At 46.4% G+C, this 144179-nt stretch overlaps 1 protein-coding gene across 1 annotated transcript; it reads right to left on the bottom strand.

The window, feature by feature from the left end:
• Window positions 1-34539: 34539 nt before the first annotated feature.
• Window positions 34540-108466, bottom strand: pkdcca (protein kinase domain containing, cytoplasmic a). Its single transcript, XM_038812709.1, has 7 exons — window positions 107602-108466; window positions 94741-94863; window positions 92167-92438; window positions 83418-83497; window positions 78458-78565; window positions 37392-37565; window positions 34540-36002 (listed from the first exon to the last, which is right to left on the bottom strand). The coding sequence occupies exons 1-7, from the start codon at window positions 108301-108303 to the stop codon at window positions 35917-35919; spliced, it is 1545 nt and encodes a 514-aa protein (XP_038668637.1). The 5' UTR covers window positions 108304-108466; the 3' UTR covers window positions 34540-35916.
• Window positions 108467-144179: the final 35713 nt, after the last annotated feature.

Below are 144179 nucleotides of genomic sequence, written 5' to 3'. Positions count from 1 at the left end.
ACTTTTCGTATTATTTTCCTTTACACCCCTCTTTCCCCTCTGTGTTTGTCTGTCCTGTGTGTGTCTGTAGTGGGTGGGTGATGGAACCATCAATTCACCAGACACGTGTTTCCGATATGAATATAGGCTTTAATCTACTTACTACAGAGCCAGCCTGTTACCCGTTGATGAACTCTCAGTGAACTGCAGGCTGACTCTGGACAAGGGTATTTATACAGCAGCACAAGGGGGAGGAGTCATGGGCGGAGCCAAGGGTGGAGCCCTGTACAAGCTCCTGAGCATTCCCAGAGCTACTCCCCCTAGTGGTCGGGTAACGCTACTGCGCTTACAAAGATACAGTGTGAATGACCATGTTACATTCATCACAGTGGGGTCAGTTAAAGAGGGGGGTTAGAAATTAGATAATAGTTATGAGTGGTATGCTGGCGCAGTTAGCACTGCTGCCTCACGGCGCTGAGGACCCAGGTTCAAATCAGCCCCGGGTCACTGTCCGTGTGGAGTTTGCACATTCTCCCCGTGTCTGCATGGGTCTCACCCCCACAACCCAAAGACATGCAGGGTAGGTGGATTGGCCATTATAAATTGCCCCTTAATTTTAAAAAAAAATTGGGTACTCTAAATTAATATTAAAAAATAGTTAACCCGTTGTTATTTGCTGCCCATTTAATCAGAGTTATTGTTACTAATAAAATTAATTGTGTTTAAATTTACAAACCTGGTGACTGTAATTATTGGACAGCTGAAGATCAAAGACTTTGGGTATTTTCTAAGAATCAATAGTGAATTTCAATTGTGTTATGACTCCGGGTCAATTGGGGCTGGAATTGACCGTGCACTAGCCCAAGGGTGTCACAGCAATAACAATATAATAAATAAGATAGATACATTTTAGGGAAATCTAGATAAAACAAGGGATAAAGGAATAGAAAGATATGTTGATAAGGAGGAAGTTTTGAAGAGGTGGTCTGGAGCTTCAACCCGATTGTTGACCATTTTGGAAAAATCCACTGAATTTAAGTATTCAGTTGAGGCCATTCCACTTCTTGAGACTTGGGGCTTGATTGCTGGCATTGGCCACCATAACTACCACTGTCTTCACAGATTAAGGTCACCATTTTGAACAAATTTTTTTTTTAAATTTAGTATCCAATTCATTTTTTCGAATTAAGGGGCAATTTAGCATGTTCAACCCACCTACCCTGCACATTTTTGGGTTGTGGGGGTGAACCCCATGCAAACACGGGGAGAATGTGCAAACTCCACACGGACAGTGACCCTGAGCCGGGATCGTACCTGGGACCTCGGCGCCGTGAGGCCACAGTGCTAACCCACTGTGCCACCGCGCTGCCCCCTCCATTTTGAACAAATTACCAGTTTCTCAGCTGTAGTCTTCATGCAATTTTCTATAGCTATTTTCCATTTTGATTTTCCTAACTCTGAAAATGTCTGAAATGAAAACTCTGAAAAAGGCATTTCTCACACAGTGACATTCCCAAGCACTAGCTCAAATAATAATTTCGTTCATCAGCTGTTTAGGGCCTCCATACTATGTAAATGTGATAGATTCTATCACGATTGTTTGGGCAGCTTCATCTTTGAAGCACATTTGTTTGAAGCTTTGAAACTTTGAGTGTTCCCATTCCCTTCATAACTGTTGTCCATAACTTAGTTGAAGCAAAGAATTTGCTGCAAGATGTTAACCATAGAATGGTCGGGCGGCACAGTGGCGCAGTGGTTAGCATTGCTGCCTCACGGCGCCGAGGTCCCAGGTTCGATCCCGGCTCTGGGTCACTGTCCGTGTGGAGTTTGCACATTCTCCCCGTGCCTGCGTGGGTTTCACCCCCCACAACCTAAAGATGTGCAGGGTAGGTGGATTGGCCATGCTAAATTGTCCCTTAATTGGAAAAAAATGAATTGGATACTCTAAATTTATTTTTAAAATACAGAATGGTCACAGCACAGAAGCAGGCCAAGTGATTATTTGTTTCATTAGGGTTTGAAGTAAAAACAATACCCAGCACAGCTCTAAGTGAAAACTCATGAAACACAGCTGACAGCTGCCCTTTCTGGTGGAATGGGACAAACATGTGATTCCGTGAACTGAGGCCAATATTTCCTGGTTTTTAACATTGTTCAGAAGTAAGTGGCTCTTACCAGTGATGTCTGCAGAGCTTCACGGAGCCATTTAAAATAAACCTTTGATGGGAAAATTAATATAACTATGTTGAATATTCAAATATCGTGAGTGGCTTGATTAATAATAATAATCTTTATTGTCAGAAGTAGGCTTACATTAACACTGCAATGAAGTTACTGTGAAAGGCCCCTAGTCGCCACACTCTGGCGCCTGTTTGGGTACACGGAGGGAGAATTCAGAATGTCCAATTCACCTAACCGCACATCTTTCGGGACTTTTAAGAAGCAAACAGGCAGATTATAGGCCAGTTCTATGTGAGACTGCCTCAGAGGCATTGCTGGATTCTCCATTTGAGAGACTAAGTCCCCACACCGGCGTGAAAACGGTGGTGTTTTACTCCAGGGAAACTGGAGCAAAATGGCCACCGATTCCCTGCTCGGGAGGGGGTGAGCTTCCAGGCAGCGTAGAGCTCCCAGTCTAGCTGCCGATAAGGCCTGGAGAGTTTCCGGTTCCACGGCCGCGCATGTGCACAGTGGCGGCCTGCAACCCGCGGACCAGGCCCGCGAAAATAGATCCCCCCTTCGGCTGGCTCGCGCGCCCCGGACGGCTCCACCACTGTGCCCCCAGCCCTGAATAATGCCCTCCCTGCCCGCCGGTCATCCCTCCCCCGACTGTGATGGCGCTGGACTGATTCCGCAGCCACCACGCTGAGTTCCTGACGGGTGAGACTACAAGCGACCAGAACTTGGCCGGTCGGGGACGGAGCATCTTGGGGCAGGCCTTCGCCAACGTAAGGAGGGCATGGATACGGCACGTGGCGTACTCCTAGACTACGGTGCTTTTCAGGGGGCGGAACATCGCGAAAGCGGCGCTGCCCCCAATTTCATCGTCATCGGAGATACTCCACCTCATCGCTGAACACGATTTCAGCGTCGAGGATCAGAGAATCCAACCCGTTGACTGTATAATGCAGGATTTTAAAGGCCTGTTCATGAGAATTGTTGGGACATGAATCTGGAGCTCTTTCCTTTTTTTAAATTAATTTACAGTACCTAATTATTTTTTTCCCAATTAAGGGGCAATTTTAGCGTGGCCAATCCACCTAGCCTGCACATCTTTGGGTTGTGGGGGTGAAACCCACGCAGACACAGAGAGAATGTGCAAATTCCACACGGACAGTGACCCAGTGGAGCTCCCTTTCTAACAGCACTGTGGGAATGCCTGCACCAGAAGGGCTGCTGCAATTTAAGAAGGAAGCTCACCACTACTTTCTGAAGGGCAATTAGGGATGAACAACAAATGCTGGCCTTGCCAACAAAGCCCCCATAAAGAATAAGAAACAGGTTATAAGGGCAGCTAACATTTGACAGCCTATTGCCAATAACCTACCTTCTCACCATGGACGGGACCACCCCCCCCCCCCCCCCCCCACCCGGGTCGGAGAATCGCCGGGAGTCGGCGTCAATCCCGCCCCCGCCGTCCTCCAAATTCTCCGACCCCCCAAAAATCAGCCCGGCGTGAGTCGCACCGCCCGCCTCGGAGAATGGCGGGGACCGGCGCGACTCAATGGGACCTGGGGCTGCCCGAATTCTGCCTCCCGCGATGGGCCGAAGTCCCGTTCGTTTTTTGCCTGTCCCGCTGGCGTAAATTGGAGTAGGTCCCTTACCGGCGGGACCTGGTGGCTCAGGCAGCCTCCAGGGTTCTTGGGGGGGGCGCGGGGGGATTTGGCCCCGGGAGGTGCCCCCACGGTGGCCTGGCCTGCGATCGGGGCCCACCGATCCACAGGCGGGCCTGTGCTGTGGGGGCATTCTATTGTTCCGGACCGGCGGCTGTAGCAGTCCGCCATTGCCGGTGCGGAAATGAAGCCCTCTGCGCATGCGCAGGGATGAAGCCAGCAGACGCCGGTAAGCTCCCGTGCATGTGCCAACTCGCGCCGGCCAGCGGAGGCTCTTCAGTGGCGGTTGGCGTGGCGCCAAGACCCTTTCCGCCGGCCGGCGGGGTGCAAACCACTCCAGGGCGGGCCTGGCCTCTGAAGGTGCGGAGGATTCCGCACCTTTGGGGCAGCCCGACGCCGGAGTGATTCACGCCAGTCCGCCCCGCCGGAGTTGCCCGCCTCGCCGATTACACCAGAATCCCGCCCCATTTCTCTCTTATCTTTTCACCATCAAAAAACATCCGGTTTCGCTTGAAAACATTTATAATATTTGCTTCAAAGATCTTACGTGGTAATACAGGTTGAAAATCACTTATCCGGAATTCTTGGGGCTGGGTGTGGATCGGATTTTGCAATTTTTCGGATTTTGGAATATATTGCACATGCATATATTGCATGTTAGGAACTGCGCATGTTTTGTGCATGTTGGGAACTGTGTATGTGTGGTGCACGTTGGGAACTGCGTATGTGTGGAACATTGGGAACTGCGCATGTTTTGTGCATGTTGGGAACTGCGTATGTGTGGTGCACGTTGGGAACTGCGTATGTGTGGAACATTGGGAACTGCGCATGTGTGATGCACGTTGAGAACTGCGTATGTGTGGTACATGTTTGGAACTGCGTATGTGCGGAACATTGGGAACTGTGCGTGTGTGGTGCACATTGGGAATTGTGCATATGTGTGGTGCACGTTGGGAACTGTGCATGTGCGAACATTGGGAACTGTGCATCTGTGGCGCCGTTGGGAACTGGGCATGTGCGCACACATTGCAAACTGCACACGTGCGGCACGTGTTGGCTACTACGCATTGCCTGGGAGCATTGTGGGATTTGTCACTCGTGGCTTCATTTGATGATCAAAAAAAGTGCAGATTTCAGAATTTTTCAGTTTTCGGAATTTCAAATAAGGGATGCTCAACTTGTATCCCAGTAATCATGAAGCACGCAGTGATTCCTCTTTTTACCTTTTCATGCTCACAACTTCTGCAATTTTAACTTGTAGAATTATCTTGTTACTTGAACTATTTGCCAGACTGAACAAATTGGCAGTACACATTTTTAAAAGGAAACAAATAATTTTTACTACCTGTTAAATAAGGGCTCGGCAGCACGGTGGTGCAGTGGGTTAGCCCTGCTGCCTCACGGCGCCGAGGTCCCAGGTTCAATCCCCGGCTCTGGGTCACTGTCCGTGTGGAGTTTGCACATTCTCCCATGTTTGCGTGGGTTCCGCCCCCACAACCCAAAGATGTGGAGGCTAGGTGGATTGGCCACGCTAAATTGCCCCTTAATTGGAAGGAATGAATTGGGTATTCTAAATTTAAAAAAAATAAGGGCTCAAATCTGTTTAATAATTAGAACAATGGTATGACTTCAACCAAACCAAACTTTGTCCGGAAAAATCTTCTGGACTCACTACAAATCTGGATTACTCACCTGTGTGTACTTAAAAATCCTGTAAAATACAAGAACTAGTTAAGGTGGACACAAGAGAAACTATTCCATGTTGATGGAGAGTCAAGATGAGGGAGCATAACCGTAATATTGGACCGAGGATATTTAGGAGGGAAATCAGCAAGAATATTTTCACAATACCTGAACATTTACATGTTATAGCTACCAGCTTGAGTGCAATATTTGCCTGGCTGGATACGAAGTGGATGGAAGCGTTGGTATGATGCCACTGTCTGGTCAAGTAAAACAGCTCTGCAAATAGGCACAAGATGAAAATGCTGAGAGTTTGCTCGCTGGCCTCCAAGTGTTTGTCAAATTAGAATGTTTTTGACAGATTTCCTTTGCCCTGGGTGCAGTTTTACTGAGCCCAGCTTGCAGTTAGAACACTACAAGTCTAACTCCTTGGGGTCTGACATTTTGTGCCTCAATTTTGATTGGGCCACCTTTACAGCTGAATTATGCCACGGACTATACCTCCATGCAAATTTCAAATGGCAGTGGTATGGCTGCTATTTATCCTGCAATCGCTTCTCAAGGCACCAGGCAGCTGGTGGGCTGAAAAATGTTTACATTCCCCTTTTTAGGGCAATTTAACCTGCACATTCCTGTGGCAGGCGTGTGTCACAAAGCAGTAATGTGCTGCGGATACAGGGAGATTTGAAGGATTACAGTCAGAGTCTCTGCCAGTTCAGATAAGATTAGAGAGACTGATATCCTGCTGGCAGAACGGACCACACCAAAAGGGACGGCAAAGGCTGAGCACAATTTACAAAAACATAGTCAAGTGCTGACTTTTGCTTTGGGACTGCTCAGGATAAAAGTTGGTAAAATAGGCAATTTGTGGGGTGAAACGGTACTGTGGAGGGATTCTCGCAAAGCCTTTTTTCAACTGGTGCCAATACCCCTGAGGTTTCAAGAAGTAAAGGTGTGGTAAATTATTCGTAACGTTTGTTCTGTGATGGAGAGGGAGCCTGGGAGTGAGGGACGTTTTATTTACAGTACTGAACAATGTCTATCTGAAAAACAAAGTAACAACCAGACATCTTATTATTGGATCGATGTTGCTTTTTATTGCTTCACGTCGACCTTGCTACTTCAGGTTTTCTATCCTATCATGGATGTTCAGGTGTGACTATTGATAGGGAGGAGGATCCTGGAACGGCTCCAATCACTTCAAGGGGAGGGAACACCTTTTGGACCTGTCTGAGAATGCCTGGCACTCTGACAAAACATCTAAGGGGTGAATTGCATACTTTACTACTGATATATTTTCTTGTGGATGGGTGGCTCAGATGCAGATCCAGGCTGGCCCCTAATATTGCAGCCCCCATTAAACCGAAGGAGACATTCCGAGAAAAGAAGACGGTTCCTCCCTGTCAATGTATTTCATAATGAGTACTGAGATAGCATAATTGATTGCTGGGAGGAGTCACCGGGTCTGATAGCGCGAGGAAGCTGAGTTCGCAGGAACATTCAAAATGACAATGCCTGTATCATCCCCATTTTAAAGGCTGGGATCGGTGTTGCAAACATTAAACGTACTCCCTCACACTCAGTACAGATCTGACCCAGCAAATGCTTCAGGCCAGTTTCCCTGATAACATCAGCAGCACTCACTGTTCAGATAAAAGGAAATTCTTTTTTAATTGACTGAAATAATCTGGAAGAAACAAAAGGATCGCCATAGCCATTAACTTTGATAGGGGGTCCTGTTCTTCACTGGCACTTCTCACTAAACTTTTAATTTTAGAAAGAGATATTGTGAAGAGATTCCACACACCTCTTGCTGTGGTGTTGACAATGCAGAAAACCATGCAAAATTACACGGTGTTTATCCAGTTCAGTTCCTTTCCCCAAAAGGAAACAGTTTTCTTTCTAAAAGTAACTGCAAGAAGAGACCCCAAGAAAGCTCTCTCACAGAAATTAGGTTTGGGGACAAGTAACTCAGAGGCCATGAGTTTAAATCTCACTACTGCAGGTTATGAATTGATTTCAATGTATCTTACAAGTTGTAAGCAAACAGCAGGAGAAAGAGAGAAATCTAACAATGCCAGAAAGGCTGCTCTCCAGGTCTCTCAGACTTACCTGTGAATCCTGTTGTGGGATCTGAGGGGCTGCAATGTGATGACCTTTCCATGGATGGGAGTTGGAGGACAACCTCTCCAAGCAAAGAAGTGTGGAAGTTAGTGGCCAAGGACGTCAGCCGCAGAAATGTCATCCCGAGCAGACAATGCCCCAAAAGGCTCCAGAACATTCGGAGGACATGCCAAGTGAGTGATGTAGCACTTTCAGGTACCAAGATACACGCTCAGATCTGCCAACCATTCTCCTGCACAGCACGCCTTGTTGACACACCTTGCATTTCCACTCACTCCTCTCTCTCCAGGACCTCGCAACCTCATCTGAGCATACTCACCCTCAGTCTCAGCCCTCTCACATAGAATATATGAACATAGAAACACTACAGTGCAGAAAGAGGCCATTCGGCCCATCGAGTTTGTACTGACCCTCTGAAAGAGCATCCCACCTAGGCCCAATCCTCCAGCCTACCCCCATAACCCCACCTAACATGCACATCTATGGAGATTAAGGAGCAATTTAGCATGGCCAATCCAACTAACCTGCACATCTTTGGACTGTGGGAGGAAACTGGAACACCTTGAGGAAACCCACGCTTAAGGTGAGTGAAGTACTAGACAGGTGAAGTGCCTTAATTCCAAGAAGTTGGTAATTACCTGTTAAGCAGTGAAAACAGTCTCTGAAAGATGAAATGGTTTGAACAGCTTCTCAAAATGGTCATGGTTAGAGCTCTTCAGTGTAATGGCTCAAAGTCTTCCCAGCTTGTCAGTTTCACTTTCTTCTCTGGGCCCCACAAGAAAAGTATACCAATATTGTTAAGTATTGTAGCCAATACCCTCTGCATGGTATATCACATGATTACGATGCATTTAGGACATTTTCCCTCTCTTCCATCTTTGGCTGTGAGCAAGCAACACCTCTGCACAAAACTTTGACAACTGGTTAAGTAACGTACAGTGTGGTAACCTGGTTATACTTTGTCTGTAATGTGAGTAAAAGTAAAACCCCCCAAAATCATAACTGTCTTAAAAACAAAGCTGGCGACAAGGATGTTTTTCCACTGAAATAGTCTGGGGGAAGTCTGCACCAGCTCTTGGAAAGAGCACCCTACTCAAGCCCACACCTCCACCCTATCCTCGTAACCCAGTAACTCCACCCAACTTCTTGGACACTCAGGGGCACTTTCGCATGGCCAATCTACCTAACCTGCACAATTTTGAACTGTGGAAGGAAGCACCCAGAGGAAACCCACGCAGACATGGAGGAGAAGTGCAAACTCCACACAGACAGCTACCTAAGGCCGTAATTGAACCCAGGTCCCTGGAGCTGTGAGGTGGCCATGTGCCACCATGCCACCCATCTATAAATGTGCAGTAAAATTGGCCATCGGGAACAGGAGGCTGGATTCTCTACTGGCGGGAATCTCCGTTGCGCCAGCAGCACACCCAAACCGGGGATTTCCCCTCGGCGTGAGGCTGCCCATAATGGAAAACCCCATCAGCTGGCTGGCAGAGGTGGAGCATCCTGCTGCCGGGGCAGGCGTGCCACACCAGAAAACTGGCGCGGCGGGACAGAGAATCCCACCCAGGGTTTTTTGCCTTGCTAAGAGTGCATGGTAATTTTAGGTTTGATAGAAAGCACTGAGGACCATGCTTAAATTATTTCGATGTGACCATGAGCCGGGAGCACTTGGAGGCTTGGAAAAAAAGAAAATTTTTTCAGCCAGAAAGTCAACCATTGTGCTAGTCGATTTGCACAGTCGGTAGGCTCAGAATAAAAAACTCCTGCACAAGAGAAAACCAGGAAATAAGGGGGTTGATTGTTAAAGGAAGTGTTACAACTTAAGAACAGGTAACTGTGATGCCAGGAAAAAGTGGCGCTATGGAACCATTTTAGAAGAATGCGGAACCATGGGGTTCCTATTAAGAGAGATTCCAGTACCACCATGCTGCAAACAGGATACCAGATAAAATTAAAGTCGCAAATTTCTTGAGTATAATAGAATGGAAAACCTTCACCCTATTACAAAATCTTGTCCATTCTGCAAAGCATACTACAATATTTGTGAGGAATTAACTCTTCTCGCCCAAACCACTTATTTTAGCAGAGGAATTCAGATTTTGTCAAAATAGTCAAGAAGAGGGTGAAAATATTCCACCATTTGTAGCAGCACATGGAAACTAGCAAAGAATTGTTAGTTTGGACAGACCCTTGAGGACACGCTGTGAGACAGACTTGTGTTTGGATTGAGAAATGAGACAATCCAGAGACGATTGCTGACAAAAAGCTATCAAACACTAAAACTCGCAGTATCTATAGAATTGGCAGCAAAAGAAGCTTCCCAAATTGGAGCTGGCACCAAATGAATACTAAAAAAAGATCTCTCAACAGCCAAGCATGCCAAAATTGTCCTGGTTGGTCATTCTTCACAAGAATGTTGGTGTCAAGAAAGCAAATGTCATAATTATGGCAAGAAAGGTCACATAACAAAGGCATGGTGGCTCAGACAAAATTCTCAAACCTCGGGTAAACACAAGGTCGCACCCAAATCCAAAAAAGAGTCCACAGAATGATTGAGGACAATGAAAATTCCGAGGCAGACACGATATCTACAGAGATCAAAGAACTAAACCTCAGTGTGTTATCAATGCAAGGTGATGCACAGAGATTTGGGGTCTATCCAAAACTAAATGGGAATTTGATTGATTTATTTTGTAATATAAATTTAGAGTACCCAATTCATTTTTTACAATTAAAGGTCTAGTTCGCTTGGTCAATCCATCTACCCTGCACATCTTTGGATTGTGTTTAGGCTGGGGGGAGGTTGGGGAATTTCTTTGTGGGTCTCGGAGATCGGGACGCCATTTAAAAGTGACGTTACAATCTCTTGCTGGAATGGTGAGTTCTGGCGACACTCAAAGTTTGGAGCTGTGATCATGACTGAGTAGAATTCCGATTCTCCAACAGTTGAGCCAAGAACTTCTGTAGACGCTGAAGAAGAACCAACTTTATTAGATGATGTGCCTGATCCAAGCGTGGAACAAACTACCGAGAGTGAGAAAACAAAGGTTCCTGAATAATGGATTCTGCCTAAGCAGAACTGACTTCCACCTAAAAGTCTCTCGAACTAAGATATATGTAAAATTGCACAATGATAATACTTGGTTAAATCATCACAGTTCACCATGAGTAAAAGTTTACGTTAATCTTTGTTAGTATTTGTTGTCCCATTAAAGGAGTAAAGGGGGAGGGATGTTATGTATCGGACCCAATGCCTCTCTCTATAGTATGTCACATGGTGACGTCATCAGAGACATTTGGGAGATTTTTCCCTCTTCTTCTATTTATGACGGTGAGCAACATCTCTGCAATAAACTCTTGACAACTGGTTAAGTAACTTACCGTGTGGTAACCTGGTTATCCTTTTTCTAAACTGTGAGTAAAAGTAAAATCTACCAAGAAATAGCAAACATGAAAATTTAATTTTTTGGGTATATCCTGATCAGTCGCAAACTTACCACGGATTTCCATTCCCGTCACTTAGTGAAAACAGCAGTCATTGTGTCCTGACAGGCAAATGTTAAAAGGCTTTGGGAAGGAGGATTTGCACCCTGCTCAGGAGAGCAACTGACAATTGAAACCAGTCAGCTCCAGGACAATGAAGTAACTTTGGTCATTTAATATCAGCCCCACTTCGTTGGACATCATTTGCTCCCAAACAGGACCATACTGCATTGACCCAGGCATTGGATCAGGATAAGACTTGGTAAAGCACAGAAGATCCTGCAAAGCCCTATAAGGCCATAAGGCCATAAGGAATAAGAACAGGATTAGGCCATTCAGTCCTTCGAGCCTCCTCTGCCATCTGATCGAACACTTACCAAGTCCACTTTCCTGCCTTATCTCCGTAAGCCTTAATTGTCCGACTGATTAAAACCTACCGATCTCAGTCTTGAAAATGTTCAAGGACTCGGCCTCCACGGCCTCCTAGGTAAAGAATTCCAAAGATTCACCACTTGGAGAGAAGAAATTCTTCCTCAAATCATCTTAAATGAGGACCCACTTATTCTGTGAATATGTCCTTTGCCCCTACACTCTCCCACAAGTAGCAACATCCTCCCAACGTTTACCCTCTCTAACCCCCTGAGTGGAAACATCCTCCCAACATTTACCCTCTCTAACCCCGAGTAGAACCATCTTCCCAACATTTCCCATGTTCTAACCACCCGAGTGGAAACATCCTCCCAACATTTACCCTGACTAACCCCCCGAGTGGAAACATCCTCCCAACATTTACCCTGACTAACCCCCCGAGTGGAAACATCCTCCCAACATTTACCCTGTCTAACCCCGAGTAGAAACATCCTCCCAACATTTATCCTGACTAACCCCCCGAGTGGAAACATCCTCCCAACATTTACCCTGTCCAAACCCGAGTGGAAACATCCTCCCAACATTTACCCTGTCCAACCCCCCGAGTGGAAACATCCTCCCAACATTTACCCTGTCCAACCCCGAGTGGAAACATCCTCCCAACATTTACCCTGTCTAACCCCCCCGAGTGGAAACATCTTCCCAACATTTACCCTGTCTAGCACCCCGAGTGGAAACATCCTCCCAACATTTACCCTGTCTAACCCCCCGAGTGGAAACATCCTCCCAACATTTACCCTGTCTAACCCTCCCCCCCCCCCCCACCCCGAGTGGAAACATCCTCCCAACATTTACCCTGACTAACCCCGAGTGGGAAACATCCTCCCAACATTTACCCTGACTAACTCCCCGAGTGGAAACATCTTCCCAACATTTACCCTGTCCAACTCCCCGAGTAGAAACATCCTCCCAACATTTACCCTGTCCAACTCCCTGAGTGGAAACATCCTCCCAACATTTACCCTGTCTAACCTCGAGTGGAAACATCCTCCCAACATTTACCCTGTCTAACCCCCCCCGAGTGGAAACATCCTCCCAACATTTACCCTGTCTAACCCCCTAAAAATCTTGGGCGCAATTCTCCGCACTCACGACGGTGCGGAGAATAGCGGGCGGCGTAAATTTTTACGGCCACGCTGGTCTGACGGCCTCCCGCTATTCTCCCCCCCCCCCCCCCCACGCCCGCCTCCCGACACGAATCGCTGCCCGCCGTTTTTTTACGGCGAGCAGCGATTCTCAGCTGGCCGATGGGCCGAATTCCAAACCCTTTGCAACCGTTTTTATGAACGTCAAACACACCTGGTCTGACCGTTCGTAAAAACGGCCATAAAGTCGCAATCTGGGGAACCATGTACGGCCGTGCCAAGGGTGCCATGGGCCCGCGATCGGTGCCCACCGATCGCGGGCAGCGGGTACTTACCCCGCGCACTCTTTATCCTTCCGCCGCCCCACTGTATCCATTCAGGGGGCGGCTGAGGGGCATACCGGCCCACGCATGCGTGGGTTTCACGCAAATGTGTGATGACGTCATCCGCGCATGCGCGGGTTGGAGTCTTCCAATCCGCGCATGCGCGGCTGACGTCATGTGACGCGTCAGCCATCGCAAACTCTGGCTAGCGGGCTTAACGAAATTCGTTAAGCCCGCGATGCCGGAGTTCACGGCCGCGGGATGCTGGCCCCGACCGGGGACCAGAATCGGTTCCCGGTCGGGGGGGGCGGAGGCTGGCGTCAAACCCACCCGTTTTTGACGCCAGCCTCACGATTTCTCCCAGGTGCGGAGAATCACGCCCCTTATATATTTCAGTCATATCACCTCTCATTCTTCTGAACTCCAAGGAGTACAGATCCAGCGTGTTTAATCTTTCCTCATATGGCATTCCTTCCATATCCAGGATTATCCTAGTAAACCTCATCTGAAATGCCTCCAATGATAATATATATGTACTTAAATAAGAGGACCAAAACTGTACACCGTATTCTAAATGATGCCTCATTAGTACCTTATACAGTTGCAGCAACACCTCTTTACTTTTATATTCCAGCCCCCTTGAAATAAAATCCAGCATTCCACTTGCCTTCCCTATTACCTTCTACACCTGTATGCTCGCTTTCTGGGTTTCATGAACAAAGACCCCCACCCAGTCCCTTTGTGCTACAGCTTCTGCAGTCTCGCCATATTTAAATAATAACCCGCCTTCTCATCATTTCTTCCAAAATGAACAATTGCATATTTTCCCATATTTAATTTTATTTGCCAATTTTCTGCCCACTTACCTAGCCTATCAATATGTCTCTATAAACTATTTATATTCTCCTTACATTCTGCCTTCCCTCCCACCTTTGTATGATCTGCAAATTTGGCCACAGTACACTCAGTTCCTTCCTCCACATCATTAATATATATTATGAAGAGCCACAAGTTCCGGCACTGATCCCTGTTATTGTTTATTGCCCTTCAACCTGAGAGAGGCCCCCTTATCGCTACTCGCTGCTTCCAGTTAGTTAGCCAGACTATTACCCCAACACCGTGGACTCCTATCTTGCATAGCAGACTTTAGTGTGTCATCTTATAAATGCATTTTAAAAATCCAAATTTTTTTAAAAAATAAATTTAGAGTACCCAATTAATTTTTTCCAATTAAGGGGCAATTTAGCGTGTCCAGTCCACCTACTCTGCACATCTTTAGGTTGTGGGGGCGAAACCCACGCAAACACAGGGAGAATGTGCAAACTCCACACGGACAGTGACCCAGAGCCGGGATCGAACCTGGGACCTAGGCGCCCTGATGCAGCAGTGCTAACCACTGCGCCATCCTGGTGCCCGAAAATCCAAATGTACAACATTGACTGATTCTCCTCTATCTACTCTGGTTGACACCTCCTCAAAGACCTCGAGTAAATTTGTCAGGCATCATTTTCCCTTCATGAAACCATGCTGACTCTGCTTGTTCAGATTATGACGATCCAAATGCACTGGTATTCTCCCCCTAATAATTGATTCTAATATTTTTCGAACAACTGAAGTTAGCCTAACTGACCTGTAGTTTTCTGTATTTTGCTTCTCTCCCTTTTTGAACAAGGGCACCACCCTGGCAGTTTTCCAATCCTTTGGCACAATTCCAGAATCCAAAGATATTTGGAAAATGACTATCAATACATCCACAATCTCTGTAGCTCCCTTCTTTAAAATCTGTCAACCTTTAACTCCATTAGTTTGCCTAAAACAAATTCTCTTCATGAACACTTCAGAACGAGTGTCCGATTTAAACTGTTCCATGCACTTGGCAAATAGCATCCTCAGGCAACTACACCCTGAATCATATCATTCGATCAGCATCCAGCCTGGAAAGCAGTGTGTCCATTGTGGGTGGGATCACTTTCTGGTAAATTTGCTTATTAGAGTGAGACAGCTAGTCTTGCTCTAATATGCGTTCCTGAGATCTAACCAAGGCATGGGATCTAACCCCCTTGCCTTGGAGACCTTGGGTGAGTGCTGTTCAGTGCTGGTCTCCACAAATGGGGACTAGACAGAATGGCACTAATGGGGGTCTCCCAGGGGATCGGAGGGCCCCGGGTGCTTGTCCTCTGGGCAGGGTGGCACCCTGGCACTGCTGGCAAAACTTGGCACTGCCAAGGAGCCCAGGCGGCATTGCCAGCTGGCAGGGCCACTACCAGGGTGCTAGGCTGGAACTGCCAAGGTGCCAAGCTGGCATTTTTCACGCGATGGGGTTGGCCCTGGTGGTGTTTGGTGCAGCGCGATGGGGAGGGTGGGTGGCTGAGGACCCCCTTATACGTGAGTTGATGCTTGGGGGGCGTGGGAGGTTGTGTCGGGAGCCGAGAGATCGGGATATCATTTAAAAATGGCCTCCCGATCTCTCCCTGTACTGAGTAATTCCGGCAAGCGGAGTTTCTCAGTGCAGAAAGTGGGACTAAGTCCAGCCTCAGCCGGGCGATCCTTGCTGAGGCCCCCGATCTACCTGAAAGACCACTCGATAGCGTGGTGTTCCTCAGTGCTCCGAGCGCAGGAAACACCTGGCTAACTGTGTGCTATGTTAATGAAGAGAATTAATTTTAGGCAAACTAATGGGGTTAAATGGAGTCAGGCCTTGCCAGCTGTATCAGGTCCTGTACCACCTCAGTAATGGAGTAAATCATGCCCTTGATTTTTTTTTTCAGAGCGGCTTAAAATCGGGACTAAAATTTTGGGTGTGCAGCTGGAGAGCTACACGCTGGGCTCCAATCAGAGCCAGACACTGAAAATAGATGTGAAAACGTCACCCAATGAAACTAGAGGACAGTATCTCTTGCTGTAACTCTTGATTCTGTGTCATTTTTTCATTTGTACCATTGAACTTGCCAAGAGCTTATTGAAAGCAATTTGCAGAGAGTACAGAGAATGATAGGGCCAACACATATCATGTACCAATACCTCAGCTTCCAAGCACATTCCTCAGTTTTTCTTCTTTCTACAGAGACATCTGATATATTGATGTTTTATAGAAAACCACTTGAAGATTTTTATGAAAATATTTGATGGATTCTTGCCCAGTAATATTTTGCCATCATCTTTCAGAAACAGTTAGAATCATCGAATACAGATAGAGGCCATACGGCCCATTGGGTCTGCACCGACCCTCTGAAAGAACACCCCACCTAGGCCCACTCACCCACCCTCTTCACATAACCCCAAAACCCCACCTAACCTGCACACCTTTGGACACGAAGGGGCAATTTAGCATGGCCAATCCACCTAACCTGCACATCTTTGGGTTGTGAGGGCGAAACCCACCCAGACATGGGGAGAATGTGCAAACTCCACACGGACAGTGACCCAGGGCCGGGATTCGAACCCGGATCCTCAGCGTCAGATATGCATGCACCAGATATTTAAGAAAAAATAACCACAAGCATTTGTCATTTTGCTGCCACAAAAAAAATCTCTTAAACCTTGATATAAAACCAGAAAACCATCTTTAAGAAACTGTTAGTGCCCTGAAATGCTACGGTAATGTTGTAAAATCTTGTAGCCTGTAGCCAAACTTTCCAATATGCCCCAATACATCAATATGCAATTAAAGGCATTGACAGATTATCAGAAGTCCTGATTTACTCACCAACTCTACAACTGACAGAAGCCGGCGTGCATGCTTAATCGAGCAACTCCAATACTCAATTCATTCATGAACCCCTAGATTTTGAGGAATCCTTTAAATGCCATTTTTCAGGTAAGATAATAAAAAGCACACACTTGTACACACTTCAGTTTCTACTTGAATTGGTCACCGTGGAAAAATCTGTCAATTGTAGGGTTGGTGCAGAAATCTGAATCTGTCAATGCCTTTAATCACTTGTTGGTGTATTGCGTCATTTAAAAAAAATGTATTTTATTCCAAATGTATATAAAAGGTTACAAAACAAACAATTCGGGGAACAAACTCCCCAATGCACTATACAGTTTGTACAACTTTTCCCCTCCTCCCTCCCCTCTCACCCCCCATCACCCCCGCAACAAACAGCTCCTCAAATTTGGCCACAAACATCCCCCACCTTGCCTCAAAGCCCTCCGCTGAACCCCTTAATTTGTACTTAATCTTTTCCAGGCAAATTAAGTCATATAAGTCCCCTAGCCAGGCCACAACCCCCGGCGGCATTGCTGATCACCACTCCAGCAGAATTCTTTGCTGGGCAATCAGAAAGGCGAAGGCCACAATGTCTGCCTTCCTCGCCTCATCAGCTCCAGCTTCTCCGATATACCGAATATCGGCACCAATGGGTCTGGCTCAACCTTCACCCCCACTATCCTGGTTACCTGCCCAAACTCTCCCCAACGTTTTGCAGCCCCAGAACATATGAACATGATTTGCGGGTTCTCGCCCACACTTCTGGCACTCGTCCGTCACTCCCTGGAAGAACCCACTCATTCTTGCCAGAGGCATATGTGCCCTGAGTACCACTTGAACTGTATCAGGCTCATCCTTGCGCTCGACGAGGTCGCATTTACCCTTTGTAGCGCCTCACTCCATACTCTACCATTTATCTCCCCTCCCAGGTCCCCCTCCCACTTCTCCTTAATCTTCATCACCTGCTCACCTCCCTACTCTCCCAGCCACCTCTATATGTCTCCGATCCTGCCCTCCTCTTCCACATCTGGAAGCAGCAGTCACTCCAACAGGGTGTATCTCGGTAATCTGGGGAACTCTTCCGCCAAAAATCCCTTATCTGCAGGTATCTAAACCCACTTCCTCTCGGAGATCTAACCTCTCCTTCAGTTCCTCTAAACTGGCAAACCCCTCTTCCAGGTACAGATCCCTCACCTTAACCAGCCCCACTTCTCTCCACTTGCGAGTGGGCAAATCAATGGCAGATGCAGTATAATTTGGATAAGTGTGAGGTTATTCATTTTGGAAGCAAAAACAGGAAGGCAGATTACTACCTGAATGGTTGTAAATTGGGAGAGGGGCGTGTGCAGCGGGACCTGGGTGTCCTTGTGTATCATTCGCTGAAGGTAAGCATGCAGGTGCAGCAGGCGTTAAAAAAGGCTAATGGTTGGCAGCACGGTGGCGCAGTGAGTTAGCACTGCGGCCTCACGACACCGAGGTCCCAGGTTCGATCCCGGCTCTGGGTCACTGTCTGTGTGGAGTTTGCACATTCTCCCCGTGTTTGCGTGGGTTTCACCCCCACAACCCAAAAGATGTGCAGGGTAGGTGGATTGACCACACTAAATTGCCCCTTAATTGGAAAAAAATTAATTGGATACTCTAGGCTAATGGTATGTTGGCTTTCATTGTAAGAGGTTTCAAGTATGGATGCAGAGATGTGTTGCTGCAATTGTACAGTGCCTTGGTGAGGCTACACTTGGAGTATTATGTGCAATTTTGGTCTCCTTCTATGAGGAAGGATGTTCTTGCTCTCGAGGGAGTGCAGTGAAGGTTTACCAGACTGATTCCAGGGATGGTGAGACTGTCATATGAGGAGAGATTGAATAGGTTGGGATTGTTCTCGCTGGAGTTCAGAAGAATGAGGCGGGATCTCATAGAGACTTATGGGGCAGAATTCTCCGCTCCCCACGTGGCATGGGAGAATCGTGGGAGGGCCTCCCGACATTTTCTATGTCTGCCTGGTGCCCCCAGTGATTCTCCCCCCGCCCCCGCTCGGAAAAATCGCCGCTCGTTTTTCACAGCGAACGGCAATTCTCTGAGCCCGATGGGCCGAGCGGCCAGCCCTTCACACCCGTTTCACCACGGCAGCAACCACACCTGGTCGCTGCATTCGTGAAACGGGCGCCAGATGCCCCTTTGGGGCATCTAGGGGCCCGATTTGGACGGGAGCACCGCGACTGTGCTCGGGAGGGGACAGGCCCGCAATTGGTGCCCACCAATCGTCGGGCCAGCGTCCAAAACGGACGCACTCTTTCCCCTCCGCCGCCCGACAAGATCAAGCCGCCACGTCTTGCCGCGCATGCGCGGATGACATCAGAAAAACGCCGTTTCTGGGCCATTTCCGGCGCGACGAGGTCGTGGCCGGGAACAATGGGGGCCCGCTCCTAGCCCCCCCCCCCCCCGGGTGGGGGTGAATTAGGTGCGGGGAGCGGGCCCCGAGGCCGTCGTGAAGCTCGTCCAATTTCACGACGGCCATCCCGATTTTTATCGGGAGCGGAGAATACCGCCCATAAAATTCTAACAGGACTAGACAGGGTAGATGCAGGGAAGATGTTACCAATGATAGGTGTGTCCAGAACCAGGGGTCACAGCCTGAGTATTCAGGGTAAACCATTTCAGACAGAGAGAAGGAGACATTTCTTCACCCAAAGAGTGGTGAGCCTGTGGAATTCATTACAACAGTAAGTAGTTGATGCTAAAACTTTGAATATATTCAAAAATCGGCTGGATATAGCACTTGGGGAGAATGGGATCAAAGGCTATGGGGAGAAGCAGGATTAGGCTATTGAGTTGGATGATCAGCCATGATCGTGATGAATGGCGGAGCAGGCTCGGAGGGAAAAAAGGCCTCCTCCCACTCCTATCATCTATGTATCTATGTATACATGCCATCTAGCCCCCAGGCTTAAAACAGTGTTTTTCGCACAGCGGCGTTAACACCGACACCCCCTCTATCCTAAAGTGCCTCCTCAGCTGGTTCCAGATCTTCACTACGGCACTACAGGGCTCTCTGACTGTTTCCTTGGCGCCATTGGCAATGCCGCCGTCACCATAGCCCTTAAGCTGGACCCCCTACAGGATTCTTCCTCCATCCTAACCCACTCTACCCCTTTTCCTTTCCACCACCACCTAACCTACAGGGGCTGGTTTAGCTCACTGGGCTAAATCGCTGGCTTTTAAAGCAGACCAAGCAGGCCAGCAGCACGGTTCGATTTCTGTACCAGCCTCCCCGGACAGACGCCGGAATGTGGCGACTAGGGGCTTTTCACAGTAACTTCATTGAAGTCTACTCGTGACAATAAGCAATTTTATTTTCTTCCTTCTCCATGTTCGGTGCCAACTCTCCCTTCTGCCTCTGTCTCTGTAACAAAGTCTTCTTAATCCTTGGCACCTTCCGATGTTCATATTCCAGACACTCCCGATCTTTGTACCGAAGGCCATTTTTCAAAAACTGGACACAATTATTTTGGATAGTCGCCTTCGGTACAAAGATCGGGAGTGTCTGGAATATGAACAGGAACCTCGGCAGAATGTTCATCTTCACCACTTGGACCCCCCCCCCGGCCAAAGTCATATGCAGCGTGTCCTACCTCTTCAGATCCTCCCTAGTCTCCTCCACTAGTTTTGTTACATTCCATTTGTGTCTTATATCTGTGGTGAGCAAAATATTGGAAAGGATTCTGAGAGATAGGGGGCGGGATTCTCCCAGCCCCGCGCCGGGCCGGAGAATCACTGCAACCGCGCCACGCCGCCCCGACGCCGGCAGGCGATTCTCCGAGGTGCGGAGAATCAGCGCCATTTTCACCGGCACATTTGGCGCGGTGCCGATCGTGGGCCGCTGTTCGCGGCCGGGCCGCCGATTCTCCAGCCCGGATGGGCAGAAAAACCACACCTGGTCGCTGCCGGCGGGAACTTTGCGCGAAGGGTCGGGGCGGCCTGTGGGGGGGGGGGGGGGGGGGGGCGGAGAGAAGGGGGCTCCGTCTCCGGGGGTGTGCCTCCGATGGGGTCTGGCCCGCGATCGGGGCTCACCAATCAGCGGGCCGGCCTCTCCCCCCACCGGGCCTACTTTGTTGCGCTTCCGGCCCCAGAACCCCTGCACATGTTGCGTCGGGGCTGGAGCGTTCCATGAGTCTACCATGCATGCGTCGGTTGGTGCTTCGCCACTGTGCATGTGCAGGTTAGCACCGCCCCCAGTCCGCACCAGGATGTAAGGCTGGAGCGGCATGAACCGCTCCAGCGCCATGTTGGTCCCCGAGGGCCAGAATAGCTCCTGCACGCGCCCGTTTTGCGCCATCATGAAACGCGACAGCATTAACAACGGCGCGGACACTTAGTCCCGCGATCGGTGAATCACGCCCAGGGATTGATGATTATTTAGAAAAACATAGTTTGATTAAAGATAGTCAGCATGGCTTTGTGAGGAGCAGGTCATGCCTCACAAGACTCATTGAATTCTTTGAGGATGTGGTGAGACACATTGATGAAGGTCGGGCAGTGGATGTGGTGTATATGGATTTCTAAGGCATTTGATAAGGTTCCTCATGGTAGGCTCATTCAGAAAGTTAGGGGGCATGGAATACAAGAAAATTTGGCTGTCTGGATACAGAATTGGCTGGCCGAAAGAAGACAGCAAGTGGCAGTGGATGGAAAGTATTCCGCCTGGAGTTCGGTGACCAGTGGTGTCCCGCAAGGATCTGTTCTTGGACCTCTGCACTTTGTGGTTTTTATAAATGACTTGTATGAGGAAGTGGAAGGGTGGGTTAGTAAGTTTGCCGATGACATGAAGGTTGGGGGAGTTGTAGATAGTGTTGAGGGTTGTTGTAGGTTACAACAGGACATTGACAGGATGCAGAGCTGGGCTGAGAAGTGGCAGATGGAGTTCAACCTTGATAAATGTGAAGTGATTCATTTGGAAGGTCGAATTTGAATGCTGAATACAGGGTTAAAGGCAGGATGCTTGGAAGTGTGGAGGAACAGAGGGATCTTGGGGTCCACGTACATAGATCCCTCAAAGTTGCCACCCAGGTTGATAGGGTGGTTAGGAAGGCGTATGGTGTGTTGGCTTTCATTAACAGGTGGATTGAGTATGAGAGCCACGAGGTTTTGCTGCAGCTTTATAAAACTCTAGTTGGACTACACTTGGAATATTGTGGCCAGTTCTCGTCACCTCATTATATGAAGGATGTGGATACTTTGGAGAGGGTACAGAGGAGATTTACCAGGATGCTGCCTGGACTGGAGGGCATGTCTTCTGAAGAAAGGTTGAGGGAGCTAGGGCTTTTCTCACTGGAGTGAAGAAGGCAGAGAGGTGACTTGATAGAGGTGTACAAGGTGATTAGAGGCATGGATAGAGTGGATAGCCAGAGACTTTTCCCCAGGGTGGAAATGGCTGTGACGAGGGGACATACTTTTAAGGTGATTGGAGGAAGGTATAGGGGAGATGTCAGAGGTAGATTCTTTACATAGAGAGTGGTGGGTGCGTGGAATGCACTGCCAGCAGAGGTGGTGGAGTCAGAGTCATTAGGGACATTTAAGCGACTCTTAAACAGGCACATGGACAGCAGTAAAATGAAGGGGTGTAGGTTAGGTTGATCTTAGATTAGGATAAATGGTCGGCACAACATTGTGAGCTGAAGGGTACTGTGCTGTACTGTTCTATGTTCTATCTCTTCACCGGCCCTTTGATCCCTCGCACATTCTAAGTTATCAGCCGTACCGGGGGCTTACGCCTCCATCCTCACCTTTCAGCTCTACCCCCATTAATTTCACCCTGCACACCTGGCCCATCCAAGATGGCCCCTTTCTCCGCCCCTGACCGTGTTTCGTCTCCAGTAGTGTGTTATATAGGAAAGTTTGGGTTCATATCACTTCAGTGTACAAGACTTTACAACATTACCTAATGAAACATTATCTAGTGAAACTAGAACTAGGGGGCATAGCTTCAAAATAAGAGGGAGCAGATTTAGGACTGCGTTGAGGCGGAAATTCTTCACCCAAAGAGTTGTGAATCTGTGAATCGCTGCCCAGTGTGTGGTGATATACCTATGGACTATATCATAGTTGGAATGTGTAAGACCTCCAACCAGCAGGTAGCGGTACAGACACACCATGCGGTCTCAAGACCAAGGTCATGTGACCTGGGACCTGTATATAATGCGAGGCTCAACCGGCCACCTCCAGAACAAGAGATAGAGGGTAATAATCATAGAACTCATAGAATTTACAGTGCAGAAGGAGGCCATTCGGCCCATTGAGTCTGCACCACCCCTGGAAAGGGCACTCTGCCTAAGGCCACGCCTCCACCCTATCCCCATAACTCAGTAACCCCACCTAACCTTTTTTTTTGGACACTACGGGCAATTCATCAATTCAAATCCATCTAACCTGCACACCGGAGCATCCGGAGGAAACTCACGCAGACACGGGGAGAATGTGCAGACTCCGCACAGTGACCCAAGCCGGGAATCAAACCTGTAGCTGTGAAGCAACTGTGCTAACCACTGTGCTACCATGCCGCCCACGTACATGTAATTGGTCAGCACAGGTTTAAGTTCCAGAGGAGTAGCAAGACTCCATGATAATGTGCTCTGTATCAGATTGTCATCCTACCGCACGAGACACAATTCAAGGATCTTGGTTTGGGCAGATCAAGTGTTTGGTGAGTCCATTGTAAAGTGCAAGGGACCAAACACAACACAATGAAGCAGTTGGGGCTACCTCGTTGAATGTTTTTAAGGCAAAGAGAGATAGATTTTTGAACAGTAAAGGAATTAAAGGTTGCGGACGGGTAGGTGGAGTTGAGTCCACAAAAAGATCAGCCATGATCTTATTGAATGGCGCAGCATGCTCGAGGGGCCAGGTGGCCTTCTCTTGCTCCAATTCTTATGTTCTTAAATTTTGCATCAACATATTAGGTGTGGCATTGAGTGAGTCTATGTTGAATTGCTGTTCTATGTTGTATTAGTTGATTTCATTGGAACATTGCATTTCACTTTGTGCCCCCCTTATCTAATCCCTCCTCCTGATCACTATCGAGCTTGTGAGTGGACCTTGGGTGAGTACAGGATCATGGCTACTTGTGATGTCTTCTTAAGTTGTACAGACAGGTCAACATTGACTGTTTTAGGTGCCCACATGACATCTGGCCTAATTGTATCCCTGGAAAGATAGAGGGTAAGAAGAAATCATTCAGATCTTTTAATGTTTCAACAAATTGTTTGTGGAATTGCAGTACCCTTGCTACTAAAGCGTCTCAATTATGTTTGAGTCTCTGGAATCTTCCTGGAGGATTAACACAAGAAGATGAAAGCAAAAAGCTACTTTTTCAATCAGCTCATAGTCTAAGGAGCGACTCCACTCTGCTATTTCCCTCCCTTCGTAACAGAAGATAAAACTCTTCCAGTTTTATGCCAGACAGGTAATAACACTTTGTGCAAGTGACTAATAGAGTGATACATGTGTAAGTTGTTGCAGAAACATCAATTTTTGGGACTGCTAAATCTGCATGTTGGAGAACATAAGTTGAAGCCTATATTAAATATTGCCAACAAATTACATAATGAAATCATTAGCTTTCTTTAGTGATGGGCATCTATCCAGCTTGGCTGAAAGTTTGAGAACATTAAGCTCCTGGATACCTACAGCAAATAATTCAAGCTGACATTTTTCTCTATTCAGCGCTCTAGTCATCATAAAGTATTTCATTTCTTAAATCCCTGGCACATCAGAGCTTTCATTTACATTTTGATGACTAATGGATCTCTTATTAAAAATCTGCGCTTTATGGACACAAGTGGCTTTGATCCTACATCAGTATCGAGTTAGCTGATTTCAGTTAGGTCAGTAGAATGCGCCTACAATTAAATTCTCCTTAGAGCTCCTTGGCGAAGATGGGGTAAGTGATAGAGGATTCTTGATTGCTATCCAGTGACACTTGCTGGAAAATGTGTGTGTGGATATCGGAATCTAGGTTTTTCACATTTTCTTTTCATACATACATAGAAACATACATAGAAAATAGAAGGAGGAGGCCATTCAGCCCTTCAAGCCTGCCCGTCGCCATTCATTATGATCATGCCTGATCCTGTACCAGCTGAGAATTATGAATTCTCCCTCTGTGTACCCCAACAAGCGCCAGAATGTGGCGACGAGGGGCTTTTCACAGTAACTTCATTGCAGTGTTCATTGCAGTGTTAATGTAAGCCTACTTGTGACAACAAAGGTTATTTATTTTATTTTTTATCATCAAGTTCAATACCCTGATCCCGCCTTTCCCCCCTGTCTCTTTATTTCTTAAGCCCCAAGAGCTATATCAAGAGCTGTAAATGAAATTACGCAATGTTTTTGCCTCAACTGCTTTCTGTGGTAGTGAATTCAACAGATTCACCACTCTCTGGGTGAAGAAATCTCTCCTCAACTCAGTCTTTAAAAGGTTTAGCCCTTAATCTCAAACTACGATCCCTAGTTCTGGACTCATTCACCATCTAACATTCCTTCTGAATCTACCCTTTCTAATCCTGTTAGAATTGTATAAGTTTCTATGCAATTTCTTTTTTTTAGAAATTTAGAGTGCCTAATTCATTTTTTCCAATTAAAGGGCAATTTAGCGTAGCCAATCCACCTACCCTGCATATCTTTGGGTTGTGGGGGCAAAACCCATGCAAACACGGGGAAAATGTGCAAACTCCACACAGACAGTGACTCAGAGCCGGGAACGAACCTGGGATCTCTGCGCCGTGAGGCAGCATTGCTAACCATAGCGCCACCGTGCCCCCCCCCCCCCCCCCCCCCCCCCCACTCTTCTAAACTCCAATGAATATAATCCTGACTGATTTAGTGCCTCCTCAAATGGCAGTCCTGCCATCCCAGGAATCAGTCTGGTAAACCTTTGCTGCACTCCCTCCACAACAAGAACATCCTTCCTCAGATAAGGACACCAAAACTGCACACAATACTCCAAGTGTGGCCTCACCAATACCTATACAATTGGAGTAAAACATCCCTATTCCTATACTCAAATCCTCTCGCAGTGAAGGCCAACATACCATTTGCCTTTTTTACTGCCTGCGTGCTTACTTTCAGCGACAGATGGCCGAGGACACCAAGGCCTCGCTTGTATCCACCTCTCTCAATTTACACCTATTCAAATAATAATCTGCCTTCCTATTTTGCGACCAAAGTGGATAACCTCATATTTATCCATGTTATACAGCATCTGCCCACTCACTCAGCCTGTCCAAATCCCGCTGAAGCACCCATTCATTTGTGGGATGGGGGAATTGTTAGCAATCTATTGCCCATTCCTTTTTTTTTTATAAATTTAGATTAGCCAATTATTTTTTCCAATTAAGGGGCAATTTAGCGTTGCCAATCCACCTTCTCTGCACATTTTTGGGTTGTGGGGGCGAAACCCACGCAGACACGGGGAGAACGTGCAAACTCCACACGTACAGTGACCCAGAGCCAGGATCGAACCTGGGACCTCAGCACCGTGAGGCGGTTGTGCTAACCACTAGGCCACCGTGCTGCCCTTATTGCCCATTCCTAATGGCCCTTGAGAGGTTGGTGATAAGCAACCATGTTGCAGTCAACATGTTGTCGGTATGTCCAGAGTGCCCACAGAGGAAATTTGTCCCAGCAGCAATGAGAAATAGTAATATAGTTCCAAATCAGGATTGTGCGTGACTTGGAACGGAACTTGCAGATGGCGTAGTTCCCATGAACATACTGCCCAGGTTTTTCTAGGGGTTAGAGTTCACGGGTTTGGAAGGGGCTGTTGGTGCAGTGCAAATGGTACAAATTGATGTCACTGTGCACTGGTGATTGGAGGAGTGAATGTTTAAGGTGGTGAGTGGGGTGCAGATCATGAGTCTGCTTTGTTGTAGGTGGTGTTGAGTTTTTTGAGTATTGTTGGAGATGCACTCATTCAGGAAGCAGAGAGTACCCCATCAAACACCTGACTTGTGCTTTTTGAAAGATAGATAGGCTTTGGGACATCAGGAGGTGAGTTACCCACCACAGAATGGTGGTCCCCCCTACCCAGTGTGTGACACTCAGTGCTTCTTCCAATTGGTGTTCAACATGAAGGAGTACTGATTAATCAGTTGAGGGAGGGCAGTAGGTGGTAAGCAGCAGGAAGTTTCCTTGGCTATGCTTGACATAATTCCATGAGACTTCATGGGGTTCGGGGTCAATGCTGAGGACTCCCAGGGAAGCTCCCTCCTGATTGTACGGCACTCTGCTACCACCTCTGCTGATTCTGCCTTGCCGGTGGGACAGGACATGTCCAAGAATGGTGAAGGTGGCGTCTGGGACATTGTCTGTAAAGAATGATTCCAGAGTCTGACAATGTCAGGCTGTTGCTTGACTAGTCTGTGGGACAACTGTCCCAAGTTTGGCACAAGCCCCCCCCCGATGCGAGTAAGGAGGATTTTGCAGTGCCTGGGTGGTGCATCCTTTTTGGACTCTGTCTTGGCTTGCTGCGCCATTTTAAGTGCCAACCACATTGCTGTGAGTCTGGAGTCACATGTAGGCCATAAGTGAACAATAATTGACATCTCATGATTTTTAATTTAGTTTTTATTTTGCTTAAAATAGCTTTTAATTCCAGATTTATTAATTCATTGAATTAAATTCCATCAGCTACCATGGTGGGAATTGAACTGTGTCTCCGGAGCATTAGCCTGGGCCTCTGGATTACTAGTCCAGTGATATTGACACAATGCCACCACTACCTTGAATAATGGTAATAAATATCCTGTACCAAGAAATTAGGGCGCTCGTTGCTATTTCGCAAACTTTCATATTGCTAGGTTCATTGATGAGTCTGTGGAAGCACTTTCCCACAAAGACGGGTAGAGACAGATGGTAGTGGCACTTATTGGCACAAGCCCACATGGAGAGCAGCACAGCAGCAGTGAAAGGAGATAGCCAGGGCAGTCAGTGCCAACTCCAAATTGTCCCTGAAAGAGTTTAATCACCTTGCCCAAGGGAACCAGCAATATCTTTCAAGAATATACTAAAGATTGTTTGTCATTTACAATCACCTACCTCTCCCTCGCTGTTGTTAAGGCTCTTGCATGACGTGCCAAAACCATCCATGAGCTCATACAATGCTCCATATTCTTCGAGCCTTCAACGGCAAGTATTCCTCCCTTCACATCCGCTGAAGCATCACACGGCATAAGACCATAAGACATAGGAGCAGAATAAGGCCATTTGGCCCATCGGGTTTGCTCCACCATTCAATCATGGTTGGTATTTTTCTCATCCCCATAACCCCTGATCCCTTTATTAATCAAGGACCTATCTAGCTCTGTCTTAAAGACACTCCGTGATTTGATAGCCTTCTGCAGCAAAGAGTTCCACAGATTCACCACCCTCTGGCTGAAGAAATTGAATGTAATTGTCTGGCTCATGTATCTGTCATCATCCAATTATGGGCTGCATGCAGACATTTGGGTTTAACTGCATTTTCACCAGATGTCATTCTCACCTTTTGGAATATTTTTACTGGAGAAGACGCCTATTACAGCTGACAAAAATTGACAAAAGGGCAGAGAACCACTGCCTACTCATCCTACCAAAGAGGAAGCAGTGGAGCATCTGGGAGAGTGGTCATACTGGGAGAACTAGCTGGAGAGATGGCAAGTCAACTGCCAGCTGCAGATTTGTCATAATATTCTGCTTCTCTCATTTTTCATCCTATTGTGTTGAACATTAAATAACGTGACGAAAACCTCAAGTTACTAGCATTACTGAAAATGATCCGTGAACCCAACCCTCGGCATTTTAGCCTCTTTTCTTTGCCAAGATGTGTTTGAGGAAACCCGAAGAAGAAGATTCAGGCCCATCGATATTTGGCCCTACCAACATTTCAGTGTATGTGTCATTATTCACTCACTCACTCCCCTTTCAAGGGCTAACTCCAAGACATCTGAGAAATAAGAGAATCTGTCAGAGGAGATACATTGAGATAAACAAGCATGAATGAGTAGGAGCAGGTGTTAATGGAAGGAGACATTGCGAATTGGAACGTCTCTCCTCAATTGAAAAACCTGGAAGACTAATTCTGACAGATCTGTTTTTGAAACGAGGATGCTTGCAGTGTATCAAACTTACATGCAAGTGCTGAGAAGCATTCCAGACAGTGTGGATAAATGGTGGAATGCACTACCTGTATGAGTAGTAATGTTATGGATGCTTAGGAGTGTACGGCAGTCTCTGCCAGATCTTCACTGAAACTCTGTAAAACAGAGACCCTATACACATCCGTGTTTGTTCAATGGATGTACAGACTATTGCCTTAAAGACCAGGAGCATCAAACTGTGGAGAGCCGTCTCGTCTGGCCCCAGAATGATTAGCATTAGAATATAGTCATCTGACTTAACTGATTTCATTAATACTATTAGTTCCTCCTTTCCATAGATCAATGGCCATGGGACAGCTCTTAACAGTATGAACATTGTTTCCAGCAATTTCAGAATGTGTAACCATGAACTAACCTTCCCTCAATCCCTCACCTCCCCCGCCCCAGCCCTAAATGTTTCTGAAACAGTCAAACTGACCGGGAGGGGGGTTGTACAGGAGGTATAGATTTCAACTTTTTCTCAGTTCCGAGGACTTCATGAAGGGTCACAACAGAGAGCAATTTCCTGAACAGCTACTATTCCTTATGTTGGTCGTTCTGGGTGAGTGTGCTTAACACTCACTTGGCTCTGTTTCTCGTTCTAAGCTCTGGAGTCGCCAGGTGCCGTAAAGACACCGCTACAGGTTTCAAGGTCAAGTTCAAAGCAATAAAGCTGTACACCAATTAGTAAGTCCAAAACAATTAGAGTTTATTATAACACAATTATAATAACACTCATGCACACGCTAAAGATTAAACTTACTTCTACCACTAAACAACTAATACTTAGCTAAGAAGGAACTGCGAGGTCAGGGAACAAGGCCTTTGTTCTGGTCTGGTCTGCAGGCTTCGAATCGCTATCAGTTGGCAAGGGTGTCAGTAATGCCGGTTTCAGGTAGCGGTCGTTGTTTAGGCACTTACGTTTTGGTGGCTGCTGCTCAACGGCTGATGTAGAAGACAGGGGTCTGGAGGCTGGAGCCGGAGGCCGGAGACAGGAGACTGAACCATGTGTGGGACCTTTCTTTTATAAGTCCCAAGGGGTCCGCGCCCCTTTGGGCGGACTCCCTTACCTGCTTGGGATTGATTGGGCCTCTTCCCAATCGATATGTTTGGAACCCCCCAATCATAGGGCCGTTCCTTGGTTCCTTGGGCGGTTCTTAGGACTTATTGTCCTGGGCTTCTCTGGCGCCACTGGGTCTGGCCTCCTATTGAATGTATCGATTGATACTTAATTTGTGTCCATTGTATCTGGGACTTGCCCGGTATCACCTCATTAGTATGCTAACGGCTTCTCATTCACAGCGCTGCCTGGTCTCTACAGCCGTCAGAAACCGGTTTCTGCAGTTGTCCCAATACTTAATTGCTCTGCAAGCTGTTTGCTCTTTAACATGTCCGTTTTCCCTGCACTCTTTGGAGTCTTCCATTTTGTGTTCGTTAGTGGCCATCTCAGGTTGCTACACTTAACACTTAGGAGGAGACATAATTACATTTAAGAGTTCACATCGGTGCCAAGGTGAAGCATGGTGAAAACAAAACACAAGGGGCGCGATTCTCCGGAAAGATTTCTAAGCATTGTGGTGAGCGGGAATTGCCGCAAGCTTTCCGGCACTCGGCCCAACAAGGCCGGCAACTCCATTCAACATCAATTGGTCCACTTAACGAGGCCTTACGTGTGTCTCGCAGCAAATGAAGGCTTGTCAGTCGATTCGCTGGGACGGCGCTCGCCAGCCCCCCCGCTAATAAGGTCGAGCAGCACTTCGGCTGCACTTGCTCAGCCAACCCCAGCCAGCTCACAACACTGGCGCCAAGGAGACTGGCCCCAAGATTCAGTGACACTGACCTGGAGGCCAGGAGGGATGTCCTGTTCCCCCGAGGGTCCTGGGGGGGTGAACCATAGGGCAGCCTGTGCTGCCTGGGGCGAAGTGGCGGCAGCTGTAAGCTCGGGTTGTGGCCAGCAGGACTCACCTCCAGTGCCAAAAAAAGGTGACTGGGGTGGCTGAGGATAGATCGGTCACCCATGCGGAGGCTGGCAGGTGCCACAGAGTTGAGGAACCACCAGGCTCCACCCTGGGGACCTGTCAAATGTGATTGTTATTGTATTATTGACTGACCCATCCCTTCCCCTGACAACGTCCATTCACCTGTAGATCCTCCAGTCGATGGCGCCGGCCCATCCCCCGGGAGCTGTGCCTGGGTGTTTGGATGTTGGCTGCTGAGTGTGGCGTTGCCTCCCGCAGTGTTCAGGCACAGTATCCAGGCATCAAGGTGTGTTTGGGGTGATTGGGATTCTAGGCAATGACTCCCACATGCTACATGGCCCGCCCACCCATAGTAATCCACTTGGGCTGTGTAAAGTGCTCACTTAACCACAATTGCCAATTCCCTTTTTGAAATAGCCTTCAGCTGCATGGTCAGAGGCCTCGGCAGTTGGTGGGGGTTATGGCTGATTGGTCTGGCAGACAGGCAGGGTCACGGGGTTGCCCCAGGAACAGGTACATATGGTCCAAGGGTTGGCATGATGGTGCCGTGAGCGGCTGCCCCCCGGTTGTCCACACAGCGCCCCCGCCACCCACCTATGGTGGCCCAGCCCCCACCGAGCACAGGAGTGGCAATCTCAACGCCCCCAGTCTCTTTGCCGGTGAGCAAAGATGGCTACTCACCTCCTCAGCACCCCACAGAAGCCCTTTCCCCAGGTTCATATTTTTCAAAAGGAGTATTAATTGCCACCAGCGTGACCACTTGCTACGGAGGCTGCTGAATGATGGGAGGCCTTTGGATAAGGGGTGGCTCTCATCTGGGCTTTTACTGCTCATGCTCATGGAATGATGCAGCACAGAAAGAAGACGTTTTGCCCATTGACCTTGTGCTGGCTCCTTGAAAGAACCACTTTCCTCTGCCATTTTCCCAAAGTCAGGCAAAATGCCCTAGTGTTTATCCAATTCCTCTTTTGAAAATTATTGTTGAATCTGTTTCCACCACCCTCTCAAGCAATGGGTGGGTATCTTGGGCTGGATTCTCCGCCACCGACGACAAAATCGTGTTCGGTGACGGGGCGGAGAATTCTTTTGGCACCGAAATTGGGAGCGGCGCTGGTTTTTAAATTCTCCCCCCAGCCCCCCCCCCCCCCCCCCCGCCCGAAAATCGGCGTACTCATTGAGTACACCGCACTGAGTATCCACCGCCTCAGGCCATTGCATGAGGCCTGCCCCACGATGCTCCTTTGCCGACTGGCCGAATTTCCAATGGCATGTGACTCGTGTGGTCTCACCGTCCGTGATCCTTGTGTGGCTACTGCGGACTCATCCGGGGCCACCACAGTCGGGGGGCGGGCCGATCAGTGGGTAGGGGGGGTCTTCATTCGGGGCTGGAGGCAACGTGGGCGGGCGATCGGCCAATGATGGGTACTGTTATGCCGGTGCCGCTGTGTGCATGCGTGGTCTCTGACCCGGACGTGCTGGGGGCCGTATCGGCAGCTAGCGCTGTGAGCTCTACGCCACCTCCCTGCTAGCCCCCAGCAAAACGGGGTATCTGTGCGCTTTTCACACCAGTTTTCCTGGTGTAAAGGACCACAGTTTTCACAATGGCGTGGGGACTTAGTCCCAAAAACGGAGAATCCAGCCCCATGTATTCCCATTACAGATTCCCAAGCCTGGCTCACCAATGTTGTTCCTCCTTTTTCTTCAGGAAGAACAAGTTGAGATGATGGTCCAAGGAGAAACCCATTGCAGCTTGTTTGAAGGGGATTGGTTGGGGAGGGGGGGGGGGGGGGGCAGTGGGAGTTGGGATATACATCACAGCAAGTGATGGTAATTCAGTTTGCACTGTGGTTGAATGATAAAAATGGTGAAGATAAAAAGATTTTGCCAAGCTTTTAATGATCTGGGCTTGGCTTGATTAAAATTAATGGTAACAACTCTCTCACCCCTACCCGCTCAACAACTTCCCAATCTTCACTCTGGCATCACACAAAGTCTGCGATGTTAAAATGGGATCATATTGGGCAACAGTTTAGGACGCACTGGCCTTGTGATCTTTGTTTTACAGTCATTATCACTGCTGAGCACACATGTGGTACAAATGATGAAAGATAGATGTTAGCAAATCATTATTCCTTCATTTCAATGCTGAGAGTGTCAGTGAAAATCTGAGTGGGAGGAAAGATGTCAAGGGTCTGGAGTAATGGTCCCTGCCTGCTACCCCATTCACCCGAGGGCTAAGTGAAAATCAGGAAAGACCTGTTCAGGATGAGTGAGTGTAAAATCTGGCTAGCTGTTTGGAAGGAAGAGCCTCCAAAACGTAAATGTTTTGGCTCCCATGTGAAGAGTGATTAGGCACAAAGGCTTTTGTCCCTTTGGGAAACCTTTGGGCTCTTGTGGTATGAACAGGTGTCTTCAGAAGAGGGGAGAACAGGAGTGGGGGGGGGGGGGGGGGGGGCAGTCAAGGGAAGAAATGTAATGGGCTGTGTAAACATCTTGTTCATCATTTTGATGAACGGGCAATTTAGCACGAGCCCTCCCCACTTTAAATTCAACAACCCCTCCCAAGCCCCCACCTCAAAGCTGAATCATTTGCCAAATATCCACCTCCAACCTTTATTACCAAAATGGGCATTTTTATTCCATTGCTGTTGCAATTAAAGACATTTTAAAACATCACCCTCCGCAAGACAACAATGTTAACATGGACTGTGTATAATAAAACACCAGTAGCGTTTAGAAGTTTGAAGAAATGTATATAAATCAGTCTGTGTTCCTATTCCTATCCTCCCATTGTCCGGCAGTCACTTTTCATCGATGGCTGCTGGTATTGAACTGAGTAAATATCATTCAGCTGCTTTTTTTTTCAGATTTGTTTATCTTGTGCTCTGGGTCAGCCATTCAGCAGACCCTGGATTTTCTTTCAGAACAAGGGTTAGAGCTTCTCAGGATCTGAAGTAGAGTGAGGGGATGTGTTTGAAAAGGCAAAAGGGCAGGTCAGCCTGTTTGAACCTCACAGTGAGGATAGAGTAACAAGCAATCCATCACACCTGCTCCATTCAACTCGGACATTTCTTTAATGCGAAGCACTGTCCATCTGTTAACTGGTTTAAACACATTATTTGTCTTACAAATTTATCTATTTCAGTTTGGGATGCTTCTTTCCCCTCCCCCATATGTTAAAAGGCTTTGATGGACTGTGCTCTGTTCTAGTCTAATCAAGTGTGTAATCAAAAATCATCTTGTCCTGGTTACACACAGACCTCACCGCACTGATCACATCCTTTGTAGATCTGACTCTGCGATTGCCGGACTGAACAGGTCTTTCACACTTTAGCTCTGTGGAATTGATAATACAATGTGCAATCAGCAGTTCCAGCTTCACCCAAATCACACAAGCAATCGTCACAATGCATAGGTGGCATTCAGTGAAGTTTCAAATTGCAGTGATTAAAAAATGCCATTGCATCATACAAGCAATTTCCCTATTGTGTACATGGTATCCAACAAGTGACTTCCACCTCCCCACCCACCTCTGCCCCCAGCCTCTGCCTAGTTGTGGCTCCTGTGCCACATGAAGCAAGTCATCCCAGATATGGCGCGCAGATCAACATATTCTGCGACAGCTGGAAAGAATGAAAGCTGTTGAGAAGCATTCCAATTGCCCCGTGATATCCCACACCACTCTCCTCACACAGGAACACTCACACAGGAACACACACTCAACAAAATACGCTTGATATCCACTTCGTCATGTTTAATGCTGTTTTAATACAAAAAATAAATAAATGTTTGCTAAAAATATGTATATCACATTTTTTAAAATATTAGAGGTGATTTTCTGACTTTACGTTCTCAGTGGAAAGCCTCACCGATATCAGAAATTCAGACATGATTCTTATGATGCCGTAGAGCTATAACCAGAAAATCATGCACGGTGTCCACCTCAATTTCCAATATGAGCTCTGATATTCAATCGCTGAGGTGCAAAGTTGGAAAATGACCCCTTGGAGCCAGAAAGGATCATAACAGATGTCACTACATCAATAATACTTTCATTGAAAGCAAATAAGCAAGACAAACTTTGTCCACCAAAAGATGATAAAGTTAAAAATACACCTGATCAGTTGTTGCTTTTTCTTGGGTGTACATTAAAGCTTCATTTTTCTAATGTTTTTCAAATCTCCTGCTCTGCCAATGTTACTGAACAGCACTGAATTGATAAGCATTGGTACTTTCAAAGTAATGAAAAGACTTGTGTTATTAGGTTGCAGATTAATGAAGTGAATTGCAAAGGTTTGTGCCTTGGAACTAGCTGAGGAGTATTGGAAGAAACTGGTTAATGCTTCATTAAAATAGCGGAAAAAAGAATTTCATCTGAACATGTTAACATGCCGAGGGCCCAACTTCGAGGAATAGATTTTAAACCTGAGATTCCCTGAGATTTTTGGAAGAAAAATTTGGAATGGAAGGCCTACTCCTCCATCACCCACAAACATTCCCCTGTCAGCTATGAGGAATAGCATCAATGGAGATCTGAGAACAAGATTGTGCAGGGAATGATTGTGTAGGGTAGGGGAAGGAAAGACAATACCAGGAAATAAAAATGAGGGCAAATGAAACACCCTTGTTACACTCTAATATTGAAAATGCCAAAAGCACACTGTGACTGAATTCCTTTCTGTATACTGACATACGGGAAACTGTTATTATTAATGCATTTTCAAAATGCCCCCTCCCATCTACTTCAAGCAATGTCTTACAGTTTGATCTATTTCCCACAGCATCCTGAGGTAATTTTTCTACTTGCTCATTGACAAGAGAAGCGGAGCAGATTGTCAGACTAAATGATGGTGACCTTGCATGAGAAAGCCACGTACACATGTGGCTTGTTCTCCGGCTCGCGTTCCCCACCCTCGCCTTATTGCACGTTTTCCAGGTGATCCTAATCGCCTCTCTTTCGTCCAATGTCATCGTGCTGCAGTGGAGAGAGGAAGAAACACACCAGCAACTGCGCAGACGCACTCCGCCCCATAATGGGCCTTGCTTCTTATTCCCTGCCAGCGGAGGGAGGGGGCGGGTCGTTTGTGCTCTCGAGTGTCCAAAGCCGTTCCGGTACTCAACCCGTCACTTTCACGAATGTTATCTTCTCCACAGCAGGCACCATGTGATTCGAGCTGGTTTTGAAGAAAACAAGATGCCGCCCTGTGAGTGGAGGAGAAGTAATAGCTGGTCAGAATTTCACTCCAATGAGAAAACAACCCCATAGCTGCTGAAATCCCACTCGAGTCTGTTTCAGAAAAAGGTGATCAAATATGCCAAAGGATGAGTTTCCTTCACCTGCTTGCTTTAATTAGACGGGACTTGGTTTTCAAAACTTCCTCTAAATTACTGAAGCAGCATATTATGCTGACAGACAAGCAGCAATTACAGTCACTGCTACGCTGGTTATCCTTCTGCAGCTCATAGAAGTAATTAAAGCAATCTTTCAGTAGAGTGTCATTTGCAGATTTCATCGGTGCCTGGTGTTTTCACACTCTGACCTCGTACAAGCTGAACTGAGCTCCCACTCACATTCTCCAACAGCTGGACTTGATCCTAGCCTGTGCTGGCAGTGATTACTGGCGCATGCATCAAGATATGACAGAGAATGATAGATCAGTGGTTCATACAGCTCACCATTGGAATGCTCACTGTGGCTTGCTATGACTTTCTTTCTAAGTAAATTCCCTTCCTCCTCCATGTCATACCACACAGCACTTTTTCTTCAGAGATCTTCCTTACTTTCTAAACAGTCTCTTCATTTAAAAGTTTCCTTAAAGCCTGTATACATATTAGCAATATAACTCATAAAACTGTCATATCCTGTTTGAATTTGGATGCTCTAAAAAAAAAAGAAGAGTTGATTACCCTCGTTCTGGAATTCTTCGAGTACCCTAAATATTGTTATTAACTGATGGAACCATGCCTTAATTTAAAAAAAAATAAATATAGAGTACCCAATTATTTTTTTTTCCAATTAAGGGCCAAATTAGCCAATCCACCGAACCTGCACATATTTGGGTTGTGGGGGTGAAACCCACGGAGACACGGGGAGAATGTGCAAACTCCACACGGATAGTGACCCAGGGCCAGGATTCGAACCCAGCTCCTTAGCGTCCCAGTGCACCACGTGCCACCCCACCATGCCTTTCATTAAGGTTTATCATGGTGCTGTGCATTTTCCTAAGTCAATTAAATAAGACCACATCAGTGTGACAAATATATGGGGCCATGCATGAACTGGGATCTCCCTGAGAGTTGTTTCATTCAGGTTTATCTTCCACTTTGAATGAAGCTCATCAGCATGACTGATGAAGGTTAGGAGCAAGGCCGACATTTTATTTTTCTTAACCGAAAGACAATTGGAATAAAAATTTTGGCAAAGGCCCGGAACCTCAAATAAAAAGCCCATTTGTGAATATTGTTAGGGAGGTACACTTAACTCGGACCAGCCCAATATTTTCACTAAAGTTGTCCCATTATGGCGGGTTTTTCACCCACCCCTTGTTGCCATACTGGATTGGACTTTGTCTGGACTAGATTAAGGTTTACCTGTCCAAGTTGTCTGATTGGTTAGAACAAAAGCATGGCACTGGGAATGATTATCACAAATTTCCATGGCCTCATTAAGATCATAGACGGACAGCAGGCAGCCTTCGTGGTGGTAAGATGGCCAACACCTGTAGTTTTCATCTGGTAGTGCAACATTGGCGAATTGTTTGTATTCTGAAAACAAAGCAAATAAGTGAGGTTAACATCATTAACCTATGAACCAAACCGATCTGCATGAAACTGGTGGAGTAAATCCTGACTTTCAACGATGAGCAGTGTGTGTGTAAGGTATCCACTCATGTCAAAAACATAAAGATGCTTCATTTTGATTAATTCATCTTATTCACCACCTTTTTGTCTCATTGTTTCTTGGTCTCCCTCTCTCTCTCCTCTCTCTCTCTATTCCTATAAATCCTATAAACTCTTGCCTCCACAACCATGTCTTGATTTTTTATGCTCTCCAGCAATGAAATGCCACACATCACGAGCACAGTGCACACGTCAAGGATTGGCAATTCCTAGGAGGCCACTGTCTCCCTCATGGTACATGGTCTGGAGGAGGGCTGGTCAGCCTGGTTAAATTCAATAACAGAGAAGAGAGCAAAATGCTCTAACAATCAACAAATTAATGATCAAATGGTCTAGTTATTATAAACAAATTACCTGTGAGAATACTTTGAGTACATTTTCATGTATCATGGAATCCAAACACAATCTCAAACTTGATCAGGATACAACCCACTAGAATTCCATTCACTTTGCACTTCATCTACTTTTCAGCTATGGTGCAAGGGTCGTGAATCTGTGGAATTCTCTACCCCAGAGTGCAGTGGACGCCGGAACAAGTTGAAACAAGTTTAAGGAGGAAATAGATAGGGTTTTAATTAGTAGCAGGATGAAGAGTTATGGGGAGTGGGCAGGAAGGTGGAGATGAGATCAGCTATGATCGTATTGAATGGAGGAGCGGGTTCGAAGGGCTGAATTGACGACTCCTGCTCCTAGTTCTTATGTTATAAGTGTCTACCTCAAACATCTAAGCATTCTATTTAAATAGTAAATTAAGGTTTGGAATGTCCAGTTCCCACCATTTTGACCTGTAGGACATCAAATGTAGATTGTGTCCCATGTGAAGTGACCACCCAGTTTTGCTACACATGGGCCGGGATTCTCCCCTACCCGACGGGGCGGGGGTTCCCAGGGTGATTGAGTGGCGTTAACCACTCCGGCGTCGGGCTGCCCCAAAGGTGCGGAAGTCTTTGGGGCGGCCCGGCGCCGGAGTGGTTCACGCCACTCCATCACACACCTCTGCAAGTCTCTGCAACTTTAGGGGCCAAGCCCTAACATTGAGGGGCTAGGCCCACGCCAGAGTGGTTGGCGCTCCGCCGGCTGGCGTGGACGGCTCTTGGCGCCATGCCAGCTGGGTCGAAGGGACTTCGCCAGCCAGTGGAATTCCGAACATGCGCCGGAGCGTCAGCGACTGCTGACGTCATCCCCGCGCATGCGCTGGGGAGGGGTTCACTTCCGCCTCCGCCATGGTGAAGACTATGGTGAAGGCGGAAGGAAAAGAGTGCCCCCATGGCACAGGCCTGCCCGCCGATTGGTAGGCCCCAATCGCGGGCCAGGCCACCATGGTGGCACCCCCCGGGGCCAGATCACACTCGCGCCCCCCCCCCTCTCCAGGACCCCGGAGCCCGCCGGTAAGGTAGGTGGTTTGATCCACGCCGGCGGGAGAGGCTTGACAGCGGTGGGACTTCGGCCCATCACGGGCTGGAGAATCGCCGGGGGGGCCCGCCGACCTGCGCTGAGCGATTCCCGCCCCCGCCGAATCTCCGGTCCCAGAGAATTCGGGACACGGCGGGGGCGGGATTGACGCTGGCTCCCGCCGATTCTCCGACCCGGTGGAGAGTCGGAGAATCCCGCCCAAGGTAATTGAAATGAAATTAAAATCGCTTATTGTCACGAGTAGGCTTCAATTAAGTTACTGTGAAAAGTCCCTAGTCGCCACATTCCGGCGCCTGTCCGGGGGGCTGGTACGGGAATATTATTAAATAGTGTATAGAATATAATAGAATATAATTGTATATATATATATAATAGATATATATAATATATAATAGAATATAATGTATAGAATGTAATAGAATATAATTAAATAGTGCAATGTGAAAAGATCGAGTAAAGTTTAAAAAAAATAAAGTTAGAGTACCCAATTCATTTTTTCCAATTAAGGGGCAGTTTAACATGGCCAATTTACCAACCCTGCACATCTTTGGGTTGTGGGGGCGAAACCCTTGCAAACACGGGGAGAATGTGCAAACTCCACACGGACAGTGACCCAGAGCTGGGATCGATCCTGGGACCTCGGCGCCGTGAGACAGCAGCGCTAACCACTGTACTGCCCAAGATACAGTAAAGTTGAGGTCACTGTATTTTGAGCCATTTTTTTAAACCTTTCTTTTTAATCTTCTATACTACCTCCTCACCCCACCCTGCCACTGCCAAAGAGCCTATGTGCCAATTTTGTTCCATTCGTGGCACCAATGTCTTCTTGCACAATGGGAATTCCTTTATTAAGCACATTTAGAAGATTAGCTAGCAGCAACAAGGATGGCAAGCAGTTCAGGCCAATTGCTGATACCTGCGTCAGACCCCTGTCCCACCCCACTCCCAACCCTCCCAAGCACCTCAAGACACAGCTTACCACTCGTTGGCTGAGACTCCTTGTCCGATAGGAAGTTGGTATGGCGAACTAGGAGGCATCTTTATTTTTTTAAATAATCTTTACTGTCTTTATTGAAAGCCTGGCTAACTGTACTCAGATTCTGCAACAGTTTGTCATGTATTTATTATTACTGAATGGAAGAAGCCACGCCAGTGTAAACAACAGCCAATGTACCATGGTTACCGCACTTGCCAAAGTGCCACCGAGCATTTCTGCAAATCCTGGCACCCAAATGATAAAAAGACATGCCTTTCATGACCTCAGAACATCACAAAGAAATCCATTAAGTACTTTGAAGTGTGGTCGCTGTTGGAACGTTGGAAACACAGCAGCCAATTTGCGCACAGCAAACTCCCACAAACAACATTGGGATGATGACCGAATAATCTATTTTAGTTATGTTGGTCGAAGGATAAACATTGGCCAGAAAACTGTGGTGAACTCCCCCGTTCTTCTTCAAAATAGTGACCTGTGCGGTAGTTGCCACCACCTTCTCACTGACAGGCAATAATTGTAGCCAAGAACAAAAGATCTTAGAGATGATGTGTGAAGTGGGGCACATAGTGCAAACCTTCTTGTTACCATCTCCACTTCAGTGCTCAAACAGGGTTGGACACTCCTTAAAAGCTGCTTCACTGATCAAGCCATTGGTCACCTATCCCAATATGTGGCTCAGTGGGTGATTTTGTTTTATAATGCTTCGGAAAGCCCTTGAAGACATTTTAGTGTGGTAAAAGCACGATACAAATATAAGGGGGTGCAATTTTCCGGCCCAGTTACGAATCCCGTTCTGGTCAGAAACTCTCACGAACGGCCATAACAGGATTCTCGACGGGAAGCTTCTCAGAATGAGACCCCACCCTCCTTGACGTGTGCACTGTGCTCGTGATGTGTGGCATTTCTCTTGCTGAAGAGCACAAAAAAGCAAGACATGGTTGTGGAGGCAAGAGTTTATAGGATTTATAGGAATAGAGAGAGACCCCACCCAAGGAGGCATGAACCTCATTACCAGATATTTTAATATATTTAACTATTCAAAATCAACTCGGCGCCAAATCTTCCAGGAACGTCAGATGTCCCCACCCGCTGGCGTGATATAACGCTGATGGGAATCACTTCTTCAAAAACGGAGACCAGACATGATGACCACACCTGGGGCCTGGATGCCAGTGTAGCCCCTGGGTGGTCAGGGACATGGCAGGCACCCTGGCAGTGCCAACCTAGGGGGCAGGGCCTGAAGGGCAGTGCCTATAGGCAGGCCCATTGGAAGGGCCCTGATGTCAGCGATCCTGGGGGTGGGGCGGGGGTTGCAGCCTGCGATTATTGATGGGGGGGTGCAGATGTCTATGGGGGGGGGGTGTCTTTAACTTCATTGAGATCAGGGCACCCTTTAAAAATGGCACCCCAATCTCTGTGGAGCCAGGTTTGCCGGCGTCCTTAAGTCCCCTCCCTCACAATGATGGTGTAAGACATGCCCAGCTTCCAAAATATGGCAAAGTGTGGGAAGATCTCGACGAAGGAACCGGACACTGCCATTTTTTGAGAAAATTCTACCCAAGGTATTGTTACCTAGGATGTATTTGTTTTTAAAAATAAATTTAGAGTACCAAATTTGGAGGCAATTTGGCGTGGCCAATCCACCTAACCTTTGGGTTGTGGGAGTGAGACCCATGGAGACACGGGGAGAATATGCAAACTCTACATGGACAGTGACCCGGGGCCGGGATCAAACTTTTAGTGACTGATATATTTGTACACAAAGATCACTTTGTCCCCCGATCCCACCTAGAGTTGCACCTTCCAAGTTAGAGGTGACCTCCATACTCTTCTTACCAAAATGGGCTACCTCACATTTATCTGTGTTGAACTTTACTTGCCTGTTCTGCAAGTTTATTAATGCCCGCCTGTATTTTTTCGCAACTTTCCTCAGTAGCATCACCCAAACACTCCCTCCCCCTTCCCCCCAATTGCGGAAATTCAGAAATTGTGTTTTTGATTCCAAAGTTTAAATCACAGTAAAGTGTGAACAGCTGTGGCCCTAGCACCAATCCTTGTGGAATACCACTTCCCTCACTCTGGGTAACTAGCCTTTATGCCCAGTGTAATAATTCCAGGAGGCGAGGGGTGAAAGGCCAAACTGGTTTATTTTAAACTGAAAATAAAGCTACTACCATGGCACACAAAGCAAACGTCCCAGCTCAGGACTATCGAGAACTGCCGATCCGGGCCTGGGAGCTACATTTCAAGGTCCCGCTAACGAGCCCCAGCTCTGTGGGCCTCCGCCCGTTCACCATGGGAACTCATATTCTACGAAGCCCACGGGGAGAACAATCAGCGATATCCCCCCCCCCCCCCCCCCCCCAATGGTCCACGTGAGGGTTATCGCACCCAGTCTCTTGTCTTGGAGCCAGCTAGCAATCCATTCTCACTTGTCCTCTGAATCTGCATTCTCAGACCTTCTTCATTAGTCTATTATGGGACATTGAGGAGGGCCTTTTGAAAATCCAGACAAATGTTATTGTTGATGTTGTTGCATGACATGAGTGGGCATGACCTGAGCTTGCAGTAATTTGCAGCCTAGACTACCGAAGTATGACGAAATGCTACTTTAAAATGAGATTTTGTTGAAACGTCCTTCTTTGGAATGTTGCTTTAATCTCAGCGCAGTGCTTCTGATACAAGGTCAGAAGGTTAAGATGAACTGCAACAAATAATTACAATTATAGTTGCATTTTTTTTACCTCCTAGTTATTTGCAATTACAAGAGCAAGTACTATATTCATTCTTCCATGTGATTCTGATCTACCATCAAATGGTGCCATACTATCACAGATCAGGACATGGAAAGATTAAATATCCGTAATTACCAACTATAACCTATGAGTCTTTGAACTTAGAAGCCTGGTCTGATTTTGATTTCAAAAGAATGTTAATTGTCTTGCCTTTATCACTCAATGAATTTTATTGAAATTTGTTTGTCTCTTTTTAGCAAATTAGAGTAGCAATTTTGGAGCATAGCAATATGTAAGCAGGAATAAGGACATTCGGTCCCTCGAGTCTGCTTCATGATCATGGCTGATCTGTATCTTAATTCCATTTGTTGCCTCAACTGCAAATCAATTTTCCTGACAGAAAAAGAAGAATTTTCTGTTTAAGAGAATTCAGCAATTCATGTTGCTCTGAAATTGTTTACAACTCCAGTTCATGTGAAAAGAATATGCTTGGACTGAAAATTGATTTACACTAAATGCTTGCAGTAAATTATGTTTTTCCTGTCAGATAAATTGATTGACGTAGTGATTGATGTATTTATACTCTGATCACTTTGTTCCTTGATTCCCCCCCCAGACTTGCACCTTCCAAGTTATAACTGACCTCCATACTCTTCCAACCAACATGGGTTACCTCACATTTATCTGTCTTGAACTTCATTTGCCAATTATTTGCCCATTCTGCAAGTTTATTAATGCCCGCCTGTAATTTTTTGCAATCTTCCTCAGTAACATCACCCAATTAGATGCCATCTCCAAATTCAGAAATTGTGTGTTTGATTTCAAAGTCTAAATCATTCAAATGTGAACATCTGTGGTCCCAGCACCAATCCTTATGGAATACCATTTCCAATATTCTGCCACTGAATAACCATCCTTTATGCCCAGTCTCTGTCTTGGAGACAGTTAGCAATACATTCTCACTTGTCCTCTGGCTCTGCATGCTTGGACCTTATTCCATTAATACATTATGGGGGACCATTTGAAAATCCAGGGGCGAAATTCTCCCAAAACGGGAGAAATCGTCAAACTGCCGTAAAACCCGGGCGGGTTTTACGGCATCGCGCCCCTTCCCGACGGGGGACCGATTCTGGTCCCCCGTCGGGGCTAGCAGCCCGACGTCGGAGGCTCCGACAAGTCGGGCTTAACGAAAATCGTTAAGCCCGCTTGTCGGACTTAGCGCCGGCTGACGCGTCATATGACGTCAGCCGCGCATGCGCAGGTGGGAAGACTCCACCCGCGCATGCGCGGGTGACGTCATCGCGTTTTTGCGCGAAACCCGCGCATGCGCGGTCCGGGTTGCCCCTCAGCCGCCCCGCGTATTGATACTGCGGGGCGGCGGAAGGACAAATAGTGCGCGGGCATCGGGCCCGCTGCCCGCGATCGGTGGGCACCGATCGCGGGCCCATGGCACCCTTGGCACGGCCGTGGTACTGCCGTGCCAATCGGTGCCATGGTTATTTTTTTCCAGGTGGTCACGACGTTTTTACGAACGGCAGGACCAGGTGTGTTTGCCGTTCGTAAAAAGGTCGTAAAGGGCTGGGACTTCGGCCCTTCTAACAGCTGTGAATCGCTGCCGGCCGTAAAAAAACGGCGGCAGCGATTCGTGTCGGGATTTCGGCGGGGGGGGGGGGGGAGAATAGCGGGAGGGCGTCAAAAAAGTCGGGAAGGCCCTCCCGCTATTCTCCCACCCGTCGTGGGGGGGGGAGAATTTCGCCCCAGAAGTTTCATGACATGACAGGGCATGACCTGAGCCTGCAGTAATTTGTACCCTGGACTACACTACAAGCCAATAACTGTCAATCATCCAGACCTTTCAAAGTATCAATAGGAGGCTTGGCTGAGAATCCAGACAACCATTAGAGTATGAAAATAAATAGTCATCTGTTAGTATAGAACTAGAGTATTGATGAAAAAAGACATTTTGTTAAAACGTTTTATTTTGAACTCAGCAGGGCAATCACAAAGATTGCAATGTCAGAGGAATTAACAACATTATGCTGTATGAGAAGAGAAAGTGTTGATTGGTCAGCAAGTAGACTCTGGTTGAGGTGTTGCCATGGAGAATACACCAGTTCATGGTGACTGACAGTTAACTGTCAAGCATTCGTAGAATCCCTACAATGCATAAGGAGGCCATTTGGCTCATCGAGTCTGCACCAACTCTCTGAAAGTGCACCCCATCTAGGCCCAATCCCAAGCCCTATTCCCGCAAATTCTTAACCGTACCTAACCGTTGGACACTAATGGGCAATTTAGCATGGCCAATCCACCTAACCTGCACATCTTTGGACTGTGGGAAGAAACCAGAGTACCTGGAGGAAACCCACACAGACACAGGAAGACAAAGTACAAACTCCACACAGACAGTAGCCAGAGGTCGAATTTGAACCTGGGTCCCTGACGCTGTGAGGCAGCAGTGCTAACCACTATACGATCGTGCCGCCCATTGTTTGAAAATGGTTTGAACGTCATTGTTTGAAAATTTAAACCACTCAGCTTGAATCTAATTGGTCAAGGTAATGCCCTGAGGAATTAAAGCAGTAAAATGCCTGTCACATCTGCTACATCCATCAAATGCCATTAACCTACTCTTTTATCCCATTCCCTTTTCCTTCCCTACTCTTCTTTCTTTTTCTCTCTCTCTCATGCTCTCGTCAGACCAACTAACAGGAAAGGCTGTGAATGTTTTTCATTGCTCTCACTTACGAAGGGCAAGAGAAATAATGGGATACATTGGCACAGTCAATATTGAGGGAATGATCTTGGAATGACGTGGGGGGCGGGGGAGCGGAATTGTAAACTCACATGAGACTACTGCCGAATGTGAGAAAGTTGCTAGTTCTTGCAGAGATGGTGGCTACACCCATTGGATGAAACGTTGGGGCGCACCCACCTCCATTGGTCCGGGAAGCCAGGACCGGACGTTATGATCCTCAGGCATGACCTCAGTCCCCATATGGGAGCTGCCCTGCCTCCTGGAGCTGTCGATCATCAGGTGGCCAGCAGCACCCAATCCAGGCAGTTCCGATGTGGAGTCATGGATAATAATAATCTTTACGAGTGTCACAAGTAGACTTACATTAATACTGCAAAGTTACTGTGAAAATCCCCTAGTCGCCACACTCCGGTGCCTGTTCGGGTACAAAGAGGGAGAATTCAGAATGTCCAAATTACCTAACATTGCGCCTTTCAGGACTTGTAGGAGGAAACTGGAGCACCCAGAGGAAATGTAGGCAGACACGGGGAAGACGTGCAGACTCACGACAGAGTGACCAAAGCAGGGAATGGAACCTGGGATACTGGTGCTTTGAAGCAACTGTGCTAACCACTTTGCTACTGTGCCGCCCAAGAGGCGGAAGAGGCCGGATAACCAGGTTTGTGAGGCAGCTTCACTAGGGCCAATGAAGTAGGCTCCTGTGGGGTGGGGGAAGGTGGCCAGCTGGGTAAGTACACTTGGGTGACCCTTTCCATTGGGATGGGGACTTCATGGGACACAGGATGACAGAACAGCAAGTATGATACTTCGCCAACTCCAAAGCCAGGCCACCAGGGTTTATCTGGCGGCTTTGCCACTCACCCATAACTGGTAAAATATCAGCAACAACAGGATGGGTCTCTTCATTGGCCATTAATTGGTCACTTAAGGGTCTGAATTGGCTCCAGGGTGGGTGGGGCTGACACCTATCCCATGACTGATACAATCCCAACAGAGATGATTAAAGTGATAGGCAGGGCACAGCACCCTCACCATGCCACGAGCTGTTATAATATCACCCCCACATACAATTCTGGCCTAGTTTCTTTCTTCCAAATAATTTGGACTGTGAAGAGACACACAGTGCAGTGGGATAATTGAAAACAGATGAATTAGTATATTCTGGTGATTTTCAAGCATGTTTGAAAAAAAACTGGCTGTAACCTGTCCAGCTCTCGAATTTTTTCCTTTAATTATTTAGTGAAGCATGCTGTTTAACCAAGCAGCCTTGCCACGTGCAAGCTAAATGAACGACTAACAGACTTAAAACCATCGGACCAGGCCAGTCACATTAGTTATTGTCAAATAGATGTTTTGTACTGTTTGCTCAAAGCTGCTAGATTGGGTCCAAAGTATTAGAAGATTAACTTTTAAAATTTGACAAAAGAAAAAAGCAAACAGTTAATCATTTGGCAACTGAACTTCATAAAATATGTATTTCCGCTTATAAAAAATGTTAATTAGCTACATATCCTTGATAAATATACCAGTTATGAGGTTCTTATGAAAGTTTAATTCCTGGCAAAATCAGTAACATGCTGCCTGTTTGACAGCAATGTAAACTGATCGAAGCTCAGATTTTTTTAATCATAGAATTTACAGTGCAGAAGGAGGCCATTCGGCCCATCGGGTCTGCACCGACTCTTGGAAAGAGCACCCTACTACCCAAGGTCAACACTGCCACCCTATCACCATAACCCAGTAACCCCACCCAACACTGAGGGCAATTTTTCATGGCCAATCCACCTAACCTGCACATCTTTGGACTGTGGGAGGAAACCGGAGCACCCGGAAACGGGGAGGATGTGCAGACTCCGCACAGACAGTAACCCAAGCCGGAATCGAACCTGGGACCCTGGAGCTGTGAAGCAATTGTGCATTTGGTGTATCCTTCGCTTGGCACTGTGATTCCTCTATTTACTTCTCAATTTGCCACACTTTCCAAAGGCAGTGAATTAGTTCATATATATAGTTCATATAGATGGCACAGTATTCCAGTAACTCGCGCAGGTGGGCCATTCTTTATGTATGAACTGTGTGGCCGGGATTCTGTCCCTCACCCTCCCATGGCAGGAATCACTGCGAGTGCAGTAGAAAATGTAACTGACCAGCCAAAGGTTCGTTGACTCCGGGTGGGAATCTCCAGTCCTGGGGCGGGAGGGAACCAGAAAATTCCAGTAGTGTGAGCAGTCTACACCTCACAGATTTTCTCAATCTTTTCACACCCAATATCCACAGATAAGTGTTTACTGGACAGCAACCAGAATGGTAAACCCTCGTTGATCTCAGCCCTTCCTAACACCAAGGTGCTAAGAACAAATATCCCGCCTCTACCATCAGCAAGGCTGCGACCAACAAGCTCAACAGAACAAATATTAGACCTTGGACCTTTCTAATTTGTGTAGCTAAGTATAATATCAGGTGACGAACATATGTAGTAGGCCATTATTGGTAGAGCACATCAAGTAACTTTTTTTTATATGCACCATTGTATGTTTGGTATACAACACAATAAAACGTTTACAAGACACAATTACATGGTGACACACCCTCTTAAACTGTTGTTTAATAGTGTTAAGAATAACAGCAGGCCAATCTCAAACAGTTTTACTTCACTAAGTTAAGTCAGCTTTCGTGATGTTGCTTCCATGTACTGAAACCCAGCCTCTCTTATTTTTAATGTGCACACAGGCAACATAGTGCCTGCTATGGACATGTGCTCAGGCACAGCGGTATTTTGGCCAGTGAATTCATATTTGGGCCACACCAGCGGAAGAAGGAGCCAGCTGGAGGCTAGGCCCTTAGAGGAATGGAAAGCAATTTGTTTCATCATAATCCATGCCCTTGGTCACTTCTTGTGTAAAACTGAAGTCCTGCATGTCAATCTGTCATCTCCACAACATTTCAGGAACATTTCACTGATCCCATACTCCCAGAATTGTGAACAACAAACACCCATATAAAATAAGAAACAATGGAAATTATTTGAAATAAAAATAGGAAGTGGGCAACACGGTGGCGCAGTGGGTTAGCACTGCTGCCTCACGGCGCCGAGGTCCCAGGTTTGATCCTGGCTTTGGGTCACTGTCCGTGTCGAGTTTGCACATTCTCCCCACGTTTGCATGGGTTTCGCCCCCACAACCCAAAGATGTGCAGGTTAGGTGGATTAGTACAGAAGCCAGGATCCTTCAATTAGCCATGAGTAATTGTCCGTTAATTGGAAAAAATGAATTGGGTACTCTACATTTATAATTTTAAAAAATAGGAAATGCACCTTTGAGACCAAAACAGTAATCCACCTTTTCTTTTCCAGACGCTGACTGACCTGCTGGGCACACTCAGTATTTTGGGTGTTTATTCAGCATTCCATCTGCTGTGTAGCTAACGATGCTTTAGTAAATCAAGCAGCAGCTTGAAAGCACAATTCTCAAAAGCATGCAACTAATTATGTTTTTCCACAAAGGAAGAATATGACATGGTTAACACCCTTCAACAGTCAAGTGTTTAATCAACCACTTTTCAATTATTCATAAGCCTATAGGAAAAAGGTGTTTCTGAGCCCTTCAACCATCTCAAAATAAAATGTAAGAAAATGGCACTAACTGCAACTTTAAAGTTCCTTTATGATTCACTACACAAAGCTCTATCTATTGAATCTGCAGAAACCGACATACTTCTGAAAAAGATGTTGCAGATAAATCTGGCTCAGCAAATTCAATATCCATTACTCTTGTGGAGGTGCATATCTCTATTCTATTCAGTTCTCGCAGAAAGAATGCAGCTTTTAATAAGTAGCATCCATTCAGCTGAACTATTTCTTCATCAAATCCCAAACACTGAGTTTGATTGTTGCTGTTAGAGCTGGACTGGAGTCTTCTGCCCCTCCCCCCAAATCAGAAACGTAAAACTATTTTGCTTTTTTTTCCCCCTCCCTGCACATGAATGGAGCAGAGGCTTTTAATTAACAAAACGTTTCTTGCTCTGTTTGACAAAAAAAGGTTTCTTGATGGGATTCTAAGAAAGGAGTACATGAAGCATGTCGGTTGATACTTGCCCAGTTCTTCTGGCCTGCCCTGTACTGCACCCTTGGCTGCCGTTCAGTCTCGCTTCCCTTCATGAACTCCCTCTATTCTGTGTGGTTCAAGGGAAAAAAAAAACGTGTCCTGTCTCTCAACTCCCCAGCTGCCTCTGAACTTTAAAGCTAAGCCATGCAGCAGCAAATTAAAATAATCACTAATGAAGATTTTTTTCCCCCGCAGCTGTATGTAGACTCCACCTTTTAACCTTCCTATGTTGTTTGAAGTTTTCTGTGGAACTACATCCTCAGCAACCAGCATCCCAATAAAGTCACGTTCGTATTACGGAATGACTTCCACTCAAAACTATTTCTACGGTAACCTTGGCTTCCACTGTAAGCAACATGTCCCATTTACCCCATGACCGGTAAGTAGCGGTAGCACCAAACAATGATCACACCTTGAGTACGTGAGTACTCCCATAATGTGGAAGATCCATACCAGCCACTGAAATTAAAACTAATTTTTTGCTGGACAGAAAACAGCATGACGGCTTGCACCCTATAATCAACAATAACAACTTAGATTTAATATAATAAAAAGGTCCCAAGGCGCTTCACAGGAGCATTACAACACAAAATGATCTACAGGCTTATGATGTTGTTCAGGTGCAACTGTAGTTCTAAGGACCTCGATCGAAAACAGGAGCTGGATTGAGACGACTCAAACTTGTTCCTCTGCCTTCAAATTTCTCTCCTTTTGTGAAAGCATTTACTTACTGGGAATATGATTTAGCAGCTCCCTTTGCTACTTTATCCATGTGATAATTGCTCAAAGGTTCTCCTAATGATTACCAGCAAGACCGTCTTACAAGCACTTTCGAGCATGACATACAGATCATAAATGAGAACCTCAGCTGATCTTCCTGTCCCTCTCTGGTTGACCCGCTAATTATGTCTGTCATCCCTGTTGACTGAGATCCGTTCCCTCAACACACACCAGAGACTGAAACTGAAATTCCCCGGCTCATGTGACTTGGAATCATGCCGCGTGGCACATTACTCCAATTGAGAGAGTGTTGAAATTAATTTTGTGGAAGATCCTCACAGTTGCCATTGAGTAGAGGTTTCATCCCTTGGATCTGAGCCAAACCCAAATGCAGGTCTCAAAGGTGCAAATGCAAAGACTAATTGACTGTGTCTCACATGGGCACCCAGGAGCTTACTTGTTAGACCATGCTGGAATTGCACTTTCTGATCAATCATCATCATGGCAGCTCAATTGACAAATCAGAGGAATGGTGCACTTGAACCTAGATTTTGTTGAATCAGTTCAGTGTTAGGTTGATATAAGCGCGGGGTGGCACGGTGGCGCAGTGGTTAGCACGGCGCTGAGGACCCGGGTTTGATCCTGTCCCCAGGTCAATCATGGCCCTGGGTCACTGTCGGTGTGGAGTTTGCACATTCTCCCCGAGTCTGCGTGGATCTCAATCCCACAACCCAAAGATGTGCAGTTGGGGGATTGGCCACACTAAATTGCCCCTTAATTGGAAAATAATACTTGGGTAATCTAAATTTATAAAAAAATTTTAAAAACTAGATTGATAAAAGCCATCTGAAAGAGGCCAGGCCAGGCTAAAAGCAACTTCCTCTCATGTTCCTTAAAATATTGGGACCAAAGTTAAGAGGTAGATGACCAAATTTCCACTAAAGTAGTCATCAAGATTCATAGAAATCCTCAAATGCATTTGATGCATCTAGATTCCAAAATTGAGAAGCTTATAAAAAATACATTGCGATGAGCAGTTTGTATCGTAGACAAGGGGTGGATATTTATAATATTTTCTCAAAGTGTTGGCTCCGGTGAGAAAACCGGGCAAAATCCCGGCATTGGGAAACTCACTGTATATTCATCTCTTCAACAATTTTTTTTCTCCACATGATTCATGTAGCGCTGGTGACAGTTTACCTCTGATATGTTTGCCCTGGGAAAGCTTAATCTCTGAGATTAGAGGGCGGCACGGTGGCCTAGTGGTTAGCATAACTGCCTCACGGCGCTGAGGTCCCAGGTTCGATCCCGCCCCGGGTCACTGTCTGTGTGGAGTTTGCACATTCTCCCCGTGTCTGCGTGGGTTTCGCCCCCACAACTTAAAAATGTGCAGAGTAGGTGGATTGGCCTCGCTAAATTGCCCCTTAATTGGAAAAAATAATTGGGTAATCTAAATTTAAAAATAATAATAAAAAATAAATAAAAAATGGTGGGGGGGGGTGAAAGACGCTTTACACAAGGAGCCCTCAGCAAACCTCTGGAGGGGGTTGAGCAGAGGTGGGAGATCATCCACCCACGATCTGGCAGTCGTCCATCCAGCAAAATGGCCAACCCCACCTGGGAGGCTGTGGCGGCGATTGGGAGCATCAGCTCGCTCCATAAAAGGGCCGGCTGCAGTGCCGGAAGATGAATGACTTTCATTCAGCAGCCGGGGTTTGGCAGTCAGGGTAAGCCCACCATCTCATGTCTCCCTCAGAAACTCTTCACATACCCCTCACACCTCCACAGTGATCTCACTCCTACCCACCCCACAGGGTCACACCGCTTGGCATGTGTTGTCTCCCCCTCCATCCCCCACCAACCATGATCTCCCTAGTAGCTCTGATGCCCCTCAAATGTCCACTCTCACTCACCTCCCATGGCATGACTACTGCCTACACTCTTCCCATCTATCTCATTGCAGGACAAACCCGAGCACAACAGGCGTGAATGGTCACAGCCAGCCAGAGTGATCCCAGAGGTCAGACCCATTTGAGGAACAAGCCCTTAAGCTTCCCGACGAGGAACAGGACCGCTCCTGTGCAGAGGGCGAGGTCAGGTCAAAGACTGAAGTTAGAAACCTCAACACATCCAGACATAGCGCAAGCCTCATGTGAGTCCTATCAGCGTTCCCCGTCCCGCACTAATGCCATCTCTCTTCCATTGCAGGTCGACCAGAAGACCAGCCCAGACCATCCCAATAGTCCCTGGACACCACAGACCCAAACAGCTCCGAGGGAGACATTTCGAAGACCAGCATTGATGAGGCATCACACTTGTCGCCTGGACCCTCCGCCAGTGCAGAATCTCCCACCTCGGTGGGATTAACTAGTAGGCTGGCTTCTGGGACACTGGATCTACGAGGTCCCCAAGATGTAACTATCGCGGACACTCCCCAGGAAATGGGCACACACCTGCATGATGTGCACCGCATAGTCACAGATAAGCTGGGGATTGAGGGGGTGGTATTGCTTGCAGTTAGAAAATAGCACCCCATGCCTCCATGGGCAGAGCCATGTGGGTGCAGTTGATGACACCCTGCATCTGGACCATGCCTACTATGTGGGTGAAGCCCATGGCCCTGGCATCCTGGCTCATTTTGTCCTGGTCCAAGATAATGTACATGTGGACCCTCACAAATAGCACATCCCTGACCCCCCCTTATGCCCTTGTTCGCTGCTGACTGGGAAATACCACAGAGGTCATCCGTGCAGTCCTGAAACGAGCCATTGGCATAGAGGTTCAGAGTGGCAATAATTATCAGGGCCACAGGCAATGGGTGACCTCCCAGTCCATGTGGTGCCAACTCTTGCGTCACCTGGCACAGGTTGTCTACTCTCCCCCAATGCAGAAACAGTTGTCTCCGGCATTGGACCTCTGACATCTGCAGGTAGGAAGTTCCACGCTGGAACACCCATGGCCGGTAGTGGTTTTTCCGAGGCTCCACCATCTGTTGTCCTGCTTATGGAAGACCAACAGGCCTTACCTCCCTCTCCTCTGCAGGGCGCTGTTCTTGTGCAGTGACATGTTGATGTTGCTGCTCGATCGCAATCAAAAGAATTGCCAGTTCGAATGGCTCCATGATTCTTGCGAATAAAAAACTGAAAGAAAGAGAGCATCGAAGTGTGCAATCAGGAGTCCTGACAATGGCCTGACCCATAACCCTCTCAGGATCTGGGCCAGCCAACCATGCACAGCCCACTATGTGAGCGCCTTTCCGCTGAGACTCACTCCCTCCCCTGTCTCACAATATCCATTTCTCCACAGTTGCCCCTCTAAACTCCACCTGAATGAAGCACTTCCACCTTTGAGAGCCCCAGCGGCCTGTGTGTAACCTGGTGGGTTAGAAGTGAGGGCAGTTCAAGTGTCTGCTGAATTGCACCCAAAATGTATTTAAATGAGGTTTCCCACCTTCAGTGGCAGGATTCCCATTACATCACCGGCGAGAGGCCTGGAAAAATTGGAAAACACAAACCCGCCGGCTAGAATTGCACCTGAGTCGCCGTTCTCACTGACGGCCAACGCGGTCTCAAAAATCTGACCAAGGAAACCAAATTGTAACTGCAAGATAGCAAGCACCAAGATCCTTCGAACAACAGTGACACCTGAACAACATTATGAGTAACTAGATCATGTTGTCTTATAATGCTCCCATGAACAGTCAAAGGTTTATGAAAGGGCTCTGTATAAAGTAAATTCAAATCAAATCTGTTCTGAAGAACCTTGGTTTGGAACCATGATAGTATCTCCAAACTTACAGAGCAGCTTCTAACACAGTCCTACTTGTAGAATATAGCCGACTTTCCCAGTAGCTCAATTGGTACAAATAGTGTGGAGTTGATCCGTGCAAAGCAGTGTATGCTAAACTAGCTGAGCTCAGCCCAAGTTGGCAGTAGAGGCACCACAATTAAACTGCCTCTTGGCTCGTATCATATCTCAATACAATAGCTCTGAGGAAGGAGGAAGGCAAAGAATGTGGCATTCAAGAAAGGATATATTTATTCATGAAACTGCCAAGTTCATCATTAAAAATGATTTACAGTTTGCATTCTTAAAGGTTTCTCAATTGGGATTATTGTTCAAATAGGTTCTGAATAATTTGGTGCGAGCCGTTTTTAAAATGTCTTTCAACACTAGGTGGTCTGATCACTAAGGCATATATCAGAAATGTCTTGAGGCTCTGTTGCAGTCATCGCTGCAAGGAAGCAGCAAGCTATATGGGGCCAGGTGTTTTCCCCAATGGGAGAGAAGGAAAATTGGAAGCAGAATCATCCCAAATTTGCTGTTGCAAAGCAAACAGTGGCTTGTTTCAGAGGAGCATTGATGGTGTTTGGAAAGCTGGACACTCTGTCACCCTTTTGAATTTGGTGTGACGTGGAAAAGACTCCACTGGGGCCAGAGAAGTAAATCACTTTAAAAAGGAATACTTCAAAAAAGGTGCTTTTCAAGTAATGCGCAGAGACTATTGCTGATCTTTTGCTTATGCAGTAGGCTATAATAACTAAAGTCACTATTTACAACCTTTCACATGTGTGAAAACACTTCTGCACCACCTGGTAATACAATTTCCCAACACTTTCACCATCATTTACTGCATTTCCCTGCACATTGTCAGTCAGCTTGCATTTAAACTGTTTACATGGAGCTGCTTGAGGTTTCTATTAGAATGGCCTTCCAAGTCATGTTAAAGTAGTACATGTGTTACATGGAGTGTTGAAGTCCACAACTGGCCAGGTAAATGGCAAAGGAAAGACTAAGATTGAAAGACAGGAGATATTTCCATGTGTAAACTGCCTATAATTACTCCATAATAAAACACAGCACATATACTATGCTATTATTAGCCTGCTACTTCAACTTGCACGATTATTCATTTCATTAATTCAAAACTGCGATTTCTCTGTAATTATTGTATTTTAGATCCTGTACATTAGATATAATTGTTTCACAGATGCCCGTCTGCATGCTTCAGTGATTATTTAAGAACTCACGTACATCCTGCTTGTGATTCGAATACTTAACCTACTGACTGGCTGAGCTACATCGGCCAACACAGTGTGCACGGGATATGCTGACCCCAGTAAGGGATGGGGTAGGAATGTTACAAATAGCACAGCTTTCCTAGCTTAGCAGAGGAAGTTAGTCAGGGTTCCTGCTCTTCATCACAATGCAGCAACTCTTGCTAAAGTGCACATGTGCTGATCTTAAGTGTAGACAATGATGCGCGCATATAACCCTCTCCTGAGCTCCCATGGATTCTCCTATAACCAGCATGGGGTTATGCATGCAAAGATCTCAGTCCAGGTTCCCTCCTACAACCACTAAGAGATTCTACAGCTTTACTCGATGTTTCTGTATGCATCCTGCATAAATGCTCCCTGGTGTCTTTTTTTTAGATAGACAGCGACTTGTTTTTCGCAATGAATAAAAATTTGCTGCAGCCCTTCAAAGTGAAGCAGGCCAGATTCCAGGAAGAGGACAGCAATCTGTTATAGAGGATAGGTTTGCAGTTTAAATAGGCCTTCTTTTTAGTTGCCAAGTAGAGGTGACATGGAGTTGCCCCAGTGACACCAGACAGAAAAATTAAGACAAGTACTAGGGCAATACAATATGATTTAGAAAATAAATAAATAACATTGTATGCACCATTAAGACAAGTACTCGGCGGGGCAACACAGTGGTGTAATGATTAGCACTGCTGCCTCACGGCGGCGAGGTCCCAGGTTCGATACCGGCTCTGGGTCGCTGTCCGTCTGGAGTTTGCACATTCTCCCCGTGTCTGTATGGGTTTCCACGACCCAGGGATGTGCAGGGTAGGTGGATTGGCCACGCTAAATTGCCCCTTAATTGGAAAGAAAAAGAATTGGGTACTCTAAAGCTTTTAAAAAAAAAGACAAGTACTCGGGACACTAGAATATGATAAAAACAACAATAAATAGAACAGCACGGTGGCGCCGTGGTTAGCATTGCTGCCTCACGGCACCGAGGTCCCAGGCTCGATCCCGGCTCTGGGTCACTGTCCGTGTGGAGTTTGCACATTCTCCCTGTGTTTGCGTGGATTTCATCCCCACAACCCAAAGATGTGCAGCGTAGGTGGATTGGCGATGCTACATTGCCTCTTACTTGGAAAAAATGAATTGGGTACTCTGAATTTATTTTTTAAAAGTATTTTAACATTGCAAATAACTTATTAAATACCCTGGTAAGTCATTCAGTTATACCAAGTTGCTGGAAAGGAAAAAAAAATATCTAACTAAATAAACCACTTGGCTGAAATGCAAACATTGAAGTAGGCTCATACCACCCTGCAAAGTCCTCCTCAGCAATATCTGGTGACTGTGGAAGACTAACCAGGCATAATGATGGGAGTTATTCCTGTCAGCTGAAGTCCCAGGCTCTTCCATCACCATAGGAACAGGACATACACATTAGGAGCAGGACTTGGCCCCTCGAGTCTGCTCCGCTATTCAATAAGATCACAGCTGATTTGATTGTGACCTCAACCCCCCCATTCCAGCCTATCCAGGTAGCCTTGTTACTCAAGAATCTATCTAGCTCTACCTTAAAAATATTGAAAGGTTTTGCTCCCACTGCCTTTTGAGAGTTCCAGAGACTCACGACCCTCAGAGAAACTATTTATCCTGACCTGTCGTAAATGAGTGACCCCTTATTTTTAAATAGTGACCCCCGAGTTCTAGATTCTCTGACAGGAGCAGTGCCGGTATCAAGCCAATTATGTCATATTATGATTGATCTGTACTACAATTTGATTAACCCTCCTTTGCTCTATTTCGCTTGATATTTTTACAACAAAGATAATCAAGCAATCTCGCTTTTGAACATTTCAATTGATCAGTTTTGGAGAAGGGTTGGCGAAGTTGAGACATCACTGCACTTCATGCGAAAAAGTGCTTCCTGATTTCACCCTGAAATGGCTTAGTTCTTATTTTTTCTGTTCTGAATTCCCCCATCAGAGGAAATTGCTTCTCACTACTTATCCTCTCAAATCCCTTTATCATTCTGAACATCTAAATTCAGTCATCCTTTCACCATCAAACCTCAAGGGAAAAATATACAAGCCAACTTTACGTAAGCAGTCCCCATATTTTAACCTTTTAAACCCTGTTGCCATTCTAGAGAATCTGTGCTCTCTGCCTTTTTTCAAGGCCAAGATATTCCTTACAGGGGTTCAGTGCTCAAAACTGAATGTAGATGGAGTCTCATCAAGGCCCTGCACAACTAAAGCATCACTTGACATAAAGGCTGACATTCTATTAACCTTTTTGATTGCCTTTTGTTCTTGTGCACTAGTTTTTAGTTATTAGTGTGCACGGACACCTAAATCCATTTGCTCGTCCACAGTTCCCAAGTTCTCATCGTTAAGAATATATTTCGATTTATTTTTCTCAGAGCCAAAGTGGATGACCTCACACTTTCCTTCATTGAACTCCAGCTGTCAAAGTTCACTCACTTGGTCTGTCTATATCTGCTTGTAATTCCCTGCTCCCTTCCACATAACTTAATCCGATGAATGGAATCATGGGAAGATAGCTTTGATCAGCAGCTCAGTTTCAGGATATCATTGTAAAAGTTCCTCAGGAAAACACTCTAGTCCTGGCTATTCTTAGTGGCGTTGTCAATGACCTTCTCTTCATCATAGGGTCAGAGGTGGGGCTGGTCACTGCTGATTGCACAGAGTCAGCTCCATGCACTATTTCTCAGATCACAAAGGAGTCCATGCTAGCATGTAGCAAGATTGGAATAATGTCCAGCCTTGGGCTGATACGTGTCAAGTGATATTTGTGCCATGCAAGTGCCAAGCAATGACCATCCGCAACAAAAGAGAGGCTCTCTTTTGCATTCAATGGCCTTTGCCAAGTTCCATGCCAGCAACAGCATGTAAGCACAGTGGGCAGCACTTTTGCTTCACAGCTCCAGGGTCCCAGGTTCGATTCCCCGGCTTGGAAAGTGGCTCACCTCCAGATACCCCAAAACCTTTCCACCTTCTGCAGATTGTATTGGGAGTTTGTTGGAATATTCTCCACTGGCCTGAATGGGTGGGGCTGGGTCACATGGCTTAAAGCAAGTCAAAAAGAAGAACCTCCATTGCCATCTTGGAAACAACCACAAATGGGCAATAAATATGAGCAATGTTCACACTTCAAAAAAAACCAGATTTATCACAATTCACGTATTTTGAATAAGAGGGAACATTTTGTCTGACATACAGACGTGTGCCAATTAATCGGTGTCACTTTTGCTGCTTGGCAACTGTATGTTATTGAAAGATCACACCTGCTCTGCAAAGATCTTTTCAGTTTAAATATGGATGATTCTGGGTGTTAGCCAAGACAAATTTGGCAATGATCAGAGGCACCTGCTGAAGCTCCGAAGAAAGGGGGGACTTCCGACAGTACATCTTACAGATATGCAAAAGGTATGCTTGTGTTGTGAGCTTCTGTGTATCTCAGTGCCAAATCCTCCCTCCAAAGCCAGCAGCTACTCCCATACCTTTCACAGTCATTCAAAGCAGATAGCATGACTGGTTGATCTCAGATAAAGAGACTAAAGATTTCCTGCGAGCAGTGACCAGCCTCATTCAAAACAAAAATGCAACAAACGTCAACTTATTAAACATCCAAGCACATTCTCAAACCAGCTGTTCCCGCCACTGGAGACATCCCATTGCTTTGAATCTAGTAGATTATATTGAGGCTTGGTCGAGTTCAGTCCTGCGTCCTGCCAGGAGAGGCCTTCACCCAAAAAGTTTCAATAATATTTGAAGGCTCACTCACAGTAGTAAATCATAGCACAAAAGGCAAGGTTATGGTTGATTTGCACCCTAATGGTCTTTTAAAGTACTAAATACATGTCTATCACCAGATAGGCACAGCAGTAAAATCGCACATTTGCTTTTCTTGCAATGCATTTAAATGTGATTCTACTTATGCAGTGGTAAATTGTAATGGTAATCAACTTTTGCAAGATAAATTAAATCAGTTATTTTTTAAACTATCATTGGGTGTTGATATCAGCATTGTTTTCGAGAGACTGTGGATAAAATGCGATTTGATCAGGCCGTTTGATGTTTCTCTCCCTCCAGACAGTCCATTTCCCAGACAAGGCTTAAGCAGTTTCAAATTGTAGCCTGTGGTAATATTTCCTGGCAGCTACTCCTGAGCGATTTTGTTGTTTCTAATGTTGAACTGTCTTTGCGATCAGGGAACTTTTGTGCCGTTCCTTCTCTTTTACTTTAAAGCTTTTATTTGAAGTAACAAGAAAGTTGCCTACTGCAGCATCGTGAGGAAGGACCGGAAGACCTCTGCTTTGCTCACATGTGTTGACTTAGTTGGTACATTAGAATTTTTGTTTTTGGGAGATTCGGCTCTGGACATAAAGATGTTTTATTTCATCTTTTAAAATAAATTTGGAGTACCTAATTCATTTTTTCCAATTAAGGGGCAATTTAGCGTGGCCAATCCACCAAGCCTGCACATCTTTGGGTTGTGGGGACGAAACCCACGCAGACACGGGGAGAATGTGCAAACTCCACACAGACAGTGACCCAGGGCCATGATTGAACCTGGCACCTCGGAGCTTGAGGCAGCAGTGCTAACCACTCCACCACCGTGCTGCCCAAGATGTTTTATTTCATACGGTCATTTTAATATTGATGAAAGAAGGACAAGTTTTAATAATTGAACTCTTTTAAACTCTTTTGCAGCCTGCACACTTATCTCCTTTTCCATTGGTTCCACACCAGCTTTGGCCTCTGCCAGTGCCAATCTGAGCAGCCAATAGGAACAGGGTGAGTGTGGCCCAAAACTGGTTTTCTTGCTAATTTCCTTTCCCTCCTGGTTGGAAGATTTCACCTGACTGTGCCATAAATCGCTAAACACAGAGGGCGGGATTTACTGATTGCCGACGCCGAAATCGGGTTTGGCCTGAGAATCATTTTTTACACCAAAATGGGGGGCGGTGCCGTTTTTTGGATGCTCCACCCCTTCAAAAACGGTGTAATTGCTGAGTACACAGCACGCCGTTGGGACGGCCTCAGGACGTCACCTAAGGCCCTCCCCCGATGCTCCGCCCCTGATGGGCCAACTTCCCAAGGGCGTCGGTCGTGTGTGCTCACAGTTTATCGGGCCTCGCGTGGCGGCTGCGGACTGCGTCCAGTGCCGCCAGAGCCGGAGGGGAGGGGGGGGGGGGGGGCGTGTTCCGCTGGCCTAGGGGGCTTCAGCGGAAAGCTGGGTGGACTGGTCCCGGGGTTGTGAGAAGGGGTTACAGGGGGGCATTATCTGGCAGGCCAGGACCGCACGTGGCTAGCGCCATGTTGTATGGTGCAGCCACTGCAGGTCACTGCCCTGTGCATTCACGGCAATGGACCTGACAGTTCTCCATCCATATCTGCAGGTAAAGGCTTTACGTGGCGCAGCTGCTAGCACCCACCGGGCGGAGCATTGGTGCCCGGGGGGGGGCAGACTTTCTGGTCATAAGACCAGACACATGCTCCGGACATAGTCTCAAAATCGGAGAATCCAGCCGAGAATCTTTCAGGTGGCCGGCTTTCCTTGCCCCTTCACTCAAAAGAGTCGGCCAGGAAACACATGCCAACCAATGCTGTGATCCCCAGTGTCTTTTAACTCTCCAGGAAGCAATAATTGGCTGGTTGAAGAGATTTCTGCCTCTCACTCAGGAGGAAATCCTACCCCAGAGAGTTGCCGGCCAGTTGGATTGGCCAGCTCTGTAGTCCCAGCAGCACCTTTGGGAGCAGCAGCCACAGCTGGGTTTAGAACAGTCCCCAGATTCTATATTCTGGAGTGCAGGGTGGAGGTATGTGTGGGAGTCTCATGGCAGGGATGGGAGGTGAAGCCCACTGTAATGGGGAGAGAAGAGTGGGGGTCGTGATAGGAAGACCAGGTGGAAATGGAGCACCTGAAGGGGGCTGAACACCATGCCTGATCTTGAAAGGGCACCAGTAATGGAGGCACCCCTCCTTTTTCTGCCCGAGATTCGAACAGGAATGTCAATTGCGGCTTCCCTCCACACCCCCATCCTTGAAAAACTTGTGACCAGGTGGGAAGCAGCCCTTAGTCACCTAACATCTGCCACTTCAAAGAACAAAGAACAAAGAAAATTACAGCACAGGAACAGGCCCTTCAGCCCTCCCAGCCTGCGCCGATCCAGATCCTTTATCTAAACCTGTCTCCTATTTTCCAAGGTCTACTTCTCTCTGTTCCCCACCCGTTCATATACCTGTCCAGGTGCATCTTAAATGATGCTATCATACCCACCTCTACCACCTCTGCTGGTAAAGCGTTCCAGGCACCCACCACCCTCTGCGTAAAAAACTTTCCACGCACATCTCCCTTAAACTTTTCACCTCTCACCTTGAAATCGTGACCCCTTGTAACTGACACCCCCAATCTTGGAAAAAGCTTGTTGCTATCCACCCTGTCCATACCTCTCATCATTTTGTAGACCTCAATCAGGTCCCCCCTCAACCTCCGTCTTTCCAACGAAAACAATCCTAATCTATTCAACCTTTCTTCATAGCTAGCACCCTCCATACCAGGCAACATCCTGGTGAACCTCCTCTGCAACCTCTCCAAGGCATCCACATCCTTCTGGTAATGTGGCGACCAGAACTGCACGCAGTATTCCAAATGTGGCTGAACCAAAGTCTTATACAACTGTAACATGACCTGCCAACTCTTGTACTCAATACCCCGTCCGATGAAGGCAAGCATGCTGTATGCCTTCTTGACCACTCTATCAACCTGCGTTGCCACCGTCAGGGTATAATGGACCTGAACTCCCAGATCTCTCTGCACATCAATTTTCCCCAAGACCCTTCCATTGACTATATAGTCCGCTCTTGAATTTGATCTTCCAAAATGCATCACCTCGCATTTGCCTGGATTGAACTCCATCTGCCATTTCTCTGCCCAACTCTCCAATCTATCTATATTTTGTTGTATTCTCTGACAGTCCTCCTCGCTATCTGCAACTCCACCAATCTTAGTATCATCAATTGAGGTGAGGGTGGACAGGCTACCCTCGGTCTTGCCCGCCCTCTGTAAAATTGCAGACAGGTCAAGAGTGGGCAGGGAGGCGGTGCGAAAGCCACCTGCAAACCTGCTTAAGAGCCAATACTCTGCTCAGAACAAAAAAGTCCACCCAGGTGCTCGACTGTGCTTCCCAATTCTGGTTTGAACCAGTCGACAAGGAACATCTGAGGTCTGGTCGACAGTCCCTGCTGGGTTAGCTGATCTCAGCTGGGGTATTGGCTTCATAGTTTCCATCAATTTCCTGACCTAAAGAGGATGAAAATAATCAGGCAGAGCTCCTGATCTTTATCTAGCCGAAAATGCATATGTGAACATCAGACAAAGCTAAGTTTACATTCAGCCGTGATTCCTCTCAGTCAAACAATCTGTGCACTCACACACTCGGTCCAAACATGAAGAATAACAAATTGAGTCAGGCGCCAGAGGACGGTAGATTCCCACGGAACCATATCCCAACACCTTCAAAAGAAAAGGGGAGAAATTTGGAAGCAGCAATACATTGTTTACATTACTGGCCAGCAGATTCTCCATGGCAGTTTCAATAAATGACTCTTAAGGGTGGAGAACCATATGCAGCCAAGGTGACTAAATGGCTGTTTAACTGCAAGATCAATTCTTTAGCCTAAACAGAAACTAGATCATGTGCCCAATTTGACATTTTTTTTCTTTTTTAAAAAGAATGCTGGATAAAAATCTTAAAGTTTGACGACAATTTCCTCTTTCGATTAATGTGCTGTTTGAGTTGAATTAACTTGACAGTCATGCTTCTTTCAAAGAACGAACACCATACATCACATGTAAAGAGTCTTGGCGCGTACAAAATGATCTGTTACAGTTCGCCTCCAGGCAGGTTACTGCGAATACATATAGGCAAAAAAACACAAAACCGATTACAACAGGCACAATTCATCAGTAATAACTCAAGTCTTGTATACATTCTCAATGAGCCCATATCCCAAAAGCCCGTCGGGTCAAACAAACTCACTTTACAGTTTAATGCAGTGTTATAGGTGCAATAGATTGTGGTCTCTTTATTCAGTTTGTCTGAAGAATCCCTGAAGCTGAATTTAATCAGCCCTAATGACCATTTACTCCACTCACAGCAGTCAGGTTGTGATTTACTGCTTATAGCAGATCCTGGCTGGAAAAATGCCAGACTTTCCCAAGCTTTCACCTGCAAACGCAACGCCATTCCAGAAGTACAGCTGCAACAGAATAAAATGTAAGCTCACCATTTAGACCACTACTGTACTCACAAAAAGGAGAAAAACGTCTGTGAGGGCAATTCTCAGCCCGCGTTTCCTGTCAGAGAGAACCATGGCGCGGGTGGAAAATCCGGAGAGAATGCGTTTCCCGTTTTTCCACACCCCAGGCGAGAACCTCAGTTTCATGAATTAGATACATATTAATATGATTCGCCAGTCCCCCGCCACATGATCCCCCCCCCCCCCCCGCCGGTTATTCATGCCTTGCGATGTCACGTTGGCAAGGTTGACAACAGCTTTTTAAAAATAGGATTCAGTCGAAGGGATCCCTCCAGGGGCACAGAGGTAAGTATAGCCCCCCAGGGTGGGGGGGGGGGGGGGTTGACATGCCCGGGCAGTGCCACTTGGTACAGATTGGCATAATGCCAACCTGATAGTGCCATTCAATGCCAGGGGTAGTGCCAGGGTGTAGCACTTATAGGACCCCATGGTTCTGTGTGGTTGGGGGGGGGGGAGACAGCTAGCAGTGAGGGGGGAAATTTGCAGGCACGGGTTGGAGCAGGCACTGGGAGGGGGGGGGGGGGGGGGGGGGGTGGTGAGGGAAACACCAGCAATACATCCGCGGTGGTTGGGGGGAGGATGGGGGAGAAGCCCTCATTGAATGTCCGGTGGGGGGAACCCCTGACAATTGTGCGGAGGGGGGAGATGCTTCTCAACACGTAGGCCGCAAATTTGCATCCGCTGTGAGCGTGAATGGCGACGTTGTCGTAAAACCTCTAGTGAATCGGAAAACGAGATCTCATTTGAATACGAGGTCGCGTTTCAATACGAGATCGCATTTCATACAAGTTTAATATGATTAGGAGCTTCCCCACCATATCGGCCCCCCCACACCGACATGACACCACAGTGGTAGAATTTACAACTTCTTTCAAAAACGTGAAACAGTCAAATGGAACCCCCCACGAGCGCACAGATAAGTATATTCATAGGGGGACATGCTCGGGCAATGAAATAAATGAAATGAAATGAAAATTAAATGAAGTGAAAATGAAATGAAAATCGCTTATTGTCACAAGTAGGCTTCAATGAAGTTACAGTGAAAAGCCCCTAGTCGCCACATTCCGGCGCCTGTTCGGGGAGGCTGGTACGGGAATTGAACTGTGCTGCTGGCCTGCCTTGGTCTGCTTTCAAAGCCAGTGATTTAGCCCTGTGCTAAACCTTCCGCCCCTCTCCTTGTGTCCACACTCTGGTAATGCCAGGACTGGGTCCTCTGGGGACCCATTAGTGCGTTACCCTTATGCGTGTGCGGCGAGGGGCTCTCCGTATCTGTGTGGAGTGGGTTACCTCAGTGTGTGTGGGGGGGGGGGGGGGGGGGGGGGGGGGGGGGGTGGGGGGGCGGAGAAGAGTTCCGCATTTGCATTGGGAGGGTTCCTGGTGATTGTTGGGGGGGGGGGGAGTCCCCCATATATGTTTGGTGGGGCAGGGGGGTTTGCATATCTGTGGGAGAATGCATTTTTAAAAGTGCAGATCCGGGCACCTCGCAAGGCATGACTGACCCTCTTATGGACTGAACTGATCTCTTCACACATGTTCTCTACTGAGAAGTACTACACTCCGTATGCTTCACCCGATGCCTGTGTCTATTTTACATTGTGTATTTATCGTATGTCCTACGTGTTTTCATGTATGGAACGATCTACTTGGTCTATACGCAGCTTTTCACTGTACCTCGGTACACATGACAAGTAATTAAATCCAAATCTCAGCGGAGCCGGCCTTGCAGGCTCTATCAGGCCCTGCCCTGCCACGGTTGTCGACAAAGGCCCCACCTCCAGATATTTTTGTGCCGGATTATCTGGAGAGAAAACCCAGCTGGAAAGCGGCACGCTGGTTTTCTCACCTCGGCCACCACTCCATGCGCTGAGTGGAAAATTCTGCCCATATTTTCTATGAAGATAGAGGTGGTCTGCCAGGTTTAGTAGAATCTCATGATATGACTGACCTATTGCACTGATCCAGTCCACAAGGCAGAATATACGCATTGTCGGCACCGTTCAGATTCCCATTCAGAAACTGTTCTAACCCAGAAAGCCAGGCAGTGAAGGCTAGAACTGGAGGCAATCTTCACATCTTTTTTAAGTTTTGATTCGCAAATATACACATGACAAACATGCATCTCATAACTGAGCCACCAGTTTCAATTTGTTCCTATTTATAGGAACACAAGTGATTCCCCAGTTAATGCCCACCACCTGCATAAAATTAAACAAAATTAATAGAAGCTGTATCCCATATTTTGTAGCTGAGAGCATACAGCCTCTCTGTGCCATCTATTTTCTCAAACCCTGAGTTGTGCCAGTGCAAACGCATGCAGCTAGCTCTCCTATACTTGTGCGGCACTCTGCAGTGCTAGCCAAGCCTTGTGATCAGTGAAAACATCTTTCCAGCTCTCCTTTCAAATTACTGGTGTGCATTCTCCCTGTTGATTTTACTTCTAATTTAGTGCGTTACTCATTTTTTTGCAATTCAAGGATCATATTTTTAGGTTTAGATTTGTCCCATTTTTATGGCTGATCTTTTTTCCCACACTTATTCAACGGGGAAGAGAGAGACACAACAGCTTAGTTGCACCAGCAGGAATGCAATGGAGAAGGGCCCGGCGTCAGTCAGCTCCTTAAAGATTGCTGGGTTTCTGCCAGGGATTGAGGTTTAGCCTGAGGTGGGGATGGGGTGGGGTGAATGGGAGGGGAAGGGGTGGAAAACCTTTTGTTGCAGCAGAACTACCAAGTGTGTGATTCTCACATTTGGTCAATGTTCAATCAGTGGAATAATACAGTACGTTCTTGGTGAGACTCCAGTCTTAATTTTGACTGCTGGTGGGAGCTGGTGTGGACAGGGAAGTTGCAGGCTCTTTGCAGTGTGACATTCTAACCCCAGGACTCACGCCAATAGGTCCCACCTAGAGGCGGTCTTACAGTGAAAGACTCAGCAGTGCAGGCCCCAGCCAATGCGGGGGGGGGGGGGGGGGGGGGGGGGGGGGGGGGGGATACTGAGAGATGGCTGTGGTGTCAAACTTGAGTGACTTAACAAGCTCCAGGAGAGCCCATCGAGGTTGTGTTTGGTCTCGAGTTCTTTCAAAGGCCGCCCCCCTGCAGCCCAGCCGGCATCAACTCCTCCAGCAGCCTGGGGAGGGGATACGGCTCGGTATCTGAGCCAGTGCCGCAATACCTTCCCGTGGTCAGCAATGTGGAGCAGCCGGATCGACCATCGAGCTCCACTGCAAATTGACACTGGAATGGAGGGAGAAAGAGGGGGAAGATGGAGAGCTGGCGGAGGAGAGAGAAAAGCAGAAGGGGGGACTGGGAGGAAAGGGGGGGATGGAGCTGGAGGAAGGGTGGAATGGAGGGAAAGGGGACGGAAGGGCGAAGATTGGACAGAGGGGCAAGGGAGAGATAGTGAGTACTGGACGGAGAGCGCGAGGGGCTTAACCGGACCGTGGACCATAGGCGTCAATTTTGGAGCTGGAGAACCAGCCTGCAATTGAAAAGGGAGAATTTTAGTGTGAATCTCCTGCAGGCTGCAACCTATTTTCCAGTGAATCTCTGAAAATGTCGATCTGACAGAGGGAATGGTCAGAAAATGGGTCAAATGCTTAATTCTGGCATTCCCCCTCAGAGCTGTTTCTTTTTCAGTTTCAAATGGTTTCAAATTATTGCCTCAGTATATATTGCCCAGTAAAGCTTTGCGATTAATCTTTGCACGTACTGCGTTGGGTATATTTATACTACGCTGCAGCACAGGTGACAACTTGTATGTGGGACAAATTGAGGCATGTATAATGGTACCAGGGCCGGGATTCTCTCCTACCCGGCGGGGCGGGGGGTCCCGGCGTACCAGAGTGGCGAGAACCACTCTGGCACGGGCATCCCCAAAGGTGCGGAATTCTCCGCACCTTTAGGGGCTAGGCCCGCGCCGGAGTGGCTCCCGCTCTGCCGGCCAGCCGAAAGGCCTTCGCCAGCCAGAGTGAGTCCGCGTATGCAGCGGAGCGTCAGCAGCCGTTGACGTCACCCCTGCGCATGCGCGGTGGAGGAGGTCTCTTCCGCCTCCGCCATGGTGGAGGCCGTGGCGGCAGCGGAAGAAAAAGGGTGCTCCCACGGCACAGGCCCACCGGCCGATCGGTGGGCCCCGATCGCCTCGCCCCCCCCCCCCCCAGGACCCCGGGCCCGCTCCCGCCGCCCGCTCCCACCGGCACTAGAGGTGGTTTAAACCACGTCAGCGGGAGAGGCCTGACAGCGGCAGGACTTCTGCCCATCGCGGGCAGGAGAATCGCCGCGGGGGGGGGGGGTCCGCCGCCAATTCCTGGATGGCGGAGAATTCCGGCCACGGCAGGGGTGGGATTTACGCCAGCCCCTGCGGGGGGTCAGAGAATTCCGCCCCAGGTTTCCATCTGGTCTCCATATTAGGGGATGGGAGCTTTAATCTCTCTGCATTTCATGTGATACACAGAGGAACATTAACGTATGATTTTAATCCAGTCCATGATGCAGCCACTAGGGGGATTGACTTTTTCTAAAATTCTGAGCCAACCTGCTCCCCAAAACTGGGGCCCCTGCCCCACCAAACAGTCCAAAGACCCAAACACCATGGATTAGAGACACAAAAAGGTCCACACAACCCCGCAAAGAGGGACCGTGGCGCCCCCAAAAGTGTAAATTTATCTCTGGCCCCATCAGAATGGTCAGCAAACCCAAAAAGATGTGCTAGCTTGCCAGGAGGTGGGGGTGGGATTGTGGCTGCCAGGGGCTAAAATGGGCTACAAACATAGGTAAGCAGTTAGGAATGGGCCTCACAATTAGCATACGGAAGCCCGGGGTGGGAGGCCTACGCTAGTCTTGCACAGCCTGAAGGTGCACTCCTGCACAGTGGACAACTGGAAGTTTAGAGACATTCATATTACCTTGGTATCCTTCGTAATGTATCATAAAAATGTTAGAGCAGTGTATGGAAACCACTGTAGAATGATGGAGTGCGCAAAAGAATTAGATAAAGGCAGAAACAAAAAAGTCACAGAGAGAAATGGAGAGAGAAAAGGTCTGATTGAGAGAGAAAAAAGTAATGATTGCGAAAGGCAGATGAGAAAGAAAGTGGGTGGTAAGGGGCTGAATTTTCAATTGTCAGCCGAGTTGAGAATGGTTGCAGGTCAATATAAAAATTATAGTCCAAGAAGGTGTCTCTGGATCCTGACATCTTTGAGCCCAATCCAATTTTCAAAGGGAAAATGGGAGGGGTTGAAACAGGGAACACACCTCCAATTAACAGCTTGTTGAGCTCCTTGAGGAGTTTCTTAAAGGGACGAGAAGGGAAAGGATGAATCCATAGAATTCCTCCAGTCCCAGCCGTTCAACCCTTCGAGTCTGCACCGACCCTTCGAAAGAGCACCCTACCTCGGCCCACTCACCCGTGCTTTCCCTGTAACCCCCGGAACCCCACACAATCTGCATGGCAATCCACCTAACCTGCACATTTGTGGACTGTGGGAGGAAACCGAAGCACCTGGAGGAAATCCACGCAGCACAGGGAGAACCTGCAAACTCCACACCGATAGTCACCTGAGGCTGAAATCGAACCCGGCTTCCTGTCGCTGTGAGGCAGCAGTGCTAACCACTGTGAACTGCAATTGAAAAATCGGTGAACTGGTGCATGTTAACGCATGGCTATTGGATTCAATATGGTGGGAAAGTGAGAGTGTTTTTTACGTGGGGGCCTGCTGGATCTTGCGGTAGATCGCGTGCATTACCTCTCATTTGGCCATTTGGACACTTTCATGCGGGATTAGTGTTTTGTTTTATGTCTTGGAGATCTATATAGTTTGAGCAAGAGTTTTATTTACAAAGCTTTTAAAATGTCTGCAGTGTCAAGCTGACATCATAGCATTGCAGTTTAATTTCTGCTTATCTTGTAACCATACCCAGGCTTGACTAATAGCACACAGAACACAGAAGAGTCAACAGGCACACATAATAAAACACCGAACTATTGAACAATTGAATACAGTTAGGGTGCTGGCCCTCCAAAATACTGCCTGCTCTCTTCGTGAAGGATGCAGCGGGTCTTGACCTTAGCTGCCAGCTGCCTTTGCTGCTCATGTTCTGCAGGCAGCTCCCACCTCCTGGTAACACTTGACGGCCTTAATTGGTCACAGGCTCACCTCCGGTCCAGCCAGGACATTTACATTACAAAATAGCATTGCACAAGCAACACAGTTGAGGTGGAAGGTCTGAGGCTCGGGCATTGCCTGGGCTTCAGGTTCCCAACCCAGATTTGAAAATCAAGCCCAACATAGAACATACAGTGCAGAAGGAGGCTATTCGGCCCATCGAGTCTGCACCGACCCACTTATGCCCTCACTTCCAGCCTATCCCCGTAACCCAATAACCCCTCCAAACCTTTTTGGACACAAAGGGCAATTTAGCATGGCCAATCCACCTAATGTGCACGTCTTTGGACTGTGGGAGGAAACCGGAGCACCCGGAGGAAACCCACACAGACATGGGGAGAACGTGCAGACTCTGCACAGACAGTACCCAGCAGGGAATCGAACCTGGGACCCTAGCACTGTGAAGCCACAGTGCTAGCCATTTGTGCTACGTGCTGCCCAAGGTGGGAGAGGGGAAGATGGCGAAAGAGGGAAAGGAAGGAGGAACAATACAGCGGGCAGATAGGGAAAGAAAGAGTGTGACTGGGAGAGGGAAAGGGAGGCAGAAAGAGTGCAAAGAATAAATTGAGAGGCAGACAGCAAGGGAGAGATAGAATGTGATATGCATAGAACAAAGGAGGAAGAGAGAGTGTGACAATTGAACGCAACCTGAAAAGGGACAGAAAAAAACTGACCATAGATTTCCTGCTGTTTTCTGGTCATTGTATATCTCTCAACAATTTTTAAAAATCGAAATAATGCGCAGCAGTTAATCCACAGCACCTCAATGGTGGGTTCCGATTTACCACTTAAACTGGGATCAAGCAGCACCGGAGAAAGCACAACCTTCCTGGCACTTTCTCTACAAAGGAACGTTTGTAGCATTTATTGTGGTGCTGAGAATAAATTTAATGTGATGACAGGCATCAGTCAGCAGGGAGCATGACGGATATCAGAGAATTGGAAAATCATCGGAACACCTGTGCAGCTTTTCATGCTAATTATGAAGCAAGGTAAGTACAGACAATCTGGGGTTATTTCAGTTCTGTTTGACAATGAATGGCTTTTCTGTCCTTTCTATTCCCCGCTCTCAACTCCGCAATCAATCATCACTCGTCTCCCTCTGCTATACAGCTGCAATGAAGCAGTAAGCGACAGACGCCCATTTCAAATCAACTAACCGTCACCCAGCCAGAAAGACTGGACAGCTCAACTCCAACAGGCTTATGGCCTGCCCACAACCCAAACCTGTTCGGATTTTTTCTTTACAGTACTCAAGTGTTTTTATTTTGTCTCATTATGCTGACTGCCCCAAGCGGTGGCATGTGACAAAATAATACACAGAAAACGGAACTTTTGCTATGTTTTATTTGAAAAGGGATATTCCATATAGTAGAGTGAATAGGAACAACTGAAAGAAAATGGCATTGTTTCTAAAGAAGTGACCTATCAAGACTGTTGAGCTGTCTTTTCTCCTTCTTGTGCTGACAGGCCTGCTATGAATTTCCAGCATTTCTGTTTTTATTTAAGCTGAACATATTTTCTGTTGTGCTGCTCAGTATAAGTCAACGGCTATGCTGTTTTTCGAATAAAACAAGACTGACTGGGTGGAATCTTACCACCTTAGTTGTTTATGATATATGGGTCGCATGGTGGCACTGTGGTTAGCCTCACAGCTCCAGGGTCCCGGGATCAATGCCAGCCTCGGGTCACTGTCTGTGTGGAGTTTGCACTTTCTCCCCGTGTCTGCATGGGTTTCCTCCGGGTGCTCCGGTTTCCTCCCACAGTCCAAAGATAGGGTAGAGGTGTGGGCGTAAGTAGGTTACTCTGTAAGGATTCTATGATGTCTCTCCAGGTAAGCAATCTTATTGGGGAGGCCAATTAACAGGCTGCCTTCGGGAGCGCCTTCCAATTAATCCAGATAATTCCAACAGGTCAGATGAAAGCCATTCGGCCCATCAGGTCTGCAATGACCCTCCGAAAGAACACTTTACCTAGGCCCATTCCCCTGCCCTATCCCCGTACCCTTGTGTATTAATCATGGCTAATCCACCTAACCTTCATATCTTAAAGACAAGGGTCAGGGTGCACAGCCGGTGGGGGGTGCGGGAGCCGTATGGAAGCACCCTGCACCCTGAGTGGCTACAGCCCCACTGGGAGAGATGCCCCAGGATGGAGATGCCTGCTTCAGCAAAAGCGTAAAATTAATTGTGGCCAGAGCTGGCAGGCCACCATTAGGGTTGACAGATGGCCTATAGCAGGTGCTTAAGCCCTCTAGCACCTGCGGCTCTGGTGGGAGGGAGTGGGAAACTAATAGGAGGCCTGCTTTCACCTACCCGGCTTTGGTCTCGGTGTAGGCTGTCTGTCTCCAGTCAGAAGTAAAATCCTGGCAATCTCACCAATTTGCCACTAAGTGGCACTTAATTTGTCCTATTTAGCAACCTGCTGCTATATGATGTGTGGCTGATGCCAGTCTCTACCCGTGTCTTCCAACACCACTCAAAAGTGGAGATGCATCGAGTGCCACCGTGACAGAAGATTTTTCTAAAACTTTTCCTTTCTGCCTCCAAAGCTGCCTTTGCGATGCTGATAAGATTCCGCACATCAATTCATGTAAATACAACGGGCAAGAAATTTCACTTTCACCCAAAACTGGCACAAAGTCTCCAGAGCAGCGGTTCTGCATGTTGGTCCATGCAGGCCGGGGCCTGTGCCAAACACGGCTTTGACCATCATTTGAATGCCAATAGTGAGCTGTGGATGCCAAGCAGCTTCCCTGGTGCAGCTCTCCAATCAGGGAAGGCAGCAAATCAGTTGACAAGCCAGACAAGCAACGGAGGGGCAAGTCGGCAGTTCTGGGGGTGGGGAGGAAATCGAATGAATCATTGAAGGGTCAGACACTCTGGCAAACCCAGCAGAAATACTTCTATGTTTCCTGGGCTCAGAAAAGCAAAAAGATAATCTCCAGCCCTTTTTCCCTCCTGAGATCCAGTAATCCCTTTAAGGCCAAACGATGCTTGGATTAACTGGGCAAACTTTACCCATTATTTGTCCCCTTACTTTTGGATTCGTCAATTTGCAGCAATATCAGCAGTCGTGACTCAGTTGATACCAATCTCTCCCTGTGTCAGAAAGGGATGAGGTCAAACCCCACCGAAGAGTCCTGAGCACCAAATCTAGGCTGACATTTTGCTGCAGTACTGAGGGACTACCGCACTGCAGGAGGTGCTGCCTTTCCGATGAGACCTTAAACTGAGGCCCCTTGCTGATGGATGTAAAAGATTCCATGACACGATTTCAAAGAAGATAATCTGTTGCTGTTTGTGAGATTAAGTCATGCACAAACTGGCTGCTGTATTTCTCACGTTACAACTAGGACTGCACTACAAAAACTGGAGAGCACGGACCCTTGTTTGAATCCTGGCCCTGGGTCACTGTCCGCGTGGAGTTTGCATGTTCTCCCTGTGTCTGCGTGGGTTTCACCCCTACAACCCGGAGATGTGCAGGTTAGGTGGATTGAAGACGCTAAATTGCCCCTTAAGTGGGAAAAAAAAATTGGGTGCTCTTTAAACTGTAGAGCACTATGGGACTTCTGGAGGTCGTGAATCATAGAATCCCTACAGTGCAGAAGGAGGCCATTCGGCCCATTGGGTCTGCACCGATGCTCCGAAAGTGTGCCCTAACCAGGCACTCCCCCCCCCCAACCATCCTGCATATCCCTGGAAACAAAGGGCAAATTTAGTATGGCCAATCCCCCAAAACTGCACAGAGGAAACCCAAGCAGACACGGGGAGACTGTGAATTCTGAAAAATGCTATGCAAATGGAAGTCTCTTTTTTCACAAATCCAACTTGCATATTTAAGGGAATAACACCTGGATGACTAAAACTTACGGGGGGTAATATTGCAACTAGGGCTTTTCCACAGAAGTTCGGATGAGACAGAGGACAATGTAGAATATTGGACGAAATTCTCTGATGCCGCAAACCGCGGTCGGGCGGAGAATCGGGCGTCCGGCCAAAATCGAGATCTGTGCCCGGCACCGATTCGGCAACAATGCTCCGGTCCCTCGTTGGTGGTGATAACGGGGTTTGCGCCCCGTGCCGGCGGTGGCATGCAAATCAGGCATCTAAGTGGGTTTAGCAGGCTGGACACAGTAGGTTCCGCCCTTCCGCGATGCTCCTCTCAGGCGGAGGTCTAGCTGGCGTGAATTACTACAAGGATTGACAAACGTGGACTGGGCACCATAGCTGCAGAGTGTGAGCAAGAGGCTAAAAAACATTGAAAAACTGTAGGGCTTCCTGGATGTTAGTTGCCCGTGTTGGGAGGAGTAAAAGGTAGTGACTTGATGACAGGTCCGTGGATTTGGGGTGTCCCCTCAGAATTGGGGTGGCCTGGCTCAGATCACCATCGCTGCAGTCTGTATTTTAAACACACCCCTCGGTGCTACTTACAGGTTCCTGGCTACTCACACTGCTGAGTGCTGCCTGTCTCCTTTGAATGCTCAGAAAGCTTCTGGTCATCTGGGAGCCCACCCAGGCTGCCCCTCTGGACACCTTCGTACCCCAACTGCATCATCAAAGTTCAAGCTCAATCAGGAGCCCACCAGATGTTGACACTCCACAGAAGCACTGCCCCATTGCACAGGAAACAGGGGATCAGCAGAGTTCAAGATACCTGCAACTCTTCCTGGTTCTCTGTCCCTCTCACCAGTGACCCCCACCCCTCGGATGACCAGCTGTCTCCTCCTTATGGAACTGGCAGCACTGACTGCCTCCACCACCACCTCCCAGGCAGTGTTCAGGCATCTGCAGTCTACAGGAGCTGGAGTCTGCAGTCCACCCTGGGGAAGAGGGTGTCCCTTTGCTCCTCACTGGTATGGAGCTGTGGGTCCACCTCGGACTCCCAACCTCGGGAAGGAGGCGGGGTGGGGGGGGGGGGGGGGGGGGCAGGTCTTCAGGCTGCAGTGAGTGTGTGGTAAGTGAAGCGTTTAAAAACAGCTCCAGCTGCCAAGCTCTTTGGCGCTAACTCCAGCCCCAGAGGCTAGAACACCCAATGGGCCGGGAGTTGCTCGAAATTCTCACCAGCAGATTCCTGGCCCATTAGCAAATCCTGAATTGCTCCTGAAACAGGAACGCAAACTGCGCACAATTCAGTCCCGGTGTCAACACATCTCCCAAATGGAGAATTACACCCGCTGTTTTTATATCGGAAAAATGGGAAGGACCGTGATTTGAGATTCACCCCTGTTGCTGAGGGCTGAGGGTTCTCTTAGACAAAGAGAAATTAAGAGGTCATTACTGTTTAAAAATATGCTGCTACATACAACAGTCATGACACAGCAGTTGTTTTGGCACTGATATTTTCTGTCCTTGATTTTCCATTAGTCTTTAAATTTTCTTTTACAATGTGGCACAGATAGTTGTTGAAATGTGACAGATAAGAAATAGGTGCTAGATGTACAATTTTTATAGTTATACATGTTCACTGCCATTCAAAGGAAGATAGGAACAGGAGTAGGCCATTCAGCCCCTCGAGCTTGCCCCACCATTTAATGAGATCAAGTTTGATCCATGACCTTTGGCCCATATCCCTTAATAGCTTTGCTTAACGCAAATCCATCAACCTCCGATTTTAAGTTAAGAACTGTTCTAGCTTCAACTCTTGTTTGTGGGAGAGAGTTCCAAACCTCTACCACCCTTTGAGTGAAGAAGTTCTTCCTGACATCTCTCCTGAACGGTCTGCTCTAATTTTTAGACTATGCCCCCTAGTTCTAGATTCTCCAACCAGTGGAAATAGTTCATCTTTATTTACCCTGTCTTCCCCTGTTAATATCTTGAATACTTCGATCGGATCATCCCTTAACCTTCGAAAATCTTAACTCAACTCCTGTATTCCAGGTATCATTTTTGAAAACCCACGTTGCACTCCCTCCAAGGCCAAAATATCCTTCCTAAGGTGCCCAGAACTGCTCACAATACAAAGGTTCACTCGAGCATCTTAAAGAGCGATACTTCACTAGAGAATGCAAAAGCTGGAGAAAAAGCATCTTGCAGTGTGACTAACAAGAGGAACACCACCCTGGATCAAAGAATTCTTAGACTTGCAATGGAAAACAAAAACTTATTTGTTCATTTTCTGATCATCAAACATCGAACAAACCAACCAAAACTACTTTTCAAATTAAATAGAATAACTCCAAAGCATAGCAGTTGAAAAATCTCTGATTTTTGGGTACAAACTATAATTTGAATAGCAGCTGTGAGGGGCTAGAATTAAGCCATGAATATCTGTTGTAGAATTACATATGGATGTGACTTGGACATATGTCAGGTTCGCACAGTATGGACGGAACCTTATACCCTTTAAAAATTGATTGAGGGTTGAGACAAATTCTGGGTCCCGCCATCGCACTTGCCCGAAATGTATTCACTGGCACAATCTTCGGGGAGGTGGCCTCCCAACTGACTCCCACTACAACTGCCGTCCAATTAAGGGTGGCAAGAAGGTTCTTGAGGTTGCCGGCCCATTCTGAGAACAGCAGCTCCATTAGCAGAGATGGGCACTGCCGCTGCAAGGTTGCACCTCTACCTCGAGGCACCCTCTGAAACAATACTGCATTGTCAAAATTAAAATGTGGCCACGGTTGCCAGGCCACCTTGTGGCGGGAAACACCCCAGCCGTCATTCCCCTCAACAGGATGGCCTGCAGCTGCAGATGTGACCCACGTACCTCTGGGGGTTGGGGGACGTGGGGGTTACTGATAGAGTTTTCTGGACTCCCCCAATTCAGCCACCGTCAAGATACCTCCAGATACATGCTGGGCTTTGGTCTCAGCAAAGGTCTGTCTGTCACCAGGATCTTCCTGCTGGTGTCTCCAATTTTCCCACAATCGGGCACTTAAATATGGTAAGTGGCGACCCGCTGCATTGGGCAGGTAACCCTCACCATTTTCACCCCATTTTAAATATTATCGGCCAGAGGCAGGAACATGCCAGACCGCTTACCTAACATGGTAATTGCAAAATGTTCTCCCGGTGCTACCTTCGAGCCCATCTCCACTTGACCAGGAAGATTCCACCCGATATAATCATTTCAACTTCCTCGCTACAGCTAAGTATTGTGTTTTACACTCAGGCCTCTCATTGCACACTCATACATATGTATGTAGGTGCATGGACACAAAGGCACACTCACATACAAGTGCACATGCATTGCATTGTTTCCCTGATGAAAGAAGTGATTAAGAGATCTGTTCCCGAGTTTCTCCTTTCTTCAGATCATAAAAAAGACTTGCAATTAATGTTCATTCTAATCTATCTTTGTAGAAATTTGAAAAATGTTTGAGGGTGCACACACAACTTTGAGGGAATGTGGCCTGTGCAACATGTTTCAGATTGCTGGTCAGCTTTGCACCCGTGCAGCTTAGAGCCAACATTGCTAGCAATTATATAATACCTTTCGCAACCTCAGCAAGTCCCAAAGAACGTTATGGCCAATTAAATAGTTTTACGTGGTATTAGCCGCCACTATAATGCAGGACAATGCGTCCTTAATTCACGCACAGGAAAGTCTGAAAACAAACATGATATAATGCTAGATAATTTGTTTCAGTGATAATGACTACAGGATAAATATAAGCCAGTGTACCAGGAAGAACGCTTCTGCTCTTCTTCAAAATAGCGCCATGTGATCTTTTATACCCGCCGAGAGGGCAGGTGGGGCCTTGATTTAAAATTGCATCTAAAAGTTTGCACCTGATAGTACAGCACTCCTCGGTACTGCAAGACATATCATCATAGTTTTTTGCATTAATTTCTCTGGAGTGGGACTTGAATCCACAACCTTCTGACTCAGAGGCGAAAATGCTACCACTGAGCAAACGTTGACACTTTGGTTGAGGGCAACTCACATTCTGCTTTTCCTTCGCTTCCAGTGAAGGGACAGATTCTGCTCCTAACAATTTTGATGTTCAACAAGTTGTGGGCAATCTTCTATTTCATGGACACACAGTGAAAAGGTGCTGATCTATTACCATCCTCCCACTCTCCCTAACCTACACCCCCATATTGAAATAACTCTACTGTACCTAAATGGTAATTGCTTCTTTAGAATGTGAGAGTGTAACATTGAATACAGCACAAAAACAATCCAAAGTCTCAAAAATCCCTGCTACTTCTTTTCATGACATCAATCAACCAAAACTACCCGACAGTATAATAAGATATATTTTGTGAGCCAACCATTGCCGCGGATCAACACAGATGTAATGTCGCCCCACCTAATTGCATGCCAGGATTAAAATTACTTCATAATTATTTTTCATCATACAATCTGCCTTCGTACAGCTCAAACCACAGACTTTCAGCACAGTACTTTGAACATTTGAATCAATGATACAATCTGTGATGAATCAAACTTTCCCCTGCCCCCTCCATTTAACCTGATGCTGAAACAGAACACAGCATGTTTGGAGGTTTGGCAGTCGTGCAGTAAGCGTAATTAAGGCTGTCTTACCCGAGGTTCGACTTTGTGTGACATTCTGCAGATATAAACCACTCTTGAACAGGTACAGAACCTCCTCTAGCTGAGTTAGTGTCTCGTCTATTCCCCAGCGCAACTCCCCTGCAAAACAAACAATGTTTCAGTTAAATGCTTTCTTGTCTCTTTCAATCGTTTGAGTACAATGTGACTTTCTCTTTCCATTTTAGCTTCTCAATGCTGCTGTGGTCAGTGCTGCTCTGAACAGTTTTCTCTTGTTCTGCTTCTGACCCCTTACATTCAAACTGTGTTGAATACTCATTGTATTCATTGTACTGGCCGACTAATTCTCTTTTTCATCCACACAGCCTGACAAACTGTGCACCACCAGTTTTTTTCCCCTCCTCCTACAGACCATCCAATCCTCAAGCTTTTAAACCCCAAACCAAGTCATTTAACCACTACTCCACTACTTTCTGATATCCATTGTCTTCTCTTCTATTCTTCTCATTCTTGAACTGCAGGCCTCAGACCAGCATCTTGGCTTCTCAATTTTTAAAAACTAATCGAAATCTGATGACCAGGGCCATGCAATGGCACAGAGGATGCTAGGAAATAGGTTATCTCTGCAAGTCTCAAGATAGCAAGTTCCTGATCTCAGTAAGGCCATCGTGTGGTGATGCTCAGAAGAATGCAGGGCCTCACGGTAGCATGGTGGTTAGCATCAATGCTTCACAGCTCCAGGGTCCCAGGTTCGATTCCCGGCTGGGTCACTGTCTGTGTGGAGTCTGCACGTCCTCCCCGTGTGCGCGTGGGTTTCCTCCGGGTGCTCCGGTTTCCTCCCACAGTCCAAAGATGTGCGGGTTAGGTGGATTGGCCATGCTAAATTGCCCGTAGTGTAAGGTTAATGGGGGGATTGTTGGGTTACGTGGGTTTAAGTGGGGTGATCATTGTTCGGCACAACATCGAGGGCCGAAGGGCCTGTTCTGTGCTGTACTGTTCTATCTATCTATCCCCGCAGGAAGGAATGAGCGTTATAGTACAAGATGATCAGGTCACACTCCTTACTTTCTAATTCACTTGGCCATATCTTCAATGGAGCTGAGTATAAGAAGGGAAGTAGGAGAGTTGGTTCATTACAAAATGAAACACAAATGGGGCAGAATTCTCCGGGTCTCATTCGCCCTGTCACCGCTGCCAGCGAGAACAGAGGATTGGGCATTTGGCCAAAACTCCATTCACTGCAGCAGGTCCGGAGAATCCTACCAGTGGGTGATATCGGAGAATTCTGCCCATGATATTTTATGTGACGGTCAATTAAATATATTAGCATAGTAGGAATGTCACAAACCAGCATATACTGTTGGAAAATGCCACTACAATTAAACGCCTTCTGCTCCGACAGTAGCACTTGTGTTGGCCATTTTACAATTAACGCCAAGTGGAATGGATTTGTGTGAGCTGCAACAGCAGAATGAATGAATTAATTATGGTACAACATTGTGGGTGTGTCATTAATAAACCGGAATGTGGGATTGGCACTGTGGGTACAATATCCAGCAACATTGTCTATTCTTTCACAGTTAAGCAGACCGACAGGAAGAAGCCTGTGTCCCATCTCTGCTCTTTTCATGTTGTAGCTTGACACTACAAATCCCTCTCTCATCCAAGTGGAAAGGGAGCAGGACAGCTGGGAATGAGGGGAAGGTGGTGGTGTAGGGTGAGCTTAACCACCATCTCTCATTGAGTCAAACAACATGGGTGCAGCGATAGGAGGTGTCCATTCTTCTTCTTTACCCCGATAATGGCATGTCCTACTGTCATCCATCTCAAAACCTAGCTGAGAACATTGTGAGTAAGTGTCAACACATACGGAAGGCATGGTTCAATCCTTTTTGCTGTGGCATCATACACACAGATGAGATCAGGACATTGGTGACAAGATGCATTTATGGTTATGGGCGCATATCTCCGGCAGGGTTGGTCTCTCGCTTGAGAGCAACATGGCTGGAGAATGCCAGGAAAGATCTCCTGACAGCCTTCGTGCCTCCCGAGATTCACCTAAGCCCTGCAAGACATCGGAGTTGGAATTCTGCCCCAAATGGATGGGACCGAATGACCTACTTATGACCTATCTGTGCGGGAGCCACCGGCCCCCCCTGGGAGGCTGCAGCCGGGCGCCAATCTGCGCTGGGTCCATACAATCATGGACCAGGTGGAAAGGCACCTGGGGGGTCTCTCCTGGGCCACCGGAGATTGCGGGGTAGTCAGGGTAAGTGCAGGGTAGCTCCCTGGTCCTCCCCCTGGAATGTGGGCACCATGGCATTGTCACCCTTGCACTGCCAAAGTGACCGGATAGCACTGCCAAGCCACAGGAACACTGCCTGGGTACCAGGGTGGCAGTGCAAGGGTGCCTGAGTGCCAGAGTGGCACTGCCAAGGCCCAGGGGGTAAGGGGGGCCATGCCCATGTAATGAGGGTGGAGGGGGCTTTTCAAGGGTGGGGAAGTGCAGGCAGGTAAGTAGGGGTCTCGGGGAGGTTGAGTGGGTGATGGGTGGGGATTCTAGAAGGAAGGGAGTGCTGTAAGGGAGCTTGGGGGGAGGGGGGCCTCCAGGGACCCCCGTAGCAGGGTGTCCTCACTTGGGGGATGTAGGGTAGTGTCCATGTTTGTGGGGGGTGACATTGCCCATGTGTTGGGGGGGGGGGGGGGTCCACAAGCTCACTTAGAGATCAGGACACCCTTTCAAAATGGCACCCATGCATTCTAATTGTGGGCTAAACTGGTGAGAAATTCCCCAGGGTCCAAAAAAGTGACTAAGTGTCATTGAACAGCAATGGGGAATTCATGGAAAAATCTGCCTCAAATTAACTTTGAAATTAACTTTGAGGAGAATCAGGCCCTATATCTTGTGAAGAATGAAACAAGTTTGCACCTGTTTTGCAGTAAGCAAGTACTGTTTGAAATACCAAGCTACTGATAAGTACTAGAAAGGCTACATCTAATCCGCACAATCCATTTACTGAACGGACCATTTCCAAAGAGCTAGAGTTTATACAGGTAGAAAGTTGCATATTTTTGTTGTGTAATCGTGGTGGATTTAAAAACAATGTTGCATGAGAATGAATAGTTTTCGGTACTTTTTTTGTTCAACATGTTCACACAAATATTATAGATTGGTAATGCCCATCATCTGCAATGTGACCAAAGTGGAAGATTTAGACTGGCTTGGGGCAGGTATGTTTTTTGTAGGACAGGCGCACCAACTTCTTTTATGAGCTCGGGGAGTCTTGCACTTCCTTAAATGTCATTTAATGTTGGATGATACAATGAATCCAGAATATTTGAGTGATTGGGCGAAGCTAGTCAGTTTTGAAACACTTTTTCAGCAACAATTTACACCCAGCTGCAGCACAACACCACCAAAAGTCTACTTATTTCCAATCATTTTACTTTCTGATTCTCCCCATCCAATTATTTGCTGTTCTTCTGTTCCTATGCAACTCTATAATACTTGCAGATTCACTTGAACTGTAAATGAAAATCCCAGATTCCATCCATGATCTAATCGGCTGGTTGGGTTCATAGAAAAAGGTTTGAATCTCCAAATCTGTTTTAGCCTTTGGTTTCAAATAAAACATGAAAAACAATAAATCACAATGGGAGCAGCACTTTGTATGTGTTTGCTGGGAGAATAATCTTCCCTATTCCAATCCATCTCTCATATTGCAGGCTGCACTACCCTAAAATTGATGCTTAGAATTTTTAAATTTATTTTATTTTTAAAAAATAATAATTTAGAGTACCCCAATTCATTTTTTCCAATTAAGGGTCAATTTAGCGTGGCCAATCCACCTACCCTGCACATCTTTTGGGTTGTGGGGACGAAACGCAGGGAGAATGTGCAAACTCCACACGGACAGTGACCCAGAGCCGGGATCGAACCCGGGACCTTGGCGCTGAAAGGCAGCAGAGCTAACCCACTGCACCACCGTGCTGCCCTTAAAATTGATGCTCTAAGCAATTCAGAGGATATGGTTTCTGAAATGTGAAATTTGGAACTTACTAAATAAGCAAACTGTCCAGTAAAATATCCATTTAAATTGTTGGAAGTTCAATCTTTCATCACAATTATTTGCTTGTTCTTTGTGTAAAGATATGTTCGTAAAACCACACAAAGCAATTAATTACTGTAATTTTCAATTGATTATATTTCTCGAATTGATAAATTCTGCTGCCCAAACAGGCCTGTGAATTCACTGACTTGTTTCCTCAAACCAGGGGCAGGATTCTCCGATCCCCCAGCTTTGTGTTTCTCGGCCGTGTACCGTTAGCTGGCGCTGCTTGTCAATGGGATTTCCCATTGAAAGCACCCCATCCCGTCACGAAACCCGCAGGTGCGCCGCCAGCCGGAAAACTGAACCTTAACGACCGGAGAATTCTGGCCCAGCTTTCTGCCACTCCCACACCATTGAAACAACTGTAACCAAAGACATGAGTCGCATTCTCTGTCAGATAACTGTGGGTTTTTGCTTCCGGTACAAATTATTTCCTTATAGACTAAGATTAACTATTACTCCCCAGTACCTCAGATTTAAAATTTGTGGTTTTGTGCTAAAATCACTCCATGGTCTCACTCCTGCCTCCTGCCTATTTCTGGGGACTCCTCTAGCTCCTACTACACCTGCCCCATCTCCAGGTTCTTTGGTTGTCCATTGTCAGCCTCTTCTGCACTCCCTCTCTTAATCCTGGAAAATCCTGGCCAGAGGGTTCATGAGATTCAGTGCATATATCAATGAATGAAACATATCTAATGCATTTGACTGTTTCATCAGGATTGGAAAGCCAATTTAATTTTAAGTACTCCAGTAAATTGTACTCCTAATCTATTGTAATATCAGGATTCTAGTTCTATACTTGTCAGACTATTGATAGAAATATGTAAACCAAAATCTTCAGACAGAATGAAGCCAGTGTAATAAACATGTCATTTTCATACCTGTAGCATTCACTACAGTATCCAGCAGTGACCGGAGACTTGATGGGGCACTGTGTGGCAAGAGATAGGTAAAGAAGAACCTGCAATGGGAGCAAATATTAAGCTGTGTTAAACAACTTTTTGACAGATAAGAGATTTATTATTTTTCTTTCCCTCCTACTTCAGATCTCAACTCTAAAGGTCAGTCAACTAACTTTCATGTAGGCATCTGCCAATGCCACTCTGCACTCCTTACGAATGATTCTTGCACCCTAGTATCATGATAATAATTTTAGCTAAAAGCTAGGAATTAGGCTTAGTCACGGATGTGAGATAGAGGCATTGGGTGTGAAATTCAACGTTGGCAGAGGCACAAAATGCATGAAATGAAGTCAGTGGAAAGGGAGGTCGAGAGCGATACAGAATGAATGGCCAATCCACTTGGGCCCATTTTATGCCTCAATGAAGTTGAATTTCACCCTTATTATTTTACTGATCAGTTCCGTAAATCTTATTCACAAAATACCCTTTTAATGCTGCATTATAAATAAGAGATTTTAAAATTAATCTGAGGTAAAACTGGAAAAGGGACAATTAAAAGTTGCCCGATTGTTCTCCAAATTATCTGTTTTTTCTACACTGAAGTAACTTGGGTGGATGTAAGCCAAGCTGCTGATTCGCTGTCACTCGCTTCACATTATTACTAAAAAGCAATTCCCCATCCCCGATCCACTACTTTATCTTTTCTTTTTGCATTGTGTTAAATTTCAAAGAAGTTAGCAAAGCTGAGAGTATCCTCTCCCTAATGTTTCACAAGAGTATACGAAGGGGTAAAAAACAAGGATGTAGGTTTTCGATCCTCCCATCCCAGTGGAACACTGGCTTTGTGCATCGGCCACTCTCATGGGAATCACTCGATTTCAATTTCCCCTGAATTCATTGGAATTAAAACTGGGTGGTTTCTACACCGCACCATACTGCCAATGTTAAGAGGCAGCCCATCAGGGACTTTCGTTCCAGAACCAGAAAGCGCATTGCTCCTCTTGGCCCCACCAAACAAATTAAAAGTTTCCTGGGTCCGGTAAGGACCCCCTTAAGGACCACTGGTTAGACAGCTCAACTGCTGAAACGTTGAAACGTGTGTGTGTGTGAGGCGATGTACACACTCATTCTGTTTGTATCTGAAAAGATGAACGCAGACCTCTACAACCAGGGCCAGACACTGATTTGCATATTTAAGTTGCATTCCACCAGTTTAAGGTGGTCAAGCTTCTCTCCCTGTCCAAGGTATGTTTCTATTTCCTATTGTCCTCTGCCTTTTTTCAGTGAGAAATAGGTAGGTAGTTAGGAGTTGAAAATTGGACCGATGATGACAATGGCATGCAGCAAGACCAATCAAAATACTAAAACCAAATTAAAAAAACCCTGCGGGGCAGCAGGGTAGCATGGTGGTTAGCATAAATGCTTCACAGCTCCAGGGTCCCAGGTTCGATTCCCGGCTGGGTCACTGTCTGTGTGGAGTCTGCACGTCCTCCCCCTGTGTGCGTGGGTTTCCTCCGGGTGCTCCGGTTTCCTCCCACAGTCCAAAGATGTGCGGGTTAGGTGGATTGGCCCTGCTAAATTGCCCGTAGTGTCCTAATTAAAAAGTAAGGTTAAGGGGGGGGTTGTTGGGTTACGGGTATAGGGTGGATACGTGGGTTTGAGTAGGGTGATCATGGCTCGGCACAACATTGAGGGCCGAAGGGCCTGTTCTGTGCTGTACTGTTCTATGTTCTATGTTCTAAAACAATTATTGGGCTTCAGCACTGTCAAGTTGTTTTGGACTAAACTGATGCTTTAGTACCGTGCAAGGATTTCTACAGAAGTGTTGAAAATAAGAAGACTTACGATTCTTTCATGGCAGCAAGATATCCCAAAGCAACTTAAAACCAATGAAGTACTTTCGACCCATTATAATGTAGGAAACGCAACAAATTAGCAGAAAGCAGGTTTCCGCAGAGAGTGGTAAAGTAAATGATCAAATCATCCACCTGAGGGGCATGATCTAACCGAATTGGAACAGAGTCCGGGACGAGCGTGTTTAGCCGGGTGTTTCACAGCGCAGAGAAACACCCTGCTATCTACCGGGACTCTGGTTATATTCCGGGCCTCAGCAGGGAACTCCCTGACGAGGCTGCAATTAATCCCGTTTCCTGCACAGGGAGCTCTGCTCACCTGATCACCTCAGTGCAGGGAGAGATCAGGACACCATTTCCCAACCCTTCTCCCAAAGCCCCAACTGACCAATAAGGGGGTCCTCAGTCCCTCTGCACAGCGCACCCCTGGGCCTGATCCCTGGCATGGAAGAAATGCCAGCCTGGCACCCTGGCAAGTGTCCCTGCAAGCCAGCAGTGCTAACAGGGTACTACCAGGGTGTCAGGCTGGCAGAACCAGCGTACAACCCTGCCCAGAGTGCAAACACCTGGGGCCTCCAATCCCCTGGGAGACTCCCCACGAGTGCCATTCCATCTGGCCTCCGTTGTGGAGACCAGTACCAAGCAGCACTCACCTAAGGTCTCCAAGGCAGAAAGGTTAGATCCCAGGGCTTCAGTAGATCGCGGGAATGCATATTAGAGTGAGACTAGCAGTCTCGCTCTAATATGCAAATTTGAAAAATAGTGAGCCCTTCCACAATGGGCGGGATTCCGAATGTGAGATCGCGGTAGATCTTGCAAGGCATGGCGAGCTGGGTAGATCCCGGAATCGGGAACCCCGGCATCTACCGGCCATGCTGCGTTGCATTTCGGGCACAATGCGGCCAGTAGATAGCACCCTAGATGTTGGTTGAGGGATAAATATTGGACAAGACACTGGGAAAACACCCTGCTCTTCCTTGAATCGCACTTCACTCTGTGACGCCAAACAGTGCTTTGGTTTTAACATTTCATCCAAAAATGGCACCTCCAATATTGCAAAATGCCCCAAACATTTCAATGAAGTGTCAGTCTCATGTTAGAAACAAACTCCCTGACATGGACATGGGGGACTACCCCCACAAGCATCAAGGCAACTCTTATAAGGCCACAAAGGAGTCCACACCGAATAGTTCAAAGAAACTTAGTTTATTTACAATAACTATTATATACACCACACGGTAGATCCCTACTCATAGAATTTACAGTGCAGAAGGAAGCCATTCAGCCCATCGAGTCTGCACCGGCTCTTGGAAAGAACACCCGACCCAAGGTCAACAACTCCACCCTATCCCCATAACCCAGTAACCCCACCCAACACTATGGGCCTGCCTTGCCAGTGCCAAACTGGCCAGCTTTATATATCATACAACTATACATTTTTTGAGGTCTCCCACTCCCTTAAAGGGAAAGCTTGTATTCTGCAAGGTTCACAGGGAAGTTAATTGTTCCCACCCTGTATGACACTTGTGGGTTATAATATCCCTCCCCCTCAAAGTCTGAAGAATCCTCCGGTGGGACTGTTGATTCCCCATCAGAGTGTTCCGACACTTGAGTTTCCATTTCCAAACCTGTGTCCACAGCCTCTCTCATATGGCTTCTTGACCCCCTTGGGGCTCCGCTATGGCCTGCTGTGGCATCAGCTGAACGAAAATATGACGAGGAAATTTTCAAAAATCTGGTCACCTAAACCTAATGTGATCAAGGTGCTTTCGCATGATTTGACCTTGGACTTGTATTTGATAGGAAACCGGCCTTTACTGGCAGAGGATAGTCCCGGAGATCCACTGGGCGGCATCTGCAAAGTTTTGAATGCACACTATGTCACCTGGTACAAAGCATCTGGGTGGGCAACGTCGAACAGGGCAATGCCCTTGCAGCTTGTTTGTGGCGTACTTTGCACCTATGTCAGGGAAAATCATACTAAGGCTGGTTCAAAGCCTACAGCCCATCAGCATTTCAGCCGGGGCCTCCCCAGTCACTGCGTGTGGGATGTTCCTGTAGCAAACTAGGAAAGAAACTAGCCTTGTGTCTATCGAACCAGAATACTGCTTCTTTTTTTTATATATAAATTTAGAGTACCCAATTCATTTTTTCCAATGATGGGGCAATTTAGCGTGTTCAATCCACCTAGCCTGCACATCTTTGGGTTGTGGGGGCGAAACCCACGCAAACACGGGGAGAATGTGCAAACTCCACACAAACAGTGACCCAGAGCTAGGATCGAACCTGGGACCTCGGCGCCGTGAGGCAGCAATGCTAACCACTGTGCGACCGTGCTGCCTTAGAATACTGTATCTTGAGGCCTCTTTTGAACATCTGTACCCCTACTCCGCTAAACCATTAGAAGCCGGGTGGTACAGGGCAGTACGAATGCGCTGTACCCAATTTGCTTTCAATAGCCCAGAGAACTCCTCACTCATGATAGGAGTCCCATTGTCTGTAATGACTACTTCAGGGGTGCCGATAATCGCAACTTTTCAATGGTTGCCCGGGAGGTGGTTGCCACCATCTTGTGGACTTCCAGCCATTTTGAATGAATGTCACTCACAAGGAGGAACATTGAACCCTGAAACAGACCAGGAACGTTGGCACGCAAAAGGTGAAGAGGCGCACCCGGTTGGAGTTCCTGGTGCTCCTGACAGACAGAGCATTGCTGGTACATTCTCTCATTGTCCGCAGCCAGGCCCAGCCACCAGTCGTAACTGCGCGCCAACATCTTCATTTTAGACACCCCTGGATGTCCACTGTAGAGGTCCTTCAATAACAACTCCTTTCTGGAATGACGCATGTACCTCATAGCAGGATACCGTCCTCCACACTAAACTCTGACAGTTTTGTCGAAAATGCCTGTAATTTGCCTGGTAGCTGTCGATGTTGATCTCCATATAACACAACTTTGCGAGAATCGAGTCTGTCTGAGTCCATTCACGGATCCAAGACGCCGTGACGAGCAAAGAATCCGTGACGTTTAGAGTGGTGACCACGGGGGGGCTGGTCAGTAAAGGCAAACAGCTCAGCCCATCGGCAGTTGCTATCTGGGTCCCCGGCCGATGCTCTAATTAATATTCATAGATGGCCAACAGCAGGGACCAGCATTGCATCCTTGCGGAGGCAGTGGGCGAGATCGCCTTGTCCTCTTTAAAAAGGCTGAGTAAAGGTTTATGGCCCGTAATAATAATGAAGCGGTAGACGTACTGGTGAAATTTTTTCACATGGAGACCACCGCCGGACCCTCCTTCTCGATCTGCGCATATGTTTGTTCTGCCGCAGCCAGCATCCGAGAGGTGAAAGCGATCATCCGCAACACGCCATTCTCCATCCGATGCGATAGGGCGTCCCCAATACTGTGAGGCGTCGTGTCGCACGTGCCGAGTAAGGGCTTGGTGGGATCCCAATGGGTCAGTAACCCAGAAGATGATAACTGTTTCTTCACCTTCCAAAAAGCCACATCCAGTGACTTTCCCCATGCCCACTCTTGATTCATGGCCGCAAGGTTCGGGATGAACTTGCCATAATAGTTAATAGGTCCTAAAAATGTACAAAGCTCTGTGGCATCCATCGTGTTGGGGGCCTGCTGAATGGTACGCTCCACCCAGCAACTGAGGTGGACCACCTCTCGTGCATGGAAGACACATTTCGCCCGCCGTAAGTGGACACCAGACTCAGAGAACTGTTTCAGCACGACCTCAAGGTTTTCCAGATGTTCTTGTTTGGATGCTTCCATGACCAGTACGTCATCTAAGCAGACTGTCACACACGGCAACTCTCAGGATGTTCTCCATTACTCGTTGAAATGGAGCGCAGGCAGAAGACACACCAAAAGGCATCCAGGTGTATTTGTAATATCCTCCGTGTATTGACTGTAACATATTTCTGGGAGGCTGCGTCCAACTCAAGCCATAAATATGCGTGGCCGTTATTGAGTTTAGTGACTGAGCATCCACCCGCCAACTTTGCGTACGGACATTCAATGCGAGGCATGGGGTATCGATCTAATCTTGAAACCGTATTCACTGTCTGTTTATAGTCCCCGCATACCAGACTGTCTTGCCCGGTTTGAACACCGGCACCACCAGCGCTGCCCAATCCATTAAATAATACAGGCCTGATGATACCCAGACTCTTCAGCCAACTGAGTTCAGTTTCCACTTTTTCTAACGACGGGGTGCGCCAGAAATACTGGGGTTGAGATCCGGAGTCGGACATGAATGTGAGCTATTTTTCCCAGTCTACGTTGAATTATTTTTGTGTACGTGCCCAGCACTTCGTTCAGGCCCCCAGATCCCATCTGGAGGATGCATTACCAATTTAGCTGTAGATGGCTCAACCAATCATGGCCCATCAAGGTGAGGCCTTGTCCCCTGACCCCAATCAACAGGAGGCGCACCGATTGGTGACAACCTCTGGAGTCATGGGGGTACCTGCAAAGTTCAATGCCTCACCAATGTAGATGGTCAACTCTGCCATGGTATCTGTTAGGTCCAAATCCTGTATTCCGTGTTTAATGCAGTCAAACGTACTCTGTCCCATAACAAAAACCACCGTACCAGTGTCCAGTTCCCTGTCCAGCAAATGCCCATTCACCTGCACGTAATCCTTATGAGGGCCATCCAGGATGCCGCCACACAATTTAACTGCATGCAGTCACCTTCTTCAGGCTCACCCAGGAAGAAGATACGTGGTCTAGGCTGGTGCCTACCTTTTCCGGGTCACCTGGATCTCTGGTTGGTCCACGGTCTCACCTGGGCCGACGACCACATGCCTGGCAATGACCCGGCTCACCCTCAGATGCCGGGGAAGTCTCTCATCGGGATGACTCACCCTTTGGCCAACAGGACAGGCCTTCATGGCTCTCGGTCCAGGGCAGGATAGAGGTCGGGGGTGGGATCCCATGCTGGGAGGGGTCGACTTCCATGCCTTGTATTTCCTGCACCCCTCGCTCTGTGCTTTCCATGGGAAAGCAAAATTTGTGTGGCCTGCTGTAGATTCAGGGAAGGTTCGGGCAAGAGTTACTTTAGGGTGGCTGCATTGTTAATGCCACAAACTAAACAATCTCATCGCATTTATTGCAGGAAAGTGCCGTATCCGCAGAACTGGCCAATTGTCCGCAACCGGGACAAATACTCAGTGACAGACTCACACAGGGTCCTCCTCATGGTGTTAAAATGATACCACGATGCAATAATGGTACAGTTGGAGTGCTGCCCCACTAGAGCTATTAGTTGGTTGAAGATTTGTGTATCGGGCGGCGCTGGGTATGTAAGGCTTCGTATCACTGCAAATATATGTGCGCCTCAGGCAGTCAGCAAGTTATCTGATGGTGTAGCAGTGTCAATAGTTATCCAGTTTAACCCTCATTGCCAGTTTTATAAGACCACAAAGGTGTCCACACCGAGTAGTTCAAAGAAACTTAGTTTTACAATTAACTATTATATACATCACACGGTAGATCCCTACTGGATCTGCCTTACCACTACCAAACTGGCCAGCTTTATATACCATATAACTATCCATTTTTTTTAGGTCCCCCGCCCCCGTAACGGGGGAGCTTATATTCTGTGAGGTTCACAGGGAGGTTAGTTGTTCCCACCCCATCAGGCCCTTGCCAGGTATAACAGCAACCCCCCCCCCCCCCCCCCCACCATACACAAGCATTGTGGCAGCCCTCCCCTCTCCACAACCATCGGGTCAAACACCTCCACCACACAAGCATCGGGGTACCTCCTACACATAAGGAGAACCCCTCCAATGGGGCTTCCTAAATTGCTCATCCTTGGCATTGCCAACCTGGCACAGTGACAGAGCACTGCCCGGGCATGCCCTCTGCACCCCCACCCCCCCAACCCTAGGGGCTATACCTACCTTTGCGTCCCTAGTAGGTTTCCCTTGACAGCTTCACGTTTTGCAGACGTTGTAAACCTTGCTGACGTGACGTCACATCGCCAAAAGGGGAATTCCCTATCCGAGGGAAACATATGATGGGGAAGCCCTTTAAATACATTTAAATTTATTCAAATATATTTAAAGAAAGTTCCCATCCAGAATGACCCTGCTACCAGAGGGGGGCAGGGAAAATCGGAGAACGAGATCTCGCAAGCGAGATTTTTGTACCTACGATCTTGTGGGATTTTCTGCCAGTGTTGCAAATGCCGGCTTAAAATCCGTCTCTTTCCCCAATTCCCAAATATCATTTGCCATTTCTACAGTAGTTTTGTGGCAATGCATTTGGCAGCAGTTTCTCAGGTATAAAAGATGCATGTTGATGTTTTGCATAGCACTTGTGAGTTCAACCTATACCATGTGGACTGAAATTCAACACAGATTCCACAGAAACTTGCAGAGCGATGTTTTTGTTCTGTAACGTCTCATATCTTTCTTATAGCAAGGCTCGTGTTAGTGGCTAAATGATGTTTTGCTCAGACTGCATGCTTCTGAAAGGAATTGAATGGAGCAATCACACCTATCTGTAAAGATTAGTATGATATGGTGTTTATATGTGGGTATTTGTTGTTGCCTAGATTATGACTGAACAGTGCAAAAACATTAGGATCATTGCAAATTCTCTCACTATTCATTGCTTTTCCTCTCTTGTCATAATAAACACTGAGTGCATATCAGACTGTATCATGTTTGGACATATTATCCCTTCTAAGAACCAAAGAACGAAGTTAATGACACAAGTTCTTTGCAAAGTGGAATGCAGTTTCAAGGCAATTTTGCGTGGTGATGAAACTGACGAACAGTTGGTTTCAGACAATAGCAGTGGTTGCAATCTGAGCTCTTCCGACACGTTCAGCAGTGAAAGAAGCGATTACCTGTATGCATTGTAAAGATTCCGCTTCTCGTTCATGCTTTGGCATCTACCCTCCAAGGAGCAGGTTAAGGTAAAATTCCGAGCTGGAAACTCCATAAAACAGTCACCATTTCTTGAGCAGGGTGTTTCATTGATGCTGGCATCATCCAAATCTGTCACTTTTAGTTCACCATCCACAATAACGAATTGGCGAGGACGGAAGTCCAACAATGTCACTGAGCCAAGAGGTGAATGGGCCAAATAGTGTAATAAGCGTATCAGACTCAAACATATCTGCAATGAAAAGAGCACAACGTAGACTTAATACAACTTGCTTCAGTTTTTATAGAGACAGCTCCAAAAAGTCAGTAAAATATAGCTTCACTTGTTCTTAATTTGTTAATAGATGTATAAGGAGGGATTGCACTGAAATTGTTTATAAATATAAATATGGCTAATATGGCTGAGCCTACATCTTAATTTGATGTGCTTTCAGGTACCTAAACATTCTGTTTTGATTTCTCTCTTGCTGCCAACAATGCCTCTTGCTGCAATGCAGTTCCGTCAATGCCAGAATGGAAGCATGGTCCAGAAGGACACATTTCTCTGGAACCAATCTGTATCTCACCCAACTGATTACTCTCTAACCATGAATGTATTCAACTATGTAGGACATACAGCCAAGTCCAATTCTGTCTTCGCTTGAAATTTATGTCTGCATCGGGAGACAATCAAAAGCAAGACTGACTGATTTCTCTCTCTCTAATCAGGAACCCTAACTGTTGCCCTGGCTAAGATTAGTTAACTTGGCAAAGGCTGAAAACTGAACCTGAGATGCACTGCTCTGAAATAGTACCATCCCAAACAGTGTTTTTACATCACAGCTCTATGTCAAATACCAAACTCAGCATGGCACTGCAACAAAGGGAAGTTCAGTATGTTTGTTTTTATAAATTTAGAGTATCCAAATTTTTTTTTCCCCAACTAAAGGGCAATTTAGAGTGGCCAATCCACCTTCCTGCACATCTTTGGGTTGTGGGGGTGAAACCCATTCTGACACGGGGAGAACGTGCAAACTCCACACGGACAGTGACCCAGGGCCGGGACTCGAACCCGGGTACTCAGCGCCGCAGTCCCAGTGCTAACCACTGCGCCGCATGCTGCCCTGGAAGTTCACTATGTTTACATCACACAAAAGAAGACATATATAATGAACCTAAGACAGTGGTGTCATTTTTAAAAAAAATTTAATTAATAAATTTAGAGTACCCAATTCATTTTTTCCAATTAAGGGGCAATTTAGCGTGGCTAATCTACCTACACTGCACATCTTTGTGTTGTGGTGTGAAACCCACACAAACAACGGGAGAATATGCAAACTCCACACGGACAGTGACCCTGAGCCGGGATCGAACCTAGGACTTTGGCGCCGTGAGGCAGCAGTGCTAACCACTGCACCACCGTGCTGCCCTGACAGTGGTGTCATTTTGATTTGTTTGGCACCTTGTAGTTCATTCTACGTAACAGCGCGTGGGAAACAGAGTAATACATCAAAGAAGGGATTCAAAGAAAACAAACTGCTGCAGAAATTTACAGTTACCTACTTTGAAAAATGCAGAAAATCCTTTGTGACCTAGTCAGAGAGAGCTCTTCCATTTCATTAAAATATTACTAAAAAAATATTTCATTAGAGCACTGAATCATTGGACAAAACGGCTCACATTTTCTTTTAAAATCTTCCAGGAGACAAATCTCACAGAAAGAAGCCTTATGGTGGAGGCAGATAAAGAAAATTCCCATCACTCGCTGTGGCCTCCTGCAGCAGTAAAGGGTGACTACCAGAGGGAGACTGAAGGGCACAATTGACAACATTAATAGCAATACCTATACACTGGATGGATTTACCATCCCGACTGAGAATACAGAAAGCCTTAGTTGGGGAGAAAGTAACTAGAAAAAGAGCATTATTTGCTTTAAAAAAGGGAAGAAAATTAAATTTAGCTTTGTTTTATTTTCTTGAAAAATGTTGTAAATGTATTTGATGATGAAACACATTAGGCAAAAGGAAAGGAAATAAATATAACAGATGTTATTGATGGCAAATACAAAATGGAAGTGTCACACACACTGCATGTCCCTTCTCAAAGTGCCTGCTGTGTTTGAGGCTTTCGGGATGCTTTACATTTGAGATTCTGAGCCTCTGACAATAATAGGAAGTACAGTAGTTAAAAATATGCATTGCAAGATACTTGGAAGAAGATACAAAAGAGCATTGCTATTATTTTAAATGTCATGCTAATTGGAATGTTAAATCCAAGAATTCTAAACAAAAGACAAGAGAGATTATCTCATTATGCTTAATCAGATTAAAATAGTTCAGTTTGACCAACAAGCTCCTGACTAATTAGAAGATTTAAAAAGGCCACCTTGTTTACCAAGCAGGATTTAAAATCGCAGAGAATTGTTTTGGAAACAACGTTCGTTTGTGGCCGAGATATTTTCTTCCCATTCTTTCCAGCATGTTTCAATCCCGCCCCCGTCCCCCCACTCTCCGGCCATCTTCCCACTCAAAGTTCCAGAGACCCTCAGTACTTACTCGGAATCGCTCCTCCCATGAAGTCTGCAGAAGTTGAATCATTTCTAATGGGGATCCGAGTTCTGTGATAGTGGTCAATGTCTCTGCGATGTCATTGCTGTCCTGGTAACAATAACCATATAGCTGCAGAATAGAATGATTGGGAAGTGGGGGGGACACAAGAGGACTGCATGTTAAGTTGTTTCATCAAAGTTGATGCATAGACAAAAACAGACTAGTCCTGGTAATAATGCATCAACACAAATAATGGATAATCAAAACATGATACCTGGGGCCCTCTGCATCATATTTGATCAATCTTTACAGCACAGAAACTAACCCATTGGCCCAGGTGCCAGTTTGTTTTCCATTTTTTTTCTAAATTTAGCCCAATTCATTTTTTCCAATTAAGGGGCAATTTAGCGTGGCCAATCCACCTAGCCTGCACATCTTTGGGTTGTGGGGGCGAAACCCATGCAAACACAGGGAGAATGTGCACACGGATGGTGACCCAGAGCCGGGATCGAACCTGGGACCTCGGCACTGTGAGGCAGCAGGCCTAACCCACTGCGCCACCGTGCTGCCCACCATAGTTTTTTAAATAAACTTTATTGTCACAAGTAGGCTCATATTAACACTGCAATGAAGTTACTGTGAAAATCCCCAAGTCGCCACATTCCGGCGCCTGTTGGGGTACACTGAGGGAGAATTCAGAATGTCCAATTTACCTAACAGCACGTCTTTTGGGACTTGTGGGAGGAAACCGGAGCACCTGGAGGAAACCCACACAGACACGGGGAGACCGTGCAGACTCCGCACAGACAGTGATCCAAGCCGGGAATCAAACCTGGGACCCTGGTGCTGTGAAACAACAGTGCTGACCACTGTGCTACCTTGCCGCACATGAGTCAGTTTCCCCTTCATTTAGCTCCAGAAACTTTGATTCCATTTTTCCTCATCTATTCATGTAGCTGTCCCTTAAATGCACCCACGCTATTCACCTCAACTCCTTTTTGAGGTAGTGAATTGCACATTCTTACCCACTCACTGGGTAAACTGGAACCTGTTTGCTAACGTGCTTATGTCATAAAGTACTGATAAATGTGAGCATTTGTCACTGTTGTAATCATTCTTTAAAAAATAAATTTAGAGTACCCAATTTATTTTTTCCAATGAAGGGGGCAATTTAGCGTGTTCAATCCACCTAGCCTGCACATCTTTGGGTTGTGGGGGCGAAACCCACGCAAACACGGGGAGAATGTGCAAACTCCACACGGACAGTGACCCAGAGCCAGGATCGAACCTGGGACCTCGGCGCCGTAAGACTGCAGGGCTAACCCACTGCGCCACCGTGCTGCCCGTCACTGTTGTAATAATAAATGTTAATGAAAAAATGAAAAATGAAAATCGCTTATTGTCACGAGTAGGCTTCAATGAAGTTATTGTGAAAAGCCCCTAGTCGCCACATTCCGGCGCCTATTCGGGGAGGCTGGTACGGGAATGAAATGTCTTCATTAAATTGAAGTGGCAGGACTCGATTTCCTGGAAAGAATGCAATTTCATTTTTTTTTTATTTAGAGTACCCAACTCATTTTTTTCCAAGGGGCAATTTAGCATGGCCAATCCACCTACTCTGCACATCTTTGGGTTGTGGGGGTGAAACCCACGCAAACACAGGGAGAATGTGCAAACTCCACACGGACAGTGACCGAGAGCCGGGATTGAACCTGGGACCTCGGCGCCGTGAGGCAGCAGTGCTAACTCACTGCGCCATCATGCGCCTTTGAAATTTCAGACAGACCTATTATTAAGTTTAATTTTTGCCTTATGGTATGCCCTGTCACATTAGTAGCTAAGGGCGGCACGGTAGCATTGTTGTTAGCACTGTTGCTTCACAGCGCCAGGATCCCAGATTCAATTCCCGGCTTGGGTCACTGTCTGTGCAGAGTCTGCACGTTCTCCCTGTGGCAGCGTGGGTTTCCTCCGGGTGCCTTGGTTTTCTCGACAAGTCCCGAAAGACGTGTTGTTAGGTGAATTGGACATTCTGAATTCTCCCTCTGTGTACCCGAACAGGCGCCGGAATATGGGGTCTAGGGGCTTTTCACAGTAACTTAATTGCAGCATTAATGTAAGCCTACGTGTGACATTAAAGATTATTATTATTATTAGAGGAGGTAATTCAGACACTAGACGTGTTTGCAATCGATAAGGAGGAAGCAATAAAGATTATTATTATTAAATCTTTAAAGATAAAATAAAAATTCATCAGATCAAAGGATTATCACTAACAAATCATAAGGCTTGTGTTTAACTGAAAGGAGCAATGGCTGTCAGTGTAAAAGAAAATCAAATGTTCTGTACAATGGGTGGAACAGTTAAACTTGATCCCATGTAATTGTAATGTTGCTCTTTAACCGTTCCATAATTCAGTTGCTCCATAAAAGAATTAGGAATATTAGCCATCTGACAAATTATTCTGAGGGATGGTCAATTTTAAGTATGTCAGTGAGGGATGGCAGTATTTTCCCCTCCTGTTTTCGTTAAAATTACAGCCAATAATGGAGTCAACTTATTGAAAAGACCGTAAGAAATAGGAACAGACGTAGACCATTCATCCCTTCTCACCCGCTCCGCCATTTAATAAGATCATGGCTGATCTACGGTTCCATGCAGATTAAAATTTCCTTTGCACAACCCCAATATGTACCTTAGCCCCAACCTTAGAACTACTTACTTCATCAATGTGACATTTTAATTATCAACACCAGTTTCCTTACAGGATCTTGAGATGTTAAACTGACAACTTGATGGTTTGTGGTAAATCATGAGCAATCTGTGCTTTTCACTCACGTGCACCACCCAACCCCAATCATTAACATTTCTATATGTTTACCTTTGTATAAAATGGAGTGCAACCTAGGACTGTTATTGCAGATTTGTACACAATTTATCTTAGTGTCTCAAAAAACTCACATTTATGGTAAATTCTACACAAGACCTTTCACAGTTAGAGGAAAAGAAACACTTGATCAAAAGGTTCAAGTGTGCTGCAAAAATAGTCCATTAACATCAGTATATAGTCTGTCAGAACCAAATAGGGGAATAAATTGATTAAAGACAAAAAGTAAGATTATGAGGAACTAAGCATTGCTTACATCCTGTGTATAAATCAAGATTTTAACCGAATACGATTACCTCAGATCATTAAAGAACACATAAAAAAAAAATTGTTTTATTCTACATTTCCTCAATCGTTTATTTACAAACGACAATTTAACTTCCCCCCCCCCCCCATTATGTTATCGTTGTCATCTCTCCTTTTAAATAAATTATTTTCAGCCTGACTGCTGAAATTCCAGATTGTGCACTGTTTGCTGTCTATTTCCAATCATTTTAAGACAAACTTATTTTTGCAGTCAGGTCAGTACTTTGTCCACTGTCACAGATAACAAAGAGAGCAACATTTTGCCGGCAAAAGTTACTTTTTAAATCGATTTGTGCTTCTTTACATCACTCCTGTTTGTTTCTGAAAACAATACCTAATCATGTTTGAATAAGGGAAATGACCGATAGAATCAAAACCACTGAATTTACATACTGCTCCATTCTAACTGTTAAAGGTAATTATTTATTGTAATCTGCTGCATTATTTTTATTTCTCGGCTAAAGTGTCCACCAATGTTTTTAATAATGAAAATCAGAATCTTGTAGGTTTTTATATGTGTGATGTCAGTGCAATCTGTCACAGCCCGTCTCTCAAAAGTTCTTCATTCTTTTAAATAATAGTGACACAACTGCCCCTTCCTTGGAGAAAAAAGGGAAAGGTTAGCCTGCTACACAAAGCCTGACAAGCTCATTGGGATGAAACACAAAGTGAGGACCTTATTAAGCTGTCATCAGCAAGTTAACAGCATGCAAGCAGCAGCCCCTCATGAATGAATATGCAAGAAAAATGGACCCTGTTTTGTTGTGTGAAGTGAATAGCAAACAGAATCACTGGGGAGAGAAGCCCAGTGCAATTCAGAAGCGGTCTTGTGCCAGCCTCCAGCAAGGCTTCAAACTCAAAGTGAGAGTTTTCCTTTATAATTGCACTCTATAGAGTTGTGACATTTTCCTGAATGCCTGCGAGCGCACATCTTCATGCTGCAAGAACACATGGAGCTCACCGGGAAAGTCTCCAAAAGGGGCTTGGTGATCTAGATGAAGCGTCGTGCGAAATGCTTTAGTCTGTAAATGGTGGCAAAATCAGTGGCAACAATTATGTACGTTGCTGCTCATTTTACCATCTCAGCTTTTATTGAAAAAGTAGTGAAGCTCTCCTCAAAACTCAATGGGTGAATAAGATTCTGAAAACTCAGTAGGTGAATAAGGTTCTGAAAACTCAGTAGGTGAATGAGATTCTGGAATGCTTTGCTGCATTCACGCTGAACATATTTTGATGTACACATCTGGTGATATAGATTGTTCAACAGAAGGTGTAGAGGAGGGCAACAAGGATAAACTTAAATCTTTTAGTCTTAGAAGACTTGGAGATAGGATCTAGATGTTATGGCAGAATGAGATCTAGTAGATCTAGGTGAGATGTTGAAAATAGATTGTGACAGGATTAAAGAGCATGCCTAGAAAATATGCAGTCAAGATGTCAGATAAGATGTCTGACAAGGGTTTCTTTTTCAAAGGGTTGAAGCTATCCACAACAGTTTCCTTATTAATATGGTAGATAGGGAAATGCTGTAGTATGTAATTTAGTTTGCCGGTGGAGAACATTTGGGCAAACGAGGGATGTGTCATTTCCGTTTGCTCAGTGATGCATCATGGATAACCATGGACACTTGCTATTTGCTCGATTGCCTTCTGCCTTCTAGAGTTGGAAAGGATGTCCCACCATTTTTTCTGAAATTGGTCACAAAGCTTGTCCTTCTTTTCCTCCCTTACCCATGTCAATAGTGTTTAGGGAAGGCATTGCATGAGGATGCACCCATGAAGGGAAAGAATGAGAATTTATTGCCCCTACAGTATTTAGTTTACCCTTCAGAATATAAGACAGAAAAAGTGCAAGTTCACTCCATACGTTAATTGAAAAACAAATTAGAGTACCCAATTCAATTTTTCCAATTAAGGAGCAATTTAGCGTGGCCAATCCACCTCGCCTGCACATCTTTGGGTTGTGGGGGCGAAACCCACGCAAACACGGGGAGAATGTGCAAACTCCACATGGACAGTGACCCAGAGCCAGGATCGAACCTGGGACCTCGGCGCTGTGAGGCAACAGGCTAACCCACTGTGCCAACCATACGTTAGTTGATATTAGCCAGCGAGATGCCACAATAGATCTCTCCACCTCTGAGTCGGAGGCAAAGAAAGCCAACCAGGTTTTCTTCTCCTGATTTTGGCCAGTTAACCATGCTGGAAAGTATGCCTCTGTGTATGAGATCAAGCCCCACTCTGATGCTCTCCACTGTTAAGCACCCTGCTAACATTCACTGCTCAGGCTTACGCTTGCACATCAATCACTTGAGTGAGCTGTTGGGGGGCCAATAGTACTTTCCGTTGGTTAGCTCAGTTGGATGGTCACCTGGTTGGTGATGTGGAGCAATGCCAACTACATGAGTTCAATTCCTGTACCGTCTGAGGTTATTCATGAAGGCCCTGGCTTTTCAACCGTGCCCCTTGTCTCCTCAAAGGGGCATCTGCAACTGTGGCAAGACTTACATTTAAATTTCCTGAACATGTTCTATAGTGTAGGTCAGATAGGCTTCAGATGGTTTCACGGGTCGGCGCAACATCGAGGGCCGAAGGGCCCGTACTGCGCTGTAATGTTCTATGTTCTATAATTCAGCATGAGTCTGTACCTTTGACAGAGGAAGAAAGAAATGGGGAAGAAAATTAAGGATATTCAAAAATCTAATGTTATAATGGAGATAGTGTGTGCCACACAAGTTTTTAGAGCAGTAGTGGCTTCCATTGACACTGTATGGCGCACTGCAAATGGCTGACTTCTTAGAAGGTCTTTATGAACCAGGCAAAACATCTCAAATGCAGCCATTCCTAGTCAGTCTGAGCCTCCTCAGGTACTACTCTTGGACAATACTAGCTGCATAACTCTGTTGCAGTATGTCAGTTTGCCACGGCAAACATTTATTGGCCATTCCTGGTTGGCCTGAGATGTTGATAGTGGCCCTTGTGAACTGCTGCAGTCTATTCTTTGCCCAATTTGATACAACTGAATGGTTTGATAGGTCAATTCAGAGGGAAATTAAGAGTCAAAGATATTAGTGCGGGACTGGACTGGCACACAGGCCAGATCAGGGAAGGGCAACAGGTTTCATCCCCTACAGCAGATTAATGAATCAGTTGGATTTTGAATGACAAGCCATCAGTTTCATGATCACTTTTACTGAGGGCAAATTATTGATTCCAGATTTTTTAAATTGAATTCAAATTCTTAAAGTGCCCCGGTGAAACATGAAGCCCTCTGTCCTTCTGCTCAATCTTTCTATGCTCCAGAGATATACTAGCTGCTTCATAATGCTCTGAAGCACAAACTCTCTTGTACTGTTTATTCACTGAGATGATAGGTGAACTTGAAATAAAGTGCTCCCTTTTTGATTTGGTTCTACAGGTACAGAGTGAGCCACGCATTATTATTCATGATTTCTTCGGACCCTTAATAAGCAAATCGATGATTCGTTGTCACTTCTCCTTCATCTCTTAAACTCATATTAGCACCAAATGTGTGAAATAATGCGTTGGGGTGTTTCTCCGAACATGTTCTTGTATTTTGTGTATTGTATTCATTAAAATTACTGAAGGCAATGCTAGCCTTATGTGTTCTTTGGGAATTTGAACTGAATTGAAGCAGAGCCTCAGGAAAATTAAAATCGCACTGAGGTTGGATTCAGGAGAACTGGTCCAGCGTGTGCATTTATCAATACCAAACCCTGGTAGATCCAATTTATTTCCTAATTTAAGATCTTGCTGTCAAAGATAGAGAGCTGGGGCTAGTAATATAAACGCAGAGAACTGGATTGTGGAACAGGCTCTCAAATTTTAAACAGCACCAGTATGGGAAGTGGGAATTCAAAGTGATGTGAGATAGCCTCCTGGAGAGGATGTCACGCTTCATTATTTAAGAGTACCTGGTGATCTGCTGAATTTTAATGCACACTTGCATTCGTCAGCAAGCAAAACTACTTTGCATCAATATAAATATCATACAAATGAAGCTTAAAAAATAGTTGCTTTACCCATTCTGTGCCTTGTTCGGTGTACAATTCTCATTTTCACCCCCTCCCATTTATATCAATTTCCCCCTGTCTCACTCACAACATGTAGAAAAACACATGCAATAAATATGTCTTGGCCAATCGAGCTCCCTCCATCTCCCCGATGCGATGTCACCATGTTTTTAAAAATCCTTAACTTACTTCACTTCTGTAGGTTTTAACCATGTGCAATTGATCCAATGACTTTTGCAATATTTGATTCGAATTGTTATTTGTTGGTTGACTGGATTGCATAAAGCAGCAGCGCTAAGCCAACAGGAATGTGTTCCTCTGCATCGAACTGCACCACCCCCAACAACAGGCATTCTGCAGTAACTATAACAGGCATTCCTTGCCCCTTTGCTATCACTGGAACAAAGCGGGAGAATAATTAAGCTCACAAGCTTCCCTGCAAATCTTCTCTCCACACACACACACACATACAGCCAGGCCTTCCTCAGTGCGCCTCCCCTCTGCGCTGACCAGAAAACCTCACAAGAAACTCGCTGCCTCCTGTCTGCCCTCCAACTTACCCTCGCCAGTCACCTCAATAACATTGATGTCACGGCTGCGATTGACGTTCCCCTCAGTTAATCGCCGGTTAATCATTAACCATTCGATCAGCAGAATAGGCCAAATCCCTGTTCATTCGATGGCAATATTCAGACGATTTCTTTCCTTGTCATACGATGTGGATGTGGATGGTTCCTGCGCCATGTGATGAACTTTATTAGGAGTTGGAGTCAGTGGTTTGTGTTTGATAATTGAAGACTGTCATTCAGCAATGCAGAAAACATGAGAGCCCAAAAGGCTCGTGCTCTGATCAGGGGAACTTGCAGGCATTGCTATTATATATAGACACATATATTTCACCTCATGTGAAGGAGATGACAGCCTGTCCCGTCGTCAACTCCATTGAGCGGCCGGGCAATGAGCCCTCAGGGCTGAACAGCCGCAAGGATCACTGAAGCATTCGGCTCCCTTGCCCAGAGGTGACAGGGACAAGTCACCTACCCCACCCACACTCCATCCTCCCTCCAGAGGTGGAGGGCCAGATCACCCTCAGTAGTTGGTGAAATGCAAAGGAGGGGGGGGGGGGGGCACGACAGGCAATCGATCAATACTAACACACGTCAGGCGGAAAGCAATGAGGTTAAAGAGCATCTGCCATCGTAGACAGCGAGTGAGAGCCTCGGGCCTCCGGCCACAGGAACCCTGAGGAATTCGATCCATTTTTTATTTGCATTTCTGCTCCTAACATCTTTCTTGTTATAAAATGAATGCTAATTTGGCACATTCACAAAAGGAATCGCTGGAAAAGCAGCTTTCTGCGTGAATCAGAATAAAATGAATTCCAAAATACACAGGACAGCCACATCTTGTTCAGATGGCGTCTGCAATGTGCAGACTGGTGACAAATTTATTTCTCCTCCCCGTGCAGGCTAGGTGGATTGGCCATGCTAAATTGCTGGTGACGGGTTCTTTCTCGACCAGCCATTCTGCTTTTTATTGGCCATATTGATACCTGTGCAGCCCAGAGCAGCAACAGGAACCATGTGAAATACATAATTGACACCTTTCCCTGAGCGAACCACTTCTCCCTGGAGCAGCACTGGTGAATTCGCGATGAGGTTAACCTCGTCCAGACATTTGTGAATTCCCGGCTTTGAGGTGCAATTTCTGTTCAATAAATTGAGGTCAAATAAGGCAGGAGTGGATTGACACCATCTTTCGTTAGATAGAAGAGCAGTTGAATAAAATGCCTCGGTATCTTGAACACGGTGGTGTATAGGTACATCTAGCAGTGGTCAGGATCGAATGAGTTGCTGCTTACATGTCTATCCTCTCGAAAATATTACTCAGGAATCGGGGTGCGCACGTCCTTCCAAAGAGGCATTCCTGTGACTACTTAAGTGGGTCGGAGAAATTGCACAGGAGTGTATTCTCCGGCTTGCAGAAGGGGTTCTTTCTGCTGCGATTTATTTAGTGCTCTGGGTCAATATGTTATAATCCACTGAAGAAAGTTACTATCCAGAAAAATAGCTCACCCAAGATTCAGAGGGAGAAACAGCAGGACGTTAATAAGTGCGTGTGTTTGTGTGTGAAAGAGAAAGGCTCTAAGTCAGTGGACATCCTCGCTTTAAGTGTTAAAGCGAATGCAATTTGGAGCAGCTCTGATTTGATCTGGCCAATAAACCAGGGATCCACATCGATCGCACACTGCCGGATTGAACCCTTTTGAATTAAACAGCTCCTGACAGAAACCTACCTCTCCCTCCTGCCAATAACTCCAATTTCCCAACAACTTTCTCGACATGCTGCCACCTGCTCATGGTCAGTGATTTCGGTGCGCGGGAGGAGTGCATGCATATTCAAATCTTCTTTCAAAGGGACAGCTTCCCCAGGAATCCTCCATATTTCGATGAGCGGATGGACACTTATTTAGCAGCCCCGCTCCCCAGACCAAACAAACAGTATAGTTTGCATTCCATTCCCAGCAATGGTCATTGGATATCTGCTCTCACTAAAACCCAAGCTTATTTTATCAAACCTTCTGGCTTCACAAAGCATCTGCTCTGTAGGATCCATCAGGTATATCAACACACAGACATACAACTGGACAGTGAACCAGTGCACTTTAATCTCCTCTGTTTACCCAGCTAATGTACTATAAATACAGGCAAACACGTTTTTAAAAAACAAACAATACCCAGTCCAAGTGCCAATTGAAACTGTTTGGTGTTCTGTGTTTGCGAGTATCGGGTCTGTAGATTGAATTTTGTATCGTTCTTTCTGACCAGGGAAGACTGACCAAATTGGGGGGAGGGGGGTATGAGAACTTTAATTTTCCCCGAAGCTTAATAAATTGCAATCTGCAACCACTTTAATGAACTGGTGTTTTTTCATGGAGGAACCACTGTTAGATGGATAAGAGCGAGGGCCTATCATTGAGTGCAGTGACAGGGCACACTCTCCGGGTGAGCGCGCTACCTGCAGACCAGGAAATTGCAGCCAAAGAATCCTCAGGAGAATCTGATCAACTTGATCAACCGCTTTGGAATTTTTTTTCAATTAAAAAGCACATTGGCAAAATTCAATCTAAATCCACACGGATTGCCTTGTCACAGCGGAGTCATATTCCGGGGCTGCTGTTAAGAGGGACACAGCCGATGCTCTTGTTAATTTGGGGGTAGCGGGGAGATGTGGCGGGTCGGGTCAAACGTTATTACTGAGTGCAGCGTTAGAATTGGGCCCTCAATCGTGTTTCAAGTTCAGATTTGCAACGAGCGCGGGGAGCAGAAGGGGAATTGCATTTCTGACAGACTCAGCCATTTCTCCTGACTGCTCGCCTTGACACCTTCCCACAAAAGAGATAGAGCCCTTTTAATAACGGAAATTATTCATATAAATGCCTGCATCATTTTTAAAAAACGGTTTTGCCCAGGAAAAAGTACTACTTTACTCCCTAGCTGAAACCTTTCGGCCGTTGATTATAGGCAGAGGACTGACTGATATTTGAAGCTGGAACCAACCTGGGCGGATTGTCCAAGACGTAGGGCAGAGCTGAGTACTACAGACCATGACTGTTATCTTACAAATGACACTTAAACCTGCCATCTGTCCAGGGTGACATCGCTTTCCCCAGTAAGGAACCGACGCACGGTTACTATAGAAACTGCCTCCTGGATTTGACATCTTTCCCTATCCGCCACACATGTATCCATCTGTCTGTTCCCCCAAACCCATTCCAATTCAGCACTACATGTGCTCAAACATTCTCCTAAATTGCACCCCCCCCCCCCCCCCCCCACCCCACAAATCCTTCTGTCTGTCCTGTTATTCATTTTCCGGTTGATCTGTCCGTCCTCCCTCAACCCACAAAGTTCTGGAGAAAGCTATCGGTTGAAATGGATCTGACATTTTAAAAAGTCATGCCGAATAAAACACAACCCCCTTTGTCGCTGTCGAAATGAAGCCGGGGCAACGTTCGAAGCGAAGCAAACCATTAAGAGTGTACACGGACCGAGATAGACGTGGCAGGAAGATGCCATCCCGAGTTTATTATTAGGGTTGGCTGGAGGGTATGAGGTGGGGGAGGGTGGGGCTGACAAGCCGGGGGCAGATTGTGGGGGGGGCTGACAAGCCGGGGGGCAGGTTGAGAAGCCTTGTCCGCTGTGTAAGCGCAGTGGTTTCATTAAACTTGCAGGAAATGTGCAACATGTCCCAAGCGCATCATGTCTGTGTGGCCCTTAAAACTACCCGGAGCCACGTGGTGATGTGGTGACCGGTTTTATTAATCTGTGCAAGGTTTCAAATGTGCTGTGAGCAGTGATTAATTTTGCAAGCGGCGGAGTCATCGTTTTTAGGATCAATACATTACAGCCACGTGTGTGCGTGGGTTTCCTCCGGGTATTCCGGTTTCCTCCCACAGTCGAAAGATGTGAAGGTTGGGTGGATTGGCCATGAAAAATTGTCCAAAATTCTATGATTAACCTAGGACAAAAGTTCGGCGCAGCATCGTGGGCCGAAGGGCCTGTTCTGTGCTGTATTTCTCTATCTCTATCTCTAACCCGTCTGTGTTAAAGTGGGAGCAGTGATTTCGCCTATTTGCATTTTAAACTGGAACAGTATCTTACAGTAAGCAGCATTGCCCCATTGCCGCTTGAAGCTCTAGCGAGAACATCGAGCCCCCAATCCAGCCGGCAACCCCTTTACCCACAACCGATCTGAAACTCTTGCAGTTCAAACGCCTTGGAGGGAATCCGCACAGAGTGCTGACAATACATTCCAGTTCTCAGCCAGTCTGTGTTTTTAAAAAAAACAGGAGGGGAACTCGGCTTCGGCCACCCGAGAGCAAGTCACTTTAAAAGCAAAACGCAGCGGGAAGTTGGGCATGTGTGGAGCTGGGGCCCGCCGGAACACATTTAACCCAAATTAACCCCCTCTAATAAAGCTCCGAGGAGAACTGACCAACTCCCCAAACCCCACCTTTCAACAATTGCAAAAGGAATTGTTTCCGAAATATCACATTGCCCGAATACAATAAGTGGGCGGCAGAGATCGAACAACCAACACATTTTAGCCTAACATCATTTCAAAAACGTAATTCACTTAAAAAAAAAGTCAGCGCACAATTGCGTCTTCTGGACTTTGAAATCTGAATTATGTCTAAGAACTTCAAAACCGTTCATACCGCCACCCAGTTGTATAGTGACATGATGTCGAAATAACTGGGCAGTGTTAGAATTGAATCATATGTACTTCAGTGTCACATGTACCGCTAGAAATCCAATGTGCTGTCTCGGAAAGATGAAGTGAGAAATATCTTGAATGAACGCAATTGTTTGCTTTTTTGCACATTTTAATTCCAGTAAGAGGATGCTCGTAGTGTTCGGGAACACCGTGAATGAGTTTAGATAATGGTGGGGTTAGCGGTGTTTTCATTGAGCGCTCGCTGGACACTTTTTTCACGCCTGTTTCTGACCAAAAGAGATCAGGATGGGGTCGGAATAAAGAACGAAATCCCCAAATAAACCGAATATGTTCAGTCTCCCGTCCCCATTAAGAATTTGGCCCATGAACAAGTTCCTGATGGACACAATTCCTTGGCACTTACCTTCAGAATATTAGAGTGCTGCAAACGTTGTAAAAGTGTCATCTCTTTGACAAGCTTGTAGGACGCCAGCCTGTAGCAATCTTCCAGTGTGCCGTACTGCTTGACACAGTTTTCCATGTCGTGGCCCCCAAAGTCCACCGATTTTAAAGCCACTGCCAGCGTGTCGTTCAGCACCGCTTTGTACACCGCTTTTGTGTACCCAGAGCCCAAGTAATGGACACTGCTGGCGTTATTAATGTGCGGGCAGCCCAGAGAAAGGGAATGGAACCGAAAAGCACTGGCTGGGCTGCTGGAGACCAAGGCGCTTTCTCCCGCCGCAGTCTTGTGGAAGCCGGGGTGTCTCTGCTGCTGCTGCTGGGCTTGCAGTTGGTCAGGGGAGCTGTTCTGGGCCAGGTCCATCAAGCGCCTCTCCAGCGGTCTGGTGAGCCTCCCCGCCGCCGCCCAAGCGCCTGGCTGCTGCCGATAGCGGACCACCTCCTCGTACCTCTCCCTCAGTTGCTCCAACAGGTCCCGGTCGCTTACCCGGCTGAAGAGGAGTGACGGGTCCACGCTGAGGTGATCCTGCTGCCCGGGGCTCTCCAGGCGCTGATGCCGACGCCGCTGCTGATGGTCAAATCCGGGGATGAATAACAAATTCAGCAAAGTGCCCAGGAAGAATGAACAGCAGAGTCCGGCTGCGATGGCAATCTTTCTGCGTTTCATCTCGATCTGCCAAAGGGAGTTAGTTATTGTGTGAAACACTATCGAGGGCGGCTGTTTGAAACTGAAGTTTTCACATTGTACAGTAACATTTCTACCCTGCAGGGAAGATAACACTTGGGGATTCCCCCCCCACTCCCCATTCCTTATGTATTCTTCACATTGGCTGCACTTGCCCCCTCCTCCCCCCCCCCCTCCTCCCCGCACACACACAAACTTTGATAAGCAAAGCAGCGTGACGCGTGCTGATTGACAGGGGTAAAGTAGCCATGCGCGTAGCGTCGCGCGGCAGCATGGGAGTCGTAGTCCCTTCACCTTGGCCGCCGACGGACCAGGATCTCCGGGACTACAAGTCCCAGCGAGCATCGCATTGCCCCCCCCCCCCCCCCCCACACACACACACACACACACACACCACCCAGCCTCGGCGCCCGGCGATAGCTGGCGCGCGCGAGGGATTCCCGTCCACTGGGATCTGGACCAATCGACGCACCGAACGCCGCCAACCTATTGGTCCGCCCTCACGCCAATCATCAACAGCCATTGTGAAGGAGGCGCTCTCTGGCCCCGCCCCGCCAGACAGCGCACGTGACAAACCTGAGCCCAAACACTCCGCCCCGCGCCGCTGGGAATATGAATGAGCGGAGTGATTGGCAATGACACGGTTATCCATCAAGCGCACATTACCTCGCTATTAGCGACTAATTAACAAATGCAACCATGCTTCAAATTCTAGAGGAGCCGGAAAGGGGCAAAAAAATAAATGTTTTGATTAGTGCCATAATTGATGAATGGTAATAAATGAAGGGCGCGCAACCTGGACATCTTTGGGGCAGCTTTTCATGCAGGTTATACAGAATTGTTGTTACAGTTTACGGACTGAAGTAACTATTTAGAGTCGGTGGATCACGCTGGATTACTTCAGCCTCACCCACTGTGCGATCCGTAATTTCTCTAACCTAAGAAGCAAATAATGGAAATGACGAGCGGTAACTAAATCAAAACAACGTGTATTTATATAGCCCCTTTATTCTAATGAAACATCCCCAGGCGCTTCGTCGTGTTAATTTATATCTTGTACAGTCGTCTACTTTCAGTTTATCCCATTTTACTCGTGGTCGACACGGTGTACAGTATGGGATCTTCACACAGGGAACCCTAACAACAGCATTTTCAGCAAAATACACGTGAGGCTGGACCATTCTTAAGAAGGCAAATTTCACCATCACGATCCCAGTCAAATAGAATTTTGACCAACTTGCATATCCTCTTAGTTGCATCGTTCAGATGAATCTTAAACACTTGGTGGAAAAGTAATGGATCGGGAGCTAATTAGTTTGAATGAACGTTGTCACATATTGTAAAGGAGGCTGAGAATTCGGGTTAAGCGCCCATACTTGAAATGCTTAGATATTACCATTTCTCTCTCCACAGACGCTGCTTGGTTGTGAGTTTCGGGCATTTTCAATCCCAGTTTAAGTTTGTGTTTGTGCCAATTGTGTCCAACTCTTCTATCACTCCACACTCTTAAATCACATTGGCAACTTGTTTATAAAGCCCTAAAGCGCTGCACAATATATTTCTTGCAGTTGTTTCCTAGCTGCGTCATGCAAAGCCGCTTTGTTAATGTACGCGGGATTGAAGTGTTGCCCCTTTACTGATTCATGCTCCGCTTTCAGGCGATCTCTGCATTATTTTCCAGTTTAGGGGAAACAGTTTCTTGTCTTTTTTTAACGTTGTACTTGACTGTGGTTAGACCTATTTTGATGGAGATGTCCTTTCACTGTGGTTATGGCGGCAATGCCGGAACAAGTAACACATTTCGGAGACCGAAATTCGAGAAATGATATTTTGCAATTAAGAAATACGCCATCTACTGTTTCAGCATGCTGAGCGAGGCTCGCATTTCGCGCGATTGTGTGGCCTGGAGGATTCAAAGTAATAAATCCAGCGGGTTTTAAAGAGACATCATTCCTACTGCTCACTTACCCGCAACATGTCAAACAACTTGCAAAATATACACGGCGCCCATTTTCCTCACAATATAACCGAGCCTTCAATTTTTGCCAACTGTATTATAACCGCAACATAAATACAGGGCTATGTAACAATTTAACAACGATCATCACCCCCCACCCCAGTGCACAATTATATGAGAACACGTACTGTGGCTTAAAGAGCGGGGCGAAACTTGTTATGTTTGAATGTAACCTTTTATAGTGTATATAATAAACTGCACGTGAACCGCCCGCTCAATTTCACAAATACCAAACGAACGAATGGGAAAAGCTCCCGATCGTATTCGGCAACAACCAAACTTCGCCTTTTAAATGTGTAAATTCCTTTAAAACGAAAGGGACGTCCTGCCAAGAGTCAATAATGTTGGAAAGTGCAATTTGTGTGGGTGAGGAGGGAGCAGACACCATGATCTCTGCACGGCTGAGCCATCCACCGCCACACAACTGTTGATCTCTCAAACCTCAGTTTCAAACTCGAGCATATTTAAGCCTTTGCCTTGTTAGTGAGAAAATCGGCGTTCTGGAGACTAATTCCAGGGATTTTACTGAGGCCGGCACACGTTTAAGATCCATTCAAATGGAGTGTCATTTTAGCAACGAGAGCGGGGCAGAATGTATCACCAAGGGCGCACAGAAAGAGGCAGTACATCAGTTCTCGTTGTTTCCCTGCGACTTAAACTTCGCTGGGTTTAACATTGCCTCTGTGTGTTTCTACCTATCTCAGTGAATGTTCCTGCACCTTTAGGATTGTTTTTTAAAAAAATGCATTTTACAGATACAGTAATTCATTTGTATCGCGATGTTGTGCACTGCATGACCTGGCCGACTGTGTCATTCCACCCGTCGGGAAAGATTCACAACGCCAGCAGTTCTGGATACTGGGAACTGCAGCTCAGCCTTCAACACGCATAGCTAAGTGCTCAATGTACCACATTCCAACCATTAATCAATGATCGTCTCTGATTCCTAATCCCAGCCCAATATTGCTCCATGCCAGTCACTACGTGCGCTGGAACGGAACGTATCAACTGGTAAAAATAGTCTTCTTCCCGCACTATATAGCTCAAGGAGCAAGAGTTACTGGACGCCCGAGGTTTGACAACGCGGTCAGTTTACTAATGAACCAAATTTAGCACGGTGTTAGGTTTTAGACTTTAAGCAGCCGTTTATTAATAGATCAATAACCCGCAGGATGGTGGGTGTTACACCGAGGCGATTAACACGGGGGCAACATTTCATTCTAACTGCCAGAGATCTTCATTTTAGCAGACTTCCCCCGGGTATATATAGTACTTGATACGGAAAAGGCGGCTGTACCAATTCTGATTGTCTGATATCACTTTATGGCAAAAAGGCGGGATACAGCGAGGTCACCTATCATGGTTATATTTTTTAATATATTTTATATACATTTTTACCTTTATTGGGTGACTGCTTGTCCATATAGTATAATTTTAAATCGTTAGATGTCTAAGAGCTTGACCCCGTTACTGTTACAAAAAGGAAAAATAATTTACGAATTAACTTGATATTTGCTGGCAATGCGCTCATTTCAACAACACTTCAGCCTTTTGCTTGTTAATATTGATTCTGAGAAGAATCATACTGCATATTCATAATCTATGGCACATCATAAAAAATACTCTGCGACATGTATACAGGAAACAACATCCAGTTACCAGAAGCCAAGGTCAGACGAAGCAGATTCCTTGTGAAGAAGAGAAAAAATATATAATTCTTAGTGGAATTGGGCGTCGAATTGATGCTATTTATTTGAATTGGAACTGGAACTAAATTCACAGGCGAACTTTCCCGAAATATCGAAACATTTCCTATCACGAATTAACAAAATGATAAACACTGGTCCAGGTTCATACTGCAACAACATTGAAATATCCACACTGCCTCATGCAATCGGGCGAGGGGCTTGAAGGTAGACCGAATTGGAGCTATTTGCTCCTGTCTCCTGCCTAGATAACCACAAGACACTTTGATTTATTTCGTGAGAAAGAGACGTATATTAACGGCGCTCCCATTGTTTCCACTTGCACTTTAATAAACTGTAATAAACACATAGAATTAATAAATCTGTATACTGTAACATATGCATATAATTAATTAATTTATAAAGTGTAATATATGCATTGAATTAAATTAATTTGTGAACTGTAATGTATGCATATAATTAATTAATGTATAAAGTGGATTGAATTAATTAATTAGTAAAGTGTAATACATACATTGAATTAATTAATTTATGAACTAGTATATGCGTTAAATTAATTAATTTGCATACTGTAATATATACATATAATTAATTAACTGATGAACTATAATAAATACACTGAATTAATTAATTTGCGAACTGTAATATATGCATTGATTTCATTGATGTAACGCTGAGCATTTTAGTTTTAAAAATAATGTTTAAATGATTGTATGAAAGAAACCTGTTTTTTCAATAATTCAAAACGAACAAATGGGGATCTCAAAGCGCCAGTATCGAGCTCTGAGGGTGTCAAGGCTGACACTCTATCTACCTAGTTAGTGTGGTCATTACATTGACTGCAGTTCAGTTTCTGTCGAACATTCAGTATCAAATTCAGAAATATGCTGCTATCCCGTTCACGTGATGTACTTCGACCCCATACAGCCCATTGCCAGAACTGTGACAGCAAACTTCAATTGTGGGCTACACTGCAGACAGGCTAATATGCGATTGGGATAAAACTGCTTGGAAATTCCTGACATTGCGACCACGGTTTGCAGAAAATCACCCAGAGAGATTTTAGGAAGTAGTTTTGTGCTACAGTCTGGGGAGAGAAAATTAGGTAAGGTGGAGCGGAGTTCCTGTTAACACAATATTTCCCAGCAGTTGTACTGAAACCTACCAGGCAGTTGGAATAGCTTGGCTGGGGGAAAAACATCTTTCAGCAAATAACTACTTACTCCAATATATTTCCTGTGTTTTGATTTGAAAGCCAGCACTCTACTTGCCAAATATATATAATTAGTATCACGCCGTTTAATTTACAACTTGTAAACCATGGAATGATATACGGGGCTGTGACTGTAAATTGAAATATTGGTCTTTTTCGCAACGTAATTAAAATTGTGTCTGTCTCTGCCCTTATCTAAACAATATTATTTCAAGTCGAAATAAAAGCCCAGCATTGTGTACACGGGGTATGGAGGCAATGCTTAGGGGTTATTCAGCCGGACCCCTGGCCAGTCACCTAATATGTTTCTGAAGTCCTCATTTTTGTAAATCGACGTTCAATTGTTTTCCACCTCCAATCTTATGGATTGCCTTTGAAATGCTCATCGTGTGTTTTTTTTTATTGCGGTGAATTGGGTCTGTTCCAGCTCTTACCCGTATCAGCACCCTGATTGAGTTTGTCCCTGCATTAATTCATCAATGTAATGACCGCACTAACCCGATGGTGCCCTGGAATATTTTTCTTCAAATCATTTCTGTTTCGAGCTCGGCCAAATAATATATCGACTCAACAACGCTCTGCATTGGTAGCCGATTGTTTACGGATAGCCAGGGGCCTGAGGATTCTTGTGATATTTGCTGATATGGTGGGTGGCCTGTCCCTTTAAGACCACTTCTCAGGTCCTTCCTGTCGAGCGAGAGGTCTGAACGGGGACAATTGGAAGTTTTCGACGATTGGCTGGTGCTCTGAGAACCGGGTTATCAAGCTTATCAAGCTTGAAAACAAAAATGAGCCGGGGCCGATTTGGTTTTCTTTCTATCTGTACCTTTACTTTCACAATCATAGAATTTACAGTGCAAAAGGAGACCACTCGGCCCATCGAGTCTGCACTGGCTCTTGGAAAGGGCACCCTACCCAAGCCCATACCTCCACCCTATCCCCATAACCCAGTAACCCTTCCCAACACTAAGGGCAATTTTGGGCACTAAGGGCAATTTATCATGGCCAATCCACCTAACCTGCACATCTTTGGAATGTGGGAGGAAACCGGAGCATCCGGAGGAAACCCACGCACACACAGGGAGAACGTGCAGACTCCGCACAGACAGTGACCCAATTCGGGAATCGAACCTGGGAACCTGGAGCTGTGAAGCAATTGTGCTAACCACTATGCTACCCACGCGGTTTATGAAGTGAGGTGAATGTAAACACCCATAAACAGTTTTTAAAAATACTGCAGACGCGGGCTATCTGAAGTCAAGAACCGACCAGGCTGGAAACGCTCAACATATTGGGTCACAAACTGGAGGGAGGGAGGGGGGGGTCGAGTGAGGGCAAAAGTGTTGGCTCAGAAAGATGCGGAGATGGGTGGCATGGAGCCTTGAAACAACTTTTATACAGGAAAATACAAGTTAAAATAACATTTAAAAAAATATATATATTATTCTCCTTTTTCACATTTTCATCCAAATTTAAACCCACCAATAAACAATCAAATACAATGTCAAACCGCTGGTCAACAATCCCCTCCTCCCACCAACCCCCAAACAACCCTCAACATTTTAAATACAAACATCAAAGAAAAGGAATCAGGAATCCACCATCCACCCATACATAGTCACCAACAACATACACAGTCCAACACCCCACCTCAACCCCCCCCCCCCCCCCCCACTAATGTTACGAGTTAAAATAACATATCCAAGTCAAATGCAAAACCTAAGGATCGAGCGTACAGCAGACAAGCAGACATTAGTTGCAAGCAGGGCTGAAGAAATGTGCATTATTCCACCAGTAGGGAAAACTTACAATATACTGCAACCACTACAGGGACTGTTAAATGTTTGACTTCTTACTCACCACAATACTCATGTAGCTATGCATTTGCTCAACCATTCCCTCATCTTTACTGTTCACATCACCAGCAAAATCTTAACACTCAATCATCCCAATCTGTCACTTTAAAATGGCCCTCATCTTTGCTCCCTCATCCAAGGGACACTCGGGGATACCAGGTACATTATCGATTTAGCTGTGCACACCAAACTCTGCCAGGCCTAATCCTTATCTTCCAGAAACATCTGCTACTGAATGATCATCCTGGAGTACAAAGATTACCTTTGGCTTCACTTCTGCGCCGCCAATTACCTCCTTAAACACCTCTACCCTGACCTCTCTACCTTCACTTCAAACAACCAAAGCAAAAATACTCCATTCCTTTTGGTTAATGTTTAGACCATCAGAACAGGCAGCTTTTGTTTACATCCTTCCCTTCCCACCATGCTACATGTCCCCACACCTCTCTCTGCCCTAACCCTGAACCCACATCTCAATGCTCTACCTCTCAAACATCACCCCCTTTAAGATTCTCCATAAACTGGCCTTTTTGACTACAATTTTAGCCACTCCTCCAATCCTTCCTTTTTCAGGTAAGTTTCCTTTTTCCTTCAACCTCAATAAAGATTCTTGGGACGTTTTCCTACAGTAGAGGCACTATATGAATGCATGTTATCATTCTGAGTAATATTCTAAGTGTTAATTACAGCAGTTGCCCTTGTAAGAATTGACATTAAAAGGTTAATCAAAATGATGATATGGGAAGTAATAATAAATGTTCAATAGTCATAACAGCTTTAAAGAAATGATAGTGGCTCAAAAATGGCTGGGCCTATGAGGGGGCATAAGAACTCACCAATGTTACTGGAAAAATGTGAAAACAATGGAATATAACAGTATCTTTTCAATCAATTGATATGTTAGGCAGGTTGGTTCGACGTTCACTGCAATTGGATGCAGGGAAGCTAGAAACAAACGTCTGACACAGGAGATGATCCAACACTGTTTTATTTAACTATGGACTGCTGTACATGTTCAGCTGTGGGTTGACACTCCACTAATCCAACTGATGACCTCTTATTGGCTTGACCAGACTTACTAGCTACCGCATGGTAATAGTGCCCACCAGCTTGTGCACTCTGACTGTCTCAGTAGCTGGGTCCTGACAGCGGGAGAATCTTAATGCCCTGTGGGCTTTATAGTGGTGGTGCCTGTCTGGTGATTGGTTGTTCTGTATTGTGTGTTCATTGGTCATCCTGGGTGTCAATCACTGCCTGTCTGCATCTCATTATATACATGAGTGGATATTATGACATCAATCATAATTTATAAACCATTCTAAGGTCAAAGACCCTCAAGCCCAACTCCACTGCAACAAGTCCTGTGGGTCTAGACATCAGGGGCGAAATTCTCCGACCCCACGCAGGGTCGGAGAATCGCCTGGGCCCGCCGAAAATCCTGACCCCGCTGTGGCAGAGATTCTCCGCCACCCGGGAATTGGCGGGGCCGGGAATCACGCCGCGCCAATTGGCGCGGCCCCTGCAGAGATTCTCCGGCCCGCGATGGGCCAAAATCCCACCGCTGGGAGGCCTCTCCCGCCGTCGAGGTTTGAACCACCTCTGGTGGCGGCAGGATCTGCGGCGCGACCGGGCCCCCGGGGTCCTGGGGGGGGGCAGGGCGATCGGACCCTGGGGGGTGCCCCCACGGTGGCCAGGCCCGCGATCGGGGGCCCCCGATCAGAGGGCGGGCCAGTGCCGTGGGGGCACTCTTTATCCTCCGTGCCCACCACGGCCTCCGCCATGGCGGAAGCGGAAGAGAATCCCCCAGTGCGCATGCGCCGGTGGTGACGTCAGTGGCAGCTGACGTCACCACCGGCGCACGCGCGAACCGGCGAAGGCCTTTCGGCCAGCCCCGGCACCAGGCGGCAGGACTGAAAGGTCGCTGGTGCCGGTTTTGATGCCGGTCGTCATGGTGCCAACCGCTCCGGAGCGGGCCTAGCCCCCAAAGGTGCGGAGAATTCCGCACCTTTGGGGAGGCCCGACGCCGGAGTGGTTGGCGCCACTCCCCTACACCGGGACCCCCCGTCCCGCTGGGTAGGGGAGAATGCCGCCCCTGGGTAGCAACGTTGAAGGGTAGCAGGATAGCAGGGTAGCAACATGGATATCCACCATGGGAGGGTGGAGGTTTGCTGGAAAAGGGCAACCGGGGCGGGGGGGGGGGGGGGGGGGGGGGGGGGGGGGGAGGTAACTGCTCGCTGCACCATCTTGCCAATACCTGGATTGTGTGTGTACCCGTTCTGGGGGCAACCCTTGTCCCTGCCCATCTGCCCCCGGACCACCCATAACGCCATCAGCTGTCGAGGCCCCTGGCCTTGTAGCTGACAGCTATTGCCAAGGTAGCACCCGTAGGTGAATTCGGAATCTCGCCGTAGCATGGCGAGAAACCAATTATCACCACTTAAGCCCTACTTCCATACAATTAACGACAGCCAGCGTCAACCAACGGCGTCCTGCAGTTCAGCGGCCTCCACAGCTGTTGACCTGGTCCCAAATCTTTTGGATGGAATTATTAACTTTTAAAAAATAAATTTAGAGAATCCAATTCTTTTTTCCAATTAAGAGGCAATTTAGCATGGCCAGTGCAACTACCCTGCACATCTTTTTTTTGGGTTGTAGGGGTGAGACCTACGCAGGCACAGGGAGGTGTGCAAACTCCACATGGACAGTGATCACAGTTGGGATCAAACCCGGGTCCCCACTGCTCTGAGGCAGCAGTACTAACCACTGCAGAAAAATTAACATTGAAGGGGTGAAGGATTCTGTCATTTAACTACACACTGGGCCATCAGCTTGTTGGCGCAATCAGGATGATCAGAAATGGTGCTAAATTGTGGGGAGCACAATAGCACAGTGGCTAGCCCGCTGCCTTACAGCACCAGGGACCCGGGTTCAATTCCGGCCTTGGGTGATTGTGTGGGTTTCCTCCGGGTGCTCCGGCTTCCTCCCACAGTCCAAAGATGTCCAAGTGGATTGGACATGCTAATTTTCCCCTTAGTGTCCAAATATGAGCAGGTTAAGTGGGGTTACAGGGATAGGACCACGGAGTGGGCCGAGGTAGGGTGCTCTTTCAGGAGGTCGGTGCACTCAATAAACCAAATGGCCACATTCTGCATTATGATTTGTGATTCATTGCAATTGGGAAGCTGGTATTAGTGCCTCCACCCTTACTCCTGATGTGTTAGGCAGGTTGATTCGATGTGGACTGCACTTGATGCAGTGAAGCTAGAAACAGACCTCTAACACCGGAGAAGATCCAATACGGTTTTATTCAACGATAGAACTAATATACATATTCAGCTGTGGATCGACACTATACTGAACTAACTAGAGACCTTGTACTAGCCTGACCAAACTTACCAGCTACCGCATGGTGTTTGCACTGCTAGCTCGTGGACTCTGACTGTCTCAGTGGCTGGGTCCCGAGAGAGCGGGAAACCTGGTGCCCTCTGGCTTTATAGTGGTAGTGTCCTGTCTGGTGATTGGCTGCACTGTGCTGTGTGCTTACTGGTCATCCTGTGTGTCAATCACTGCCTGTCTGCACTCCATTATGTACATGAGTGGATATTTTGACAACTAAACCACCCCCCCCCCCCCCCCCCCCACCTCACTACCACGTTTGCTCAGTAATATACTCCTGCTTCAAGTTGACTTACATTAATTTAGCAGCAGGAAAGGGGGAACTGTTGGGAATGACAGTGGTGAAACGTTGACTTGCCAACCCTGTATTTCAGAACAATGCCACCACGACTGAAGTGGGAAAAAGGAAATTTGCACCCATCCGTTCACAAATACCTCCAGAAATGTGAGTGCATAAACCCAGGCTGATATGGGCAGTACCGAGGGAGCAGTGTGCCATTGAAGGCATCATCTGTCAGATTAAATTGTTAAATGAAGCCGATCTGCTGTCTCAGGCAAGTGAAAAAAAAATCACATGTCACTATTTTACAGAAGTGCGAAGCAACATCATTGGAAACAGATTATCTGGTCATTATCACCTTGCTTTTTGTGGAACTTTGCTGGGTACATATTGGCAACTACGATCCATTCATTAAATCAGTGAGGGCACTTCAAGTGAACTTCAGCGGCTGTGAAATGCTTTGGGACATCCTCATTTTGTAAAAGGTGCGTTAGAAATGTAGGCCTTTATTTTGTCTTTTCTCCACTGCAATTTCAGAATATATAGAAAAAGGGTGGACTCTGAGTAGAAATGTGTCTTTTCCAAACTTCCTGCCATCTAGTCCAACTCGAATCCTTGTTCCAGCCAGGCCCAGGAACTTCCATGCCCCACGCCATTTCTTTAAAGTAGCTATGGATATTGCAACAAAACAGAAAATACTGGACAATCCCAGCAGGTCAGACAGCATCTGTGGTGAGAAAAACGGGTGAATGTTTTGAAGCCTGGATCACCCAGATTCAAAACATTCCCTCCCTTCTGTCTTCACAGATGCTGTCAAACCTGCTCAGATTGTCCAGTATTTCCTGGTTTTGTTTCAGATTCCAGCATCCGCTGTAATTTGCTTTTAACTATGGATATTGCTAATTTAATTTCAATATCTATCAGAATGCCTGGTGAATTTCTGGAGGTGTTTATGATCTTGATGGCTTTCACAATTCGATGACGAAGATAGACAGCATTATTTGTTGTGATTTTTGTTTTGAACATTTATTTGGCATTTTGGGGATTCAAAATGGGGGGGGGGGGTGGAATGTGAAATGAGTTTGTGTTCTTCATTTGCCTTCTGTTGCTTTTTTCTCACATCCCTGCCCCCTCTCACTGCCACCCCCGCCCCCTGCACCAACTCCCTTGCACCACAGGAGCAGCCTGGCAGAGGCTTATCCAACAGTACACAAGCAATAGGTATTCAGTCGCTTCTTTGTGGAGATTAAAATCTCGGTGCAAGACTTTGTGTCTTTTCATCAGAGCTTTAGGAGCTTTATCAGTTAATTGTGTAAACACAGAGGAATGTTTAATGATCCTGAAGAGAATTTCATGATTTATTTAATTTTTCACTTTGCACGGGGTTCCTACCTGCGGAGACCCAACAATAAGGTGGCCAAGGGAGTAAGTGAATGCAAAGCAGCTTTATGGAAATCTTTTTTGTCGTGTATGCTTTTGTGTACCACTTGTTGAGTGAATACATTTAAATAGATAATTAAACACCTCATACCGACAAGATCAGCCAGCTGCCAATGGTGGAGATACTGTCTTTGAGAGTAAAATCTGTGCACCACAAACTCTCTCCAATGTGGCCATTGTTTATCCGTATCATGCATTAACCTCGTTATACATCACTCACCGTGTCTCATGTCACAGAAAACTTATTTTCCCGAGCTAGTAAAAATAAGGCGGCAGTAGTGCTTTACATTGAGAAATGATGAACATAGCTGCACTGTGCCCGGCACATGGAGAATAAACAATCCAATTTAATGTGATTTCAACAGAATAATAACAATAGTAACAATCTTTATTGTCACAAATAGGCTTACCTAACACTGCAATGAACAATTACCAGTGGGCAGCACGGTAGCACAGTGGTTAGCATAGTTGCTTCACAGCTCTAGGGTCCCAGGTTTGATTTCTGGCTTGGGTCACTGTCTGTGTGGAGTCTGCACGTTCTCCCTGTGTCTGCGTGGGTTTCCTCTGGGTGCTCCAGTTTCCTCCCACAGTCCAAAGATGTGCAGGTTAGGTGGATTGGCCATGATAAGTTGCCCTTAGTGTCCCAAAAAGATTAAGTGGGGGTCACTACAGGGATAGGGTAGAGACGTGGGCTTGAGTAGTGTGCTCTTTCCAAGGGCTGGTGCAGACTCAATGGGCCGAATGGCCTCCTTCTGCACTGTAAATTCAATTATTCTGTGATGAAGTTACTGTGAATAGCCCTTAATCGCCACATTCTGGCATCTGTTCGGGTACACGGAGGGAGAGTTCAGAATGTCCAATTCACCTAACAGCACGTCTTCCGGGACTTGCGGGAGGAAACCGGAGCACCTGGAGGAAACTCACGCAGACACGGGAAGAACGTGCAGACTCTGCACAGACAGTGACCCAAGCCGGGAATCGAACCTGGGACCCTGGCGCTGTGAAGCAACAGTGCTAACCACTGTGCTACCATGCTGCCGTCTAAGCATACATTTATCTAGCATCTTTAAACTAACAAAACATCCCAAGGTGATTCACAGGAGCATCATCAGACAAAATAAGATGCTGAGTCACGTAAGTAGATAATCGGCCTGACGACCACAAGCTTGATCAAAGAGGTAGTTTTGAAGGAATTTCTGAAAGGAGAAAAGTGAGGTTTAGACGTAGAGAGGTGTCGGGGAGGAATTCCAAAATGTGCGGTCAATGGAACTGAAGGCAAGGCCACCAATTAAAACCTGGGATCAATTAAAATCTGGGATGCTTAAGAGACCTGAACTGGACAGGCACAGGCATTATGTAGAGGGTTTGGGGCTGGAAGAGATGATCAAGACTTGGGGGAGGGAGGGATTTGGACATGAGCAGCAGAACTTTGGTTTTTAGGGAGAGTAGAATGTGGGGGAAGCAGTTAGGATTGCCCTAGAGTGGTCAAGACAAGAGGTGACAAAGGCATGAATAAGGGCTTCAGCACCAGTTAAACAGAGAAGGGGGTGAAATTGGGCATTGTTACAGAGGTGGAAATATGGTTTTAGTTACATTGCAAATATGTGGTTGGGAGCTCATCTCAGGGCCAGATATGTGTAGGGGTACGGGGAAAAGGCAGGGGGAATGGCACTAAGTCACAATGCTCATTTGGAGACCAGTGCAGACACAATGGGCCAAATGGCCTCAGCCTGTGCAGTAACAATTCTGCGATTCTATGACACTAAGGCTGGAAACAATCTGGTTTCGTTCCAGGCTGTTGTCAGGGAGAAAGATAGAGCAGGCAGATAGGGAATAACGTTTGGGGCAGGAACCAAAAAACAAAGGCTTCAGTCAATAATTAATTGGAGGAAATTTGTGCTGAGCAGCATTGGAGATCAGATAAACAGCCTGATCATTTAGCAACAGCAGAGGAGTCAAGAGAAGTGATTTGAGGCAGACTTGGGTGTCATCAGCATACATTTGAAAACTCACCCTGGTACAAGATGCAAGGTGGATCTGGGGCAGTTCAATCCACCCTTATCTATTCAGGGATACAGTTCTCTATCAGAACATCCAACCATTACCTAAGCACGTTTAGAGGCCAATAGTACAAACTTTTGTTTCCAGAGTGGTGTTGACCACCAGGCATTGGTTCCTTACTGCATGGATACTGAGGCTTTCTAAATATCAAATGCACAGTGTACATGATAATCTCTCTTGGATGTGGCTGAAGCATTTGTAGCCCAATGGTGCACTATAGGCTCATTAAGGTCTAATTAACATGTGAATTAGGAGAGGCCTCCAATATGCGATTAAAGTTCATGAACAGCGTTCCATTGACTCAATCCATATTAAATGGATATTGCATGGGAGGCCTGCTGCCTTAGGGTGTGCCTTTGCTCTCAAAGATACATTATTTGTTTTTCTTTTAACTCTTTGCAACTTGGCAGGCTTTCATTGAAAAGAACTCACCTACCACTCCATGAATGGTGGCTAATCTTTCACCATAGTAACTGAATTAAGTGCCTAAACGCTTATTATCATGCCAGCTCACATAATCATTTCATCCTTTGGTTGTCAATAGTGCCAGCCTTATTTGACAGGCTCACACGACTGCTACTTTGTGAGGAAGTCACTCTGCACTCTGCATAAATTGTTTCCACACTTCAGTACATTTTATATTGATGTCATAATAAACCAATGTTTCGAATGGATTGCATGCAGTTGCAATAACAATTAAACTCTTCCAGCTGTCAATAAAAATGTGCCAAACTTTGCAGATGTCCAATAAATGCATATTCTGTGTCTTGATGGGTGTTCATCAGAACCTAGGCTACTTTAGTCAAATTGAAGAATATCATGTAATTATTCACTAAAATTGAAGTTGAGGTGTTTTATTACGTGGGAAAACAGGTTTAGTGCTCAGCAGGGAATGATTCCTGCAGGTAAAATCCAGAAATGTCTTAAACATAGGATATAGAATAGCAACTCAACATGTTGGGCACAGTTTACGATTTGCATTGGAGTTGGGAGGGTGATTACGTGCCTGTTTGTCTCTGGATCACTTTAAAAGTGGATGGTTGGGGTGGGGTGGCGGAATAATGGCTAATCCCTATTTTGTATAAAATAAATTAAACTAAATCAAACTAACTGAGAGACAAAGTAAAAGGAGCAGCCTCTTAAAGGGATACTGCCTTACACAAAATAAATCACAAATGAAACTTAGAACATCAAACTAAAATGTGATTAAGGGGGTCAATAAGGTAGCCCAATCGCCTGTGGCACCCACCTGGCAGTGTATCTGCAAGCAGCAGTTGGCCAATTAGGGATCTTCAAGTGCCTATTGAGGGTAATGGTCTGGTAGTTGTGGCCAATATAGATTCCATTAGTGGGCACCTACTTGTCGAGGTTCCATTTCTCTCTTCCCTACATCTGCAGCTCTGACCTTTGACGGTGGGGCTGCCGATCTAACCCGAATTTAGGGCCCACTATTGGCCCTCCAATCTCTGGTACCCGCCCATCATGCTTAAATGGACCACGACACGCACCTTGGCTATTGATTGGTCAACTGTTCAAAAACTACAATGGGCCTCAGGAGCTGGAACCAGGAAGTGAACCCAATGCTGTGGTCCTGACCCCAAAACAATATCCTGCCCATGATGTCTGTCTATTAGCAGCTGGATTTATGCACACTCCATGTGAACATTTTTGTGTGACCCTGCATTGGAAATCCGCAAGATTAATTTTTAAAATAGCAACTTTCTTCCCTCTGCAGCTGTTTCCCCGACTTACATTGACTCAAAGACTGGGCAAGGCATACACATCTTACATAAAATACCATCACCTGGCAGAAGAAGCAAAAGCAACTGATATCAAAATTTAATCCTAATAGTTAACAGAAAATTGCAAGATAATGAAATGAAGACAGTACACCAGCTTATTGTGAATGTGCCAGACAAGCAGCAAAATAACCCACAAAATGTAACTCAGGCTACGAAAGCCAAAAAATGCAATGTGGTTTGGCTGCATGAGCATAGGAAATGAAACAAGGATAAAATAAAGACACTAAATGTTATTAGACCATTTAGGATTAGAGTGGAAATTTGTAGTGTTTTATAAGATTAGGCTTCATTATTAATACCATTATGTGAAAGGGTAATGGCCCCACGTGCATCATTATTCATTTCAAAACTCAGTTGTACCTCTTTTATTCAGTTGTGGCTTTTTCATAGAACCAGAGAACTCTACAGCGCAGAAGAAGGACATTCAGCCCATCGAGTTTGCACTGACCCTCTGAAAGAGCACCCTACCTAGGGCCACTCCCCCCTCCCCACCCGTCCCCATAACCCCACCTCATCTGCACATTTTTGGACGCTAAGGGGCAATTAAACATGGTCAATCCACCTAACCTGCACATCTTCGGACTGTGGGAGGAAACCCACTCAGACATGGGGAGAAAGTGAAAACTCCACACAGGCAGTCACCCAAGGTCAGAATTGAACCCAGGTCCCTGGCGCTGTGAGCCAACAGTGCTAACCACTGTGCCACCGTGTCATCTGATAGCATTCAGAGTCACATTTCTTGCCCATCGCTGATTGGGCTGAGTTAATGGTCGTGGGCATTCTTTTTAAATGGCTGATGTTCTGTCTGATGGTGTATCAACAATGATGTTAGGGAACCCCAGGATACCGACCTGATGACAAAAAATAGTTCAAACGATGATACAGATGCTAATAACGAGGGAGTCATTGATACATACATGCACAGTTTGAAAATATAAATACATAGTAAGTTTTCATACAAATGCGTAAAAAAAACACACCCGAGGTGGGGTGGGGGTGGGGGGGTGGGGGGGGGTGGGGGGGGGGGGGGGGTGGGGGGGGGAGGCAAGGGAATGACAGCCGGAAGGAGGGCACGGGAAACGATAACAAACTTGGCACCTACAGGAGCGGAGAACAAGGAAAATACGGGCGAAAGACGGGACGAACGGCTGAAGTGGAGGTGAACGCGAGACGACAATGGCGGCGAAAACCGTCCGGGAGATGCAAGCGACAACACCAACACCAAAGCCATTCGTGTATTGCCCTCTGTAATTGTTTCTCCGGCACCCAAATGTATGTGTACCTTCCCAGTTTCTCCCCCCCACAAACAGATGCCTACTTATGTGTGAAAAATATTACTGCCAATTGGTCAGAGTTGCTGTTGTTGAGCTAGTGCATAATACTCAACCAGTTATTTTTTTTTTTTGTGTGTGTGTGTGTTCCCTTCTCTTCTATACATATATATATGTGTGTATTCTATTTTGTGTACATAACGGTAAATATACTTTGCTCAAAAACCCAATAAAAACATTTATGAAAAAAAAGCACCCTTCAAACAATTGGTTCAAATCTCAGAATGAACTTGCATTCAGAGAAAAGGCAGTTATCAGAAGTGATCTGTGCTACCATGCAAAGCATGTTGTGGAGATGTTGGCGTTGGACTGGGGTGAGCAGGTAAAAAGTCTTACAACACCAGGTTAAAGTCCAACAGGTTTGTTTCAAACACAAGCTTTCGGAGCGCAGCTCCTTCACCTGAGGAAGGAGCAGTGCTCCGAAAGCTCGTGTTTGAAACAAACCTGTTGGACTTTAACCTGGTGTTGTAAGACTTCTTACTATGCAAAGCATGTGACCAACATAGAAAAAGTACTTCAGTTGTATAAATAAACCCAGCAATAGCAAGCATTGATGTAAATGTCAAATCCTTACAGTTGATGAAGTGAAATAACCAGCTCTTCAGTAGAAATGGCATAGATGTTAAAGTTTGTAGATAGTGGCCCTGCAGATGCCTGAGCTAATTCAACTGTGACAAGTTGAAGCAATGAAATGCTGTAGTTTCTGATGCCTTTTGTATTTACCAAAAAACTAAAGGCAATATACTCCTAATTTCAAAATAAATTGCTCCAAAACTGCACATTCTGCCTGTCACTGTTTTATTGTGTTGTAATTTGTCTGTCTTTGAGCCAAAAGAATCTAGGTGACAACTTGAGTGAAAAACATAGCAAAGGTTGATGCTTATAAAGTTTAATGTTCAGAAGAATGTTGATAACAAATGAATAGAGAGCATATATTTTATGAGTAATTGCTGAAAGTTTAAGTGTGATTCCATGGTCCGATGCTCTGATGGAAACACTGGAATGTGAAGTCACTCCTATTGTGAATATGTGTAAGCGCAGACATATTTGGACAGCACGGCAGCGCAGTGGTTAGCACAGTTGCTTCACAGCTCCAGAGTCCCAGGTTTGATTCATGGCTTGCGTCACTGTCTGTGCGGAGTGGGCACGTTCTCCCCGTGTTTGCCTGGGTTTCCTCTCGGGTGCTCTGGTTTACTCCCACAGTCCAAAGATGTGCAGGTTTGGTGGATTGGCTGTGCTAAATCAGCCTTAGTGTCCAAAAAAGGTTAGGTGGGGGGATAGGGTGGAGGTATGGGCTCAGGTTAGGTGCTCTTTCCAAGGGCTGGTGCAGACCTGATGGGCCGAATAACCTCCTTCTGCACTGCAAATGCTATGATTCTATGATATCCAGTTTGGCTTTGATAGAGTGTATCATTGAATTACAGATTTAAAAATTAACAAGCTCCCTCTTGTTTTGTATCTGGGAATATATTCTTGCTGGTTCTACACCACGTGATGTGTAATGTCATCAGCAGAGCGTTTGCATTGACTTGGACAGACCACCCAATTTAGAGTACCCAATTCCCTTTTTTCCAATTAAGGGGTAATTTAGCCTGGCCAATCTAGCTAGCCTGCACATCGCTTTTGGTTTTGTGGGAGTGAGACCCACGCAGACACGGGGAGAATGTGCAAACTCTAGGGAATGTCACCATCTTGATCGTGTGAGAAACTATCACGATCCCGGACCAAACCTCAACAGCGGCTAGGATACTGGACAAAAACCCCAAGATTTTAGCTTGATTTTGTAAGCCTGTGAGGAACGATACTTCGCTCCAGGAGTGATTTCACACAAAATAGGGAGATGGTAGATTAAAACAAACTTTATAAACATAGTATTAAAATATCTTTAACATCACACAAGAAAATAGCTTACAATAAACCCTCAAGCAATGCTAATTATTACAGTGACACAATAACCCTTAACTGCTAGCTTAATTTCCACTCAAACAACAAAATCATTTCAGATCCCAATCAACTTTTAAAATACAGTTTGCACTCAGGAATACTTGCTGTATCGAGATGTCTTGAATACTCCATTTTGAGAAAGAGATTTTTTTTGAGACTGCTTAACGAAAGAGACCTGAAACCCTGTCTGAATAATGCAGAATCTCTGGCTGTATCTCTTCAGAATCCTTCTCAGCTCACCTTCTTGCCAAAAACTAAAACTCTGAAAAAATTTAACACCTGACTGCTTCAACCCCTGGCTCCTTCCATTAACTCCATCATTTTACTGAACTGGACATAATGTCTCGAATTAACTACTCCACAGAGAACTCTCTTAATATAAGTAAACGTCCATTAGGCCAAACATTTATGATGCTTTAATTGCACCTCTGGCTCCAAAAGCCTAGCTGTCTTGCAAACCAGAATTTCTAAAAACAGTACTGCAGCAGTCACACACACATTAACACAGGTTATTAACCCTTACTGCACCAAGTACATATAATGCAATATATCTGAAATTCCTACATTATCACACACCACCCTTAATAAAACTCTCATTGCGTTTCACATCAATCCTGACTGAGGGCACATCCATACTTTTTCTCTTTGGGGCAACAATGAAATATAACAGGAGAGAAAACTGGCAATGAGGATTGAGGCAGAAAAAATGCTTGAAAGATCATTTTTGTTGACTAATTGTGGGACGGCATTGCGAGCAACAGTAGAGGCTTGGGACCGGACTCGCTCACTCACAGATGTCAGGTGAAGCACTGCTGCCGATGTGAAAGTTTATCAAGAGATTTTGACAGCACCTGTGAGTAAGAAGACTGGCAGTCAGGGAAGGCTTGCTTCCATTGAAGTGAGTGGGGCCTGGGCTGCAGAGATCGTGCACATGGTGGAGCTACATGGGCTGTGGAGAACGGAGAATTTGAAGTCTGCCGACTAAGCATGGGCCACTACAGGGGAAACAGTCAAAATACTCAGGTATAAAAGGGGAAAGATTTCCTTGTTGTTTGTTCATGGGATTGTTTGTGGCAGATTTTACAACACAGTTGGAACGGATAAGTGTAGACCCTGGAGCAGGGATCCAAATACGACAGAAAAGAGGTGCCATGGCCATGTTTGATGAGGATTATGAAACATGGAATTCATACGAAGAAAGATTCCAATTGTTTTTAGTAGCTAATCGGACAGCGGAGGACCTAAAGGTTGCAGCATTTCTCAGATCTGTTAATGCTGCTACAGAATCCTGTTCACCCAGCAAAACCAGGAGACAAGTACTTCAGTAAACTAATGAAAATCTTAGAGGGATATTTGCTGCCTAAATCATTATTGATTGTAGAAAGGTTCGGATTCCAACGTCCGCCATAGTCAGGAAGAAGGTGAAATATTTTACAGTTTGTGTCGTCTTTAAGAAGATTAGCTAGATTTTGTGAATTTTTTACAACACGTGACGATACTCTTTGAGACAGGCTGGTCTGTGGATTGTGCAGTGTACCTATTCAGAGGAAGCTGCTTCTGTAAGTGATTTAACTCTAAAAGCTGCTGTGGAAGTTCCCACATCTATGGAACATGCAACGAGAGAAGCTTCACAGATAGGGCTGGAGCAAAGATCCACAACATGGGGATACCTCAAAGAACAGGGCTGCAAAGGTGCAACCATGTCACCGTTGTACACAAGTTGGACACTCAGCGGGGGGCAGCTGAGTAAATGGAATACATGTAAGAACTGTGGCAAGGAGAGCCATATTGCCAAAGCGTATTAGGATCAGAAAACATCTCCTACACCAGAAGGTGCAAGAACAACACAAATAAACAATCTAATCATGTCTACAAACTAGTGGATGAAGCTCAAGATCACTCAAAAGACAGCAAATCCGAGCTACTGCAGGAGTTTAAGCTCGTTGTTCTGTCAATGCTGGGCAATCAACAACATCTTTGGGCATATCCAAAACTTGAACATTATGAAATTAAAAAATGGAAGTGGATACGTTACAGCAGTATTGCTGATACCTGAGACAACTTATCAAAAGTTGAAGCCTTTAAAACAGTCAAATGTTATCCTAAGGACGTACATTGAGGTTGTAACATTAAAAGGATGCATTATGACTTCCGGTTGTCACCATGGAGTGAGTGGTCACATACAGGCCTGTTCCTGCTTAAAGTCACAGAAAAGGGCTCTTTTTGCACAGATCTGGGTGGAATTTTGATGAAAAGGCATAGGTGACTGTTAGAGGAGTAGTTTATCCCTTGAATGGTATGTCTCCTGATCACCAGACCCAGCAGAAAACAGTGAGAAATTTGGCTGGGAAGTTGAAACAGTCTGGTGCTGCAGCAACAGCCTCTTCCAGCATGCAGGCGGGGGAGGGGCAAGCTGTTAGCCCCCAGATACAGGAACTGATGGCTTTTATCAAGGAGGGATTCCATAAACAGAGGAAAGAAATGCATGAGGATCATGCAAAGGCCATTGCAGAAGCTGTGGCACCCCTGAAGTCTACTTTGGAGCCGATGGAGAGGTGTTTGGAGGTGCAGGGGTCACATATTCGGGAGATTGAAGGAGTGATCTCGGACCACAGCGATCGTGCGGTGGCTCTGGAGGCGGAGGTGGGGCTCCTAGGAGACCTTTGTAAGACGCTGAGGGCAAAGGTTGAGGAGCAGGAAGATACCTCGAGAAGACAGAACCTGTGTATAGTGAGCCTGCCTGAAGGAGTGGAAGGTGTGAGCGCCACGAGGTACGTCTCGCGGATGCTGGCGGGACTGGTGGCAGAAGGGGTGCTGGATAAGGCACCTGAAGTGGACCAAGTGCATAGGTCCCTGAGGCAGAAGCCTAGAGCTGGGGGGCCGCCGTGGGCAGTGATCGTGAGGCTCCATAGATTTGTGGAGAAAGAGAAAATGCCATGGTGGGCCAGGGAGAAGCGTAGCTGCGACTGGGAGGGAAATAATGTCTGGATTTATCAGGACATCGGAGCCGAGTTGGCAAAGCGATGGGCAGGTTTCAACAAGGCCAAGGCAGTGCTGTACCGGCGGCAGATCAAGTTTGGGGTGCTCTACCCGGCGAAATTATGGGTGACGTTCAGAGGCCGGGAGTATTATTTCGAGACCCCAGAAGCGACCGAAGACTTCATTAAGGAGCATAAACTGGGGGTGAACTGAGTGGGCAATGCTTGGGAACTGGGGTGCTGGCACTATGTAATGGTCAGGAGCATGTTTGAAGTGGGTATAGGGATTGGGGGATTTTCGCCTTTTTTGGGAGGGGGAAGGTTTCTGTTAAATGTTGAGATTCTAAGGAGTTGTAGGGGTGAACAGTTTATGTGGGGATGGACTGTTTGTGTTTAACATCTGTTTGTTTGCTTTCGGAGAAGGCTACCTGGAGTTCAGGAGAAGTCCTTGTTTGGGTGGGGGAGGGTAAGGTCAGCAGGGAGCCTTCCACTTGGAGCTGACGAGTGGGGGGGGAGAGGGAGGAGGAGGTCATTAGGATGTGCCCTTTGGGCAGGGGCAGCCGCGCTAGCAGGTTATGCTGGTGAACGGAAGTGAGGTGGTAGGGGCGAAGGCCACGAGAGGTGGCCGGGGGAAGGGGGAAAGGGGAAGTGGGGGGGGGAAGAAGGAGAAGGGGAAAAGGGGGGGGGGTTTGCGACTCGGCAGGAGGTGAGAGATGACATGGTCAAGGGCGAAGAAAGGGGCCATCTGGGATGGGCTGGGTACAGAGTGGAATTAAAGGGGTAGGAGTTAGGTGGGGAAGATGACGGACGGTAGAGGGGATTGGAGGCGCAAACCTCGGGTAAGGTTGGTAACGTGGAATGTACGGGGACTGAATGGGCCGGTTAAAAGGGTGCGGGTGTTTGTGCACCTCAGGAGCTTGAAAGCAGGTCTTTTTGCAGGAGACACACCTCGCGTGAAGGACCAGGTTAGGTTAAGGAAGGGGTGGGTCGGGCAGGTTTTTCACTCGAGGTTTAATTTGAAATCGAGGGGTGTGGCGATTTTAATGAGCAAAAAAATGGGATTCGTGAGTGCGAAGGAGGTGAGGGATCCGGGTGGGAGATATGTGATTGTGAGTGGGATATTGGAAGGGGCACCGGTAGTGTTGGTAAATGTGTATGCCCCAAATTGGGATGATGTGGGTTTTATGAGGAGGTTGCTGGCAGCAATCCCGGATTTGGCCACGTACCTGTTGATCATGGGAGGAGATTTTAACTGTGTCCCAGAGCCGAGGGTGGATTGGTCGAGCCCCAGGACGATGGGTAGGGTACGAATGGCAAGGGTGCTGGGGGGGTTTATGGAGAGGATGGGTATGGTGGATCCATGGCGCTTTCAGAATCCAGGGGGAAGGGAGTATTCCTTCTTTTCACACGTCTATAAGGTGTATTCGAGGATTGATTACTTTGTAGTGAGTCGGGAGATTTTGGTTGGGGTGGAGGGGCAGAGTTTGCAGGGATAGTTATCTCGGACCATGCACCCCACTGGCTGGATATTCGGTTCAGTAAGGGACGAGGGCAGAGGCCGAGGTAGAGGTTTGACTCGGGGTTGTTGGCGGATGGAGGTTTTTGTGATAAGGTGCGGTTGGCGATTAGGGATTATGTGGAGTTCAATCAGAATGGGGAGGTGTCGGTGGGCATTTTTTGGGAAGCACAGAAGGCAAGGGGCCAGGGAGAAATTATCTCATTTACGGTTCGTGCGAATAAGGAAAGGAGGGCGGAACATGACCATCTGGTGAGCGAGATAGTGGAGGTGGATAGGGAATATTCGAGGGTGCCTACCGTGGAGGGATTGGCGAGGAGAAAAAGTTGCAGGGGCAATTTGACAGGCTGACAACGGGGAGGGCGGTAGGGCAACTGCGTAGGGCAAGAGGGATGCAATACGTGTTTGGGGAGAAAGCGAGCCGCATGCTGAAGCACCAGCTGCGGAGGCAGGCTGTGTCTAGGGAAATATTGAAGATCCGGACTGGGGATGTGGTGTCAGAGCCAGAGAAGATAAATGAGGCATTTAGAGAATATTACCAGGGACTTTATGAGGCAGACCCAGGAGGAGAGGAGGGGGACATGGGGTGGTTTCTGGACGAGCTGGAATTTCCTCAGGTGGAGGAAGCAAAGAGGCGGGTGTTGGAGGAGCCCCTGGGACTGAGGGAGGTCCTGGATAGTATCAGGGGTATGAAGTCGGAGAAGGCCCCTGGGCCGGATGGGTACCCAGCAGAATTTTATGAAGAATTTGCAGCGGACTTGGCACCACATCTGTTGGGGGCGTTTAATGAAGCACCGGAGAAGGGGGAGTTACCGGAGACGATGAAGCAGGCAGTAATCATACTGATCCCCAAAAAAGGGAAGGAGGGCAGCACGGTGGTGCAGTGGGTTAGCACTGCTGCCTCACGGCGCCGAGGACCCAGGTTACATCCCGGCTCTGGGTCACTGTCCATATGGAGTTTGCACATTCTCCCTGTGTTTGCATGGGTTTCACCCCAACAACCCAAAGATGTGCAGGGTAGGTGGATTGGCCACGCTAAATTGCCCCTTAATTGGAAAAAATGAATTGGGTACTCTAAAATAAAAAAAATAAAAAATAAAATAAAAATAAATAAATAAAAATATAAAAAGGGAAGGATCCGGAGGAATGTGGGTCGTATCGACCCACATTACTATTGAACATGGATGTGAAAGTATTAGCTAAGTTGGTGGTGGGGAGGATGGAGGATTGTGTCCCGGGGGTGTTTGCAGAAGATCAAATAGGTTTTGTGAAGGGCAGGCAGCTCGCGAGTAATATAAGACGGCTGTTGAATGTGGTGTTGAATCCGTCGAGAGCTCTGGTACCGGAGGTGGTGGTGTCCATGGACACGGAGAAAGCATTTGATCGGGTGGAGAGGCGGTACTTGTTCGAAGTTTTGGGAAGGTTTGGGTTTGGGCTGAGATTTGTGGCATGGGTGCGGTTGATGTATGTGGCGCCAAGAGCAAGGGTGAGGATGAATGATATGAGCTCACGAAGCTTTGACTTACACAGGAAAACGAGGCTATCGCCGCTACTGTTTGCGCTGGCCATAGAGCCGTTGGCGATGGCTCTCATGGGGTCGACGGAGTGGCGGGGGATTATGAAGGGACAGAGAGAGAATATCGGGTGTCGCTCTATGCCAATGACCTCCTATGTTTCGGACACGTTGGACAGTATGGGAAATATTATGGACCTATTGCGGAGGTTTGGAGGGTTCTTGGGGTACAAGCTGAATGTAGGGAAAAGCGAGGTATTCCCGGTGAATGAGTTGGCACTGTGGGCTAATTTAGGGGAGATGCCATTTACGGTAGAGAGGGATAGGTTTAGATACTTGGGGATTCAGGTAACGAGGGAATGGACAGGGCTCCATAAGTGGAACTTGACAAAGCTGGTGGAGGAGGCCAGGGAGGATCTTAAAAGGTGGGAAACATTTAATGTTGGCTGGGAGGGTCCAAGTGGTGAAAATGAATATTCTGCCAAGGTTCTTGTTTATCTTTCAGGCTCTCCCGATCTTTATACCAAAGGCCTTTTTTCCGAAAGTGGGCACAATCGTCTCTGACTTTGTATGGACGGGGAAGGTGCCGAGGGTGGGGAGGACCCTGCTACAGAGGCAGAGGCAGCAGGGGGGGGGGGGTTGGCGTTGCCAAACTTGCTTCATTATTATTGGGCGGCGAATGTGGACAAGGTGCGGCGGTGGTGAGAAGGAGAAGGGGTAGAGTGGGTTAGGATTGAAGAGGAATCGTATAAGGGGTCTAGTTTGAGGGCTGTGGTGACAGCAGCATTACCAACGGCTCCGAATAGGTATTCAGGGAGCCCAGTGGTGCAGTCCACGGTGAAGATATGGAATCAGCTGAGGAGGCATTTTAGGGTGGAAGGGATGTCGGAGCTAACGCCGTTGTGCGAGAATCATGGTTTTGAGCCGGGGGGGGGGGGGGGGGGGGGGTGGATAGTGCATACAGGAGGTGGAGGGGAGTGGGGCTGATCAAGGTGAGGGATTTGTATTTGGAGGAAGGGTTTGCCATTCTGGAGGAGCTAAGGGAGGGGGTAGAGCTGCCGAGGGGTAGTGAGTTCAGGTGTCTACAGGGTAGGGACTTTGCACGAAAGGTCTGGAAGGGGTTCCCTAGATTGCCGGGATACACCCTGCTGGAGTGACTGTTGCTTCCGGATGTGGAAGGGGAGGGAAGAATTGGAGATATATGTAAGTGGCTGGGGGAGCAGGCACACAGCACACCCAAATGCCTCAAAGCTAGAGCCGTACCGTAACCCATCAAGCCTGAAGTTGAAGAAGAACTAGAAAGATTACTAAGGACTGGAGTCATTGAACCAGTTTCTGCAAGTGAGTGGGCGACATCAATCATTCCTATATTAAAATTGGATGCCTCAAAGAGAACCTTAAAACTACAAAACTACGAAACCCAGTTTTGTGCGTCGATCATGATGCACTGCCGCTGATTGAAGAATTGTTTGCTGGACTTTAAAATTGATCTTTCACAGGCATATCTGCAGATGAATGTGGCTGCCGAGTCACAGCCATTATTCACCATAGTGATGCACAAAGGTCTGTTTCATTATAGAAGACCTCCTTTTGGAATAACATCTGCACCTCCTCTTTTTCAAAGATCCATGGATCAGATTCTAAGTGCAATGTGATTTTGATGATATATTCATCACTGATTCAAGTACACAGGAACACTTGGAGAATTTGGAAGCTTTCCACAACAGGAGAATTAAGGAGAAATGTAACCGTTTCAAGTCATTCATGAATTTTACCTTTTGTATTTCTTGCTTGTGAATAGTGTACCTGTGACTATGTCTCAAGTTCAAACATATCCAAGAACCGATGGGGAAGGTGATGGACTTGGTCTAAAAAGGAACACTGTCAGACATTCATAGGAAAAATCCAGACCTCAAGCCCGACATTACATGAAGACTTAAGTTGACAGTACAGAATAGAGTTCTATGATGGGGAATCTGTGAATCTGTGTGATTATTCCTCTGTGCTTGTATAGAAGAGTCCTTGACCAATTACACAAGGGACATCCTGGTGCGGTGACGGTGAAGGAATTGGCACGCAGTTTTTTTTGGTGGCCAGGATTAGACATTCAAATTGAGGAGAAAGTTAGGCAATGCCAATCTTGCACAAAACTAATGAACGGTCCACCATCACAACCATTACATCTCTGGGAATAGGCGACACAGCCATGGCAGAGAATACACATTGATTATACTGGCTACTGGAGGGTCACATGTTCTTGGTGATTGTGGAAGAGCAGTCAAAATGGCCAGAAGTTGCAACAATGAAGTCATCGATGATTGAGCAGACCATTAAAAATCTAGACCAAATATTCACAAGATTTGGAACACTAGAGCAGATTGTCAGTGATAATGGTACGCAGTTTATTTCAAAGGAGTTGGACTGGATGGTTTATTGTCACGTATACTGGGGTACAGTGAAAAGTATTGTTCAACGTACAATTCAGACAGATCGTTCCATTCAGGAAAAGAAAATACAGAGGACAAACATAAAATACACAATGTAAATACATAGACACAGGCATCGGGTGAAGCACACAGGCGCTTCTAGTACTACTCAGTAGAGAAGATGTGTGAAGAGATCAGGGGCGGGATTCTCCCCTACCTGGCGGGGCGAGGGGTCCTGGCGGGAGGGAGTGGCGTGAACCACTCTGGTGTCGGGCCGCCCCAAAGGTGCGGAATTCTCCGCACCGTCAGGGGTTTGGCCCGTCCTGGAGTGGTTTGCGCCCCGCCGGCCAGTTGGAAAGGGTCTTGGCGCCACGCCAACCGGCACCAAAGGGCCTCCGCCGGCCGGCGCGAGTTAGTGCATGCACGGGAGCGCCAGTGTGTGCTGGCATCATCCACGTGCATGAACAGAGGACTTTGCTTCCGCATCGGGAATGGCGGACCGGTACAGCCTCCGGTGCGGAAGGATAGAATGCCCCCATGGCACAGGTCCACCCGCGGATCGGTGGGCCCTGATCGCGGGCCAGGTCACCATGGGGGCACCTCCCGGGACCAGATCCCCCATGCCCCCCCAAGAGCCCTGGAGGCCGCCCGTGCCGCCAGGTCCCGCCGGTAAGGGACCTACTCCAATTTACGCCGGCGGGACTGACAAAAGACGGGCAGGACTTTGACCCATCGCAGGCCGGAGAATTCGGGCAGCCCCGGGGCCCATTGAGTCACGCCGGACCCCGCCATTCTCCGAGGCGGGTGGCGTGACTCATGCCGGGCCGATTTTTGGGGGTGCAGAGAATCTGGAGGACGGCGGGGGCGGGATTCACGCCGACCCCCGGCGATTCTCCGACCCGGCGGGGGGTCGGAGAATCCTGCCCCAGATCAGTCCATAAGAGGGTTATTTAGGATTCTGATAACAATGTTTTTGAGGATTACGTGAAAGGGAACAGCATACACCATATCAGGTCAGCTTCATATTCTCCAACAACGAATGGATTGGCTGTACGTTTTATGCAATTACTAAAGCACTCTATCAAAGCATTGAAGGACCAGGGGACATTATCAGGAAGAGTAAACAAATTTCTAATATCTAATCGAAACACTATACATGCTACCATGCAAAATTCACCGGCATTGCAGTTGTTGTTTAAGAGGAAAATACGGGCACAGTTTGATTTGTGAACTCCACCTTGCCAAACGGCAACAAGAAGCACAAATTGCTAGGAGGGAGCAAATCTGTAAAAAGTGAGTATTCCACCAGGGAGAGAGTGCGTTAAGCTCGGAACTACACCACTAACCAGAATGAGAACACTTCTGAGGTCACATGTAGCCAAGTTCAAGAATGCCGAATTCTACCAAAATGAAATTGATGTCCACCACAGAGACTGTCTTATTGAATTGTATATATGTATAGAAATCAGTATGGAGTTTGCACATTCTCCCCGTGTCTGCCTGGGTCTCACCCCCACAACCCAAAAAGATACGCAGGGTAGGTGAATTGGCCAAGCTAAATTGTTCCTTAATTGGACAAAAAGAAGAATTGGGTACTCGAAATTTAAAAAATATATATATGTATAGAAATAACATATCGGGGATCTGTTCTATAAATGCTAATCGTTGTTGTTGCAGGAATTAAGTAAAGAGGAAGGAATGTTATGTGGCTGGGAATAGATTCTTGTTGGTTCTGCATCATGGGATGTGTAGTGACGTCAGCAGAGTGTTTGCGCGGGCTTTGAGCAAATCATCATCTTGGTTGTCTGAGCAATCCCCTTAATAAACCTCTCATTGTGTTTTACAAGAATCCAGATAGTGGGGACCTCCATACCTTTCCGCTTTGCAACAACAAAGACAACCAACATCTCTAAAAACGAAATTTTTAGGGAAATATGTTTCCCATAAAGAAATGGAGCGGACTCCAGCAAAACAAATTGCTGGAATATTGACCCCTGGAAAGAGGTGTTGAAATACTTAAACTGGGAATTTCCTCACTCCGCTATGTAATTCGGTGGAAACCTCACTTCGATCCATTAACTGGGTTTCCACCAGACATTCGGCAGTGGAACAGGAAAAACCCCAAAGAAATGCCTGGTTCTGGGTTGGAATGGAACGCAATGTTATGAAGATGGATGTGTACTTAGACAACAAAGGGACTATTAATAAGGTTTTGTAATTGAAAGAAGTTGCAATCCTTGTCTATGTAGGAGGAATGAGAGTTCCAGACACAGAGAAGGTCCTATAAGTATAAGTTAATTCAGGATTAATTGAACACATTCATCGACAAAACTTGGTATAGACTATCATTGTTACAGTCTACAAAATGCACTGCAGCAACTTGCCAGAGCAACATCCAAACCTGCGACTTCTAATGCCTAGAAGAACAAGGTAAGAAGTCTTACAACACCAGGTTAAAGTCCAACAGGTTTGTTTCAAATCACTAGCTTTCGAAGCACAGCTCCTTCCTCAGGTGAAATAGTCCAAATGGTTCCTCCTCAGGACCAAAAAATAATTGCATTTACATAGTACCTTTCATGACCACCTGCCGTCGCACAGTCCTTTACAGCCAATGAGTTATTTTTGAATTGTATTCATGTTGTAATGTAGGAAATGTGGCAGCCAACCTGCACAAAGGAAGTGTCTACAAAGAGTAAGGTGATAATAACTAGAGATCCATTTGTAATGTTGATTGAGGGAAGAATCTTGGTCACGTTACCAGGAACAATTCCCTTGCTCTTCTTCCAAATAGCCCATCAGACCTTATGGCCGGGATTCTCCGATCCGAGTTGCACAAGATTGACATTGCCCCACTTTGATCATCTAATGGAGGAGCAGTGCTCCGAAAGCTAGTGATCCGAAACAAACCTGTTGGACTTTAACCTGGTGTTGTAAGGCTTCTTACTGTGCTCACCCCAGTCCAACGCCAGCATCGCCACATCATAGAAGAACAAGGACAGCAGGCGCATGGGAGTGCCACCACCTGTAAGTTCCCCTCCAAGTCACACAATATCCTGACTTTAAAATGTCCCTTCACTGTCACTGGGTCAAAGTTCTGGAACTCCCTCCCTAACAGCACAGTGGGTGTACCTACACTACATGGACTGCTGCAGTTCAAGAAGACAGCTCACCACCACCTTCTCAAGGGCAATTAGGGATGGACAATAAATGGTGGCCTGGCCAGTGATTGCCACATCCCATGAATAAATTTAAAAAAGCAACTTTCAAAATTTGTTTCCCTCTTCCCCCCTTCTCCTCCTCCTTCTCACACAATGTTACAGTCTTTCCATTGTGTATCTTTCTACCTATATTACTTCATTTTCATAGTAACTTCATTGAAGCCTATTCGTGACAATAAGCGATTTTCATTTAATTTCATTTCATGTCAATGACCTTTATAAACTCTGCGATTCATTTTTTTGGCATGAAATTTCATGTTATCTAAACACATATCAACTTAGTCCCAGAGACCAGCAGAAGCAACATTGTTCAGGTTTGAAGTAAAGGATAGATTCTGCTTCTGGGTATATTATAGAACGAGTCTCTGAACGTGCATAAATTATGAGAAAGTTCGGGATGAAAGATAATCAGTGGGAGAATAAATTTTCTGTGACTTTTGCACACACTGCCACCATCGGCAAAGTTCCCCAAACTTCTAACCTTCAAGACTTAAACTAAGGAGACGGCATGATGGTGCAGTGGTTAGCACTGCTGCCTCACTGAACTGAGGACCCGGTTCGATCCCAGTCCCGGGTCACTGTTCATGTGGAGTTTGCACATTCTCCTCGTGGCTGCGTGGGTCTCACCCCCACAACCCAAAGATGTGCAGGTTAGGTAGATTGGCCACACTAAATTGCCCCTTAATTGGAACAAAACAAACTGGGTACTCTCAATGTATTTTAAAAATGACTCAAAATAAAATGGATTATTTATTTACAAAATGAATCCCCTATGTGCTCTCTGTCTCTTAATAGTTCCCCCCATTGTAAGGTGCAATAAGTAGACTTGAGGGTTGATTACTCTTTCCACATTCCATGTTTTCCTATGACCATCACTAGCTTCTGATTGTTAATGTTTGGCATGGTTGGCAGTTCTACTCCAAAAATAAGCATATTGGATAATTTATCTTAACTAAATTGGGTCTTTAGATTTTATTGTTAACTATGTCATGCAGAACAGTAAGCCTGAATTGAAAAACACTTTATGCAAGTGAAGGTACATAAGAAATGGGTCGCGTAATAACACAATTTATCATTTAATTTTCTTTACTTCTTTTTATTCATTCATGGGTTTTGCTGGCAAGGCCAGCCTTCATTGCCCATCCCTAATTGCCCTGAAGAAGGTGGTGGTGAGCTGCCTTCTTGAAACACGGCAGTCCGTGTGATGTAGGTATACCCACAGTGCTGTTAAGGAGGGAATCCAGGAATTTGGCCCAGTGACAGTGAAGGATTGGTGATATATTTCCAAGTCAGGATGGTGAATGGCTTGGAAGGAAGCTTTTAGGCGGTGGGGGTTCCCATGTATCTGCTGCCCTTGTCCATCTCAATGGTAGTGGTCGTGGGTTTGTAAGGTGCTATCTAAGGAGCCTTGGTGGATTCATTAGAAGATGCATCCTGTAGATGTTGCCACTATTTACCATTGATGGAGGGAGTGTTTGTGGAAGGGCTGCCAATCAAGCAGGCTGCTTTGTCTTGGATGGTGTTGAGCTTCTTGAGTGTTGTTGAAGCTGCACTCATCCAGGCAAGTGGAGAGTATTCCATTACACTCATGACTTGTGCCTTGTAGATTGTGGACAGGCTTTGGTGAGTCAGGAGGTGAGTTACTCGCTTGAGGATTCCTAGCCTTTGACCTGCCCTGGTAGCCACAGTATTAATATAGCTAGTCCAGATCAGTTTCTGGTCAATAGTAACTCCAGGATTTTGATAGTGGGGGTTCAATGATGCTAATGCCATTGAATGCCAAGGGGCAATGTTCAGATTCTCTCTTGCTGAAGATGATCATTCTCTGGCACTTATGTGGCGCGAATGTTACTTGCCACTTGTCAGCCCAAGACTGGATATTGTCCAGATCTTGCTGCATTTGGACATGGACTGCTTCATTATTCTGGGAAGTTGTGATTGATGCTAAATATTGTGCAGGCATCAGTAGATATACCACTTCTGGTCTTATGGAAGGAAGGTCGTTGATGAAGCAGCTGAAGATAGTTGAGCCTAGGACACTCTCCTGATGAACTTGTGCAGTGATGTCCTGGGACTGAGCTGATTGACCCTAACAACAACTTTGTGCCAGGTATGACACCAACCAGTAGAGTGTTTTCCTCCAATTTCCATTAACTCCAGTTTTACTAGGGTTCCTTGATCCCATAATCAGTCAAATGTGGCCTAGATATCAAGGGCAATCACTCTCATCTCACGTCTGGAGTTTAGCTCTTTTGTCCATGTTTGAACCAAGGTTGTAATGAGGTCAACAGCTGAGTGGCCCTGGTGGAACCCAAACTGGGCATCAGTGAGCTGGTTATTGCTAAGAAACTGTCACTTGATTGCACTGTTGATGACCCCGTCCATCATTTTATGATGTTTGATAGTAGACTGATGGGGCAGTAATTGGCTGGGTTAGATTTGTCCTGCTTATTCTGGGTCGATGCCAGTGTTGTAGCTATACTGGATAAACCTGGCTAGGGGTACGGCAAGTTCTGGAGCACAAGTCTTTAGTGCTATTGCTGGAATATTGTCAGGGCTCATAGCCATTGCAGTGTGCAGTGCCTTCAGCCGTTCCTTGATATCTCGTGGAGTGAATTGAATCCAGGAGCGAATCTGCGATGCTGGGAATCTCTGGAGGAGGCCAAGATGGATCATCTCCTGCTGGGACAGGGCTTAAGCAGGAATGGTGATTATTGCGTCTGGTACAATGTCTGCAAGGTATGATTCTGTGAGTATGACTCTGTCAGTCTGTTGCTTGAATACTCTGTGAGACAGCTTGCCCAATTTTGGCACAAACCCCAGATGTTAGGAAGGAAGACTTTGCAGGGTCAACAGGGCTGGGTTTGAGGGTGGACTTCCCATGCCCCAATTGAGGCTGGCAGAAAGAGTTTGAGGATGTTGGTTAAAACCCGATTCGATCCTGAGGTGGGAAAGGCTGGGTGGAGGAATACCTACCCCGTGAGCCCTGTTTTCACAGCAAACACTCCACCCCCAATATCAGTCCCCCATTATGCTCCACTTCCCCTCTACTAAGACCTATACATCAAGACCCCCATGCCCCTCTCTCCCTCAGCCCCAGGTCTTATTTCCGTTCCTACCATGAGAGCACCTGCACTTACCTGGTCCTGGACTCCAAGACTTACGGTGGGATTTTCTGACCCGCCCACCACCACGATTGTCTGGTCCCACTGAAAGTCACGGCTGGGCTGCAGAGTGTCCCTCAGTAGGTTCTGCCATTCCAGGGCTGGAAAATCCCAGCCTTACAATTTGGGATGGAGCATCGTCCCAATCCTGGCCATTGCTGCTAATGGTGCTGCTGGGACTACTGAATTGCCACCCAATCAGATTGTCTGATGGCTCTCTGAGGTGGGATGTCCTTCTGCGTGAGGGGTCAGAATCTAATCTCCAGCCAATTAACACTGCATGGAGCGTTAAATGGCCTTGGGATGCTGTGATTGGTGCCTCTTTGTCTCTTTGGGTCGCTAGGTGGGACACCCCGCCACCTGAAATTTGTCAGGTTGGATTGGCTGACCTGTGATTCCCCATGATCAAAAATACTGCTGACGCTCATTGTCTACTGAGAAAAAAATAATTCAATTCGCATAGCACCAATCATGACCACATGCTTGTCTTTACAGCCAATGAGTTACTTTTGGATTGTATTCATGTTGTAATGTAGGAAATGTGGCAACCAACCTGCATAAAGGAAACTTCTACAAAGAGCAAGGTGATAATAACCCGAGATCCATTTGTAATGTTGATTGAGGGAAGGAAGAATCTCGGTCACGTCACCAGGAACAATTCCCTTGCTCTTCTTCCAAATAGCCCATCGAACCTTATGGCCGGGATTCTCCGATCCAAGATGCACAGGATTGACATTGCCCCACTTTGAGCATCTAATCCTGGCCACTGAAAATAACGCCTTGCCAGTACCTTCATCCTCACCACACCAGGACATCACTCATCTAGTTGACCAATGACTTTACTACTCCAGCACGGAGGAATAATCACATGGATTCCCCATAATTGAACTCCGTTCTGCGCTGTCAGCTCAAGACCTTGTGTGATGCAGGGCTCGTGGTATGGATTTGACAGCATTCCTTTTTGGACCAAATCCATCACCTTCCCCATCACTGGATCCATTCTTGTGCGTCTCTGAAGTTGAGATGAGATCACAGGTGCATTACCCATGATTGAGAAATACAGGATGTTGGTTAAATGTTCTTCAGATTCATGCTTGACTTGTAATGGCAATCTTTTTTAAATTTTTTAAAATAAATTTAGATTACCCAATTATTTTTTCCAATTAAGGGGCAATTTAGCATGGCCAATCCACCTACTCTGCACATTTTTGGGTTGTGGGGGCGAAACCCATGTAGACACGGGGAGAATGTGCAAACTCCACACGGACAGTGACCCAGAGCCGGGATCGAACCTGGGACCTCAGCGCCGTGTGGCGGTTGTGCTAACCACTAGGCCACCGTGCTGCCCTATAACGGCAATCTTGACAAAGTATTTGCATGTGGCTCTGATGTACTTATTTAAAGATTTTTAATTTAGATTTTTTTCCAATTAAGGGGCAATTTAGCTTGGCCGATCCACCTACTCAGCACATTTTGGGTTGTGGGGCGAAACCCACCCAGACATGGGGAGAATGTGTAAACTCCACACAGCCAGTTTGGATTGGATTGGTTTATTGTCACATGTACCGAAGTACAGTGAGAGGGACTTGATTTCCTGCACCAGGATATCCAGGTCTTGGTTGCAGAATCTGGGTGCATTTAATCGATGAGACACACACACGCTGCTCCTCTGAGGCATTCTACTGTGACAAGGAATAAAGCACATAGATGAAAAAGGATTCTCACTTTCTGCAGCGCTACTCAAGCCCCACATGCAATCACCTGTTGGAATCTTAATTTCGAGTTGTGCCAAGACTGATGTATTTGGGGGGTTCAAAGGCTGGGTATACTGTGCTTACACGTATTGTTATGGGCCGGGGTTTAGAGAGTCCCAAAGTGTATCATGGAGTTCACCTGACCCACAACTTTTAATATATTGTGGTTATGGGGAACACACGGGCCACTCTGCAGGTGTGATGCAACAGAAATCTGCAGTACTTTTAAATTAAAACAATGTT

Source organism: Scyliorhinus canicula, chromosome 1 (genome assembly GCF_902713615.1).
Source record: "Scyliorhinus canicula chromosome 1, sScyCan1.1, whole genome shotgun sequence".
Lineage (NCBI taxonomy): Eukaryota > Metazoa > Chordata > Chondrichthyes > Carcharhiniformes > Scyliorhinidae > Scyliorhinus > Scyliorhinus canicula.
The sequence above is the reverse complement of the archived record's forward strand: the minus strand, read 5'-3'. Positions and strand labels throughout refer to the sequence as shown.

What these genes read in the sequence shown, in the direction of transcription:
- pkdcca (XM_038812709.1), bottom strand. Translation starts at nt 108,303, where the DNA reads ATGAAACGCAGAAAGATTGCCATCGCAGCCGGACTCTGCTGTTCATTC. An exon ending in AGCACTCTAATATTCTGAAG is followed by an intron (nt 94,864 to 107,601) that starts GTAAGTGCCAAG and finishes TCTATTCTGCAG; the next exon opens with CTATATGGTTATTGTTACCA. An exon ending in CAATCAGACAACTTGGACAG is followed by an intron (nt 36,003 to 37,391) that starts GTAAACCTTAAT and finishes CTCCACTCACAG; the next exon opens with GGCGGCATCTTGTTTTCTTC.